Consider the following 144,179-nt stretch of genomic DNA (forward strand, 5'->3'; position numbering starts at 1 on the left):
TTGGTGTCATGCATTTTCAATATTAAAATTATGAAACTCATAATTTTTGAACTTTGATAGTTTACAAGTTAATATTTCAATTAAGAATACTTATACAGGGATCCCTGGGTAGCGCAGCAGTTTAGCGCCTGCCTTTGGCCCAGGGCGCGATCCTGGAGACCTGGGATCGAATCCCATGTCGGGCTCCTGGTGCATGGAGCCTGCTTCTCCCTCTGCCTGTGTCTCTGCCTCTCTCTCTCTCTCTGTGGGACTATCATAAAAAAAAAAAAAAGAATACTTACAGATATGTATTCATTACAATATAGGAGGTAAACACCTCATCTTACTAGTTGTCTAGAGACACCATCAGTTACCCTGCGAGGCTCATTATTTTCTACTTTTTTCAAATTGTAACATTATCACATACTAGATTCTTACATGATATTAGGACTTTATATATTGCTGCTTTTTCATGACTCAGAACTAAAATATGTAGATTATTGTAGCTATTAAAGACATTTGGGGGGATGCTTGGGTGGCTCAGGGGTTGAGCCTTTGGCTCATGGCATGATCCCAGAATCCCTGGATCGAGTCCCAAATCAGGCTCCCTGCATGGAGCCTGCTTCTCCCTTTGCTTATGTCTCTGCGCCCCCCCACCCTGCCCCGTCTCTCATGAATAAATAAATAAATAAATCTTTAAAAAAAAGACATTTTGGTTCAGCTTCAGTCTGCCTTTGCACAAAATGTCTGCCTCACTATTCTACAATAAAATTTACATTTGTTCTAGCAACAGAACAAAAAAATGTCCAAAAGTTTGTGAAGATATTGTTTGGAATGTTACACCATAATATACTTCATCTTCTTATTTAGGAAAATGATTTTTACCTCTTTTTATTCAAATATTTTTTTAAAGATTTTTAGATTTATTTTTTCATGAAAAACACAGAGAAGCAGAGACATAGGCAAAGGGAGAAGCAGGCTTCCTGCAGGGAGTCTGATGCAAGACCCAAACCCAGGACACCAGGATCACAATCTGAGCCAAAGGCAGATGCTCAACCACTGAGCTATCCAGGTGCCCCATTTACCCAAATCTTTTATTATTCACTGAAGTTCAGTAGTTTCCTTCATATGGACTGTACATTTCTTATATATGTCTAGATGTATTTTTCTTTGAACACATAACCCTCCTGGACTATATTATCATGGACATAAAGGAAGAATTTTATATTGTTAAAGTATATTTACTAATAAAGATTTCCACTGTGTCTTATTCGATAAAGAGATAGTCACAAAGCATAGTACTCTTTATAAAAATGTGAGAGTTTAACTTAAAGTTAACTCTAAAGAGGAGGAGGTCTTCTTTTGGATTATATTTCTTTTTAGGATTTTTTCATTTTGTTTAATGTTTGTATAATTTTCCCAAGCAAACATATTTTGCAACTCAAGAGAAATCTGGATAATCATAGATATGACATTTTTAAATTTTTGGCCTCTGTTTTTGGCTTTTCTTAAATGTTTTACCTATGTTCATGAATGCTATAGATGTACCTGTGATATATATATATATGTCTGTGGTAGTTTTATGTCAGTAGTTGAAACACAGGCTATGATTAAAGCCCACTTTTAAACCCTGTCCTTAGAATTGTAAAAACAACACCTCCAGGGAGAAGATTGTTTTGGGCGTCTCTAAAGGAGACACCATAGAGACTTATGGACACTGAACTGTAAATAATGGGACCTCTGATGACACCGGGAAGGTAAGGCACAGCCCTTTGCTCTGCACATGTGCAGTTCTATGTGGTCTCCAGCCTCCTCAGTGGGCTGATGCAGGAGACTCTAACCTTTATCCTTTGGGCACCTGGTGCTGGACTGGGAACTGGAAAGGAAGTTTGTGCTCTTTTGGATTCTGTGGAATTTGGCAGAAAAAGAGTTATAATTGCATTGCAGTGGGTAGTGTTCAAAATCTCCAAATGCTCTTAATTGGGTGTTTTAATGTGTATAGTTTTGAGCCTGCCTGGGACTTACCTTCAGAGGATAGGCTGTGCCAAGTGAGTACTGTTTCAAGGTGAAGGGAAGGGTGTAGGGGAGAGGATGAGGACTGGCATTAAGCAGGTGAGCTGTAATCGCCTCTGTTACTTCCTTTGAGGGAAGCTCTTTATATGCAATAAAATTTATGAGCCTTGATTCAGAAAGTCTATTCTTCAGCTGCATATGCCAGGGAATAGGGCTGGCAATTGTGACTGAGGAGAATTGTTAAAGGCTGTCTGATAGGAGCTGGGGCTGTGGGATCTCAGTCCTCTGTAGTGAGATACCATCAAGGAGTATGGACTTGACAGTCAGTCTGGTCTGCATACACATCCAATCTCTACCACTCAACACAGCTGTGAGTCTAGACAGATGACTAACCACTGAAATCCTCAGTTTCTCCCTCACTAAAAAGTGAATGACAGCAGTAACTACTTTATGGGATTCTTGTCAGATTTTTTAAAATGTAAGTTCTATATATATTTATCAATCATGGGATGTGACTTAGTTTTGTGGTTGATTATTTGATTTATTTGAAAATGGAACACAGGGACGCCTGGGTGGCTCAGTGGTTGAGCGTCTGCCTTTGGCTCAGGGTGTGATCCTGGAGTCCCAGGATTGAGTCCCACATCGGGCTCCCTTGCAAGGAGCTGGCTTCTCCCTCTGCCTATGTCTCTGCCTCTCTCTGTGTCTCTCATGAATAAATAAATAAATCTTAAACAAACAAACAAAATGGAACACAAAACTGTTGGAGAGTGATGTCACCAAGATGGTGAAGTAGGGGATCCTGCCTCCCTCAATTGAGGTCAACAGTTACACACCTTACTTGTGAATAAAAGCAATTCTGGGATAGCTCAAGAATCCACCGAACAAAACTCAGCAGCAGTGGAAAAAAAAAAAAAACACTGAGAATAACTCTTCAAAAAAGGGGAACAGCTTCATTTTGCCCTAGTTCCATCTGCCCTGGCTGGTGCTGTTCAGTGCCAACAGGGAACTCCCAGCCAAAAAGGGTCTTGCTGGGAAAGAAAAAGAGCCAGGTGAGCACCCAGCTTTCTGACCCTTTCAGGGCACCATGCAATGGCCCTAATATGGTTTTGCGCCACCCAGAGACTGGCAAAGCTAAAACATATATAGAAGGTTAGTAACAAGGATGAGCAGGAGCTACCAGTGTCAACACACAGCAGTGGTGCCCACAGTTGCCAGTGTGACCTGGGGTGCAGAGGACCCCGGCAGTTTTGGTCACTGAAAAAACCAATGGCCATTCAGTACTGTATGGATTTGAAAACTTCTCACATACTTGTCTCACTTTGTCCACATAAATCTGAGCATCTGCAAATCTGCCCAGGTGATAGTAGACCCAGGCATAGTTACCCCAGGTGACCAGATTCCTAATTTCTGCTTGATCAGAGTGCTTCTGTTGGATGAGCTCCTCAGCCTGCCTTAGGCACTGCAGGGCTGCCTCGTTGTGACCACTTAAGTGTTTTATGTAGGCCAAAAAGTTGTACATTGTAGCTTTGAACTCATTGTTTAAGAATTCAATCTGGTGACACACTGTATCTTCTAGATCACGTGAGACACCATCTTTTTTAAGTAGGTTCCATGTGAAATGGCATTTCAGCTGTGGAAGGATTTTCTCCAGAGAATTCTTGTTGACCTCACTGTGGAGAAAATAAACATGGTCACTGTGATGTGCTCCTGCCAGGCACCTCACCCCGGGATGCAATTACAGGTTGATTTTGTGGGTCAGCTTGCCCAGGCTGTGGGATGCCCAGATGTCTAGTTAAACAAGAGTTCTGGGTGCCTGTGACCATGTCCCCAAGAGAGATTAGCAGCTGACTCAGGAGAATGAGTGGAAGCAGACTGCCCTCCAGGAGTGGATGGGCACCACCCAGTCTGCTGAGGGCCTGAGTAGAACACAAAGGGAGGAAGTGTGAATTCTGTCTATCTGGCTGTGTGAGCTGGACATTGGTCTTCTCTCCTTAGACTGGAGCTTTTACTGTTGGCATTGCTGGTTCTCAGGCCTTCAGACTTGGACTAGAGCTTATGGCATTATACCTCTAGTTCTACCTTTGGACTCTGACTAGAATTACATTACGGGCTCTCCTGGGTCTAAAGCTTGTGGACAGTGGACCATGGTTATGAACCTCAGCCTCCATAATCTTGTGAGCCAATTCTTCAATGTTTTAATATCTAGTGAATTTTAAAGTCATTTAATATGAATTAAAGTCTAACATTTAAATATAGAGGCTTATAGCTGTATTACTGTTTAGATACCATAATTGTTATTTTATTGTCTGTGGAGTCCCTACTTGGGAACATAACCTTAATTACAACATCATTCCCAATGGAGGAAAATGATTTACTACAAAATAAAATATGTGCTGCAAAATGTGACAAATGTTTCTACTGACAGGTTAGGACATCAGTCCTGAATTTCTGAAATACCTGAGTAAAGATCATTCCCTTCCCTGTTCTTCCTTCTTGAATAAACAAATGAAATTAGTAAAGTCAGCAGAGAGTTAAGTAAAACAAAGATTAAAAAAAATTAATTCATGAAATACATTGCAGTATGGATGTATGTTTGAATATGCATAGAAAAAATATATGGAAGGTTGCATATTAAATTGTTAACAGGTTTCCATGGGGGTGTGGAATTGGGTTAGGGTGAGGGAAGTGCTCTTAAATTTTAAATTCATTTGCTTCTGTTTTTTAAAATTTTACAATGAGATTCATCACTTTTATAATAAAATCATAACAGATATTTTAAAATAGTAACAATACATAAAAAATATACATTGTAATCTTACAGCAGTGGCAGTGTGGAGAATCTAATCACAAGGCACTCTTTTCTACTAATACTGTGGTGGTAAATATAATTGTGGACAATAATCAGAGAAACATTAGAGAAGCAATTTTCTGCAGCATCTCAATTTAAATAGCCCCCTGGGGATAAAAGCCCTTAAGCAGTATAGCCTTCAAGGTGGATATGCAAACCAAAAACAGGGCTGAACTCTTCCTGGAAGATCTACAGGAAAATAAGTCTGAAACTTTTAGGCAAAAGAAAAAGCTACACAGAAGTAACTTTGGAATGCTGAAGAAATTAACCAGAGGCCAGAAACTGGGGGTATGAGAACCACCCAGTCCAAACCCAAAACCAAATCACTGAAACCTTGGTAATCTATGGAGGTAGAACGAGGACATATACTGTACCCATTCATTTATCATTTTTCCCAGCTTTTCAATCTGCTTATTTTTTTAAAAGATTTTACTTACATATGCATGAGAGACATATCTAGAGAGAGGCAGAGACACAGGCAGAGGGAGAAGCGGGCTCCCTGCGGGGAGCCTGATGTGGGACCCAATCCCACACCAATCCCTCAGATCACAACCTGAGCCAAAGCCAGATGCTCAACCACTGAGCCACCCAGGTTCCCCACCACCACCCCGCCCCCCAGAGTATGTATTTAAATAGAAAGTTGAAGCTCACGGAGAATCCAAGACACTGCATTTTCTGGGTCTATCCTTAGGGCCCACTCAGTACTCAGCAGCTTGTCTCTCTTCTCCCTGCACCTTGTAAACAAAGCCCAGGGCTCATAAACTCTGCAGGTCTGAAGCATTGTGACCAAGTCTCCCAGCCAGTGTCTTCAGAGCACTGGTCAGTTTGGTACAGAGGGATGAGCAGTCTCTGATCTTCAAGGCCTCTGAATAATGGTGGATGGCAGTACTTTCTGATTTACAGTAGAATTCCTAGAAGTGGCCATAGTAGTAGTAGAGCTGATGTTTGTGATCATCAGTTATGTTCTCCAGTTGAAGGGCTTTCTGGAAGACTTCTTCAGCTTTGCTATCCTGGACTCCCTCAGCATACATGTTGGCCAGGTCTGTGTAGACAAATGCAAACGTGGAGTCTTGTTGCACAGCTACTCTGAAATGAGAGAGCAACATTGTAAGAAGCCTATCCACTCTCCATTTTTCCTCCCCTGAAGGTCTGTTGCCTGTGGCCTTTGATTTGGATCGTTTGTGCCCTCTGGTAAAGTCCCATCTGGTGATGCAGGAATGAAGACCTTGGTGTCACTTTCAAGACCTTTTTTCAAAAGTTCCAGAGCGTTGTCCCAGGAATTTTTTCTCCTGTAGAATCTGGCCGTGTAACAAAGGACGTAAAGTTGGGAAGATATCTGGGGAAGATATCTGGTCCAGGATTTCTTCAATATACCTTTCCACTTCAGCTTCTGCATGTACATCTGTGGGACCCAGGAAATTTAACAAAAATCCCCTACCCCTGGACAAGCAGAGCAGGACTAACTCCATTTTGTGCTACACCCGCCATCTCCTGTAAAACCCCCCACATGACCTGCCTGTTGTTTAAAGCACTCCCTCACCCTAGTTTAGCTATTAAGCACACCCTTATCAGAAACCAGCACACACAGGAATGCGGGACCTCTGACCTTTAACCGCCAAGGAATGAAAACCCCTCTTTTGCCCGCCAAACCTGCGCACCAATTCTAACCAGAATAATAGGCTAGTTCAAATGGTCACTGTAGGGTGAATCCTAATTCAATTGGCCACCTGCGTGTGGACCGACATGACTGTGCAACTTTCTACGTATGTTACAATCTCATTGGCCACAGACCCCTATAACACTACTATGCTTCTTAGTCTCGGGGTCCAAGTCCCTGCTCTGCTGTATGGAGTATACTTGGACACAAGCTCGAGCTTGTAAATAAACCCTCATGTACTTGCATTGGCGTTGGCTCCTTGGTGGTTTCTCGGATTTGCAATCTTGGGCACAACACATCTTGGAGCTTTGGCACAAGTCAGACCTTAATGTAGGCATTTGCTGGGTTCAGGGTGACAGCCTTCTTCCGTGGGCCCAAAGAAGAGCTTTTTGTAGGCCTGTGGTGGTCAGAATGGTCCAACCAATATATTGTGATGGCATAGCTGATGTTAAATTCTAGATCATCGGGTTCTGCTTCTAGAGCCTTCTCAAAAGCTGCTTTTGCCCTTTGGTAATACTTTCCTCCAAATTTCAAGAGTGCCCACCCTTTCTCACAGTCAATCTCAGGCCTCTCTAATTCATAGAGGACTGGACAGTTTCTTACAGACGGTCCCTATCTTGTCTAAATACTTCTGAACTTCCTTGAGCTGGTCCATGTGACAATACAGCCACACATAGTTTCCCCAAGTGACCAGATGTCGTACTTCCTTTTTGTCTGAGTGTTCTCTCTGCATTATGGCTTCTGCTCAGTCCAAATATTCCAGGGCATCTTCATTTGGCCTTTTAAGTGTTTCATGCAGGCCAATAGGTTATAAAGAGTAAATCAGGATTCTGTGGCGAAAAATTCAAGCTGCTGCCCAATTGTATCTTCCACATCAAACAGAATGTCTTCCTTAAGTAAATTCCACGCAAAGTGACATTCTAACTCCAAATGAGTTAGAATGACATTCTAACTCCAGGATGGCCTTCAGGGGGTTCTTAGGAATTTCACTGTCAAATATAAAATCGTCTTTAAATTTTTGAAGAAATACGTCAATTTTTAAACCTTACACATTGTTCTCTGCTTAGCAACCAAACTGACTTTCTATTGGAATTTACAGTTGAAACACTAGGCCCCTATAACTTTGTAGTAGTTTCCTCTGTGTACAGCTATATCCTAGAGATTTTTTCATTAAGTTCTTGTTACTTATTGCAAAACAAGTCCTGGAAAGATGGCAGGGTATTGATTGCCTTTTGGCAGTCACTAACCCCCCAGTGCCACCAGTTTTTACAGAGGGAAATTTAAATGTTTTGTTCACTAGCTTGGAAAATTAAGAATCATAGATATATAAATAGTCAATAACAAACATAAAAATCCCATTTCTGCATGGTGAGTAGGAAGAGAGAGGGGAAATGAAAAATAAGAAAAAGAAGTACACCAAAGGAGACCCAGAAGCCATACCAATATATCATTTTTTTCAGAGGGAGGAAAAAAGGGAAGGAGGGAGAGAGTGAGGAAACCCCACAGGGAGAAAAGGCTCAGAAACAGACAGGAACCAGGTATATCAAGAGATGGGAAAGCATAAGTTTGAGATAGATAAGAAGAGTAACAGACTTCAAAGGAGATAGGAAAAAGACAAAAGGAGGGTGAGTAAGCTCAGTAGGTTTTGCTGTAAGTGCCACATCCTTCTGACCTCTGGGGTTGTGTGCAACTATTATGAACTTATCAGTGCCCTTAATACATTCACTGTGGAGTGAATATTACACACAAGCTCCCCTTGTGTGAGGCCCAGTGTAATTTCTGCAGAACCCACTGGAAACATGATCTCTGAAACTAGATGAAGGAGAAAGGAAGGGATAGGAGATATTTCTTCATTATGGGCAGCCTTCTATGTGCAAGATCTTCTAAACAATCCTGGGGATGGAACCCTGATCGAGACACGGCCCTGCTCATACAGAGCCTATAAGTAAACAGGCAGTTAGAACTCAGCATTGCAGCCAAGGTCCATAGAATTGACTCCGGAAGTGTATACAGCCCAGGGCTGTGGACATCTACAGCTTCCATTTGGTGAGGATCCATCCCTTCTCTTGGATTTCATTTCTGGAACATCGTTTCCCTCCACTCTCAGTCCACATGATTTGACATGGGCTGTTCACCGTTCACTCCAGTCTGGCAAGGCACAAGGTATTTCAGCCATTCCTGGTCCCAGTGATTGATTCAGAGATAGTCCAATTGAAATATTTTGCTGAAATGGGACTTTTGCTAGAGATATGTCTCTTCCTTCTAAAAATTTTAAACTAGTAGAATATAAGGTTGGATTTGCCAGTGGACAATCTTTCCAAACTTGGGGACAGCCTTCCTGAGAAGGAATCTAACAGAGTGGACAACAGAGCTTTGGCAGGAGAAGGACAGAATAGAATGCTCATGACAAGGCCGTAACGGTCTTGCCTGGATCACCCTGTCTACCCCTGAACCTCTATTTACTTAAAGAAATAACTTTATTTAAGCGAGTTTGAATTAGGTTTCTACTGTCTGCAGTGGACAAAATCCTGATTCATATTACTAGTTTTATTTGTCTGTTGTGTTGTTGGTGGTGAGGCAGTCAGGAAGCAGAAGTGCAGGAAATCCTCAGCTCCCGGGGGTGGTGGGCTGTTCCGGGGGGCGGCCTGCGGCCTGGACGCGGAGCCCCGGCTGGGCTGCCGAGCGGGGGCGGGGTAGGAGCTGCGGCGGGCCCGGGGGCGGGGGCTGGGGGCGGGGGCGGGGCAGGAGCTGCGGCGGGGGCGGGGTAGGAGCTGCGGCGGGCCCGCGGGCGGGGGCGGGGGCTGGGGGCGGGGGCGGGGTAGGAGCTGCGGCGGGGGCGGGGGCGGGGGCTGGGGGCGGGGGCGGGGTAGGAGCTGCGGCGGGCCCGCGGGCGGGGGCGGGGGCTGGGGGCGGGGTAGGAGCTGCGGCGGGCCCGGGGGCGGGGGCGGGGGCTGGGGGCAGGGGCGGGCCCGCGGGCGGGGGCGGGGGCGGGGTAGGAGCTGCGGCGGGCCCGGGGGCGGGGGCTGGGGGCGGGGGCGGGGTAGGAGCTGCGGCGGGGGCGGGGGCGGGGGCTGGGGGCGGGGGCGGGGTAGGAGCTGCGGCGGGGGCGGGGGCTGGGGGCGGGGGCGGGGTAGGAGCTGCGGCGGGCCCGCGGGCCGGGGCGGGGGCTGGGGGCGGGGTAGGAGCTGCGGCGGGCCCGCGGGCGGGGGCGGGGGCTGGGGGCAGGGGCGGGCCCGCGGGCGGGGGCGGGGGCGGGGTAGGAGCTGCGGCGGGCCCGGGGGCGGGGGCTGGGGGCGGGGGCGGGGGCGGGGCAGGAGCTGCGGCGGGCCCGCGGGCGGGGGCGGGAGGGCGGCCGAGCGCGCTCCCCGAGGGCGTGGGGCGCGGGGTGAGCGCCCCGCAGTCTGCTCCGGAGCCGGGGAGGGAAGCTGCGCGGGGACTCTGCTTCCGGACGAGGCGGGTCCCGCTGCAGGAGACAGAAACGTCTGTAAGAGCGTGGGGAAGAGTCTGCGGAACCGAGGGTGGCTCGGGTGGGATTTGCAGCGGGGCCTCCGGACGCGGGCCTGGGCGTTCGCCTGACTCGCCGAGTGCGCGTGCCACTCAATTGACCCTTTTTTTTTTAAATAATAAAATGACAGGAGAGGAGCGCCTGGGTGGCTCAGTCATTTAGCCTCTGCCTTCCGTTCAGGCCATGCTCTTGGGGTCCTGGGACTGAGCCTGGGGCTCCCTGCTCAGTGGGGACTCTGCTTCTCCCTCTCCTTCTGCCCCTTCCCCTGCTCCTGCGCCCACTCTCCCTCTCTCTCCCCAATAAATAAAATCTTAAAAAAAAAAAAAAAAGGAGGGACGCCTGGGTGGCTCAGGGGTTGAGGACTGAGTCTGCATCAGGCTCCCTGTGAGGAGCGTGCTTCTCCTTTCTGTCTCCCTCATGAATAAATAAATATTTTTTTTAAAAAAAAAGGACAATAGATTGTTCTGCGTTATTTTTGTTGTAAGGGTTGCAGCGATGCTCTTTATATCTCTCTGCATCCTAAGCAGAAAGAAGTCCCTGCTTCCCATCTGGATTCAACAAACACAGGTGCGCTACTATACATCCCACCCATGTCATTATTCCCGTTGGGTAAAGTTAGAGAAAGTTTGGAGTCAAAATGAATATACATTTTAAAATTTAATGGCTGTGCGCTGAAAGGCTTTGCCGAAAGATTTATACAACTATCTAGAGCTGTATAACACTGCTCGCCCTCTGTGCCCTTGCCAACTGTGCCTTGTTTAATACACTTCTTAAAAAAGATTTTATTTTATTCATAAGAGACACACAGAGAAAGGCAGAGACACAGGCAGAGGAAGAAGCAGGCTCACCGAGGGGAGCCCAATGTGGGACTCCATCCCAGAATCTGGGATCATGCCCTGAGCCAAAGGCAGGTGCTCAACCACTGAGCCACCCAGGTGTTCCATTTAATATGCTTCTAATGAAGATAGAGGTGGTGTTGAGAGTCTAAGCAGAAAATGCCAAATACCCATACGCTAAAATTTTTGTCCCCTCCAACTTTGATCATTCATTCATTGATTCAACAGAGTATATTGAACTGCTAAGAGCCAAGTGTTGTGCCAGACACCGTCAATATAGCAATGAGAAATGTTTTCATGGAATTAATTTCTAGAGGGAGTAGATAAAAATAATAAAGATCAGATAAAGCATTGTGCGGCAGATGGTGCTGTGGGGAAAAAGCATGGTCATGGTTACAGTGCAGGGTGTTTTCCATTATTAATATGCTGAGGAGGATAGTTTTCACTGAGTAAATGGCATTTGAGTAAAGATCTGAAGCAGGTGAAGGAATGAGCACTGAGGTTATAGGGCCAGGGAAGGAAGTTCAGGTAGGGGAAGGACGAGGTACAAACCCCAGGAGGTAGGAGTATACTTGCCCTACGAGCATGGCATAGTTGGAGTGGCCTTAAGAGCAGGGAAAAAGTCATAAGAAAGGAGATCAGAGAGGTAATATCATAGTCCTGAAGGCTATTGTAATGTTTAACTTAAGCAGGAAGCCATTTTAGAAAAGGTACTGAACAGTTTGTTGTGGGTGAAGGGTAAACCCAGAATTTTCTCCTTACCAAAGATGTAGAAAAATCCAATAGCACCCCAGGGCTTGAAAAAGTTTTCAGTGTGTTGATTATGTTTTCTGCCCATTCCTACTTCTTCCCTTCCTTTCTCTTAACCATATCTAGGCCAAGAGATTGTCTTTGCTTATTAAGGTTTAGATGGATAGCTACTAAGTAATCAGAGGTGAACATAAAAGGGAAAAAAATCCTGGTTATCTACTTATATTGTTTAAGAATTCGAATTCAGAAAGACAAAAACCATCTGTAAAAATTTTAAAAGAAGATACCTTTTCAGGATTTTTTTTTTATGATAGTCACACAGAGAGAGAGAGAGAGAGAGAGGAGAGGCAGAGACACAGGCAGAGGGAGAAGCAGGCTCCATGCACCGGGAGCCCGACGTGGGATTCCATCCCGGGTGTTCAGGATCCCGCCCTGGGCCAAAGGCAGGCGCCAAACCGCTTCGCCACCCAGGAATCCCCCTTTTCAGGATTGAGAAGAAACAAAAGCCTGGCTGTTGAGTGGGTATTGAACATGCCAAAATTACTAGATGGAATTTGAATATTGATCTTTTTTCACAGACTATTAGATTGGGTGAGTTCTTGGAAAGATCAGTAGTGCATTGTCTTTCAAATTCTAATCAATAGGTAAAACATAGCAACTAGGCACAAAGGGAGATAGAAAGTGAAACATGGCAGTTGATCTAAATTCCGCTTCGGAAACTAACTCTTCTAAGCAATGAGTATAGGGCAGAAATTCTCAACTTTGGCACGATTGACATTTGCGCTGAATAATTCTGCATTGTGGGGAGCAACCCAACGTGAGATATCAAAGCAGCGTCCTTCCACACCCACTAGATGTAGTGGCATCCTGCAACTGTGACAAACAAAATCAGACATTGTCAAAAGCAACTTTCTCTCTCTCAGGGGCAAGGTTCTCTTCTTCCCTCACACCCTCCCTCCTTGAGAATCAGTGCTATAAGTAATACCCTCGTGTGTTTGAATTCATGTGTGTTAGTCCTCACAACACAGCCTGTGAGAGACAGGAGCTGGATTTCAGGTAGGAGAGGGAGAGTTGAACAGAGGCGAAGAGCAGCTGAGGATGGTCCTGGAACTCACAAGGACACCTAGGTGAAATGGTGGCTAGCAAGGGGAATGTCAGAGAAGACCTGCTCCCTTCAACGTGGGATTCCAGAGTGGAGGCAGCTGTTATCACATTTGGTCTGGTTAAGGACAAGCCACAGAGCTGTGGATTCAGACTGAGGGTAGGTCACTCAAGCTGGGGCAGGCTAGAGGAAGGGGTCTTCCTTCCCAATGCAGGCACCATGAGAATGGAGACGTCGATGGCCAAGGAGAGTCCCCAAGGAACTGGAGCTTGCAGGGGTATGCAGAGAGCAGTTAGCAAAGATCTGGCTTCAAGTATTAACAGCAGTGAATGGCAGGAGCTGTGGCCCAGCCTGATTTAGGGGACACAAGAGACATTTCCTAGGTACTTGGAGAAAATTTTTAGTGGTGGGAGCTCTAAGTAAGGACACCATCTGAGGTTCTGCCAGTCATTTCCATAGCAAGCTCCTGGAAGTCAGCTGTCAATTTAAAGAGATTTCTTGGTTAATGCCTTGGAGATGGTCATGTGTAAGCTTGGCAATAGTGTTTTCAATACCAAAAAGCATCTGTTTTTTACAGATTTGCTGCTTGTTGTCTTTCTCTACAAACATCCAGGTTGTTGAAAAGGTTAGAGCTACTGAGCCCTGAGGGTGCAGAAGCCTGTTTCAGAGAGGGCAGAGATGGGTTAGAGAGATGGTATTAGGTTGTAAGACACTCCAATCACCATGGTCTCTGCAGATCATCAAACACACCTCACAAAACACAACCCATAATCCAGAGATTCATTTTGCATGCATGAGCTCTGTTTTCTGGTGACAAATGATGGGTAGCCATACCTGAGAAGAGTTGCCTAGTTGAGAGTCAACCAATGATCCAACAACTATTTACCTTCAATATTTCTCACTCTGAGAGAGTTGGCAGTGATCAGATTCATTTTAGCACCACCTGGCCTCCTTCCCCAAACATAAGCATTATGAGATGCCATTTTTGTTCGATCTAATATATCTCTGGTTTTAGTTACAAGTGAGTAGGGAAGATTGCATCTATGTACCTCTGATCCCTTCAATGATAAAAAGTTTGGTCCCTTCAATTCCTATAGACAAGTCTCTGCCAGCCATCAGCCCAGAGTCACTACCAGAGAAATCTACATGACAGACATTATTAACTCGGTCTTATTTTCCATTAATCTCTCCCACATATTTACCTTCCTAGAGTTTGCCACATAGAAACTCAAGGTTCCCTTCCTTTTTTTTCTTTTAGATTTTATTTATTTATTCATGAGAGACACAGAGAGAGAGTCAGAGGCACAGGCAGATTCTTCCTCTGAAGAAGCAGTTTCCCTGCGGGGAGCTTGATGTGGGACTCCATCCCAGGACCCCAGGATCATGCCCTGAGCCAAAGACAGACACTCAACCACTGAGCCACCCAGGGGTCCCCCCTTCCTTTTCTTATACCTTCTCTAAATGTAATGTTAATTTCTATGTAAGTCCAAGTTCTAACCACCCCTTGAGTTACTCATTACAGGGTACTCCCATGTGTATGTGCGATGCATGTGTTAATAAGCCTCTGTTTTTCTCTTGTTAATCTGTCCATGTCAGTCTAATCATGGGGTCCTGGCCAGTGAACCTATGATGGGTAGAGTAAAAAGAGTTTTTCCTCCCCTATATCACCACATTCATTATCTAATGCTGAAAACTATTTATTGGTGAAATGAATTAAGCATTTATTTTATGAAAGTCCAATGCTTCATTTGCTACAAATCTACTCAAAAAACTGTTTTTCTACTATATAACATTCATAGAGAAATGCCTTCTCTCACTCTCACTCTCACACACAGAGATGTATATATTTTGTTTCACTATTTTCTTTTTTTTTAATTTTTTAAATTTTTTTTATTTTTTTAAATAAATTAATTTTTTACTGGTGTTCAATTTACTAACATACAGAATAACACCCAGTGCTCATCCCATCAAGTGTCCCCCTCAGTGCCCATCACCCATTCACCCCCACCCCCCGCCCTCCTCCCCTTCCATCACCCCTAGTTCGTTTCCCAGAGTTAGGAGTCTTCATGTTCTGTCTCCCTTTCTGATATTTCCTACCCATTTCTTCTCCCTTCCCTTCTATTCCCTTTCACTGTTATTTATATTCCCCAAATGAATGAGAACATATAATGTTTGTCCTTCTCCAATTGACTTATTCCACTCAGCATAATACCCTCCAGTTCCATCCACGTTGAAGCAAATGGTGGGTATTTGTCGTTTCTAATGGCTGAGTAATATTCCATTGTACACATAAACCACATCTTCTTTATCCATTCATCTTTCGATGGACACCGAGGCTCCTTCCACAGTGTTTCACTATTTTCTGAATACAAACCATATTTTATCAGGTTTGAGTATAATTGTTAAAAATTTATATTGCTATGGTGGATTACTAAATATGTTTCTTAAAGTAGCAAGCTGAAAAAATGATTAGATGATTAGAGTTGACATGTTTACCTAAAATAAAATAAAATGTGAACCTGGTTTATATTTCCACGCCTAGGAATCCTGTCCCAGTATTCTCAAAGTCAGCAGCCAGCCGCAGCGCCTGCTCATAGTATTCCAGGGCTTTGTTCAATTCTCCTTTGACTTTGTAGATGAACCCAAGAATGCTCAAGCTTTCTACATCCAATGCATTTCTACTAAGTTTCCTTACAGCCAGTTTCTCCAAAGCATTAATACTTTTTTCCCTTGTCAATGACATCTTTTCTATTTTTACTGCTTTTAAATATTGGATAATTGCCTTGACCTCAGATTTCTTTTGATATTCCTGAAATTGACCATAGTGGAAATGTATCTTTTGTAGTTTTTCTTCATCAAGGGATATCAAGGAGAACACTTTTTGATAAGTGTCTTCAGCTTTTCTGTAGTCGCCAGCCTCTATATACATACTTGCCAGGTGTATATAAGCAAGGTCAAATGTGGGCTTTTGTTCCAGAGCAAGTTGAAAATGAAATATGGCTAATCTTACCATCTTGTCAACATTTTCTCTATCCTGACCTCTGCACTGCCAGTTTGCAGCTCTCTTTATTTTGATCATGAATGCCTTGTAGCAAAGCCCTATCTGGTGATGCAGGAAGGCAGAGGAGGGTGTTGCCTGCTGGGCCATTTTTAGGAGCTGAAGAGCTTTATCCAGACAGCCTTTCCTACGGTAAAACTTGCCGGCGTATCGAAAGACATAGGTCTGGGAGGATGTGTTGTTCAGTGCTTCTTCAATGTACTTTTCTCCGTCAGCTTCTTGTCCCAGGTCCTGAAGTTTCAGGGCAAGGAGAGCCTTAATATACACATCTTTTGGATTTAGCCTGATGGCCTCTTTTAGGGGCTGCAGGCAGAATGCCTCACTAGCCTCTGTAGTCATGTTAAAGCTGTCTAGGCGGTACATGGTGATTGCATACCCGGTGCTGAATTCAGGGTTTTCAGGGTCCTCTGCCAGAGCCTTCTCAAAGCAGGCCTTGGCCCGATCATAGTTCTTCCTTCCACATTTCAGCAAGGCCCAGCCCTCCTCGCCGTCCATCTGGGGACACTCCATCCTATAGCAGGAGGAAGCTGCAAACTTCATGCAAGTGTTTTCCACCTTGTCCAGGTAAGCCTGGGCCTCTGCCAGTCTGCCCATGTGGTAATACAGCCAGGCATAGTTGCCCCATGTGACCAGACTTCTCACATCTGATTGGATGTCATGTTCCTGCTGGATTAGGTCCTCGGCTTCCTTCAGGCTTCCCAGGGCTTCCTGGTTTTGGCCCTTCAGATGTTTCACATAGGCCAGTAGGTTGTGGATTCCTGCCTTGTATTTGGTGTCTAGGAACTCAATCTCATCCAAGATCCTGTTTTCTAAATCAGGCATTTCAGTGTCTTCAAATAGCAACTCCCATGTAAAGTGACATCTTAGCTGGTCCAGCTTATCTTTGATCTCATCCACATTCTTACTATAAAAATAAGGACAGATTTTCTTTGTTGAATGAGGAACAACCCACAGAAAGAAGCAGATAAAAGCACCTCCTTTTTTAGAACTGAGCCTTGGATAGGTACACGTGCTTTGATTTTCCTTAAAGTCCTTAAGATCTGCACGGATTTTGAATCACTTTTCTCAGTCCCATACACCAGCTTCCCCACTTTCCCCCAAGTCACCCCTCTGTGCCTCAGTCTCATCTGTAAGATGGGGATAGTGATAGACTCACCACACTGGAGTCTGGAGTTGGGTGAAAATAAATAAGCCTGTTTCTGTAAAGCTCTTAGAACATATTAGATGCTATAAGAGTGTCCTATGTTCCTGTATCTGTAATCAGGTCAGAAATGTGGAACCTTAGGAAATATTATTCATTTCAGGACCTTAGTCTATAGCTTTTGCAGCAAATTAAGACCACCTAAAGGAGATGATATTTGTACAACCAAGTGTTTTCCCCTACTTATGATTTGGAAATAGTTGTAGATTCACTGATATTTGCAGATATTTGCACAGAGGTCCAGTTTAAGTTTCCCTCAGTTTTCCTCAGTGATTATACCTTACAGAATGACAGTACAATAATGTCAATGTCAATGCTGACATTGGGACAAGATGTGTCAATTCTGTGTCATTTCATCATGGGAGTAAATCCATGGAACCACCACCTCAATCAAGATGCAGAACTACTTTATCATCGCAAACATCTCCCTCACACTTTTCCTTCAGAATCACACCTGTGGCCCTCCCTGCTCCTCAGCAAACATCTCTAGCCTCTGTTAACTTGTTTTCATCACTATAATTCTCGTCACTTCAAGAAAGCGGTATACCGGAATGATAAAGTATGTGACATTTTGAGATTGCCTCTTTCTCACTCATCACAATGCTTCCGACATCCATTCAAGCTGTTGAGTGTATCAATGGTTCATTGCTTTTTACTGGGGAATAATATTTCATGGCATGGCTGTGCACAGCCATATATTGAAATTCCATAACTAGCATTACTCTCAATGGTGAGAAACTGAAAACTTCTCCATTAAAATCAGGAATAAGGGGATCCCTGGGTGGCTCACCAGTTTAGCGCCTGCCTCAGGCCCAGGGTGTGATCCTGGAGATCTGGGATCAAGTCCCATGTCAGGCTCCCTGCATGGAGCCTGCTTTTCCCTCTGCCTGTGTCTGTGCCTCTCTCTCTCTGTGTGTCTCTCATGAATAAATAAATAAAATCTTAAATAAAATAAAATAAAATCAGGAATAAGGCAAGGATGCTCATGTTTGCCACTTCTCTTCAACATAGGACTGGAAATCCTAGCTGGAGCAATTGATCAAGAAAAGAAATAAAACACAATCTAAGTTGAAAAGGAGGAAGTAAAATGATTCTGTTTACAAATGTTATGATTTTGTGCATAGAACATCGTAAACATTCCACAGAAAAACTGTTAGAACTGCGAAATGATTTCAGCAGAATTGCAAAATCAACATGTAAAAATCATTTGTGTTTCTGTGCACTAACAATGAAAAATCTAAAAAGCAATTCTTTAAATATAGCATCAAAATGAATAAAATCCTTAAGAATAAAGTCAACTGAGGAGGTGAAAGTTTTGTACATAGGAAACTACAGATCATTGCTGAAAAAAGTTAAGAAAAAAAAATAAAGTAAAGGGCATCCTATGTTCATGGCCTGGAAGCTTTAATATTGTTCAGATGTCAAGGCCATCCAATCAATCTACAGATTACGTGCAGTTGCTATCAACATCTCAATGTTTTCTTGTAGGAATGAAAAATCCATCTAAAATTCTGATAGAATCTCAAGGGGTCTCGAAAAACCAAAATGATCTTGAAAAGGAACTAAGTTGGAGGTCTCATACTTTTGGATTTCAAAACTTACTACTAAGCTACCAATAATGCAAACGGTGTAGTATGGGGATAAAGACAGATATATTGATCAGTGGAACAGAATAGAGAGCCTAGAAATAAACACTCGCATATCTGGTTGCATTAGCTTCTAGGGATACCATAATGATGTATCACAAATTCGGTGGCTTAAGCAGAGGACATTTAATTTCTCACAGTTGGAGGCTGTAAATCCTGAATCGAGGTGCCCACTGATCTGTTTCCTGATAAGGGCCCTTGCTGGCACCCCATGACTTTTACTCTATGTGGAGCACAGATTGAGAATGAGTACACTTCCTCTGCTTTCAAGGATATCAGCCAGCCCTTTCAGAGAAAGCCCCACCCTTATGACCTCAGTTAACCCTTAGGATTTCCTTACAGGCTCTAACTCTAAATACAGTCACAGTAGGAGTAAGAGATTCCACAGATGACTAGGGGCCACAATTAAGTCAATAACAGAGGCCAAATGATTTTTGACACATGTGCCAAGACCATTTAGTGGGGAAAGGTGTTTCAACAAATGGTGTTTGGGGGTGCCTGCATGGCTCAGTCAGTTAAGCATCTGCCTTCAGCTAGGTCATGATCTCAGGCTCCCAGGGATCGAGCCCCAAATCGCACTCTCTGCTCATCTAAGAGTCTGGTTGAGATTCTCTCTCTCTCCATGTCCCTCTACCCCTCCCTCTACTCACAAACTCTTTCTCTCTCTCAAATAAATAATCAATCAATCTTTAATTAAAAAAAACACAACTGACTGAAAAATGGGCAAAAGACAGATATGTCTCCATTAAAGATACACAGATGGCTTCAAGCACATGCAATATACTCAACATCACCAATCGCTAATGAAATGCAAAGTGGAAACCTAATGAGCTACCGGGTATGAATGAGCTAATGGGTATGGAACCCATTAGGATGGCTACTAACAGCAAAACAAAAAACAAGTGTTGACAAGGATGTGGAAAAATTAGAACTATTATGCATTAGTACTGGGAATGTAAAATGGGGTAGTTGCTATGTAGCATGGTGATGACTCTTCAAAAAATTAAATAGAATTGTTATATGATTTAGCAGTGCCACTTTGGGGTATATACCCCAAATAAATGAAAGCAGAGACTCGAACAGATATTTACATACTTCTATTCATAGCAGCATTGTTCACAATAGTCAAAAGGTGGGAGCAACCCAAATGGCAAAGGGATGAATGGATACACAACGTGGAATATGCATACCATGGAATATTATTCAGCCCGAACATGGAAGGACATTCTCACCCCTGCTACAACATGGATGAACCTTGAAGACTATGCTGAATGAAATAAGGCAGCCACAAAACATCAATTCTTGCATGCTTCCTTTTAGATGAGAATCCACAGTAGGCAAGTCCCTAGAGAGAAAGCAGACTAATGGTTGCCAGAGCCTGGGTGAAGGATGAGTGGAGAGTGACTGCTATAAGGGCCGGGCTTTCTTCTCAGAGTGATGGCAATATTCTTGAAGTAGATACTGGCAATGGTTGGATAGCATTGTGAATGTACTAAATTCCATGAAATTCTATACTTCAAAGTAGTTAAAATGGCTAATTTTATCATACATATATGTTATCACAATAACATATCATACTACTAACCTGAACAGAAATTCTACAAATGATATATTTTTTTCCTCTAGTACATGTTGAAATAAACACAAAAGCATTAAAACAAAAACTAATTAGTATGCAGTCTGAAATGATCTCATGAACTCCCCACTGGTATACTTTAAGAAACATTGGCTTTGGGCACCTGGTGGGCTCAGTCAGTTAAGTGTCTGACTGTTGGTTTGGGCTCAGGTCATGGTCTAGGTTCTGGGATGGAGCCCTATGCTGGGCTCCACACTCCACTGGGAGTCTACTTGAGATTATCTCTTGCTCTCTGCCCCTCCCCCCACCTCTCTAATATAAACAAATCTTTAAAAAATAAAGAAACATTGGTTTAAAAGTTAAAGCTGGAGCCTGCTTCTCCATCTGCCTATGTCTCTGCCTCTCTCTCTTTCTCTCTCTGTGACTATCATAAATAAATAAAAATTAAAAAAAAATTAAAAAAAAATAAAAGGGATCCCTGGGTGGCACAGCGGTTTGGCGCCTGCCTTTGGCCCAGGGCGCGATCCTGGAGACCCGGGATCGAATCCCACATCGGGCTCCCGGTGCATGGAGCCTGCTTCTCCATCTGCCTATGTCTCTGCCTCTCTCTCTGTGACTATCATAAATAAATAAAAATTAAAAAAAAATTAAAAAAAATAAAAGTTAAATAAAGCATCACTCAATAGAGACTCTGGCTCATGTGTCAGCTCTTTATTTACTATTTGTGTGATCCCTAATGTTTCTAAATCTAAGATTCATTATTGCAAAATCAGTATGATTTGAGTACCTGCCTCATTGCTGTCTTTTGAGGGTTAACTATAAGAATTTACACAATACTTTTAGAAGCCAGGCTGGCATTCAATAAGCATTGAGGAAGTGATAGCTACTTTTATAAGATGATTAATTATTGTTTTCTTTATCAATGATAAACCATTCCATCTGTCTATGGACCGGGGAGGAGGGTTGATCATAGGTGTGTAATTATGCATTTTCTGGGACTTTTGTCCCTTCAAAATTTTGTCCACTGGAGCACCGGGGGTGAATTTGAAAGTCAATATTAATTAGTTGTTTTTTATTCTGTTGATATCAAGGGTGGTTTCAATCAAGATTCAGTTTAGACAATATAGAAATTCCCACATTAGGGCCCCTAGTTAAGGAAGATGTGGATGTTCCCAAGTGCACGACTCTGGCCAAGCCCGGCGGCCAAGAGGATATCAAGATCTGCAGACCCCTGGCTTCCCTAGGGGAGAAGTAATCTGCTAATATTACATCCAGTCAGATTGGGAAGACCTGACATGGGCGCCCAGTGGTACAGACAGTGAGACCAGAAGCCTACAGAGAAAGGTCTTGTTGTCCTTGTTGGCAGTGAGCTTCTGCCACCACATTTTCCTCAAGAATCTGAGAAAACCCAGTACTGTGGCTCCTCCATCTCTATGGGTCCCACTTTTCCCCCACAGTGAGGAGTCAGCAAAAAGCAAAGTCTCCTTCTAGACCAATGTCCATTCATTCCCCAGGTGAGACAGGAAATTTAGGGAAAAGAATGTCAGAGACTGGGGGTCATTTTCTCCCTTCCTAGAAAACTCTTTTCCTGCATCCCTTTGCTTCTTTGGGCTTTATTCTGAGGTCAGCTTCCTCAGGCTGATGCTAACAAGAATGAAAATGCGTGAATTAATGAACACTCCATCCACAAGCAGGTGCTCAAATTGAAGAGTAAGGAAACTTGACATCACTGAAACTAAGTCTCTTGAGGTAGTATTGCTTAACATTTTTTCCAAAACTTTAGACTGAAAGGTAGAGAGGTAGAGAAATCCTTACCTCATGGTTGCTGTGAATTAGCGGTTCTGCAGTGTTTTGCTGAGCTGATGGGCTCCTCTGAGATCCAGCCAGTCTGGAGGATGTGCAAAGGACTTGGCCCCAACAAAGGGGTTTATAAGATAAACAGTTAATGATGTAACCTATGGGCGTGTTGTTACCAAGTTAAACTGGAAACCAAGATAAAAACGAAAGTGGAAACTGAAACTAGTTAGCAAGGTTCCAGCTTGAGGAAAATGAAACAGGGATTGCTTTCTGTGTTCCTTTTGGGAGACTGATTGTTAAGAGGCTGGTGAAAGCAGTTTCACTGATGGGCTACTTCCTTTCTCAGGCTCTGAATGACCTCGTGGAGAGCTGGTGATGGGGTGTTGCCAGGTGTCCAGAGTCCACTGAGCTTGGAGCCAGTGCTGGTGAACACTGGCTTGTGTGAACTTGCCAAGCTCAAGCCCCAGATTTGTGCTTCTGTTTGCTCATGTGGAAACAGAAGGTGTTCCTTTCATAAATAAAATGATGCGTATATTTCTAAACTGGAGTCTGAACCCAGATTTGCTGCTAATATCTGAGAAGTTGTGTTTCACTAATTCTTCTTTGCCTTTGTCTTGCGTACCCTTCCTGAGAATGAGCTTTGCGCAGTGGCAGTATCGTAGCCAAAGAGGTTAATCTGAGGCACGATTATTGCTAACTGAAACCCTTCCTGAGAATGGCCAATGACAGTAAGAGCCTATAACCTCTTCCTTGTTCACTGGCACAGAGAAAAAGTCTGTGCTAGCATCTTGAGACTTCAAACAGAACACGTTATAGGCTTTAATGACAGTGCTTTTAATGCTCTCTATGCTAGTGGTCTAAAGTGTTCTTGTTTGTCAGATATGACTCTCATAGATGTGCAGGAGAACTGTCCAGTTCCCTAGGTGCCGGTGGCCCTGTTTAATCAGCTTAAAGAATAGTAAGGGCTGGGGTGCTTGGGTGGTGTAGTCGGGTAAACATCTGACTCTTGGTTTTGGCTAAGGTCGTGATCTCAGTGTGGTGAGATTGAGCCCCACATCAGGCTCCAAGCTCTCAGAGAATCTGCTTGAGATTCTCTTTCCTTCCTCTGGCCCTCCTGCTCACGTTCTCTCTCTCTCACAAAATAAATAAATATATAAATAAAGAAATCTTTTTTATTTTATTTATTTTTTATTTTTTTAAATTATTTATTTATTTATTTATGATAGTCACAGAATGAGAGAGAGGCAGAGACACAGGCAGAGGGAGAAGCAGGCTCCATGCACCGGGAGCCCGATGTGGGATTCGATCCCGGGTCTCCAGGATAGCGCCCTGGGCCAAAGGCAGGCGCCAAACCGCTGCGCCACCCAGGGGTCCCCAAGAAATCTTTTTTAAAAAGAACATTAAGTACTTATATAGATTTAGTATTTATAACAATTCTCAAAATTATAATAGCAACTATTTCAAATAAGTTTCAAGATCACATGCCCTAGGTTAATCTTTAATAAATAAAAGTTAATTGAAATGTGTTGGTTTAATTAAAACAGGCATGTTTGCAGAGTTACCAGCATTAGATGTAATCCAGATAAGCAACTTTTTCTACCTGGATTTTATTAATCATATAAGATCATGTTGCCTCTGTTACAGAATTTGTCTTAATTTTTACTTAATTTTTACAGGGAGACTAAATATATATTCTCTCTGTATATAAGTATTTTCTTTTGGTTTTTAATTTTTACTGAGGGAATGTATATCTATAGACTTTCTATATATTTTGGATTTTAATTTTTATAGAGATTGTGTATATATATATAGACTATATATTTTGGGTTTTAATTTTTACAGATTATATATAGAGAGATATATTTTACACTTTATATATATTTAGGCCTGTTAATAAACAGGTTTTATGCCAAAAGAGGACAAAATAGGACAGCTGTTTAATGTTTTGTGAAATGTTCATAAGTCATCTAAATATAATTATGAAGAACAAGTGAATTAAAGAGATGTAAGTAAGATAAAGTTTATAAATTAACTTTCCAGCAATAGTAATGTCTTCAGAAATAGTGTTCCCAAATCTTTTTGGTGACTTAAAACTTTGGAGTTTTGCTGAGTTAAATTAGATGATGGCTAGTCATTAAATATTTAGGTCATTTCTTAATAAGATAATACACTGAGACATTGCTAAGCATTAGTTTATTTGCTCTTGACTTAATTTTAACAGGGAGACTAAATATATATTCTCTCTGCATATAAGTCTATTTTCTTTTGGATTTAATTTTTACTGAGAGATTGTATATCTATAGACTTTCTATATATTTTGAATTTTAATTTTTATAGAGATTGCGTATATATATAGACTATATATTTTGGTTTTTAATTTTTACAGACAGATTATATATAGAGAGATATATTATACACTTTATATATATTTAGGCCTGTTAATAAACAGGTTTTATTGCAAAAGGATTAAAATTACTATAAGGAGGACTAAGCTTCTGGAAATTATGAAATGTGTTTATAAATTTTCCAGGCCACAATTGCTGCTTTCTTAGTTTACACTAGGAAATAGGAATTCTAAGAGTCAAAAATTCTAATTAGTAGATGTAAAAATAAAACTACTGAAAACAACATTTTCTTGGGTTATGGTCTGTTCTTTATTTTTTTAATTTTATTTATTTGAGAGACAGAGAGAGAGCTCGGGTGAGCAGGAGCAAGGGCAGAGGGAGAGGGAGAGAGAGAACCTCTAGCAGACTCCATACTGAGCAGAGACCCTGATGACTTGAGCTGAAATAAAAAGTCGGATGCTTAACTGACTGAGCCATCCAAGTGCCCCATATGTCTGCTCTTAATAAGAAACTGTAAGCAAAGTTTCTTTATTGCTAAGGTAATCTACCTGGGAAGCAAAGATTCTGTTTCATCTTTATCACATCATCAATTACTTTGAAAAACTTAAGTCTTCTCTCCTCAAAAAGAGCTAAGGCTTTTGTAACTATATCATTTTCTGTATTTGTCTTTGAAATCCTTTTGTTGCCTTGATTAAATTGATAACTAAGTATGTTTCATAATTTTCTGTGGTCCTATTTAGCCAAGTGTCCAAACCTTCTGATATGCTTTATAAATCTCCCCAAATAAAATTATAAATAAAGTCTTTTTGACCTGGAAGAAACTTTGGGATGTTTTTTTCAGGATGGTCCCTGGAACATTACAAAGATCTATTAAATTAATTAGTCTTATCTGATACGTTAAATTACATGGGTTAAATAAAGAGTAATCCTGGGGTACCTGGGTGGCTCATTCATGTGACTCTTGATTAAGGTGAGGTCTTGATCTCAGGATCATGAGTTCAAGTCATGCACTAGGCTCCACACTGGGCATAGAGCCTACTTAAAAAAAAAACAAAAGTAATGCTAAACCTTCTTCTTCTTTTTTTTTTTATCTCAGGATTTTTATTTTTATTTATTTATTTATTTATTTATTTATTTTTTAATAAATTAATTTTTATTGGTGTTCAATTTACCAACATACAGAATAACACCCAGTGCTCATCCCGTCAAGTGTCCCCCTCAGTGCCCGTCACCCATTCACCCCCACCCCCCGCCCTCCTCCCATTCCACAACCCCTAGTTCGTTTCCCAGAGTTAGGAGTCTTTATGTTCTGTGTCCATTTCTGATATTTCCCACACATTTCTTCTTTATGTTATATCTATACGTGTATGTTAAATGTAATGCTCCAAAAATTATAGAAATTTCTTACATTCTAAATGAGACTAAATGAGACTTAATCTCTCATTTAACTGTATCAGGACACTCAGTGTACCTTGCCTTGCTTCCTTTGATCCATAGCTGATACAACAGGGATATGCTTCAATTTCACAACAGCCTAATCAGATTTGTAGAGGATAGTCCTACTTTGGTAGAATAGCCTTCCCACAGTGTGCTCCCAGGAGACAAAAACATTAAAATCATAGCCTCCAACCTGGACATGTGGTTATTGGAAAAAATATCTTCACAAAGACTTCACCCTGCCCCCTCGAGTGCCACAAAATCATGGCTTCATGTTTCTCATTTTAAAAAGGCTGCATCATCCAACTGGATGACCAAATCAATTGAAAACCTCAAACTGGGGCACCTGGGGGGCTCAGTGGTTGAGCTTCTTCTGCCTTTCTCAGGGCGTGATCCCAGGGTTCTGGGATTGAGTCCCACATCGGGCTACCTGGATGGAGCCTGCTTCTCCCTCTGTCTATGTCTCTGCCTCTCTCTGTGTCTCTCATGAATAAATAAATAAAATCTTAAAAAAAAAAAGAAAAGAAAACCTCAAATTGACCACATCCCAGAAAAAGAAGCAGATGACATCTAAATATACTTTCCCAAGAGTCAGGACCAAACCAGTATAATAACTCTTTCATAACTGTCAGAATTTAATGGAAATTCCTAAACTCACTGAGATGAGACTATTTTTCTTTGTGTAGGAATTCTTATGATTTTTGCTGTTTTACTCTCAGTAGGACTTCTTCACCGGTGGTAACCAAATCTTAGAGGCTTCTGTATACCTATTGTTCTCTTCCTGTCTTTACATATATCCAACCCTCCTCCCATGACCCTCCATCCTCAAGCTTGCCAACTCAATGTAACTTGTGGGCCACTCCCCAAAACTGACCTCTGGCTTCAGTGCACCCTTCCTTTATTGCCTGTTATATTACTCTATAAATATGCAACATGTCTGGTTTGATGTATGCACTTAAGGGTTGTGTTTCTGTGTGTGAATATGATCACCAGTCTTGGCCTTAGGAATGTCTTGATAGCTGAAAAGGCCTCGGTGGCACATGTTTTTCTTGTTTTGTTTTTTTTTTGTTGTTGTTGTAGTTGTTGTTTATTTGGCATTTACTCTCCTAGCTTTCTCAAAATGGCTACAACCACTACTCCCGAATCTCACTCAAGACTCAAGAAGGAGAAGGGAAGGGCCTTATCAGTAGTAGATGATTACACTGATGAGGATCTTTTTTAATATGAAGACAACAGTTGTGGTCATACCCCAGTCTGTGACCTTCCTGCCAGATATTCTGGAGATCAGCTTAACCAATACCTTGGAATCATAAATTCATGACTTGGAATACACATGGCAGACTTAGAAGCTCTGATGAAAAACCTTCCCAGAACTGTTAACAGAAGAGCTCACTCCACCACCTGAACCATTAAGACCCAACAAAAATCTCTAGATTCCTGAGCCCACATGGTCCTCAGTTATAGAATAGCATTAGACTGTTTAATGTAGTTCAAGAAAGGGTCTGTGCTGTTGCTAACACCTCATGTTGTACATGGATAAACACTTCTTCACAGGTGGAAGTAGAACCCCTACATTAGTCAGATGAGTTAAATCCTTAAAGAGACATTCACGCTTTACTTCCAAATGATTTTAATTTCTCCTATTTTTAGCTGGCTTCCTACTGGACTCAGAACTCTCTTATGCTCAGGATTGCAAATTTTTGTGCTGTTAATCATAGTCTTAATGTATGCCCTATTCAGCATCTTCAAACTATTTGTGTCATGCATTTATTTCTTTTTGCTGTTTCTTCCCAAAATGTGATGGTAATTCAGAGACTGGAAATGATTGACCAAGCCTTGCCTCCTGAGCACCTTAGCTCATATAGTCTGCTAATACATCTGGCTAAGGACAATGCCCAAGATTCACTTCCCTGAGCCTCCCTGTTGCTCCAGTGTGGCCAATATCTTAGCACAACAACTGGCATACACTTCTTTTTCTCCTATGTGGGACATGCCATACCCTAAATGAAACTTCCTGTGATGGAGGATTCAAAACATAAAATTAATCATCAATGTTTTCAGAAAATTTATTGACCATGGGTACTTTCTGAAGAAAGATCTTTTTTTTTTTTTAAAAAAAAAGGATTTTATTTATTCATTTGAGAGAGAGAGACAGAGAGAGAGAGAGGGAGAGAGAGAGAGAGACAGAGAACGTGCACAAGCAGGGGGGAGGGGCACAGGGTGAAGCAGACTCCCCACTGAGCAGGGAGGCCAAGGCAGGACTTGATCCCAGGACCCTGAGATTATGACCTGAGCTGAAGGCAGATGCTTCACTAACTGAGGCACCCAGGTGCCCCTGAAGAAAAATCTTGATCAAAAGGGGGAAATGTGAACAGAGTGACCAAATAGAGTTATAATTGCTAGGGGTCCTCAACTAGAGCTCCATTAGGGAAATAGAGCTTTGTTTGTTATACAGCCTCAGCTTGAAACTTGTTAAGAGAAGGGGCACCTGGGTGGCTCAATCGCTTAAGCATCTGCTCAGGTCATGATCCTGGATTCCCAGAATTGAGCTCCACATTGGGCTTCCTGCTCAGTAGGGAGTCTGCTTCTCCCTCTCCCTCTGCCCCTTCCCCTGCTCCTGCATGTGCGCTCTCTCTCTCTCTCTCTCTCTCTCTCTCTCTCTCATAAATAAATAAATCTTCAAAAAAAAAGAAATTTGTTTAAAGGAGACAATTAGACTTACTTCTTGGAAAGCTGAATCTGAGGCATGTCAGGCCTGTAACATAGGTATTTGGTACCGTTGTCAGCCATGTTTTTACATGTGGCCTGAAAATAATAAAAACAGAAGAAGCATATTGAGAGAGAACAGTAAGTGGTGAGATGAGAGACTAGAAAACTGAGGTGAGAGACAGAAGATTCTTTTTGTCCACAGCTTCACCATCAGGAATCAAGGGGTAAGGACTGCGTGCAGTGCCTTATGGGGTTTCCAGGTGAGTACAGAATTGGATAAAACCAAATTACCAATGTCGGTGGACCTGGCACCATTCTGAAGGGTGTTCCCGGTAGTGTAAAGACTCAGTGACTGGCCAGTGTTTGGACCCATTCAGTCCTGGCCCATCATGGAGGTTGGTGGCTGGATTCTGGATGGCTGTGCAGGAAAGGAAGGATGAAGGGAGGTAGCCCCATTTTCAGGTAGCCTCCTACCTCTAGAAGGAATCTAGTGTAACATATAAAAACCTCCTCTTATGGAAGGGATCAGGACTGTGGTGGTTACTTTGGTTTCAGTCTGGCAAAAATGAACAAGCTACCTGGTTCAGGAATGAAGAAAATGGGCCACACGCCAAGAAAGCCTCTTAATCCCTAATCACTTAGGCAGGAGGTAAGAGCAAGGTGTTGTGGTTTGACATAAGAATGCCCAGCTTGCTGCCCAGCTCAGCCCTTCCCAGTAATATAAACTTCCTCGGAGGAATCTTGAACCAGCCAGAAGGTTCAGAACAGATTAAAACTTCTCAGAGCATATGATAAGTTTATCCCTGTGTTCTGAACAAATGCTCAGTCCATAAGCAAATGCCAAAATACATGAATTTTAAGAGCTCTCTTGTTTGGGGAGACAAGTGTCTTTGGAATTCTGGTGGATAAAAGCGATCAGGTTTACAATTTTCCAAATGCACTGGATAGCAGGCAAAGAAGTAGACAGAATGTTCATCATGACTGTCAATTTGGCAGTGGTCCTGGTTCTCAGGAGCTCTAGCTCAGGGTGAACAGATATTCAGAATCTTGCATGAGTGACACTTTCATGAGTGGCACATTGGAAAGGAAACAGCCAACAAAGGACACACCCATGCACGCCTGTGAGTGTGTGTGTGTGTGTGTGTGTGTTTACAGTTGAGAAAGAAAACAAGAGATAGAGAACAAAACTTTCAGAAAATGATATTTCACCACTAGGTTATAAGTCCATTACTAGGAAGCTTGGGCTTGCTCCCTGAGAGGCTGACCAGCTGGGATGAACCACTTCATTTCCACAAGCCCTTCCTTGTCTCCTCAGCTGCTAAACAAGTGATCTGGAATAGATGATTTGGTCTCAACCTCACTGCACACTAGAAGCATCGAGGGAGGTTTTAAGAATAATGCTGGGACACCTGGGTGGCTCAATGATTGAGCATCTGCCTTTCTCAGGTCATGATCCTGGGGTCCTGGGATTGAGTCTCGAATCAGGTTCCCTGCAAGGAGCCTGCTTCTCCCTCTGCCTATGTCTCAGCCTCTCTTTGTATCTCTCATGAATAAATAATTTTTTTTTTACTAAAAGAATAATGCTAACTCGGCCCTATCCCAAGCCAGTTGAGTATATGTCTGGGATGGGCCCCCAACCCCATCTCTGTTGTAAACAGAAAACCTCAGGTGATTTTGATGGACCTGGGCCTTGGGGATCCCTGCAATCTACTATATAACTGAGATCTCTGAGGGATCTGGACTCAATCCCTGACCTAGTCCCTGTTCTGTGTGGCTTAGGTCCAGTATCTTCATTACTCTGTGCTTATTGCCTGACCTGCACCGCAGACGATTAAGTCCATAGTCTCTTCCTGGTCCATAGCACAGTGGGGAGGAAGAATGGAATCTTGAGTGTCTGGACCACTACATGAAAATCATATTCTTGGTTTTGGGGATTATTTCCAAATACTTGCAATCATTGCAGAGAAGGACTAAAGGACACAGAAGTCCTTTGCTGTGAATGGTCTGATGGATTTCACATCTTCAGCTCTCAGTGAATCCTCTCAGTTCACCTTGACTCTTCATTTGGCCTATTGCAACATATTCAGGTACCAAGTGAATTGTTATCATTGCCTTTCTGATATTTCAGGCTTATTTTAAAAGGATTATAGGCTCACTGGAAGTGGTAGGAAGAGTCTTGTATGCCTTTTGCTTGTGGTGAATTCCTTTATAACCATAGTACAACGTCAAAGCCAGCAACGTGACATTGGCACTGTGTGTATATTTTAAAGATAAAATAGACCACAAGTTTATCTTACAAATTCAGGTTTATAAGATTTTTACTTAACCTGATTGATGTCACATCTGTGTATCTTTTCTCCTGAACTGAGTATCACAGTGATGCCGATATTCCGATGATCTGTTTGACAATGCACTAAATAGTTAGCAAGCTATAGAGCTATAGAGCTTCAGAGTAAGAAAATCAACAACCTTCAAAACGATTCCTGAGTAGAGTTTACGATTTTCTTTTGCTATTCTTTTGATCCTTAAGATATATCCTTCTAAAAATATAGAGTCAAAATAGAGCTACTGAAAATCCCTGGAGGGTGATACCGACCTTCAGGGTGTGGGTTCCAGCTCCATGGTGCTCTCAGGAAGTTCTTTGTGGCAGAGAGCTCCATAAGAAGAGTCTGGGGGAACTCACACCACCCTGATCGCCGCCAAACTGGGGCAGACACCTCAGTGGTTTGTACATCCCCACAGCCACACAGACTTGGCCCAACAGAAGCGAGATCCCAGGACTGCTGTGACTGGCAGAAGTGCTGCAAAGTGAGGGACAGGGCCTTCCCTGGGTGATCAGTGGCTGAGTCCCGTGGCTGTCCTGGGCACTTGGGAGAAAGGCCTGTGTTTGAGGAGTCAGATGAGCTGATGGGACAGAAAGTGGCCCAGACTTTGGCAAAGGAACTACAAGTGATCACCTACACTGGGGAGAAGCTGCATCACAGGGAAGCTGGTATCACTGGGAAGGTCACTTTTGAGCAAACCAAGTTTACTGTAGATAACATGAAGGGCTGAAGCAAGGTTGTCCCAGCCTATGAGGATGTGTGGGCCATGGATACTGGCAGGACCTCAACAGGAAGTACACAAGAAGCTCCAGGGAATGGCTTAAGTCTCATGTCACTGATGCAGTGGCTCAGAGTATCCCATTTATTAATGGAGGTTCTGTGACTGGAGCAACCTGCAAGGACTGGGCACGTCAGCTTGCTGCGGTGGCTTCCTTGTGCGTGGTACTTCCCTCAAGCCCAAAGTGGGAGCAAAATCAATGACTGTACCCTATCTGCTTCCCCTACCCTTCCTGTTCAGCCAGGGACACAGTAGCTCAGAGGCCCGAGCACTGTGCACCCCATCGCCCCCCATGGCTGCATAGGCTTCTGGATGGCGTCAGCAGCCCCCTTCATGGCCTAATCCAAACCATACCCCTCTTTATCCTTACACCTGACCCTGTGATGGTTGGGACATGCATCTCCTTTCTCTACTTACTGTCAAGGTTAGCAGTAACATGTTACCAAGGCAGCTTCTCCTGGGCTGAGAGGTGAAAGGGATGGGGTTTGCTCATGGATCCCCTCAGTCCTTAATGAGTGCAGGAGAGAAAAACCATCCTCTTCTCCCCTCTCACACCACGAGGTCCAGGGCTGAGAGCCAGGGGTGCCCCTTTCTCCCTTGGTGCTGATGCCCGTGCATGTTGTGTGTGTGTGTGTGCAAAGTCCCAGGGGTGGGGAAAATAAACATCTGGCACTTCAAACAGATCACTTGGAATATTTCCTCTCCATATGGTTTTAACCTCTAGCCCATTTATATTTTGTTTCATTTGCCTTATTTGGCTTACTTTTTAGATATGGCTTTTTTTTTTTTTACCTTTTTATCCTAACACTTTTGTTTTGACCATCATCAAACAGAGAAAAGTTGAGAGAATTTTACAACAAACACTAGTTTACTCACCACCCAGATCCTACAGTCACATTTTACTAGATGTGCTTCATATCATATCTATTCATCCATTGGGTTTCTACCCATTAGTTTTCCTTACTTTTTGTGGTTGTGTAAGAAATCAGTCAGTACAATTAGCTGATAAACTGGATGACTTCAGTCCATGCTGTTTACAAGAAGAAAACAATATTCCTGCTCTAGTGGTTTTTTGTAAGCTAAATATAATAAATCCATTCTTAGTTTAGTAGCAAGGAGGTTGAAAAGGGCGCTACTTACATGTTTTGTGTCCCTCCACACCGGTCAGTTCCAGCTCTTTGGGAGAAACCAACCTTACATTTCCATGGCCTGTTGAAGTAAATCCCTACGCAACACTTTTTTTTTTTTTTAAAGCAAGGGTCTTTTTTTTTTAAATTTTTATCTATTTATGATAGTCAGAGAGAGAGAGAGAGAGAGAGAGAGAGAGAGGCAGGCAGAGACACAGGCAAAGGGTGAAGCAGGCTCCACGCACCGGGAGCCCGACGTGGGATTCAATCCCGGGGCTCCAGGATCGCGCCCTGGGCCAAAGGCAGGCACCAAACCGCTGAGCCACCCAGGGATCCCGGGAGAAAATATTTTAGATAGAAAAGGGAGATTAAATCACCCACCACAGAGCAAACACTTAAAAACTGCATTAATATTTTTGTCACTTTTAGCTTGCACCTCCTAAATAGGCTTTTCCCATATTTGTCTTTCCCCAATACATTTTAATTTTTCTTAGATATGAGTACATGTCCAGCAACATGTCTGGAACACAGGGATCCTTTGTGATTGCCAGTGGCTGAACTAACGTACTCAGAAAAGTTCGAGTTTCTATGAGGTTATATAGACTTGGCTCACTGACCAGCAGGTCTTGGCTGTGGGAAGGCCTTGGGAAATGAGCCTTGGGGCAGGACACAGTAGTGACCCCATGAAGTCCCTTCTTTTTCCTTTCTTATCTTTGCTTATTTGCTTTGCTTTCAGATCTGGTGGGTCCCTGCCCCTGGCCCCATGAAAAAAGAAATCCTTTCTTTCTTTCTTTTTTTTTTTTTTTTGTCTTCTGTTTACTATGCTTTTTAAATTCTGAGTGGGTAGCAAATGTCAGGTATTTTCTCAATACAGAATATATGTATGCACAAATATGCAGAAATAACCTGGTATGAGCTCCAGGATCAGTGTGTGTGTAGAGGAATGCCCGATGCATGTCTATAGGAGCAATCTGAACTCTTGGTTCAGGATCACTGTCATGTCAAGAAATTCATGTCCTGAACGTGAGAACCAAGCAGCAGGAGTGTCTTTGGACCAATGTGTATCCATCCTATGGGTGTAGTTCTGAAGCCATAGGGGTATGTGCACATAGCTCTGCTGGCATGTGACTGGAGTGTGGGCCTAGGAGGGGCTGAAATCATCCCTGTTTAAGACTCCTTTATTTAGAAGACCAGTTAGAGTGAGGATGGAAGCTGCTCATTCCAAATGCAAAACTGTAGGGAAAAGGACTCATATTGGTCCAGCAGATAGTAGGTGCCCAAAATAGCAGTAATCAGCCTTGGCCAATGAGTACAGGGATGTGTTCTAGAAGAATGGATGCTCCTTTCATAGACACATGGATAGAAAGGGAAAGAAGGTGGGGGGGGGTCGGCAAGGAAAGTAAGAGGGGGTTCAGCAGGCAGCTGAATATGTGTTTTATCAACTGTTTTGTATTTCAACATGTTATGTGTTTCTGAAAGTGGCAATCAGCAAAGATGTTAATCATATTTAGTTATGAACACATTGAACAGATAAAAGTGACCTATATTTCAAATCACCCTGTTGAAGTCAGCAACCAGGCTAATAGCCTTCTCATAACACTCCAGGGCTTTGCTCCTTCCCTTTTCAACTTGTGGATGAACCCAGGGATGCTGAAACTTTCCACCATATGTACGTTCTGATGAACACATCTTTTAGCCAACTTCTCTAAGGTAGTAAGAATCTTCTCCCTGGTGCGGGAGGTTGTTTTGATTTTGAGACCTTTTAAGTAATGGGTGACTGCTTTATCTGCAGATTCCTTGTCCTGTTCTTGGAAAATGGCCATAATGGTAATGAATCTGTTGCTGTAGATGATCGTCAATGTTCTTCATGTACAGCACTTTCTGAAAAGTGTCCTCAGCCTTTGTGTATTGCCCCATTTCTGCATACATGCCGGCCAGTTCAATATAAGCAAACTTAAATGTGGGCCTTAACATCAAAGCCTTTTCAATTTCATATATAGCCAAGTGAACCAGTCTGTGGACATTTTCTCTATCCTGACCTCTGCGCTGCCAGTTTGCAGCTCTCTTTATTTTGATCATGAATGCCTTGTAGCAAAGCCCTATCTGGTGATGCAGGAAGGCAGAGGAGGGTGTTGCCTGCTGGGCCATTTTTAGGAGCTGAAGAGCTTTATCCAGACAGCCTTTCCTACGGTAAAACTTGCCGGCGTATCGAAAGACATAGGTCTGGGAGGATGTGTTGTTCAGTGCTTCTTCAATGTACTTTTCTCCGTCAGCTTCTTGTCCCAGGTCCTGAAGTTTCAGGGCAAGGAGAGCCTTAATATACACATCTTTTGGATTTAGCCTGATGGCCTCTTTTAGGGGCTGCAGGCAGAATGCCTCACTAGCCTCTGTAGTCATGTTAAAGCTGTCTAGGCGGTACATGGTGATTGCATACCCGGTGCTGAATTCAGGGTTTTCAGGGTCCTCTGCCAGAGCCTTCTCAAAGCAGGCCTTGGCCCGATCATAGTTCTTCCTTCCACATTTCAGCAAGGCCCAGCCCTCCTCGCCGTCCATCTGGGGACACTCCATCCTATAGCAGGAGGAAGCTGCAAACTTCATGCAAGTGTTTTCCACCTTGTCCAGGTAAGCCTGGGCCTCTGCCAGTCTGCCCATGTGGTAATACAGCCAGGCATAGTTGCCCCATGTGACCAGACTTCTCACATCTGATTGGATGTCATGTTCCTGCTGGATTAGGTCCTCGGCTTTCTTCAGGCTTTCCAGGGCTTCCTGGTTTTCAGATATTTCACATAGGCCAGTAGTTTGTTTAGAAAATAGGAAAAAGATCTTGTTTTCTAAATCAGGCATTTCAGTGTCTTCAAATAGCAACTCCCTTTTTTTTTAAATTTTTTTTTATTTATTTATGATAGTCACAGAGAGAGAGAGAGGCAGAGACACAGGCAGAGGGAGAAGCAGGCTCCATGCACCAGGAGCCCGACGCGGGACCCGATCCCGGGTCTCCAGGATCGCGCCCTGGGCCAAAGGCAGGCGCCAAACCGCTGCGCCACCCAGGGATCCCCAAATAGCAACTCCCAATGCAAAGTGACATCTCAGTTGAACCAGGCTCTCTTCAATAACATGCCTGTTTTATTTGTTACTGAAAAAATAGACAATTATTTGTATTTTTCAGAATATTCAGTCTGATGGAAATGAAGCTAGCACTTTGAATTGTCAAATACTATCCCCAGAGTTCTTTCCTTCCTATTGGAAGGAATCTGTTGCTCCTCTGGCTTCTGTCGTCAATGTCATTTAGGACAGATTGACATAAAAACTTTAAGGAAATGCTAATCACTTTATGGTGCCAACAAGTAGGTTATGTGTTGTCTAAAATACAACTTGAAAGAGATTAATTATGCTAATGTAAAAATAATTTTAGCCCTTCCCTCAACACTGCAAAACCCCTGTCTCCTCCTACCTCCCTCTCAACATTGTGGTCCCCCTAATGCTGTCAGAAGAAAAGTGGAGAGAGTTTCACCTTGTGTTTGGCCATTTTTTGGACCCAGCTGGACAGCATTCATATTTTCGTCTGTGTTCAGATCTGTTTTTGGAGTGACCTTGTTTTTGTCTTGATCTGTCATGGTGTCAGGGTGGCTTCATCTGCTGTTGATGTAATGTGCTACAGAAAAACACAGGTTCTTGCTGTGGGTCACTGTCCAGCAACACCAGAGCCTAGCTGATAGTGTCATGCTGGCTCCCAGATGTCTGGGGCTCTTCTTTCTCTTCAGGGAACTTCTACATTTTGCTTCAGCACCTAGAGAAGTGTCCTGACATTTCTAAAGTTGAAGGTTATATAACAGGAAGGATTATCCAAAAAAGAAATATAAAACATGAAATGTATCTATTTTATGCATTCAAATATAAATTTTTTTTAAGGAAAAGTGTGTGCTTGAGAAGGAACGTCATACAAGATCCCTCTCTGGATGAGTTAAAGTCATCTTTGTATCTCTCATCCAAGGAGGGACTTAGGCAATTTGTGGTAGACCACATTTGTCCATTCCTAATTCCTGGAACAATGTACTGGCCCTCTTAACATCTTATAAGCACAGGATATGGTTTGGATCCATGTGTTCTTCCTAACTCATCATGTCTCAAGACTGCCCAAATATAGAGAATCCCAATTCCACTCCTTAGTATGCTTTGATGATAGAAGTAGGCAGTAAAATTCCCTAAGCAAAATGAGAGTATGGAGAAGGAGAGTGGAACTACCCAGGGAGCAGAAGGAAGGAAACTAGGGCTAAGCTGGCCCACTGTGGAAGCATAAGTTCACTTAAAGGGAAGAGTGGCTATCAGCCAAACATTGTTTTATGTGGAGTGAAAAAGCCATTAGAGTTATTAGGAAGCACATCTGAGACTTGTCATTTGACAGAATCAACTGATGGCAGGAACTTTCCCAGACGCATACCATCTCAGATAGTTTAGGGCTGTGTGCTCCGAGTGCAGGAGGTTAAAGCTCCATCATGTAAACAGGTACTGGCATGAAGGTTAGAAAGGCTGTTTGTACTGACAGTTGTATGGCTTTGGAATTTTTGCGCATAAAATTATTTTGCGTAAACATTATTTTTTTATTGGTATGGTTAACATGCAATATTGTATTAGTTTCAGGTATAATACATAGTCATTTGACATTTATATACATTATGAAATAATCACCCGATAAATCTAGTTACCACTTGTAGCATAAAAAGTTGTTAAAATATCATTGACTATATTTCCTATGCAGTACTTCATATTCTTTGACTTATTTATTGTATAACTGGAAGTCAGTGCCCCTTAGTCCCCTTCACCTCTTTGATATCTATTGACAACATGTCAGTCAGACAGAGGAAGTGTTTATGTATCCCATGATTGCTATGAGTCTGGCAGTGGTCCTGGTTCTGTGGGGCTCCAGCTCAGCTCATCAGGTTTGTGGAATCTTGCCAAGTGGCTCCTTGGGATAAACAGGCCCCCAAACTTCACAGGACAGAACGGCATCAAGGAGAAAGGAAACAGCCAATAAAGTATGTGAGTGTGTTTATGTGCGCATGTGTGCAAATCGAAAAGAGCAATGGAAACAAGAGAGGGCAACTCCTTTCTAATGGACCGGGCTCCTGCCTGAAGATATGAAACTCAAGCATGGAACTATGAGTCCAATGTCAGAATTCCAGGACTGGTTCTGGGTTTGACTGACAAGCTGGGTGAGTTGAGTTTCATTTAAACTCTGCAAGTTCCTTCAGCAGCTAAATAAAAGGGTTAGCCTTGGACAGTGTTTTGCAACCCTGAGTGCAAAACAGAAAGTTCCCTGGGAATCTTTGCAAAATAAAAACAAGTACTGACACCTGAGTTAATCTCTAGTCCTGAATTAGAATCTCTGACAGTGAGCCCCAGGCATCAGAATTATCACTGATTGATTGACTAAGGGAGGGAGGAAGGAAGGAGCTCCAATGTAATTGTGTTTTCAATAATTGTGGCTAAAAAGCACTGAGCCTGACTTTGACTTCTCAGTGTGGTCTGTGGACCAGCAGCATCAGCATCAACTAAAGCTTAGGAAGTGCAGAATCCCAGACCCCTCCACAGACCTACTGAATTAGAGTCCTCCTAGTGTTCAGGTGATTTATTGGTACGTTAAAGTTTGAGAAGTACTTTCTTAGATAATCCCTAGGTCCTTTTCAGGCCCAAGTGCTATGGAAGAGTGGGCAGGAACTCATTGCCAGTACCTACTTATCTTTCTTTGAGGTTCTGAGTCAGTAACTTCATTTGTGCATGCTTTGGTGTCTCTGTGTGCACCTTAATAATTCACACAATATGATAAAATATGAAAATGCTGGTCAAAGTGCTTTGGCCTCTATATAACCATGACCTCTAATATTTGCCTTGGAGATTACTCATGTTTGCAAATACATGACATCATATCCATGAGAGAAAATACTCATCCAGCATGAACTACTCTTTTCTGAAAGCTTCAGTGATTGTTGTACCATGTTAGAGGTCATAATGGCTGTCTTTGACCTACCGTAACTTTGATTTCAGGCTGATTCCCTTGTATTGTAGTTATAATTGAATTTTTTTGTGTTTTTATTTTTACTTGTCAAGCATTCATTCACTTGGCATTGTCAATATAAATTTTAAGGAACATTTACAAAATTGAGCTAGGCTTAAAACATTGCATAGCAGGGATCCCTGGGTGGCGCAGCGGTTTGGTGCCTGCCTTTGGCCCAGGGCGTAATCCTGGAGACCCGGGATCAAATCCCACGTCGGGCTCCTGGTGCATGGAGCCTGCTTCTCCCTCTGCCTGTGTCTCTGCCCCTCTCTCTTTATGACTATCATAAATTTAAAAAAAAAATTTAAAAAGGACATTGCATAGCATGCTCTTACAATGTCTACAGCATAAGTTATCAGGATCCTAGGAGGTTCATAGTTTTAGACTTGTCTGAAATATCTTGAGACTTTCGGAGAGTCTGTTTCTACTTAGAGAAATGAGAAGAGGTAAAGCTATTTTCTAGTTGTAGCTGGAATTTAAGATTCTAAACTGGGCTGCAAAGCATTAGTTCCACTACACATGCCATTTCCAGGTTCTGAGAAGCCCATAAATGCTTAGGATCCAGTAGTTCAAACATGTTGTTGGGATGTCCAAGACAGCCTTCATTGCCATGAGCTCCTTATTCACTTCAAAAGTCTGCAAACCATGAGTGACCATTAGTTATGATGTTTGGGACATGGATATGACATGTTTCCTCTTCTCAGGTGACTTGCCATCTAGTTGAGGAGACAGATTCATAAGTATTTAATTTTAACAAGAGCAGGTGACATTGGTTACTTTGTAATCACAGAGGAAACGTTCTTTCTTTCTTCCCAAAAAACCTTCTTGGGTTAACTCTTAATCTTTCAACTGAAATGTTTTGGCAGAATCATTATCCTTCTGGCTCCCCACTCAGAGAATACCTCCAAGAATGTGTGCTGTGACCACACCTGGCTCTGGAAGGGAGATTTTTGAGGCTATTCAAAGGTACAGTGATGTTGGTTGCACACACTAAGTCTTCCAGAAGGCTTTAGCCTGGAACTACCAAACCGGCACTTGTATCTCAAGTCACAGTAAACCTACAGAAGCAGATAAGGATATGGGGCTATGAAAGCTGGCCATGGTGCCAGCTGACACCAGATTGGTACTCTAGAAATAGAACATTTTATATGACAGTTGCCCCAATATGTGAATAACATCCTTACGGTCCAGCCAGGCTTGCGTTTGTTTCAGGTGTTTTGGCATTGGTACCCCTGAAGGGCATCACTTGTTTGATGGTCTGTAGATAATACCTAGCCCCTTACTTTTCTTAGGACAGTCAAAATACCACCTGGGGATTGGGCTCAAAGAAGTGCAGACCTGTGTTATATCATTTCCTCTCAGTGAGTTGGCTAATTGGGTACACCTGTTGGTGCCAAAATTGAAAGCAATCAAGGTGTTCTTCAGCAGGTGAGGGGATAAATGAACTGTGGTACATCCACACAATGGAATACTCTTCAGCAGTTAAAATAAACATGCTATCGAGCTACGAGAAGACATGAAGGAACATTAAATGCACATTGCTATGTGAAAGAAGCATCCTAAAAAGTCTATATCCTGTATGAATCCAACTTCATGACATTCTAAAAGGCCAAACTATAGGATTAGTAAAAAGATCAGTGCTTGTCAGGGCTTTAGGGGAAGTGGTATAGTTGGAGCATAGGGCATTTTTAGGGCAATGAAACTGTTTGTATGATAAATTAATGGTACTTTATACCACCATACCTGGTGTTGTGCCCAATACAAAGAGCCCTCATGTAAACTATGAACTTTAGTTAGGAGTAATATTTCAATATTGGTTCATCAGTTGGAGCTATACACACAAATGCAAGATGTTAATAATAGGGGAATCTGTAGGGGGAGTACTTCCCATGCCTTTTTCTGTATGTCTAAAAGTGCTCTAAAAATGGAATTTATTAAGTGAGAAAAAAAAAGACTTGCAATAAGGGAAAGTGATTATGGTAATAAGGAGACAGTTCTGGTCTTAAGATCTGCAAAAGTCTGAAAGATTAGTCAGAAGAGGGCTTTTTATTTAGAGGTATAAACAAGCTTGGAAATTAGGTGTAAGGGAGGAGAAGAGAGGGTGGTGAGATAGGGAAATCATTCCTTGTCAGCCAAGCTTTGAAAGGGATTGTTTGGCCTTTCCAATACTTGTTTAACCCTAGGGAGGAGTCTTGTAGGGAAGGAGAGAGTTTTGGCCAAGTCAAATTTATAGACATTTTGTTCTGATTGATCATGGAGACAAATAATTCAGCTAACCATTAATGAGACACAGAATGGGAATTTGGAGGGTCTGTGTCTGGCCTGTCAGAAGGAAATGGGGGACCCATGGTGAGTTTTATCTAAGTCATACAGGAAAGGATACTTCTTTATGGTTTAACAAAAAACCACAAGACAAGTTGAACTGGACAAATTTCTTCCTCACAGGTCCTATAGTCCCATGATGGAGGGGTCAAAGCAGACTGAAGGCAGAGAGAGAGAGAGAGAGAGAGAGAGGCATAGCCAGAGGCCTTTATCATGGGCTGTGAGTGAAATGCTTTGGGGTTCTGGGCCTTGGGCTGGATTGGTCTCTTCAAATCAGAAAGAGTGGGGTTTTTGTAAGCTCCCCAGGGGACTTACCTAAGGGGAGGTGGGCAGAAGAAGAAAGCCCTGGGAGGCAGGGGAGAGGGTTGCTCAGGCGGGCTGCTGGGGAAATCCAGGAGCCTATATGTGCTTGTAATTCTGCAGGCTGTTAATCGAGGTTGTGTGCTTGCACATGAAGGCTACTTAGTTCAAGACTCCCCCTCCCCCCACCAACCCACCCCCGCCTCAGGCTGATATAGCCAAACAAAACGGATACTGAGAATGCAGTCCCACAGATTAGCTTGGCTTAACTCTTCCCCACTCTCAGACACCAAACGTTGTGGGGTGGGCAGATTTTTTGACTGTAGCTTCTGTCTGGTAGCACGGGGCTCAGGTAAAGTTCAACATTGTCAATATCGTTCCAGATTGTGGTGCTGCCCCTACAGCATCCCACTTCAATTACCTCTGGCCTCTCCGGGCTCCACATGTCCATGGAGACAGGAGACTCCACACTGGACAATGAAGCCTTAGGAAAATTCATTGAGGGGCGCGTGAGTGGTTCAGTCAGTTAAGTGTCTGATTTCTGCTCAGATCATGATCTCAGGCTCCACACTCAGTGGAGTCTGCTTCTCCTTCTGCTCATCCTCACCCCATCCCAGCTTGTGCTCAAATAATTAAATACAATTTTAAAAAAAAGAGAGAGAAAGGAAAATTCATTGACATCATGATGTCAGCAAATTCATTCTGCCAGGTTTGAATACCAACTGAAGGGGATTAGGTCTGCCAATGACTCACTCACTAACACTGCATGATGGTCTGTAAGCCTCAATCATCTGGCACCTCTGGAAGCCACGTTTTCCCTGTGAACCCTAGCATGTATGTTTGTAACTAAAACTACTTTTTCTCTTATTAACCTGGCTCTGATCAGTTTGACTCATGGGCCCAGCTACTAAGTGCAGAAGGATAGAGAGAGAAAGATTTTTCCTCCCCTGTAATATGTAAGTTCTAAGTTTATCCACCCCTTTGAGTTTACCACGGCTAAAATGTTTGTGTAAACAGTGGGATGTGGTTAATGTTGACACCTACTTTCCTTCTAGCATCTGGAATTTTGATATGTACTAAGCAGAGGGTGCCTGTGTGACGAGTCCCTTGAGCATAAAGCCCTTGAGTGTTGAAGCTCCAACTAGTGTTTGAGGTATGGTTGCATTCCATGCTGGAGGAATTAAGTATAACCTGTGAGATTCTACTGGGGCAGATCTCAGGGCAATTTGTGCCTGGGTTTCTTTGGCCTTCACTCCATGTACTCTTTGTGCTGCTTTTGCTTTTGTTGTAATAAATCTAATGCACAGGTAGGATATGTTTATTCCTGTGAGTCCTTCTTGAATCACCAGACCCAGGGGGTGTCTTAGGGATCCTTGATGCCAACTTCCTAGAATTCTCACTGGAGAACAGGATATAGCAGATTATTAGGGAATGGTAACTCCATCCAGTGGAACAAAGGAAAGAAAAGACAGGCCAAGACTTGCTGAGTGTGGATCTCTCCACCCTTCTCAATTTCCTATGAGAATGACTAAAAAATGTACTGCAGAGGAAAATCTGAAAAGTTCAACGATACTATCCCCCATGCATTTCAGAGATCCTTGCTGTCCAGGCCCGACTTTTACAAAATGGAGCTTACTGTGTCAAATGCTGATGGTTCCAGAGGGGTTGTTGCAGCCCTGTGTGGACATAATTCTAAATATCTTTGCAGGTAGCTTGAGGAGTGTTACCACTATCAAGGTCCTGTGAATTAGCTGTGTCAGGCTGAATTTAAAAACCTGACACTAGATTGCAAAACACAATGGGAAGGAGGAGTAACATGGAAAGCCAAAAGATTCAGATGCAATGAAACGCCTGGACACCTGCACCCCGATGTTTCTAGCAGCCATGTCCACAATAGCCAAACTGTGGAAGGAGCCTTGGTGCCCATCGAAAGACGAACGGATAAAGATGTGGTTTATGTATACAATGGAATATTCCTCAGCCATTAGAAACGACAAATACCCACCATTTGCTTCGATGTGGATGGAACTGGAGGGTATTATGCTGAGTGAAGTAAGTCAATCGGAGAAAGACAAACACTGTATGTTCTCATTCATTTGGGGAATATGAATAATAGTGAAAGGGAATATAAGGGAAGGGAGAAGAAATGTGTGGGAAATATCAGAAAGGGAGACAGAACATAAAGACTCCTAACTCTGGGAAACGAACTAGGGGTGGTGGAGGGGGAGGAGGGCGGGGGGTGGGGGTGAATGGGTGACGGGCACTGAGGGGGACACTTGATGGGATGAGCACTGGGTGTTATTCTGTATGTTGGTAAATTGAACACCAATAAAAATTAATTAAAAAAAAAAAAGAAAGCCAGAATGCTCAGAAATCAAACAGAGTAGTCAATGTGAAGGAGGGCACTTTGTATTAAATGGAGAAAATGACAGTAAAAGATTCTAGTAGAAATCCACAAGTCAGGAGTCTGAGCTGCCCTTACAGTAGAGCCTGAAACCTCTGGCTTATGCCAACAGAATCAGGACATAGCACATCAGAATGTACACAAATCCATGGGAGCAGGGTGGCTTGGTTTCATAGTTATGGAGTTGAGTGCCAGTTATACCTCTTCCTAGCTGTGTGGCCTTGGACAAGTTACCAAACTTTTCTTTTTCTTTTCTTTCTTTTTTTTTTTTTTCTGTTACCAAACTTTTCTGAGCCTCATACCTTCCACACTGGTTTTTGGATGCTAAAAATGGACTCAGCACAGATCCTGGAACATAGTTCAGAGACCAGTATGTAAACCTGCTATTGTTTTATTGTTATGGCTTCATAGCTTGGGACATTTGCTGTTTTATCTTCCCAGTACCCTCTTCCAGGATTCAAATAAGTTGTTTTGGAAGATGTAATCCCTGAGCTGGTGATGATGGCAGTGTCATAGTTCTCAATGGAGACAAAGTGTTCCTATATTCCTCAAAATTTTCTGAGAGCCTAGTTCATTTCAGGCATACAGTTGTGAGTCAAGGAATCAGGGTTCCTGATACCCTGAAGCTGATAAGCTTGAGGGGAGGAGCCCATGATTTCCCTTGTGGAGACTGACACCCACACACACAGTCCTCCAATACTCTTTTTTGTGGACAGCCCTGGAATCTGCTGGGACATGCTGTGTGGCCATCAGTCAAGCCTGCCCACAGCCTAGGTGGTAAAATGGCATAGGTAGAAGTTCTCAGTACCCACCAGTTTACTAGTTGGGTAAATTTGGGTATGGCCCTACGTAGTAAGAAGGAGTAGATGTCTGTGAAAACTAGCAATTTATGTTATTCCCCCTGGGTCTCCAGAGGCAGAGTTGTGTGAGGTCAGGGTTACATACAAGGAAGTGCAGAATGGGTATTCCCTTCAGACAATGGTAGATTGTAGATGCAGAGGCATCTTTTCAATAAAATCATCTAGGCAGCAAAATAAATCATGGCATAGATATGTAGGTCAGGAGCCTCAATACCGTATGGGACTCTGAGCATGGGGGGGGGGCAGCCTGGGTGGTATCCATGATCCTCTTAGGAGTCAGCTGTGTGTCATTTCTGGGGATGGGATGAGGTATCCCTGATGGGGAAACCTCCAATCTCCCTGATTACCACTACTATTCAGAATTTTTGTGTCCTTGAGCATGTGTGCTTGCACATAGATAGGCAGATCCTCAGCTAACCCCAAGCTGTAGCTATGGACAGTCTCCACCTTGCCCCCAACTACCCTTCCATGCTCTTCCATGCTTTCAGTGTTGGTTTTCATTGTAATATTCCTTGTTTGGGACCAGCAACTCCTCAGGAACCAGATATAAGAGATAGTGCTGCTCTAGGCTAAGGCTGGCCAGGAGTTAACAACTGACTGCTGGGCACTTGGCTGCTCTCTCAGCCTTATTGGAGCCAGCAGATAATTCAGGGATGGGGGGCACCCTCATCAAAGTCAGCTGCTTTTTTAGCCAATGTAACTTAGAAAGCACCTTCCCAGAATTCCCCTTCTATGTGAGTAAAGAGTCCAGTTTCTGAACTCTCCACTTACAAAGGAGATGGGAATGCCGGTCCCTCTGTCTTGTCTGGGAATTGGCACATAACAATCTTCCTCTGCACATAGACAATTGATGATACCAATGGAAAAGCATATGAACACAGGCATTGCATTGTTGTGGGTTGAGGAGAGGTCGATAGGGCTCTCAGTACACCTCTTAGCTGCATGATGGACAGCACTAAGGGTTTCTCCAGCTGGGAGGATACTTGAATATTTTCATTTGCTTTGGAAGGTGAAGATCCTTGTCTCTAGAGCTAGCCTTGTACTGGTGCCCCTTACACATTGTTAGGGAGGCCACTGCCCAGGTATTTCTGGTTGCATAGCAACCCTGCTCAGTAGCAGTAGCTGCCGACTGGGCCATGGGCTCAGCCAGGGGCTCTAGTCTAGGCCCCTGGACTAGAAAAAGAGTCACAGCTCCCATGGCTAAAGGCAGGCCAGCTCCTCCTTGGTGCTAACATGGGGCATGTTGAGAATAGTATGGTATGGCTGTAGCAATGACCCACTGTCCCTAGACAGTGTCCCAAGGAGAAATTTTAGGAATTCATATCACTCACAGTCACAATGCAAACCACACAATTGCTTTCTATCCTGAGTCAAGATTTTAAAATTTATTGTAGCATCACTGTCAAGAATACATATTTATCAGAGTATCACAATCAATTTATATAAACACAAGGCTGGGGCCAAGAGTAAGACATAAAGAATATTCTAGGGTTAGTCAAAAGGTGGTCTTTCAGGGGTCCCACCCTGAAAGGCTAGATAGCAATGGGACAGAGGCCAGGAGAGCTGTTGGCAGGCGGCAGCCAGCTGTTTGCCTTGGTAAACAGGGCAGAGATGGGGGATATCTGATGACCTGAGTGCAAACTAAGACTTAATCAGCATCACACAGCCCTGAAGCCGTTTCCACTGGTAATTGTGTATGTAGTAAGGCCTGCAGACTAGAAGGGTGTGCATGGCTGAGACTGACGGGGGAGACAGATATGAGGAAGCAACTCTACAAATGTCCCCTAAAGCCATCTCGGAGTGTCCTGGGTCCCTGGACAGTGCTCCTGTTCCTCTTCTGCATTTCAGCTCAGGGCTCAGGAGCTCTGAGAATGAGATTGCACGGGCCCTCGCCCACTGCCTCACCACCTTCTTCAAGCTCAGAAGACAGCAGGAAAAAGCTGCCTATGCCTGTGGGGCTGTTCCTTAAGAGATAGCCCAGCTCCTTCTCATAACACTCAGCTGCTTGCAGTAGCTCTCCATTCAGCTTGTGTTTTAATCCTTGGAGATACCAAGAATTCGGTGCATTTTGTGGAAGCTGATTTCCAGCCATGTTCTGCGGTGAGTACTTTGTCTTTCCTTCCTCTGTTGATTTTGCTCTTGTGGGGAAATCCTCCAAATCATGTTGGGTAGCCATGTCTTCAGACTTCCCCTTCCCCTGATGCCCCTGAAAATTGGGATAGTGCTGGTGGGGTTGTTGCCTCTCAGTGCTGGGGAGCTCCTTACTGCAAGCTACCTGATAATATCGTTCTGTTTCCAGGAGATCAGTGGTATCAGCATATGCATACAGAGGATCTACTCCTTTCTCAATCGCTTTAATCACAAAGTCAATAGCACACTTCTTTAGATCTTCAATCTTTTCTCTGTTCCTACTAGCTTCACATCTTCCTGTATTCTGAATTTGTTTGACTTTTGCCCTATAGCAGCATGCAATCTGGTGATAGAGGTAACCATTGTTTGGAAGGGATTCCGATGCCCTTAGAAACAATTCAATAGCTTTGTCTAGGTCACCTTTTTTTTGATAAAATGTGGCTGCATTACGAAGGACATCTGTTTGGCAAGGAGCATTCTTCAAGGCCTCCAGAACCAACTGCTCCCCGTCAGCTTCTTCATTCATCCTCTGTAATTTCAGGGCCAAGAGAACTTTGATGTACTGATTGTCATGATTTAGCTCAAGGGCCTGCTTCAGAATGTTGATGGAGACTGGCTTCTGTGGTTTATTATCCAGACAGTACATTGCTATGGCCAGTCCGGAAGCGAATTCTGGGTTGTTGGGCTTCTCTTCCAGAGCCTTCTCAAAACACACTTTGGCCCTTTCATTGTGCGTTGCTCCACATTTTAGCCGTGTCCACCCTTCTTCACAGTCGAGCTCAGAACACTCAATACTATATGGATTTGAAAACTTCTCACATACTTGTCTCACTTTGTCCACATAAATCTGAGCATCTGCAAATCTGCCCAGGTGATAGTAGACCCAGGCATAGTTACCCCAGGTGACCAGATTCCTAATTTCTGCTTGATCAGAGTGCTTCTGTTGGATGAGCTCCTCAGCCTGCCTTAGGCACTGCAGGGCTGCCTCGTTGTGACCACTTAAGTGTTTTATGTAGGCCAAAAAGTTGTACATTGTAGCTTTGAACTCATTGTTTAAGAATTCAATCTGGTGACACACTGTATCTTCTAGATCACGTGAGACACCATCTTTTTTAAGTAGGTTCCATGTGAAATGGCATTTCAGCTGTGGAAGGATTTTCTCCAGAGAATTCTTGTTGACCTCACTGTGGAGAAAATAAACATGGTCACTGTGATGTGCTCCTGCCAGGCACCTCACCCCGGGATGCAATTACAGGTTGATTTTGTGGGTCAGCTTGCCCAGGCTGTGGGATGCCCAGATGTCTAGTTAAACAAGAGTTCTGGGTGCCTGTGACCATGTCCCCAAGAGAGATTAGCAGCTGACTCAGGAGAATGAGTGGAAGCAGACTGCCCTCCAGGAGTGGATGGGCACCACCCAGTCTGCTGAGGGCCTGAGTAGAACACAAAGGGAGGAAGTGTGAATTCTGTCTATCTGGCTGTGTGAGCTGGACATTGGTCTTCTCTCCTTAGACTGGAGCTTTTACTGTTGGCATTGCTGGTTCTCAGGCCTTCAGACTTGGACTAGAGCTTATGGCATTATACCTCTAGTTCTACCTTTGGACTCTGACTAGAATTACATTACGGGCTCTCCTGGGTCTAAAGCTTGTGGACAGTGGACCATGGTTATGATCCTCAGCCTCCATAATCATGTGTCAACTCCCGATAACAAATCTCTCTTTTTCATTTTTTGTGTGTACACACACACACACACACACACACACACACATTTTAAACCAGCAGTAGGGAGAATCTTTAATCTTTATTTTACTGGAAAGTAGAGAAAAATGTAGGCAAAATTAAGTAGGTGTAGAAATTGTTGTAGAAAGAATAAAAAGAGGGTTAAAATTCTCTGTGAGGAACACCAAAAAATATGTCCAATTATATAAAGACTCTTATATAAAGAAATGGGAATAAAGCTAAAGATCCAGTTTGGTTTTGCTATTGACAAATATACAAAGTCACAGAAAAAGCAGTTGAGGTAGAACATTGTAAGGTCACTATGGGTACCTGCCTACTTTTGATCTGAGCAAAGTTGATGGCTCTAGTGCAAGGTGGAACTGATGACAGGACAGCCAAGAGTTCTCCATCCCAGAGTCCATCCTGTCTTAACCTTCAGGTAGAAGCTGAAGAAAAGGCCTTAGTGAAGCCTGAACTCTGGAGTAGGCTGACTGATTTCCTCTATTATGGTGTCAGAAGAGTCTACTTCTTGGCCAGTAAACACATGGAAGAGTCTGGAACAACTGCCTTTAACAAATGCCTGTTCTCTCTCCCCAGTCTTGGTGGATGGGGCCTGCCATCACATAGCAGCTTAAATGTACATAGATATATCTCCTACTAGTTCTGTTTTTCAGGAGAGTGCTGACTAATACACCCCCAAAGTTTTTTTTATTTTTTATTTTATTTTATTTTTTTTATTTATGATAGTCACAGAGAGAGAGAGAGAGAGAGAGAGAGGCAGAGACACAGGCAGAGGGAGAAGCAGGCTCCATGCACCGGGAGCCTGATGTGGGATTCGATCCCGGGTCTCCAGGATCGCACCCTGGGCCAAAGGAAGGCGCCAAACCGCTGCACCACCCAGGGATCCCCCAAAGTTTTTCTAGACAGTAGAGGAGGTACTCTTCCTCTTGCTTCCTGGCTTCACCTCCAATTGCTGTGGTCTCTACAAGAATCCATGGAGCACGTCCCTTCCACTGTGCGGGCAGACATGCAGGGCAAGGTGGGGTGGATGGAGGAGAGCACAGCAGGGAGAGGAACTGGGATCTCTTGTCCCACTCCATTAGAAATCACTGCTCAGCCTTCACATTCTGGGCTAGGTTGATGCAGCTATCCAGCGACCCTCTATAGGGCCACTCCTTTGTGTCACTTGGTTAGTTTTGAAGGATGCTAAGAAAAATAAAAGTTAGTTATCCTGATCCTTTGGCCTAGGAGCTCCCAGACTGGTTAGAAGGAGCCATGGAGGGGCCCCTGGGTGGTTTACTTGGTTAAGCATCTGCCTTCAGATTAGGTCATAATCTTGGGGTCCTGGAATGCAACCCCATGTCAGGCTCCCTGCTCAGTGGGGAGTCTTCTTCTCCCTCTTCCGCTGCCTGCAGCTCCCCCTGCTTGTACTCACTCTCTCTCCTTCTCTGTCAAATAAATAAATAAATAAATAAATAAATAAATAAATAAATAACATATTTTTTTAGTTTTTATTTATTTTTATTTTTAATAAGAGCCATGTAGAGAAACAAAATGACAGGGGTGTTTGCCGCCATACTGTGAGACTGAGCCTTCCCCTTCAGCATCTCCACCATCTCCCTACAGTCACACACACAGACCCCTGGAGGTTCAGTTTCAGCCTGATTTACGCAGTCTCCTTGACACAGGCCAGATCCCCAGACAGAATGAATTTGTTTTGAGAAACAAACAAAATTGACAAATTTGAGCTTTGCAGTTGGAGGACACCAAGAGAGACCATTTGCTTTATTTAGTTAAATAAGTTATGGAGTTCTCAAAGTGTGTTCTCATGTCAATATTTGCCTGGGGCTTGGGGGGTGTTTAATTGAGTTGTGTTCCTTCTTTCTTACCAGTAGGTTCCATGAGATTGGAAAGAAGCTCCAAAAATCATGAAACCCAGTTACTGTTCCTAGTTTCAGATTTCACATACTAGCACAACTTCAGAAAAAAGGTTATGAGCCAAATAGATCTGCCAGCTTATTTGGCAAAACAATGACATTGGGAGAAAATGTATCCCAAAAGACACCAACCACCTATGCTCACCAACACTATTAAAAAAAAAGAGAGAGAGAGAGAGAAGGAAAGAATCATTTTTATCATCACTGAAGAAGTAAAAAAATATAATCAGAATGAAGGGAAGTCCTTTAACTGGTCAAAATACATTTTGCTCACTGAGGAGCCAGTGAGTTTATTTGCAGTTTCCTATGGATCAGCACCAGCCCACACACCACTGATGCAAACGCTCTGCTCTAGCTTCTGTGTTTCTCTGGCAAAGCTCATGTAAGCCAAAGACACAGAGGCGAGAGAATTGACTCAAGGCAAGGGAAGAGGGGGATGTTGCTATCTATCTGGATATGTTTTTATGTGTGGGCCTCTAGTCTTGGTAGTCTTTTCCATTCTCTTGGTCCCTAGCTAGAGAACCACAATGCCATTGTCTTTTGTCTCCATTCTAGGGCTTTCCAATTTGGCTTCACCTGGTGATTCTAGCTGCCCTGTTTGAAGGACTAGAGATCATAACTCAGGGTAGCAATTATTAGAAAAGTTATATTAAGAGCAAATTACAAAGATGATTACTGAACAAATATGTTTATAACTGTTATGCAATTAAGGACTGATAAAGTAATTTCCATGTTTCAAGACTAGTTAACTTTGCTGATTGCCCAATTAGGGCACGTAGAGAGAAGAGGGAAGGCACGAGTTTCAGATCAGTAGAATGTATCTGTAGGGTTAGGTGCCTGGAAATGATAGGTGAACATTCTAAGGATTGATAGAGAGTATTCATCCAGCTTCTCAGTAAGCCTACAGAAGGGCGGGTGACTTTGGATGTTTTTGCTGCAACAAAACCAGAAACCACCTTGCCAGTTTGATAACACTTTCTTATTTTTCCCCATGGTGGTGATGCATGTTGACATATCAGTAAACCAGAGGGATCTTACCAGACTACATTTCTAAGCACTTATTGATAAAGATTCTCCCTCCAAGATGAAACATATTCTAACTCTGTCATATATAAGCTCTAGGAGATTGCAATGGCTCATGATGTGTAAGGCAAGCAGAAAAACTCACTCAATGTTACTGAACCCATAAGAGAGCCCTGTGGATTGAACTCTTACAGATATTCCATCCATACCACCACTTTACAAATGCTAGAGCTGGCCATGCTAAGAAATTTATGGTAACAAAGGGCAGTTTATTCAGGGAGATAGTCAACTATTTAAGTGGCTTCATAATTATAAAATCTTTTGAAAACTGATATTAAATTGGTATCATAAGCCTTCCTCTGTAGGTTTTGAATTTGATTAGATATTCAATACCTGATACCTCTCCCCCCCGAAGTAAAATTTGGTGCAAAGTATATTGGACGGGGAGTCCTGATGTCTTGATAAGAAGAAACATGAGGGCAGCCTGGGTGGCTCAGCAGTTCAGTGCCTGCCTTCAGCCCAGGGTGTGATCCTGGAGACCCGATCCCCACGTCAGGCTCCCTGCATGGAGCCTGCTTCTCCCTCTGCCTGTGTCTGTGCCTCTCTCTCTCTCTCTCTCTCTGTATCTTTCATGAATAAATAAATAAAATCTTGAAGAAGAAAGAAGAAGAAGAAGAAGAAGAAGAAGAAGAAGAAGAAGAAAAGAAAGAAAGAAAGAAAGAAAGAAAGAAAGAAAGAAAGAAAGAAAGAAAGAAAGAAAGAAGAAACATGAAACTTAGAGCTGGCATTCAGGAGATTTGCCCTAAAATGCCATTGCCTTGGTAGGTAAATTGCTTATAAATGCAATATGATTAAAAGATAAAGTTCTTAAAAAATAACTATAATTACCATAATTTGTTAATATATAGACAATGTAAAAAGTTACAGATTGTGACATCAGAAATACAAATGTCATGGCGGGATGATTAAAAAGGTATGCATTCAAATTTTAGTTATAGCGACGCCTGGGTGGCTCAGTGGTTGAGCATCTCCTTGGGCTCAGGTTGTGATCCTGGGGTCCTGGGATCAAATTCCACATTGGGCTCCCTGCAGGGAGCCTGCTTCTCCCTAAGTCATAGAGCCTATGTCTCTGCCTCTCTGTGTCTCTCATGAGTAAATAAATAAAATAAAAAAACCCTTAAGTTATATACTTAAAATAGTTTGTTATAAATATAAGATGCTTTATTTAAGCGTCATGGTAACCACAAAGGAAAAATATGTATTATATACACAAGAAGGTAAAGAGAAAAGAATACAAGCATGCTACTAATACAGAAAAGCATTACATCACAGAGGGAGTAAGGGAATTGGAAGGAAGCAAAGGGATTGTCAAATGGGGAGAAAACAATGAACAAAAGGACAATAATAAGTCTATAAGTATCCAAAATTGCTTCATATATAAATGAGCTAAATTCTCCAATCAAAAAACATAGAATGGTTGAATGCATATAAAAGAACACATGCTGCCTTCTGCTTTTGGGACACACACACACACATGGAAAAGGAGGGGACGCAAAGGTTTTCCATGCAAACCAAAGAAAGCAGAGGTAGCTACACTTATATTGGACAAAATGGACTTCAAGTCAAAGAGAGAAGGAAAGTCATTGTATAATGACAAAGCAGTCAGTCCCAGAATAGGATGTTTACACACACCTAAGTATATAAAGCAAATATTAATAGACCTGCAGGGGAATAGATAGCAATGCAGTAACAGCAGGGGACTGTCACATCCCTTTCCAACAGTGGATAGATTCTCCAGACAGAAAATGAATAAAGAAACATGGGACTTAAACAACACTATAGACCAAATGAACTTAGATATTCACAGAACACTCCATCCAACAGCAGCAAAATACACAGTCCTCTGAAGTGCACATGGAACATTCTCTAGGACAGATCCTATGTTAGGACACAAAGCAAATCTTAAAATTTAAGAAGCCTGAAGTCAAATCAGGCATCTTTTCTTTTGTTTTTTTTTTTTTTAAATATTTATTTATTTATTTATTTTAGAGAAAGAGAGAGCGTGTGTGAGGAGGAGCAGAGGGAGAGGGAGAGAGAGAATCTCAAGCAGACTTCCTGCTGAGTGCAGAACCTGACATGGGGCTCAGTCTCACAACCCTGAGATCATGACCTGAGCCAAAACCAAGTCAGATACTCAACCCGCTGAGCCACCTAGGTGCCCCCACTTGTCTTTTTTAAAACCAACACCCATTTGCCAAGGCTTCCTCACTTACTAATTTAGCTCATATGTGTTTTTCAAAGTTGTTCTAAACACTCTTTGTATGTATATGTATGAAATTTACGAAATTACTGAGCAATAATTAAATTCAGATATTTAAAGGGAAGAAAAGCAAGCAGGTAGGATGACTGTTGCAGAAACTTGATAAAGAGAATGTCTAAGTTCAGGTGAAACATGGAGAGTTTAATGCCCTTCCTATCTGGAGATTCTGTGTCTAGAAAAACCCTGGGAGGTGGGAGTCCCTCTGGCCCAGGAAGAGACTTCTCATGGCCTCCAGCTGCAGCCATGAGGTTTTGCTGGCCAAAGCAGATAAAACCAGCAGTGCCAGTCCTTAGGAAATACCTAGATTTAAACCACGGATACTCTGTGCTTCTCCCACTCACCTCCCTGGGTGGTGACAGCCTGTTGGCATTACCCACAGACCCCAGCGTAGATGCCACTTCTTCCAGGGCCTAGTCAAAGCCGTTACTTGAGTAGAATCTTGAAATCTTTGGAAAGAGGTTCTTATCTCATATGATAAGAATAGGAGTTTCCAGGGAATTACTGAGGCAGCTTATACTAAGGTATGCTCTAGTTATGCTCCTGTTGACCTTGTGCAGGGACAGGCAGACCTCATGCCCAATGAGTTGGTCAGAACAGGCACAACCCAGGGAGCCCATCACTTCAGAAAGTGAGCCAAAGAACTCTCCAGAGCAGTGCTTTGACGTGCACAGGGGCCAAGTCACCCAAAGACCTTGTACAAATGCAGACCTGGATCTGTAGGGGGTTGTTAAAAAGGCAGCAGGATGCAGGTCTGCATTTGTACCACGTCTTCGGATGATTTGGCTCACAACACACTGTGAGTGAGCAGTAAGGCTCCAGGAAGACTTCCCTTTTTGGCAGAGATTGCCTGTGGCCAGTTTTTCATCTTAAAACAGCCCCTAAATGGGCAAGTCTTACTTTGTATCAAAGTTCTTCTGATATAGTTTCATAATGCAGATTCGATTCCAAATGATGTAGTTTTGGGATATAGGTGAGGTTTGATGGGGTGAGGTTCAGAGCCAAGGGCCAAGAAAGAATTCTTGAGTCTTCGGTGCAAAAAAAAAAAAAAAAAAGTCTTTGGTTTTATTCAAGCCCCGGGGCGGGGGCGGGGGGGGGGGAGTGGCGGACAGGACTCATGGGCAGGAAAAGCTGCCCTGGGGTTGTGGGTGCCTGATTATAGACTTTGGGGTTGGGGGAAGGTAAAGATAAAGGAAGTTTCAAAAAGATTTTCATATCTTACAGGATATCAGAGCCTTGCCATAGTCAAGTTAGGGTTGTTTTCCCTTCTAACAAGTCATTAACATTAAGATAGCGGAGACCTTCCTGGAGGAACAGGACACTCTAACAGCTTCAAGTATCCATCAATGGGCTGCAGGTTATAAGGACATTTAATTTTGTCTACATTTCCTTTTGAAAGCTAGGTTATTGATAAAAATGCTTTGTTCTCATGAATTACTAAGACATTGGTAAACTGAGGGAGATTCATGTCTTGTAGGATTGTGATCTCTATAAGTCAACTATTTGTTTTTTCCTTTCCTTAGCTTTAGGGCAGCCAGGAGTGCCTGAGGAATGTCACCCAAATCCCACCTGGGGGGTGGGTGCTGGGTGTCTGCTCTGCTTTCTCCTCAGCTTGACTTCTGCTTCCTCATCATTTCCCATGCCACCCCATCTCCACTCACTTTGGATGTCCTTCACTCATATTTACATACAAACAATGGAGGGAATATTTAATGTGTAGGTAAGGTACCTGTGGTCCTCTTTAAATATGTATTTTTTTTCTAGGCCTTGTTTCTGATCTACCCAATCTGGATTTCAGAATGCAGGGCCTGCTAATTTGCATTCTATCAGAGGACTCAGATCTGTTGGGATACAGGCCATCTGCTACCATTTGGGATACCTGTGGATGATGTCAGATCAGTAAGAGGATGCCTAAGGTAGACACTACCAGTCCAGAAAAATTGTTTTCTACTGCTATAGGTTCTTTGGCTAGTCTTAATAGTTAAATTGACATGACAGATGAGCAGGAAAGAAAAAAATCCATTTCGTATGTGTAGGAGCCCCATTAAAGTATAAGACCCAGAGGCAGGCAGGTAGGTGAGGCTCAGGTTTCATCTTCAGCTGACTGAATGGGGGTCTGGAAATTCAAAGCAATGAGGAGGGATTCCCAGGAAAACCAGTGCAGATGGTTGATAATCTACCTTTGTCCTGCTCTGCAAGCAAGTCTCTCAGATAAAAAGTTATTTCTGATAACAGCTGCCTTTTGGGGGAGGCCCCACATCTAAATTCTTTCAGGCAGTTAAGGGAGTGGTAAAAGTTTTCCAGGAGTCTGCTGGGTCTCGATTGCTCAAAATAACTGACAAGCCAAAGTGGCACGTTTTTGGGTGGTATTTCTTCCTTCCCTTTAACATATTTCTCAGTTCTGAAAGAGCAAGTTCCTGGGCAAAAGCAACCTCATTACGAACTGGAGTTTTGCAGTGCTGACTTAGTGTTTAGCACATTTGCAGAGAACTAAGCATGCTTTTGAAAGAACCACAGCTACCACAAGAAAACCCACTGATTTAGCCTTTTCACAGGAGAAACAAAAGAGGGACCTAGACCTCCAGTAACTATTCGGGGGGGGGGGGGGGGGCAGCCCTTTTGATGGGATTGTGCCAAAGGGATCTGAGCATGCTTTCCCTTGGGGCTCTCTCAGCTCCTGTCCTTCCCATCTGCCAGTTCCAGCTCCCCTGGGAACACTTCCTTCAGTGTCTGTCAATCAGACATGGCCACAGAACTAAAAATGCATGCGCTGTTAAGATACCTTTACTATCAAATTAGATAAATATGTATTTAATCTATAAGCAAGCCCTGAATCAGCATAGTTCAGGAAGCTGCATGCAAGAACAAGATTTGTGAGAAATTCTCAACTTTCTATCAGAAAGGTAGGGCATATTTACCTCATGTTGGCTATTTCTCTCAATTCTGAAAAGCTGGGGTCCAGGCTGATTTTCTTTCTCCTTGTGGATGGGAAGCAAAGGACAAAAGGCTTTTACCCAGAAAGCTAGCCCTGAGGTCTGTGCTTTTATCAAACAGGAAATGACAACGAAACTGATGCCATGCTATCTAGATTCCCTTCGAGGAGAAACTGAAACTGAATGTGTCAGAGCTGAGGTCACCCTCCCCTGGGAACAGGGCTCCTCACAAACTGGAGGTTTGAGAAAAGGCATTATATATCCAGGCCCTATTCCCAGAGCTTCTGTTGAAGTCTGGGGGTGGGCTTGGGCTCAGGAATCTGCATTTGTACAAGCCCCTGGGAACTCTGTACCTGCAGAAGCCCCTGTACCACATTTTGAGAAGCATCCTTTCAAGAGGATTTTGAAAAGCGGTTTCCCATGTACCTGTCAGAGATAATGTAGTGTATTAACCGGTGAGTCAGGCAATCTAGAATAGAGAATGACCACAAGACATCTGGATTTCTATCTGTCACCAGCTCTGGAATATTTCTTACATGGTGTCCTAAGCCTCATTTACTTATATTCAAAATGGCCTTGAATGAATTTACTTTTTCCTTCTATCCAAATTATAGGAAGCTATGCCCTGGGGAGATCCACTTTTTCGTTCATCTAGGGTATGGCACTGTGCACTTTACAGAGTTGAGTCTCTGCCAAAGACAGTGGTCCTTGTTCTCCAAATTGGGATCCTGAGGGCCCAGACCTTTTAGTCCTTTCTAATCCTCTAAAGTGAGCATCATGAAAAGCATCAAGACAGTCCATCATTAAGATGCTCCACCCTCTTGGGCTTTACACACAGAGCTATGAGATGCCTAGCACTAATGATCCTGCTCCTACATCTACTCTCTTGGGCAAGTAACTCGCCCCCTGGACCCCAGTTTGCTCATCTAGAAAATGAGACTAATAAAAAAAATCACAGTTCTTCCTTCCTAGGGCTATTGGGAAGGCAATATGAACATGTAAAGGACTTAACAGAGTGGCACTACCAACTGCTGACCATGCAGACATTGTTACCACCACCACAATCACTGGCATATTCATGCTGTAGTTTTAAGTGAATTTTTTTGTGGGGCAGAGGAAGGAACCCATCAGCCAGCCAGCAGGTGCTGGGGTCTCCTCAAGTGCTTTTCCACTTTGGCAATTTTCAGCCCAGCTGGGGAGAAACAGCCCCACTTGCTCCTGTCCTTACAGTCTCTGCAAACAGGGCAGCTTGATGTGGACATCAGTTTACCAGGGTCCAAGAGCCCTCTGCACTCCCAGACTTCCTCAGGTCAGTGGCTCTGAACACACTCAAACACAGGTCACCATAAAGCTTCTTGGGCAAACTGGCTAACAAGGCGCTGGGCAGGGCCAAGTTTTCTGGTCAACTCTACTCATGGAGATAAATGTTTAGAAAAATGTAACCTGAGGCACTTGATAGTGACTTCCTCTTAGCCAGCACATCCCCAAATATAAGCCACAGAGCACTTGGGAGCCTGGGGTGGGGAGTGGGGGGGGTCTTTCTTAATCCTCACTCCCTGAGTGGTCAGTGGGATCCCCAAGGGTGTTTGATGGGAACGGCTTGTTCTTCTCTTAGCTCCATCTAATGGCAGGACTTAAGGATATCTACATGCATTTGAAAAAGCCAAATTTGTGGGGCACCTGGGTGGCTCAGTGGTTGAGTGTCTGCCTTTGGCTTAGGTCATGATCCCAGGTCGAGTCTCCCCTTTGCCTATGTCTCTGCCTTTCTCTCTGTGTCTCTCATGAATAAATAAATAAAATCTTAAAAAAAAAAAGAAATAAAAAACCAAGTTTGCTAAGATTATACTTTACATACAATAAAATGCACACATTTTCCAGTGTAGAGCTTGGTGAGTTTTGACAGATGTATATACCCAAGCAACCACCACCACTATCTTCTTATAGACTTTACATCATCCCCAAAGATTCCCCAGTGTACCTTCCTAGCCAGCCCCAACCCCCTCTCCCATCCAGGCAACCACTGACCTGCTTTCCATCACTAGAGATTACACCAGTATAATTTTTATTGGTGTTCAATTTGCCAACATACAGAATAACACCCAGTGCTCATCCCGTCAAGTGCCCCCCTCAGTGCCCATCACCCAGTCACCCCCACCCCCCACCCACCTCCCCTTCCACCACCCCTAGTTTGTTTCCCAGAGTTAGGAGTCTCACAGAGATTACATCAGTATTAAAAAAGATTAGGTCACTATGTTTTGAAGAGAGATTGGTTACTGCTCCTCAACTCTCAGCAGAGAAATAAATACAAACCCTAAGCTTCTTGTTTTGTTTTCCTATAAGATTTCTGGGAAAATGCCCATCTGTAAGAGTTGTTTCCTCTAGTTCCCACCTTGGACTGACCCAATGTTTCAGAGCAAAATTCCTCTCAGCAGAAGTTGAGTTTAGTACTAATTCCATCTTTAATAATCTGCTGAAAAGAAATACATCTTTTCAAAACAGCAAGAAGAAAGCCCCTTAGTCCTTTCAAAGGAAACAACCACCAAAAAGCCCATAAAGAGTAAATCCCCACAAGGTATAACTTTGAATCTGCAGACTGTGCTCCAGTGGGTCTGACATTCCTGCAAGCCTTTCTGTCATCCAGACTCCCAGCTAGAAGCTCCACAAGCCTGAGTGGAGTGTGTCCACCAGAAAAAAAACAAACCCACAGACATAGGAAGTGCCCCCACTTAGAAAGGCAGGCTGCATCCAAGAGCAGCCACCTACACAGGACCCTGCCTGCACCCAGAGCTGCCTTTACAACCTGCATGCGAGATCAAGGGCGCTGACACATTCCTGTGTCACTGACCTCATGTCTGCAACTGCTCCTCTTCCAAACTGAAAAGCGGGGTCCAAGCAGATTCCTTCTTCTGAAATTTCCCAAGTCTGCCTCAAATCAGTGCTGGAGCAGCTATATAAGGGGCTTGCAGGAGGCCATCAGCTCATGTTTTCTCTCCCTTTCTGAGCCATTGCCTCAGTGAAAGGGAAGGGAAGTGGAAAGTGAAACTGATTCAGCTTGAGAGGAGGAAAAGAAGACTTAAGGGGGCAATCTGTGATGACTCAGTCCTCAGTCCGAGCAAGTCCAGCATGTCGTTTAAAAACGTGACCCTGAAACTTACAGTTGGAGAGAACGTGAAAGCACTCCCTGAATCTGACCATAAATCTAGGGCAAGTCCCAAGAAAGGGCTTTCTTTTCTTGCAAGTGAACATTTTGTTTATTCTTTTTGAAAACAGCAACAAAAAAACCTGTTAAAATAATAAAATCATTATTATTAATTATTAATCACAGGTACAAGACACAGGAAAAATATTATTTAAATAAATTATTTTTCTATTGAAAATGAAAAGAATAATGAAAAACCTAGAATGAGAAAACACAAAATGTAAATGTTCTGGTGTTTTGTGGGGTGTCATCTTGACTATCCCTAGTATTGAATCATTGTGAATCAAGGTGTTACTTTGAAGGCATTCTGTAAACATGACATATTCAATTGACTTTTTTTCTCAAAATTAAAAACCTTTTTTTTTTCTTTTAGAGGGAGAGAGGGGCAGAGGGGCAGAGAGAGAGAGAGAGAGAGAGAGAGAATCTGATGCATGTTCGACACCCAGTATGGATCTCATCACAGGGCTTGATCTTACAACCCTGAGATCACAGCTTGAGCCAGTCAAGAGTCAGCCACTCAGCTGACTGAGCCACCCAGCACCCCAAGAATTTTTTTTAAGTGTAGTTGATGCACAATATTACATTAGTTTCAGGTGTACAACTTGGTGATTCAAAAAAAATGTATACATTAGGCTGCACTCAGGAGGAGTGTAGCTGCCATCTGTCCTGTTGCATCATTATTACAGTATCACTGACTGTATTTCTTATACTCTGCTATTTATCCCTGTGACTTGCTCATTCCCTAACTGGAGGCTGTGTCTCCCTCTTCCCTTCACCGGTTTGGCCCAACTTCCCACAGCCTCCCGTCTGGCAACCATCAGTTCTCTGTATGTATAGTTCTGATTCTGCTTTTCATTTGTTGATTCATTTTTTAAAGTTTCCACTTATGAGTGAAATTGTGTGGCACTGGTCTGAATCTGATTCTTTCACTTAACATAATACCTTCTAGGTCCATCCATTTCTTCTCAAGTGACCTTTATTCCTTTCTTCTTCTCTTCCTCTCTTTCTTTGTGGGTGATGAATTTCTATAGTGTTATGTTTGGCTTTCTTTCTTTTTATTTTTTATGTGTCTATCATAGGTTTTGGATTTATGGTTACCATATATAACATCCTAAGTAAATAGCAATCTATATTAATTTGATTGTCATTTAAGTTCAAATACATTCTGAAGAACAAAAAGAAAAATATTTTTCTTTTTTTCTTTATCCTTTTCACTTTCTCTTCCCTTTTCCACATTTTATGTATGTGTTGTCATATTTTAGGTCTTTTAATTATAGTTTCCCTATGTCTAATTATGGCCATTTCTTTTCCACTTAAAGAAGTCCCTTTAACATTTCCTGTTAGGCTGGTTTAGTGATGATAAACATCTTAGTTTTTGTTTGTCTGGGAAAATATTTATCTCACTTTCAAACCTGAATGATAAACTTGCCTGGTAGAATACACTTTCAGCACTTTGAATATATCATGCCACTCCTTTCTGGCCTGCAAAATTTTGGCTGAAAAATCAGCAGATAGCCTTATAGTTTATCATTTGTAGGTAACTTTTTGTTTCTCTCCAGCTGCTTTTATAGGATTCTCTTTTTATCTTTTTAAAAAAAAATTTTTTTTTAAATTTTCATTTATTTATGATAGGCACACAGTGAGAGAGAGAGAGGCAGAGACACAGGCAGAGGGAGAAGCAGGCTCCATGCACCGGGAGCCCGACGTGGGATTCGATCCCGGGTCTCCAGGATCGCGCCCTGGGCCAAAGGCAGGCGCCAAACCGCTGCGCCACCCAGGGATCCCAATTCTCTTTTTATCTTTAACCTTTGGCATTTTAATTATTATGTATGACAGTGTGGACCTTGAGTTCATTTTATTAGTGACTTCTGTGCTTCTTGAACCTGGATATCTGTTTCCTTCCCTAGGTTAAGGAAGTTTTCTGTTATTATTTCTTCAACTAGGTTTTCACACCTTTTCCCCTTTTTTCTTCTGAGACCCCCTATAATGTGAATATTTGTTTCCTTGATGTTGTCAAAGAGATTTCTTCATTTATTTTTAAAAATTTTAAAATTCTCATTTTAAAAAATTCATTTCTCATTTTGCTGTTCAGCTTGTGTGGTCTCCATTACCCTGTCTTCCAGATGGCTGATATATTCTTCTGCATCCTCTCATCTACTGGTGATTCTCTTTGGTGTGTTTTTTATTTCAATTCTTGTAATCTTTAGCTCTGACTAGTTCTTTTTAACATTTTTTTTAATATTTTTATTGAAGGTCTCCTTGAGTTCTTCCACTCTCTTCTCCAGCCCAGTGAGCATCTTCACAATAATAACTTTAAATTCATCAGATGAGGTACTGGCTGGCTTCATCAGTAGTAGAGTATGTGACCCTCAATCTCAGGTTCATGAGTTCAAGTCCCATGTTAGAGCTACTTAAAATTTTTTTTAAATTCCTTTTTTTTAAAGATTTTTTTTATTTATTCATGAGAGACACACAGAGAGAGAGAGAGAGAGAGAGAGAGAGATGCAGAGACACAGGCAGAGAGAGAAGCAGGCTCCATGCAGGGAGCCCAATGTGGGACTCGATCCAGGTCTCCAGGATCAGGCCCTGGGCAGAAGGCAGGTGACAAACCGCTGAGCCACCCAGGGATCCCCATTTTTTAAAAATTCTTTATCAGACATGTTCCTTATCTCTGTTTTGTCTAGTTCTTTTTCTGAGATTTTTTTCTTGTTCTTTTTTTGTAGCATATTCCTCTGTCTCCTCATTTTGCTTGACCTTCTTTGTTTATTTCTGTGGATTAGGTGGAATGGATATTTCTCTTAAACTTGAAGGACTGGTCTTGAGAATGGTGTCCCCTGTGTAGATTGTGTGCTGGATGATTTTTTGTTGGCTGGCTGGAGCTGTGGCTGTATATGCTAGGCATTCTTTTAAATAGTGTTTTTTTAGAAATGTCAGTCAGAGAAAGACAATTTAAGATGAACATAGAGGAAGGGAAAGAAAAATAAAATCAGATAAAAACAAAGGAAGGCAAACCATAAGAGATTCTTAACTACAGATAACAAACTGAATGTTGCCAGAAGGGAAGAAGATGGGGGATGTGCTAGAAGGGTGATGGGCATTAAGGAGGGCATTTTTTAGGATGAGCACTGAGTGTTATATGTAAGTGATGAATCACTAAATTCTACTCCTGAAACCAATAATACACTATATGTTAACTAACTTGAATTTAAATAAAATCTTGGAAGAAAAAACAATAAACAATGGTTTTCTACAGAAAGAAGAACATAATGGTAACGATAATAATAATTATAGAAAAAGAAAAGAAAAAAGCAGAAAATAAAAAATGAATGAAGAGAATAAAACAAAACGAAAAAGAACAAAAGTTAAAACAAGACAAATTTTTAAAAATTAAAAAAATAAGCGGTGCCTAGGTGGCTCAGTCAGTTAAATGTCTGCCTTTGGCTCAGGTCATGATTCCAGGGTCCTGGGGTTGAGCCCAGAGTCAGGCTCCCTGCTCAGTGGGGAGCCTGTTTCTCCATCTCCTTCTCCTGCTCCCCCTGCTTGTGCTTTCTCTCTCTCTCATTTTTTTTCTCTCTTTCTGTCAAATAAATAAAATCTTTAAAAATCAAAAAAATAATCTTTAAAAAATAAAAATTAAGAAAAAAATTTAAGACAAAACAAAACAAAAAAGAAAAAAATACCCCACGGCTTAGTTTCTGTCTTCCAGCACAACAGAGGTTGGCATTGGCTTGTGGACACCACACCTGCTGAGGCCATAAGCTCTCTGGGATGACTGGACCCACCATATACAGCATCTGGACCCTGTTCCACTCTTGGCTCTTAAAGTGGAGAGGGAGAGTGGATCCCCACAGCTCCTTGGCATTTTTCAACTCTGGCTTTTTTCTGTGTCCCGGTGAGAACAGGGCTGCTGTGGCCTTGTGGATGCTGGGCTTGTCATAATTCCTGTGGCAGCTGGACCTGCCTGTTATGGGGTCTGCCTCAGGCTTTGAGGTGGAGTGGGAACATAAACCACATTGATGTCCAGTCCCTGGGCCCCAGAAAGTCTTCCTACAAATATTCTGTAAAAAGTAGTTTCTTTCAGTAAATTTACTTGTGGGAGACAATTTGCATCTGGAGACCTGGATTAATTTCACATGTTCCGTTTACTAGTTGTGGGATTATCCATGAGTCAAATCACTGAGTCCGAATTTCCTTTTTTTGCCCTACACTAAATAGAGCAACACACCAGCCCTGGAGTGTGTTGCGATCTGTGAGGTCTAAGGCAATACTTTTGTTTTCCCAGCTATAAAATGGGAATAGTAACCCATGTATTATTGTTTAATGGCTGTCTGATAAATTCATGTATTTGTGCTTCAAGCTCTGAAGGAGTAATATTATCCTGAGAGATTTAGAAAATTTTTTATAAAATTTCTAGCCATGATGTGTGTAACCATAAAAACTGAGGGAGTATAGTTCTCATGGTTGGTTTAATGAAAGAATGGTCAGTTAGGAGAAAGGCTCCCTCCATTCTTGAAACTACAGAAAGCAGACTCTTGTGTAACAAAACTGGCATATGGTTTTTCCAACAACAGGAGTATCATGAGATATTTTGAGTCCAGAGATTCTTGTTGTATCTAGTGAGAGTCACCTGCAACTTGGACAAGTCTGTCATTCTGATTGGTTATCTTACTTAACAATTGGTTATCCTGGTAGGAATAAAGTGACAAACCTTTATAAATGGTACACATACTTGTGATACTATAAAAGATATAAATATTACTCTTAGATCCAGGGAAGAGAGGCCACTGGCTTTGGCCCTGTTTTTAGAGGGTTTCACCTCTCTCACACACACACAAAACCATAAATTTTCAAAACAACACATGGCATCTCTGCTGCTCAGAATCTGGTACTTAACCCTGTCAGAGCAGGACTTGCACACCCTGAATATCCAGCCCAGGGGAAATGTATCTCTGTGTGTTACATTCTTTGCTCAAAGAGAAGGAAGTTGTATTGTGCAAGCTGTGTTGTAAGGGTGCTGATTTGAGAGACACACCTGGGTTTGGAGTGCAGGAGGAGCTGCGAAACAAAAGTGGTTAGATTAGGAAAAAGGTTAATTTATCTATGTGGTCAAAGCCTTCCTCTCAGCCCGAATGCAGTGGATGTTTATCTAATGCAGAATTATCTTCCACTACAGTAGTACCAGCTGCCTGTCTTCTTGCTTCTCTTCTTATTCTAATTCCTGGCTCAAGAAGTACTCATGAATCAGTACAGTATTTCCAACAGTTGCATAGGGTGGTTAACTAAGAGTCTGTATATTAAGAAATTCACAGTCCTCTTAAATCTGTAAGTGTGAGATTTAGATTTCTACACTGAGTCAAATTTCCTTCTGCATCTGAACTCTTATTCTTTATTTTTAAATATTTTATTCTAACTCTCTGAAGAAAGTCCATGGTATTTTGATAGGGATTGCATTAAACGTGTAAATTGCCCTGGGTAACATTGACATTTTCACAATATTAATTCTGCCAATCCATGAGCATGGAATATTTTTCCATCTCTTTGTGTCTTCCTCAATTTCTTTCAGAAGTGTTCTGTAGTTTTTAGGGTATAGATCCTTTACCTCTTTGGTTAGGTTTATTCCTAGGTATCTTATGCTTTTGGGTGCAATTGTAAATGGGATTGACTCCTTAATTTCTCTTTCTTCAGTCTCATTGTTAGAGTACAGGAATGCCATTGATTTCTGGGCATTGATTTTGAATCCTGCCACGCTACCAAATTGCTGTATGAGTTCTAGCAATCTTGGGGTGGAGGCTTTTGGGTTTTCTATGTAGAGTATCATGTCATCGGCGAAGAGGGAGAGTTTGACTTCTTCTTTGCCAATTTGAATGCATTTAATGTCTTTTTGTTGTCTGATTGCTGAGGCTAGGACTTCCAGTACTATGTTGAATAGCAGTGGTGAGAGTGGACATCCCTGTCTTGTTCCTGATCTTAGGGGAAAGGCTCCCAGTGCTTCCCCATTGAGAATGACATTTGCTGTGGGCTTTTCGTAGATGGCTTTTAAGATGTCGAGGAAAGTTCCCTCTATCCCTACACTCTGAAGAGTTTTGATCAGGAATGGATGCTGTATTTTGTCAAATGCTTTCTCTGCATCTAATGAGAGGATCATATGGTTCTTGGTTTTTCTCTTGCTGATATGATGAATCACAAAGATTGTTTTACAAGTGTTGAACCAGCCTTGTGTCCCGGGGATACATCCTACTTGGTCATGGTGAATAATTTTCTTAATGTGTGGAATCAAAAAAGACCCCGAATAGCCAGGGGAATTTTAAAAAAGAAAACCATATCTGGGGGGCATCACAATGCCAGATTTCAGGTTGTACTACAAAGCTGTGGTCATCAAGACAGTGTGGTACTGGCACAAACACAGACACATAGATCAATGGAACAGAATAGAGAACCCAGAAGTGGACCCTGAACTTTATGGTCAACTAATATTCGACAAAGGAGGAAAGACGATCCACTGGAATAAAGACAGTCTCTTCAATAAATGGTGCTGAGAAAATTGGACAGCCACGTGCAGAAGAATGAAACTAGACCACTCTCTTTCACCATACACAAAGATAAACTCAAAATGGATGAAAAATCTAAATGTGAGACAAGATTCCATCAAAATCCTAGAGGAGAACACAGACAACACCCTTTTTGAACTTGGCCACAGTAACTTCTTGCAAGATACATCCACGAAAGCAAAAGAAACAAAAGCAAAAATGAACTATTGGGACTTCATCAAGATAAGAAGCTTTTGCACAGCAAAGGATACAGTCAACAAAACTAAAAGACAACCTACAGAATGGGAGAAAATTTTTGCAAATAACATATCAGATAAAGGGCTAGTTTCCAAAATCTATAAAGAACTTATTAAACTCAACAGCAAAGAAACAAACAATCCAATCATGAAATGGGCAAAAGACATGAAGAGAAATCTCACAGAGGAAGACATAGACATGGCCAACACGCACATGAGAAAATGCTCTGCATCATTTGCCATCAGGGAAATACAAATCAAAACCACCATGAGATACCACCTCACACCAGTGAGAATGGGGAAAATTAACAAGGCAGGAAACCACAAATGTTGGAGAGGATGCGGAGAAAAGGGAACCCTCTTGCACTGTTGGTGGGAATGTGAACTGGTGCAGCCACTCTGGAAAACTGTGTGGAGGTTCCTCAAAGAGTTAAAAATAGACCTGCCCTATGACCCAGCAATTGCACTGCTGGGGATTTACCCCAAAGATCAGATGCAATGAAACGCCGGGACACCTGCACCCCGATGTTTCTAGCAGCAATGTCCACAGTAGCCAAACTGTGGAAGGAGCCTCGGTGTCCATCGAAAGATGAATGGATAAAGAAGATGTGGTCTATGTATACAATGGAATATTCCTCAGCCATTAGAAACGACAAATACCCATCATTTCCTTCAACGTGGATGGAACTGGAGGGTATTATGCTGAGTGAAGTAAGTCAATCGGAGAAGGACAAACAGTGTACGTTTTCATTCATTTGGGGAATATGAATAATAGTGAAAGGGAATATAAGGGAAGGGAGAAGAAATGTGTGGGAAATATCAGAAAGGGAGACAGAACATGAAGACTCCTAACTCTGGGAAATGAACTAGGGGTGGTGGAAGGGGAGGAGGGCGGGGGGTGGGGGTGAATGGGTGACGGGCACTGAGGGGACACTTGACGGGATGAGCACTGGGTGTTATTCTGTATGTTGGTAAATTGAACACCAATAAAAATTAATTTATTAAAAAAAAGAAAATTTCCTTATGGGTCAGGGTATAACTGCTTCTTACTGGTAATCTGTACTTTTCTGGGAGGCTTCAAGAGAGAAGCAAACTAAAAATCCTTCATGTGACACAGTGCAGTGACTGACAAACTTGTTGGCAGTTCCTCAAATGGCTAACTGTAGAGTTACCCATGATCATACAGCCTAGCAATTCCACTCCTAGGTACATCAACCCAAGGGAAAGGAAAACTCATTCCCACAAACTTGCATTTAAATTTTCATAACAGCATTATTCATAATAGTCAAAAAGTAGATTTGTTAATTGATGCATTGTCCTAATAAATAAGGTATATCTGCACTGTGGAATATTACTCAGCAGTATAAATAAGTATAATACTCACTACATTTATTCCAAATAAATAAAGCGGTGATATGCACTACAACATAGATGAACCTTGAAAACATTATGCTAAATGAAAGAAGCCAATCACCAAATGTCTATTAACATGAAATGCTCAGAGAAGGCAAGGCTATAGAGATAGACAGTAGATAGTGGTTGCCTAGGGCTGGGGTGAATGGCAGGATCATAGGTGATAGCAAAGGAGCATGGACTTTTCTTTTGAGGGTAATGAAAATCTTCTAAAATTAACTGTGATTATGATTGCACAGCTCTGGTGAATTGCTGAAAGCTATGGAATCAGACCTGCTAAGTGGGTAAACTGAACAGTATATGGATTATATTTCAAGGTAACTATTTAAAAATTCACTAATGAATTGAATCTTGTACCAAAAATATAAAAGAAAGCAAGTTCTTCTATTGCCTTCTCTTTTTAACCTCTAGGTTTGTTTTCACTGTATAGTATCTTTCAGGTTACTAGCATTTTAAATACTGTTATTGCTTTTGTACTCAACAGATATGTTGGAGAACTCTTGTGTCCTATTGTCTGATTATGGGCATGAAAATCTGGTCCTATATCATTTTACCTTTAAACATTTGTACCAAACAACCATTCATGGGCAAACTGACTCCAAAGAAGAGTTTAGGGACGCCTGGGTGGCTCACTGGTTGAGCCTTTGGCTCAGGTCGTGATCCCAGAGTCCCAGGATGGAGTCCCACATTGGGCTCCCTGCATGGAGCCTGCTTCTCCCTCTGCCTATGTATCTGCCTCTCTCTGTGTGTGTCTCTCATGAATAAATAAATAAAATCTTTTATTTATTTATTTATTTTTAGTTTCTTTTTTTTTAAATTAATTTTTATTGGTGTTCAATTTACCAACATACAGAATAACACCCAGTGCTCATCCAGTCAAGTGTCCCCTCAGTGCCCGTCACCCATTCACCCCCACCCCCCGCCCTCCTCCCCTTCCACCACCCCTAGTTCGTTTCCCAGAGTTAGGAGTCTCTATGTTCTGTCTCCCTTTCTGATATTTCCCACACATTTCTTCTCCCTTCCCTTCTATTCCCTTTCACTGTTATTTATATTCCCCAAATGAATGAGAACATGTAATGTTTGTCCTCCGATTGACTTACGTCACTCAGCATAATACCCTCCAGTTCCATCCACGTTGAAGCAAATGGTGGGTATTTGTCGTTTCTAATGGCCGAGGAATATTCCATTGTATACATAAACCACATCTTCTTTATCCATCATCTTTCGATGGACACCGAGGCTCCTTCCACAGTTTGGCTACTGTGGACAATGCTGCTATAAACATCAGGGTGCAGGTGTCCCGGCGTTTCATTGCATCTGAATCTTTGGGGTAAATCCCCAACAGTGCAATTGCTGGGTCATTGGGCAGGTCTATTTTTAACTCTTTGAGGAACCTCCACACAGTTTTCCAGAGTGGCTGCACCAGTTCACATTCCCACCAACAGTGCAAGAGGGTTCCCTTTTCTCCGCATCCTCTCCAACATTTGTGGTTTCCTGCCTTGTTAATTTTCCCCATTCTCACTGGTGTGAGGTGGTATCTCATGGTGGTTTTGATTTGTATTTCCCTGATGGCAAATGATGCAGAGCATTTTCTCATGTGCGTGTTGGCCATGTCTATGTCTTCCTCTGTGAGATTTCTCTTCATGTCTTTTGCCCATTTCATGATTGGATTGTTTGTTTCTTTGCTGTTGAGTTTAATAAGTTCTTTATAGATTTTGGAAACTAGCCCTTTATCTGATATGTTATTTGCAAAAATTTTCTCCCATTCTGTAGGTTGTCTTTTAGTTTTGTTGACTGTATCCTTTGCTGTGCAAAAGCTTCTTATCTTGATGAAGTCCCAATAGTTCATTTTTGCTTTTGTTTCTTTTGCTTTCGTGGATGTATCTTGCAAGAAGTTACTGTGGCCAAGTTCAAAAAGGGTGTTGTCTGTGTTCTCCTCTAGGATTTTGATGGAATCTTGTCTCACATTTAGATTTTTCATCCATTTTGAGTTTATCTTTGTGTATGGTGAAAGAGAGTGGTCTAGTTTCATTCTTCTGCACGTGGCTGTCCAATTTTCTCAGCACCATTTATTGAAGAGACTGTCTTTCTTCCAGTGGATCGTCTTTCCTCCTTTGTCGAATATTAGTTGACCATAAAGTTCAGGGTCCACTTCTGGGTTCTCTATTCTGTTCCATTGATCTATGTGTCTGTGTTTGTGCCAGTACCACACTGTCTTGATGACCACAGCTTTGTAGTACAACCTGAAATCTGGCATTGTGATGCCCCCAGATATGGTTTTCTTTTTTAAAATTCCCCTGGCTATTCGGGGTCTTTTCTGATTCCACACAAATCTTAAAATAATTTGTTCTAAGTCTCTGAAGAAAGTCCATGGTATTTTGATAGGGATTGCACTAAACGTGTAAATTGCCCTGGGCAACATTGACATTTACACAATATCAATTCTGCCAATCCATGAGCATGGAATATTTTTCCATCTCTTTGTGTCTTCCTCAATTTCTTTCAGAAGTGTTCTGTAGTTTTTAGGGTATAGATCCTTTACCTCTTTGGTTAGGTTTATTCCTAGGTATCTTATGCTTTTGGGTGCAATTGTAAATGGGATTGACTCCTTAATTTCTCTTTCTTCAGTCTCATTGTTAGTGTACAGGATTGCCATTGATTTCTGGGCATTGATTTTGTATCCTGCCACGCTACCAAATTGCTGTATGAGTTCTAGCAATCTTGGGGTGGAGGCTTTTGGGTTTTCTATGTAGAGTATCATGTCATCGGCGAAGAGGGAGAGTTTGACTTCTTCTTTGCCAATTTGAATGCATTTAATGTCTTTTTGTTGTCTGATTGCTGAGGCTAGGGCTTCCAGTACTGTGTGGAATAGCAGTGGTGAGAGTGGACATCCCTGTCTTGTTCCTGATCTTAGGGGAAAGGCTCCCAGTTCTTCCCCTTGAGAATGATATTTGCTGTGGGCTTTTTGTAGATGGCTTTTAAGATGTCGAGGAGAGTTCCCTCTATCCCTACACTCTGAAGAGTTTTGATCAGGAATGGATGCTGTATTTTGTCAAATGCTTTCTCTGCATCTAATGAGAGGATCATATGGTTCCTGGTTTTTCTCTTGCTGATATGATGAATCCCATTGATTGTTTTACGAGTGTTGAACCAGCCTTGTGTCCTGGGGATAAATCCTACTTGGTCATGGTGAATAATTTTCATAATGTGTTGTTGTATCCTATTGGCTAGTATCTTGTTGAGAATTTTTGCATCCATGTTCATCAGGGATATTGGTCTGTAATTCTCCGTTTTCGTGGGGTCTTTGGCTGGTTTTGGAATTAAGGTGATGCTGGCCTCATAGAATGAATTTGGAAGTACTCCATCTCTTTCTATCTTTCCAAACAGCTTTAGTAGAATAGGTATGATTTCTTCTTTAAACGTTTGATAGAATTCCCCTGGGAAGCCATCTGGCCCTAGACTCTTGTGTCTTGGGAGGTTTTTGATGACTGCTTCAATTTCCTCCCTGGTTATTGGCCTGTTCAGGTTTTCTATTATTTCCTGTTCCAGTTTTGGTAGTTTGTGGCTTTCCAGGAATGCGTCCATTTCTTCTAGATTGCCTAATTTATTGGTGTATAGCTGTTCGTAATATGTTTTTAAAATCGTTTGTATTTCCTTGGTGTTGGTAGTGATCTCTCCTTTCTCATTCATGATTTTAATTTGAGTCTTCTCTCTCTTTTTTTTTAATAAGGTTGGCTAATGGTTTATCTATCTTATTAATTCTTTCAAAGAACCAACTCCTGGTTCTATTGATCTGTTCCTCAGTTCTTCTGGTCTCGATTTCATTAAGTTCTGCTCGAATTTTACTTAACTCTCTTCTTCTGCTGCGTGTCGGGTCCATTTGCTGTTTTTTCTCTAGCTCCTTTAGGTGTAAGGTTAGCTTTTGTATTTGAGTTCTTTCCAGTTTTTGAATGGATGCTTGTATTGCGATGTATTTCCCTCTCAGGACTGCTTTTGCAGCATCCCAAAGATTTTGAACAGTTGTATCTTCATTCTCATTAGTTTCCATGAATCTTTTTAATTCTCCCTTAATTTCCTGGTTGACCCTTTCATCTTTTAGCAGGATGGTCCTTAACCTCCACGTGTTTGAGGTCCTTCCAAACTTCTTGTTGTGATTTAGTTCTAATTTCAAGGCGTTATGGTCTGAGTATATGCAGGGGACGATCCCAATCTTTTGGTATCGGTTCAGACCCGATTTGTGACCCAGTATGTGGTGTATTCTGGAGAAAGTTCCATGTGCACTTGAGAAGAATGTGTATTCAGTTGAGTTTGGATGTAAAGTTCTGTAGATATCTGTGAAATCCATCTGGTCCAGTGCATCATTTAAAGCTCTCGTTTCTTTGGAGATGTTGTGCTTAGAAGACCTATCGAGGGTAGAAAGAGCTAGATTGAAGTCACCAAGTATAAGTGTATTATTATCTAAGTATTTCTTCACTTTGGTTAATAATTCGTTTAAGTATTTGGCAGCTCCCACATTTGGGGCATATATATTGAGGATTGCTAAGTCCTCTTGCTGGATAGATCCTTTAAGTATGATATAGTGTCCCTCTTCATCTCTCACTACAGTCTTCGGGGTAAATTTTAGTTTATCTGATATAAGGATGGCTACCCCTGCTTTCTTTTGAGAACCATTTGAATGGTAAATGGTTCTCCAACCTTTTATTTTCAGGTTGTAGGTGTTCTTCTGTCTAAAATGAGTCTCTTGTAGACAGCAAATAGATGGATCCTGCTTTTTTTATCCAGTCTGAAACCCTGCGCCTTTTGATGGGGTCATTAAGCCCGTTCACGTTCAGAGTTACTATTGACAGATATGAGTTTAGTGTCATCATGATATCTATTTAGTCCTTGTTTTTGTGGATTGTTCCACTGAACTTCTTCTTAAAGAGGAATTTTGAGAGTCCCCCTTAGAATTTCTTGCAGAGCTGGTTTGGAGGTCACATATTCTTTCAGTTCCTGCCTGTCTTGGAAGCTCTTTATCTCTCCTTCCATTTTGAATGAGAGCCTTGCTGGATAAAGTATTCTTGGTTGCATGTTCTTCTCGTTTAGGACCCTGAATATATCCTGCCAGCCCTTTCTGGCCTGCCAGGTCTCTGTGGAGAGGTCTGCTGTTACCCTAATATTCCTCCCCATAAAAGTCAGGGACTTCTTGTCTCTTGCTGCTTTAAGTATCTTCTCTTTATCTTTGGAATTTGCAAGATTCACTATTAAATGTCGAGGTGTTGAACGTTTTTTATTGATTTTAGGGGGGGAAATCTCTCTATTTCCTGGATCTGAATGCCTGTTTCCCTTCCCAGATTGGGAAAGTTTTCAGCTAGGATTTGTTTAAATACATATTCTGGCCCTCTGGCCCTTTCGGCGCCCTCGGGAACCCCAATTAAACGTAGGTTTTTCTTCCTTAGGTTGTCATTTATTTCCCTTAATCTGTCTTCATGGTCTTTTAATTGTCTGTCTCTTTTTTCCTCAGTTTCCCTCTTTGCCATTAACTTGTCTTCTATGTCACTCACTCGTTCTTCCACCTCGTTAACCCTCGTCGTTAGGACTTCTAGTTTGGATTGCATCTCATTCAATTGATTTTTAATTTCTGCCTGATTGGATCTAAATTCTGCAGTCATGAAGTCTCGTGACTCTTTAATGCTTTTTTCTAGAGCCACCAGTAGCCGTATAATTGGGAAAAGGAGAAAAAGAGAGAGAAGGAAAGAAAAGAGAAAAAGAAAAAAGAAAAAGAAGAAAAAAAAGGAAAAAAGAGAAGAAAAAGAGAAAGAAAAAGAAAGAAAGGTGAAAAAAAGGGGTGGGGGAAGGAATCAGAAATCAAAAAGAAGAAAAATAAAAAACAAAAACAAAAAACACGGGGGAGTATCTTCTGATTCTGTAGACTTTAAGTCCCTTGACTTCCCCTGGAACTGGTCCGTCCAGCTGGTCTTCTGGGGGAGGGGCCTGGTGTGCTGATTTTCAGGTGTTAGCACTTGCGGGAGCTGCTCTGCCCCCTGCCTGGTGCAGTGCTCAGTGGGGGTTGTTTACCCCGTGAGGCCCCAGGAGGAACAACCCCTGTGGCGGGGCCAGCTCTGCAGCCCTGGAGTCAGCCTCCGCAGTAACTACGGGGCTCTCCGTCCGCAGGGCCTGGAGGCTCCGGGGCGGGGCCGCTGATCTGCTCAGCTCCGGGCAGGAGCGTCCTCGCTGTCCTGGGCCCTCCCGGCCTCTGCCTGTCCCGGGGGAGGCCGGATTTTGGGCTGTGTCCCAGCGCCCTGTGCTCCCGGGGCCTGCGCTGTTGGATTCGCGCTCCCGCCCCGCAGCCCCCTCCGCAGAGCCGCCCGAGCCCCTCCGAGCTGCTCCGGGTCCCGCCGTGCGCGCTGCAGCCCTTAGGGATCTCGGCGCACTCTCCCGGGGCGCAGGTGTCTGTTAGTGTCCCCGGGAGCCCGAGGGCATCCCCGCCCTCCTGGGTCCTGCCCCAGCTCCCTGCGGGCCCCTTTCACCCCCGGGAAGGTTGGTGCAGCTCCTGCTTCTCCGGGACGGGGCTCTCCTGTCCTGGGGACACTCGCCCCGGCCTCAGCCCGGCGCCTCGCGGGGCCCCTCCCCCTCGGAGGCCTTTTGTTTCTTTATTTCTTTTCCCCCCGTCTTCCTACCTTGATAGAAGCGCGAACTCTTCTCACTGTAGCGTTCCAGCTGGTCTCTCTTTAAATCTCAGGCCGAATTCATAGATTTTCAGGATGATTTGAAGGTTATCTAGGTAATTTGGTGGGGACAGGTGACTTGGGGACCCTACTCTTCCGCCATCTTGCCCCTCCTCCAGGAAATTTTCTTATTGATGAGTCAAACTAAATTATTGCCTTCCCCAAACTAGGTGATGGGGGAAGTGGTGGTGGATGGGGGTGGGGAGACAGGAGCACATGGTCTCTGGGTGGAATCCACACTTCCCAGGTTGGCATCCAAGGCCATATGGCAGGGACTTTGCAGTTTTATCTGTGTTTATTTATTTATTTTAAAGATTTTATTTATTTATTCTTGAGAGACACAGAGACAGAGGCAGAGACATAGGCAGAGGGAAAAGCAGGCTCCCCATGGGGATCCCGAATCAGAACTCGATTCCAGGACCCCAGGATCACAACCTGAGCCGAAGGCAACACTCAGTCACTGAGCCATCCAGGTACCCCTTTATCTCTGTCAGGATTCAGACACTTCCACACTTCCAGTTGCATTGGGTGCAGATTGTGAAAATCGTTGACAGGAGGTAGGAAGAAAGATGAACAAGGACCATGACTCAAGGTCTGCTGCCCCCGGGGACTCTCTCTGAGCTTGGTGGTAAAGGCCTAAGAGCAGAAGCTAGTGAACCTTTCACTGAGGACTCTGAGGCTGGCAGATAAATACTCAGTACCCGTTGGCCCCCATACAGATGAGAGAAGTTCTTACTCCTTCATGGGCACTAACATATTTGAGAACATCGTGGCCAGGGTATCAGGACTCTCGAGGTGGCAATCAGATGTACAGAATGATGCAATTTTGTGGGCAGAGGACATGGGTGAGTGTGGGTGCTGGGGTGTGCAAATAACAGGTGTGATCAGGTCATTCTGAAAAACTCCTTCATCAACACCCAGAACATGCCTTTCAGGGGCTTTTTATTTTCCTCGGTGCCTACCTGAGGGGAGTCAACTGTCCTGCACTAGAAATGTGCTAAAAGCCAGGGAATTAGGCATACTGCAGTTAACATGGCTCCATTTGTTGTGAGATTTCAGAAGACATGAGGTGTAAACATAATTTTATGTATTGTTTTCTAATCATTTCCATTGGTTTTGGTCTTCAAATAAAAATTGAGGGTAATATGTCACCTATCTCCTTCCTATTTGTTTTACCTTTTTCCTTTCAGGAACCTGTTTCAGCGAAGGTCTTGCTGGCGTTACATGCATCATGGACAAGACTGTACACACCTGGTGTACCTTCCTTTCTCAGCAGTCTACAGGTGCCAGTGGTCCTCTCTCAAGGTCAGTACACAGGGATGCCTGGGTGGCTCAGTGGTTGAACATCTGCCTTCAGCTCAGGGTGTGATCCTGGGGTCCTGAGATCAAGTCCTGCATTAGGCTCCCCCCTCTGCCTTTGTCTTTGCCTCTTCCTTTGTCTCTCATGAATAAATAAAATTTTAAAATCTTAAAAAAAAAAAGAGGCATGGGCAGCCCGGGTGGCTTCATGCCCAGAGCGTGATCCTGGAGACCCGGGATCAAGTTCCATATCAGTGGGAGTGCAAGTACCCTGCATGGAGTCTGCTTCTCCCTCTGCCTATGTCTCTGTCTGTCTGTCTGTCTCTCTCTCTCTCATAAATAAAATAATAAAAAAAAAGCACACCTGCTCATCTTACCTTCCACTCACAACACCCTGGGTTTTCCTCCCCAGGCACCAGATCCAATAATAAGAAAGCTAAACCTTTTCCTAAGGTATGTGTGTCCCATTCAGTCCAATAGAATGAGTTTACCTTTGCAGCTAGTGTAAACTGCATTTTCCACAAAGGCCTCTTAGAAAATAAGAGAGAGCTCAGGGCCTTTTGTTTCTTTCTGTTTAATTAGTAGGGAAAACTCTCCAAAATGCATTTAGGTTGCCTCCAGAATCGGGCATGTAACAGAATGAGTGATACTTCATTTCTCATAATGGAGGCCAGAAGAGGAGATAGAATGCAGATGGAAGCACATGCTGTTAATAAGCTATAACAGAAGAGAACCGGTCCACCCACTGTCAGAGTGTGGGGCAGGGGACTTGTGTGCATGAGTGTGGATGGTGGTGGGTGTCAGGGTGTAAGCTGAAATTCTGGATTCTTAAGGCAAAAAAGGGGGGAAAAAGTCTGTTCTATTCAGTGCTTATAATGTTAGACCAGCCCAGGTTATGTGGAGCCAGTTCACAAGCAGTATAATATTTCACTAATCAGTATATGGATTTAGAAGATATATGGTACAGTAAAATTAAAAAAAAAAGCCCCAAAACCCAGAACACTCCTTTATGTTCCATCACCTCTAAGTTATTTATTAATTAAATCTATAGATTTTTTCAGGAATCCATACTATGCGTACTGGTGATCTCGGCGCACACAACATGATTTTTAATACAGAAAACAACATGAAAACCATTACAGTAGTTGAATTTTTAATTTAAAAAAATCCCAAAGTTTATATGTTTTAACTGCTTAATAAAAATGTTAATATATACTTAATTTCATTGAAATACATTTTACATATAATACTGCGCAAATTTAAGGGTCATCTGATACATTTATATATTGTAATATGAGTGTAGTGATAGTTATCACCTCTATTGTGTTATATATTTATCATTTCTTTGCTGTGGTGTGAATAATCAAGATCTTGCCCTAACTTAGCAAGTATGATGATTATAATACAACGTTGTTGTCTACTATACATTAGATCTTCAGGACTTATTTATTATTTGTAAGTTTTTACCCTTAAAAGACATGTCTCCTATTTCCCAACCCTCAGCTCCTGGTAATCACTATTTAAATTTAAAATAATGTGAATAGGCAAATATTTTGCAACCCAGAGGGTGACTGAGGGTTTGTGCTGGGTCAGCTCTGTTTTGATTCACACTAAAACTGATATCATTGGCCATTCAGTATTCACCTAGAAAACCCCAATCACCCCAAACAAACCATGAATTTTGTGGTTTCCTTGAAGATTTTCAGGGCAAAAAGTTTTGTTATCACCTAATATATAACACGTCTAATTGGGGGAGAAAACTCTCCATTAGTGATGTCACTTTACAAGGTCTTTCACTAGGTCCTTGGCATCCAAATGAGTCTTCTGTTCTGCTGCTTTCCTATCACCTTGGACTTGGGCTCAGCCAAGCATGTTTGAGCAAAGCAAGTCTTCAGCTTACAAGGAAATTTTCCTAACAGTGGCCAAGAAAGTGAAATTTTTCTCCATATGATTTACAGTCTTTAAGAACAAACCAGCATTCTTCTCTGTTTCTCTCTTTTGTCTACTCAGTCCCCATCCCTACTGGCATGACATTTATTTTTCCAGACATTTTATTTTATTTTTTTAAAATTTTTTTAAATTTTTATTTATTTATGATAGGCACACAGTGAGAGAGAGAGAGAGAGAGGCAGAGACACAGGCAGAGGGTGAAGGAGGCTCCATGCACCGGGAGCCCGACGTGGGATTTGATCCCGGGTCTCCAGGATCGCGCCCTGGGCCAAAGGCAGGCGCTAAACCGCTGCGCCACCCAGGGATCCCTTTTCCAGACATTTTAAATAAATGTATTATTTTACTTTCTGGCATGTTGTACAGAATCTCCCTTTTTATTCATTTGCTGTAACATAGGGAGAGCAGGATGGAGGCAAAATCTACCCATGTGCCTCCTGAAACTCTTGAACCCTGATTGCCTAACCCCATTGCTTGTCTTGGATATGTTCCTTCTAAGTTCAGCCTGTTCTCTGCTCTCTTTTTTTCAAACTACGTTCCCATCTCACATAATGGGACAATTGAACTCAAGCTTTCTAGGACAGTCTAGATTGAGGACTGTCTGGGGAGGACGCAGAAGTGAAGGACAGGGGATTCCTAGCTTTATGGAGGCTTTGGTCCTCCAGCCTTTGAAGGGACACAGCACGTTACTGTCTATGCAGGGCCAAACTGTACAAGATCTAAAATGACTCCAAGGGTGGAAAAATATTACAAAAATGGACCACAGTGTTACAGATGTGAGGGATCTGGCTGCTTTATATAAACATAGAGACAAACCCAGGGCATCACCCCATGGAGGATGACTAAGGGAATGTCATAATGCAAATTGCTCCCAAGACGTCAATGGGAAGTAGCCCCCTTACCAAGCCCCGGGCCCTGCCCCATCCAATCTACTCCCTGTCAGAACTCCCTGAGCAATTCATATGTTAACACTTGGCCCAGCAGTTTCCTCCACAAACCTGGTCTAGACCCATAGCCAGCAGCTCAGCCCATGCCTACCCCACAGTACCACTTGTCAAATATCGTGAATACCCAGTTGGCGGAGGGGTTTCTGTTCCCTCCCCTCCATCATCCCATGGGCACCATTATCATGATTCCTCATTCCTCAGCGAAAGATGCTGGGGGGATGAAGCTTCTAGAGTCCAGATGCCTCTCAGAGTTCTCTGCTGGCTGCATTTCTCCATTCAGCTCCTGAAGAAACGCCAACAGGTGCAAGGCCACGGAATCAGTTCTGTTTTTAGAAAGTCTGATACAGGCAATTTTTTGCAGCTTATTTTTCATCTTTTCTTTCTCCTTTGATTTCTGGTCTATTTTCATGCCCTGTATGAAATGATGGATGGCCTTGTCTTCGTTTTTCATTTCATACAGCTGGAAGTTGCCATAACGCAGATGGAGCACTTGTTTGGCTCCAGGAGAAAGCTCTTTGCTGAATTCTTTTTGGAAGTAGTGCTCTGCTTTGTCGTACTGACCTGCTTGGGCATAGAGGCAGGCCAGATAGGAGCAGACACAGGATAGGTTTGCACTGGCCTCATCCACTCTCTTTAAATGATACACAGCTTGTCCCATGGCTTCTTCTAACTTCTCTCTCTTCCCATACATTTCATTCTTTCCTATGTCCTGCAATAGGTCGAGGACTTTTGTCCTATAGAGGCATCCAATATGCCAGTGCAGGTAGGCATTGTTTGGCATGCCTTCTAGAGCCTTTTTTAGCAGTTCGACAGCTTTGTCCAGTGCTCCTTTTCTTTGATACAGTTTTGCTGCTCCACAAAGCACATCTGTTGCACATGAGTTTTCCTCCAGCACTTCCTCAATAAGACTCTCCCCTTCCCCTTCTTCCTTCATCTTTTGAAGTTTCAGAGCCAAAAGGACTTTCACATATTGGTTGTCAGGATTCAGCCGAATGGCCCACCTCAGAGGGTTGATGGGATTCTGAGGCAGTGGCCAGGTCTCCAACCGGTAGCTCGCAATGGCTAGTCCAGAGATGAATTCTGGGTTCTTGGGATTCCTTTCCAGAGCCTTCTCAAAGCACACCTTGGCCCTCTCGTTGTGCTGCCTGCCACACTGTAACCGGGCCCACCCCTCCTGGAAGTCTAGTTCAGGGCTCTCTAAGCTGTAGGGGCTGTGAGACTTCTCACATACTCGTCTTACCTTGTCCACGTAAATCTGAGCATCTGCAAATCTGCCCAGGTGATAGTAGACCCAGGCATAGTTACCCCAGGTGACCAGACTCCGGATCTCTGCTTGATCAGAGTGCTCCCGCTGGATCAGCTCCTCTGCCTGCTGGAGGCATTCCAGGGCTGCCTTGTTGTGGCCTCTGCGGTGTTTTATGTAGGCCAGTATGTTGAAGACTGTGGCTTTGAACTCATTGTTCTGGAATTCAGTTACATCGCACACCTTGTCTTCAAAATCATCCAGGGACTTTTCTCCATCCACCAAGGTCCAGGTGAAATGGCATTTCAGTTGCCATAGGCAGCTCTCTAAGGCCTTCCTGGTGCTCTCGCTGGAAGGCAAAACAGAAAGGTGAGGCTCTGAGACACAGCATGGATTCTCCTGACAAGAAACGGGAAGCATGGCAGTACAGATCTCCTCCTCCTCTTCCTCAGGGCTTTTACCCCAATCAAAAAAGAACAATATTTCCTTTTTGTTTCTGTATTTTGGTGTATGCGTTAAATGCACAGGGACACAGGGGTTAGGTGATGTGGGTAGTGGAAGGATTAGGGAAAGGGCCATGTTTTTTTTTTTTTTTTTAATTTACTTATGATAGTCACAGAGAGAGAGAGAGAGAGAGAGGCAGAGACACAGGCAGAGGGAGAAGCAGGTTCCATACACCGGGAGCCCGATGTGGGACTCAATCCCGGGTCTCCAGGATCGCTCCCCGGGCCAAAGACAGGCGTCAAACCGCTGCGCCACCCAGGGATCCCAGGGCCATGGTTTTTATGAGAAAGAAACAGACAGGGCAGGAGCAGGGGGAAGGGCAGAGGGTGCAGCAGACTGCCCACTGAGCAGGGAGCTCAATATGGAACTTGATCCCAGGACCCTGAGATCATGACCTGAGCTAAAGGCAGCTAAAGGCAGCTAAAGGAAAGCTAAAGCTAATCCACTAAGCCATGCAAGTGCCCTGACTTGATGCAGTTTTTAAGAAGAAAGGCTATTTGATTGCTTTATGTTCTTCATCTTACCTAGCATTTACTTTTGTATTTGAAAATTTTAGCTTTGGAATCATATATTCTGTTAATGTCTCCCCAGCTTGATTTTAATCTCATTACCCCTATGCATTGTCTTTTGTATTTTTAGCTTCTTGGTCCTTAATTTGTCCTTTTTGTCCTTATTGCTATTTCTTATTATTTGAGTTTTATATCCTTAACTGATTTTCTTTGGTCATCCAAACTTTTTTTTTTTTATCAAATTGGTTTTGTCTTTTGTTTTTAAAGGCAATTTTGTTTTTGTTTTTGTTGTGTTAAGATTTTATTTGTTTAATCATGAGAGACACAGAGAGAGGCAGAGGGAGAAGCAGGCTCCCTATAGGGAGAGCCTGATGCAGGACTCCATCCCAGAACCCCAGGATCATGACCTGAGCCAAAGGCAGACACTCAACCTCTGAGCCACCCAGGTGCCCCTTATCTTGTCTTTTTATTAATTCAGCAATCTCTATTCTCATTTTGTCTGAGCTTTCCCATTTTAACTATTTAAATCATATTTCAACAATTCTAAATTCTTATTTCCTCTGCTTTTGCATCATCATACTACTTTAGTATTATGTATGTTAGCAATGTTTTAAACTTTTTTTAAAAGATGTATTTATTTATTTATTTATTTATTATTTATTTATTTATGATAGACATAGAGAGAGAGAGAGAGAGAGAGAGAGAGAGAGAGAGGCAGAAACACAGGCAGAGGGAGAAGCAGGCTCCATCCATGCCAGGAGCCTGACGCAGGACTAGATCCCGGGACCCCAGGATCATGCCCTGGGCCAAAGGCAGGCACTAAACCACTGAGCCACCCAGGGATCCCATGTTTTAAACTTTTATCTTGAAATAAAATGTAATCATTTTCTACCCTCCACCTCACTGCTATTTCTTAGACTGACATCTTAACATTTCTCATTTCTATTGGTCTATTAAAATCTTTGCATTTGTGGCTTTAATTATCTTTTGAAATTTTATTTTTTCTCTCCTGTGGTTTGTGTTCACAGTATTGGAAGTGTGGTTACAGGAGGAGGTTCACAAGATGCCTAGCATCTTTTCTTATAGGTAATGCTCTTTTTCCTTTAAGGGACTCTTGCAACTCTTCTAAGAAGAATCTCCATTCCCTTCAGTATTGGTTCTTTAAATAAAATTAAAATAAAGTAAAAGTAAAGTAAAATAAGGAAAACTCACCACACAGAAACCCTATCCTGAATAACTTCAGAGATGAGTAGGTTAAAAATCATTAACTTCCCAAAATCATTTCTCTGCATTGCCTCTGTATTAGAATCCCTGAAACATTGCTTTTTCTCATTTAAAAACATATTTTTTCATAGCATGTGTTAATTAGCCCTTTTATGAGGAGCCAATATTCTAAATATTATAGATTCTGACATAGACAAACAGTAGATGCATGGAAAGTTACGCAGTGTGCCAAAAACCATCTTTGAAATACTTGTCAAGTATTTCAAATGGAAGATTATATTCCCCCATTCTTCCTGCCCCCTATCTCTCACTTTTTACACCCTCTCCCTCTCTCCTTCCCATCCAAGTTGATGATTACACTGGGGCTGGGCACCCAAACTCAAGTGGAAGCTGGAAATGGAAACAAGAGGCAGGTGGGAGCCAGTGGTCTGGAGTTAGGGAGAGTACTGTGCTTGCTGGAGGGCTCAAGGGGCTGTGATCTGCAGCATGCCCTGGAGAGATGGTGACCTAGAGGCACATGGAATAGATACAAAGTCTAGGTCCCTCAAGCTTTCCATGGTCGTGTTCTGGCCCTCCTGGGCTCCAGTTCTGCATGTGGGTCCTGAGCCATTCCAGGAACTTTAAGTCAGTTCCTGTTCATTTATGCTACTTGAGTCAGATGGAGACTTAACTACTCCAAGTAGAATAAACAGAAAAGAGGAAGGAGAATGGGTAGGAGTGTCTGCATGGGGAAGGACCCTCTGTCCTCTTGAAGTCCTGGACAGGCCTTAGTGGAGAGCCAGGTTGTCTGAGCCTCTTAATATAATATGCGGTGGGATGGGTGGTGTGTGTGTGTGTGTGTGTGTGTGTGTGTGTGTGTGTGTGTGTGAGCCTAGGAGAATACCTGGTGTGATATCTGGCATGCTAATGACAGTAGACTTCCCTTGAAAATTTCATGTCCAATCTGATATATTTTTCTTCCCAATAAGATTACATAAACTTAGCACATAAGCTCTTTAGCAACTCTCTCCTTTAATTAAAAAAAAAATTTAAGATTTATTTATTTGAAAGAGAGTGCACACACTCAAGCACATGACCATGTGAGTGCAGCAGGGAGAGGGGAGGGGCAATGGAAGAGAGAGAATCTCAAGCAGACTCCCTGCAGAGTGTGGAGCCCTATGTGGGGCTTAATATCAAGACCCTGAGATCATGACCTCCACAGAAATCAAGAGAGGGATGCTTAACTGACTAAGTCCCCCTGGGTGCCTGGCAACTTTCATTTTTTATAAGAGAAACAGAAAGAGTGAATACAATTGAAATTATCTCCAAAATATAAAGCCTATAGTCAATTGTGCATTTGCAGGATAGAGGCATTTACTATACACACATGTAAAATCTTTGAGTATCCATTCCAAAGCATCCAATTTCACTGTGCGATTATGGGCTTTCATTTCCACCAATAAATCAGAAGTTGGTTCCAGACACTTGCTTCCTGGACTGAGACTTCTGAGACTTATGCTCCTGATGACTGTAGAAGTTCCAACTGTTTATACACATCAGTTTCTTCCTCTGCTTCTTGTCTGCATAAAAGCCACAGTGACACCATTCACCAGGTTCAGAGCTAATGCTGCACCAGTGTCTGAAGGCAGTACTAGCACCGAAGAGCCTGTTAGAAATGCCCATCCTTGGACCTCTGTGGAGGCCAAGAAAATTAGGGCCATTCAAGTTTAACATTGGCACAAGTACAGCCATTGTAGCTTTGGCAGCCATCTCAGGCCACTGTGACCAGGCCACTGTGACCAGGTACTGAACTCTACCTTACCCCGGCTACAAAAAACCCACAAAGCACGCCCTTATCGGAATAAGGAAGCAAGAGCTTGTGAGACCTCTTTACTGAAGATTCTCACACCCCCACCCTTACTGAAAAACCCCACCCTACTCCTAGACCAGCCCATAAAAACCCAGCTGGAACCCACCTCGGGGTCCAAGTCCCTGCTCCGCTGTGTCGGGTATACTTGGACCCAAGCTCGACCTTGCTAATAAGACCCAGCTGTAATTCACCTCGGGGTCCAAGTCCCTGCTCTGCTGTGTCAGGTATACTTGGACCCAACCTCGAGCTTGCTAACAGCTCCTTGCTGGTTTTCTCCGATTCGCAATCTTGGGCACAACACCTCAACCTAGGATTACCAAATCAGAATCTGAAGTGGGGAGTGGAGTCCAGGAATTGTTTTTAGCAAGCCCTCCAGATAGATCTTATGCATGCTCAGATTTGAGAACCACTGTCTTAGAGCGCAGGGCCAATGCCTGGCAACAGCACCTAATTACTAAGGGATCTAAGAAAATTAGAAAAGAGACTGATGGGTCTGTGTTATTATGGGACAGAGTCTAAGAGAAGACTATGCTAAAGTTCTAAGAAGTTAGAAAAGGTTTCTAAATATTCTGAATTACCCTAGAAACAGACATCTGGAAATACATCAGATCTTTTTCTTTCCTGTCAGACATGCAGAGTTGCAGAAAAAGTATCCCTTCCAGAAGAGAGATCAGGAAACTTATAGAAGTAGGGCAATGTGTCCTCTAGGAAGTCAAAGCTGGGGCTGGTGTCCCTGCACTCTGGAGCTCCCAGGGCTGAGGCGGAGGCTGAGGCATCTAGTCTGGCTATCCCACCCTCACATTGGGAGAAAACAGAAAGCTCCCTTCCCACCCTACTTCCTCCCAGGGCAATCTTGGTGCAAAAGAGCATTTTAGAGGTGGGGGCTCTTTTCTCCAAGCATCTGACCTCCAATCCATACTTCAGAGAGAAGGACTTGGGCCAATCAGTAGCATTTGGGGGTAAAATATATTCTGCTGAATTAATGACTATATCTTATCAGCCCTAATACAAATCTAAGATGAATGAAAGGAAATCTACCTTCGCATGAGTTGGGGTTGCTGCCTGGAGTACATCTTAACAATATCTGCTAAAAACAGATCCTTCGGGATCCCTGGGTGGCGCAGCGGTTTAGCGCCTGCCTTTGGCCCAGGGCGCGATCCTGGAGACCCAGGATCGAATCCCACGTCGGGCTCCCGGTGCATGGAGCCTGCTTCTCCCTCTGCCTGTGTCTCTGCCTCTCTCTCTCTCTCTGTGACTATCATAAATAAATAAAAAAAAAAATTAAAAAAAAAAAAAAAAAAAAAAAATAAAAAAAAAAAAAAACAGATCCTTCATTAAATAAGAATCTTACTGGGACGCCTAGGTGGCTCAGTGGTTGAGTGTCTGCCTTTGGCTAAAACCCCCTCCCCCCCATCCGATGCCTAGCAGGGAGCCTGCTTCTCCCTCTGCCTGTGTCTCTGCATCTCTCTTTCTGTGTCTCTCATGAAGAAATAATAAAATCTTAAAATAAAATAAGAATCTTATTAAAAGCCTCTCACTTAATCCTTTCAAACAGGAAACAAAACAGAGTCTTCCCTGCCCCACCCCATCTTTAAATGAAGCACCTGCCTAATTGAAGCACCTCTCTCTCTCTCTCTCCCTTTCTCTCTCTCTGTGGTTCCTTCCTCCCTCCTTCCTCTGGACCTCATCTGTCAGCATCCCCATGAGGCACCCTGAGGAAGTTTGACAGAGTTGGGGCAGAAAAATCTCAGAAATAAACCAGCCAGCATTGGCAAGAGGAACACTAGGCCTTGCAGCTAGAGCACCGCAAGGCTGCAAACAAATGCAGAAGCAAAACAAGTCAGGAACTTGGGTTTTAGGAGGGTGGCCATGTGGGATTTGCATTCACAGCAAGAGCCTGGATATTTTCAGCACAATCAGGGCAGGAGCATTTTTACCTCATGATTGTGGAGTGCTTCTTAGCGGTGCTGGAAGGCTGTGGCTCTGGCTACCGTGCTCTTCAGAAGTCTCCCTCCTCTGCCTCTGAGAAAGACGCTAAGGAGACCTGTATATATGCAAGCACTTCCTGGCGCCTCTTCCTTGTTTTCCTGCAGTTCACTTTAGGAAACAGAAACTGAAACTGGACTGTAAAACTGGTCGGGCTCTACTAGGAAATGAATCTTGAGTAAGAGCCCCGCCTCCAGCACCCTGTGTCCCCCCCCCCCCCCTGGAGTGAGCCAGAACTTCTTCAGGCTGTAATGATATCCTAGATCAGCTGACATCAAGGGAGCCCAGCTTGGAGAAGGATGCGGGTACCAAACACTAAGCAGCTTGCTTCATTACCACAATGTTTACCCATCCTCCCTGTGCTCGCCCTTATTACCCTGTGGTCTGTGGGCCCCTGAAAGGAAGGGGGCTGTTTCATTCAGGACTGAGTGTCTAGTCCCTGCATTAGTACGGGGCACATGACAGGCATTCAGAAGGTAGAGGCTGAATGAATGAAAACACGATCAGAACCATGGGCTCTGATGCCCTGTCTGGATTTGAACCCAGTCTCTGTGTATGTGCTGTGACACTGGAAATTACTGAATGTTTCTCGTGCTTTCGTCTGTCCTCCTGTGAAATGCTGATCCCACTACTACTACCCAACTCATAATAGTGCTGTGTGAGGATCAAATCGGTTAAAGCATGAAATGTCCTTAGAATAGTGCCTGGCACATAAGAAGTGCATGCTACCTTTTATTATAATTAATAGCTAAAGTCATTAACCAACATTAACCAAAGAAGCCAGAAGGGAAATTTTTAAAAAGATTTATTTATTTATTTATTTATTTATTTATTTATTTATTTAACAGAGAGAGAGAGAGTGGGAGCACAAGCAGGGTGAGCAGCAGGCAGAGGGAGAAGCAAGTTCCCCCCTGAGCAGGGAGCCCTGTGGGGGGCTGGATCCCAGGACCCCAAGATCATGCCGAGGCAGACGTTTCACCGACTGAGCCTCCCAGGTGTCTCAGAGGAGACACTTTTGATGTTGCCTTTTCTGGAATGTTAGCTCCTCTCAGGGTCCACCATCCATCCCTCATGAGCACTAACCCTAAGCCAAATGCCTTCTAATACCTGTACACGTCCTGGGCTTTCCTGAACACCGCGACACTTAAAATCCTGTGGGTATCCAGCACTCCTATGTCACCATTTACCAGCGCAGTGGTTTGCTATGATGGAGGAAATGTATTTTCTTTGCTTTTGCCTTATTCATACGCTTGATTGCAAAGGGATTACTGTGTGTGTAGACCCAAGAGGAAAAAAGGTAACAACACTTGGAGACTTTGACGGCAGGAAATTATGCTGAGCATGAGTGACACCTATTCTCCAGTACAATTGAATACAGCTGAAGCAGGTAAATCAGTCTTGGAGAAAGCCTTATTTATGGCAGGTTGTGTCTGCGTGCTGCAAGGTGGAAGCAGAAGCTCCTCCTCTTGACAGTCCTCTACCCTTTTATTGGGACACACAGTCAAGCCTATTCCAATTGGAAACCCTTACTTTTAGGTGTCATTCATGAGTTATAAATTCTAGTATGTATTTACAGAAATGTCTGTTAGGGGCACCTGGGTAGCATGGTCAGATAAGTGTCTGCTTTTGGCTAAGGTCATAATCTCAGGGTCCTGGGATGGAGTCCTGCATCAGGCTCCCTGTTCAGTGGGGAAGTCTGCTTGTCCCTCTGCCTCTGCCCCTCCTCCTGCTCGTGCTCTCTCTCAAATAAATAAATAAAATCTTAAAGAAAAAGAAATGTATGTTAGATGTACAAGAAATGCTGCAGAAGGAAACTAGGAAAACTGGGATTTTTTGTTTGTTTGTTTGTTTTGAATTTGCACTCAAGCGAACTATTGGATCGCAATGTTTAAATCTTATTATAGAGGTACCCAGAGGGGAGAAGCACAGGGAAAGCATGTTTTGCTCTTCAGATATCTGTATGGCAAGCACCTGTGTACGTTCACACAAGAAGTACGCACCAGCTGCTCTGGTAGCTGAGTGAGTGTTAGTATATGTAGTGTAAATGCAAAAATAGAAACTGGAAAAGAAAACCAAGTCTCTTCTGGTAATATTTCTATATGAGAAAAATGAAGCTTCCCCAGTGAGAGTTCTGATTATTCCAGCTCTTACAACTATTTATGTATCTGTGTCCCAGAATATAGGCCTAGGGCTATCCCTGTCTCAGTGTGGACTAGGGGAGAGTCCTTGTCTACTGTTTTCAGAATGAGGAAAGCCATTTCCATATTGTGTGGCCACATCAGCTACAAAGTGGTGTAATGCACCAGTTCCCACATTGCCATCAACCAAAGGTGATTTCAGTTTCACCTGGGGACCTGCCACAAATGCAAATTCTCAGGCTCCATCTTCAGTAAAATGAGTCAGAAATTCTAGGAGTGGGGCCAAGCAATCTCTGTGTTAGTAAACTTTCCAAATAATTCTCATACTTGCCATAAAGTCTGAAAACCACATCATATTTTGACTGTAAGTAAAAATTCTTTTAAGTCCATAAAACAAAATTCTATAGATTTTTCTTGAGATTTATGGAGAAAATGGACCTCTTTTTTGTTCAATGTCCCTGCAGAGAATGTTTGATGAAAGCTTTGTCCACCTAGATGAGTAAGTGGCTAGTTCAATACACACCTGCTAGAGGACCCTTCACACCCTAAATATCCACAATCTCTTAGTGATGCTCCATTCCCCTCAATGGACAGGGTGTGACTTCCTGTGGTCTGGTGGGAACAAACCTCAAAGACTAGATGTGATAACTCTTGTATGCCCTGTGCTCTGGTGGGGCACAAGAACCATAATAGACATCCCAACTGAAGAAACATGGAGGAAGCTCAGAGATCTCAAGTCAGTGGCAATGATGAAAGTCCACTGGATAGGCATTTGGAAGATTCTTTCTTAAAGCCAGATTCTGCTCTCTGATGGGAATCTTGCCCTCATTTTCCAGACCTCTGGTTCCATCCTCTGGGAGGCTTTTGGGACGTTAACTCTCTTGTTCCCCCATCCTCCCCCATGGGCTGTGTTCTGTGTTCACCTTCTGGGCCCTGGAGACTCCTGTGCTCACACAGAACTTTTGTTGATCGTGTCGCTTGGCAGAGAGCATTTATTCAAAGCCCCAGTGCCTTCAACGAATGCCTCAAATATTTGTTAGTGTCTGATTCTGAGAATAAAAAGAGTTTTAAAATTCAATCGGGGTGCTTGGGTGGCTCAGTGATGGAGCATCTGCCTTCAGCTCAGGGTGTGACCCTGGGGTCCTGGGCTGGAGTCCTACATTGGGCTCCCCACAGGGAGCCTGCTTCTCTCTCTGCCTGTGTCTCTGCCTCTCTCTGTCTGTCTCTCATGAATAAATAAATAAAATCTTAAAAAAAAGGTTGATTATCACAGAAGCATTGATAAGTAAAAGGGGGATGAAAAAGACCACACAAGGGTATGAGGGACAGCAGAGGAGATGTGTAGAAATGGTCTCTGCACATCTATCAATTTCTGGTTCTTTGTGAAACTTAGCAGTGGGAGCCTTTTGGCCTCTCTCACCAGCTGCCCTGCTGGGTCTCTGGAAGCAAAGCAGTGGCTACTTCAGTTTCCAACCAGACTTTGCACCTTCCTTTGGGTTCCTCTCACATTTACTAAAGGGCTACAGGCAGACACCGCTCCCTGCCCCATAACACACAAGGCCAAGTAACAAGGTGAACTCATCCTTCCATGTCAGGTCAGGGAAGGCTCACTGTGAACTTTCTGGAGCTTATGATATGATGGCAAGGTTAAACCTTCACACATCTGATGACAGAGAGGGGAAAATGCTGCAACACTGGCAAGTGCCTGGGATGGATGAAGCTCTTCCCTGTTTATTGGGAAATGAGGAAACTGGAGGGTGTGTGCTGCCGATGAAAGCACAACATTGCAGTGTGATCTTGAAGAGCTGTGCCCTTCATCTTGGTTCATTTGCATTCATCACATTACTTGATGCCTTTTGGGAGTTCAAGAAAAGTTTGTTGCACAGAAAGTAAATTCCTGAGCATGGATGGCAAAAGAGACAGCAGAGTGGGACAGGTGGAGAAAAGCCATCAGAGCAAAGGTCCAAGTCATGGCTACATTTTGAAGGATTAGTTACGGTGGATCTCATTATGGATGGATGAAGAGAGTGAGAGGACATGCTGTGTATATCAGGGTGGGGTGAGTGGGTGAGTGGGTGGGTGGTGGCAGTAAAGTTAAAGGCATGAATGAAGACCTGGGAACCAGAGACTCGTCCGTTATGTGCAGAGATCCTCAAATGTTGCTAAGTGTGGCTTGTACTCAGCAGGAACTAGTTGCAGAATGGATACCATTGGAATGGTCACAGCACTCCAGTGCGATTACCTTTGGTTTTGAATTTGTTTTTAATATATGCTTTGGGTATCAAATTCAAAATTTAAAAATTGGGCACTCCGGGTGGCTCAGCAGTTTAGCGCCGACTTCAGCCCAGGGCGTGATCTTGGAGACTATGGATCTGGTCCCATGTCAGGCTCCCTGCATGGAGCCTGCTTCTCCCTCTGCCTGTGTCTCTGCCTCTCTCTCTGTGTGTGTCTCTCTGTGTGTCTCTCATGAATAAATAAATAAAATCTTTTTAAAAATAAATAATAAATTTTTAAAAATTAAAAAAATTTAAAAATCTATACAATTGAAATATAGAAGTCTTTCTCCAATACAGACTCTCAGATAACCTGCTTCTTCCCTGGAAGCTACCCTAGAGGAAATATATTCTTTCCCAAATAGTCTATGCATAATGTGATATGCTTTTTTTCCCTCCTCCTACCCTTCCTTCCTTCCTTTGAACAATGTTATCAGCATGCTGTATACACTCTTCTGCACTTTTATTTTTTTAATTTTTTAGTGTATTGAAGAGATAGTGCTCCATGTTTTTACATTTAGAACTGCCTTATTATTTTTTATGATAGTCACATGCAGTTCTATGTTTGAAATAGGAAAATTGAATTAATGAGTCTCTAGTGATGGACATTTGAGTTGTTTGTTATTATAAATGAAGCTTCATGAGTATATACATGTCTTTGCATGTATACGCAAATACAGGACAAATTAATGAGTGGAATTGCTGGGGCGGAGATTCATGAAATGCTTAATTGCTATCATCAAATACCTTCCATCTGCATGATTTATAACCTAAACAGTGATGCATGATAGAGCCTGTTTACCCACATCCTTGTTAGCGTTCTTTCCAGAAGATGTTTCTTTAGTTGACCTGAAATGGTCTCTCTTAAGAGTATTGGTTTGCTTTGCTCTTAACAAGAATGACATTGACAATCATTTCACGTGTTTAAGCCATTTTAATTTCCTGACCTTTGCCCATTTGTCCAAAGAGTTGATTTTTCCTTATTGATGAACAGGACTGTTTCAGCATTAAAGAAGTTAATCCTCTCCCCAGTAATGTGCTGAAACAGTATTTTTAAGTCTGTCATTGATCTTTCGACTTTCTGAAGGTTTCTCATCTATGAAATGTGTTTTTAATGTGGTTGGATTGCTGAATACTTTTGCCTTTTGTATTTTGTTTCATATGTTAAACTTCCAGACCCTGTGATTTAAAAAATGTTCTCAAGAATTCCTGTAGAAATGTTGTGATTTCTATTTTTTAAACATTCACATATTTGAATTGTATGGAATTCATTTCAGAGCACAAGGAGCGAGGAAGAAGACCAGGCCTCAGTGATGTTGTCTTCACTTGTTCCCTTGGCAATGTCGAGTGCCTACTCTGTGCCAGGCCACGTGCAAGGCACTGGGTGAGATCTGGGTATTGCAAACAGAGACTGAACCAGAGTCCCATAGCCCCAGAGCAGGTGCTCACCTTCAAGGGGGCTTGGTCTCAAAATAGCTATAGGACAGAGGAGAAGTGATTCTGCATTTCCAGGTCTAGATGAGAGAATTTGGTGAGCCTGGAAAAAGAGACAGCAATTATTGGCTATTATTGGATGGCTCAGTCAGCCATCTGGTCCAGTTCCTGCAAGTTGCAGCTGCTCTGTGTCCCTGTTTCTATTCCCTTGGTGACCATCTCACCAGGCCTCCTTACCCCTCTCTCATTCTCACTCTGGCTCTTCTCTATCTGAAGCCCCAAGGCCTCTTTATGGGCTTTCTCTAGGGCCTTCTGCTCCTTGGGTGGTGGGCCCCCCATTCCATCTGTCATTTTCTCAGCCACTGGGCAGAGGGGACAACTCTGCCAGCACCTGAGGGCAGACTGTCCAACCAGTGCCCCTTTCTATTCAGCTCATGAATGAATCTGCAGAGTTCCCAACCCACAGCATCAGAGGCATTCACAGAGAGTCATTTGTGGGCAGTTTTTCTAAGGTTAATGATCAGCTTTTCCTTCTCAGTCATCGTCCCGTTGATGTTTAGGTCCTGTAGGTAGTGGCAGATGGTGGTGTCATCACGCAGCCACTGGTACTGCTGGAAGTTCCCGTAGCACAGGTGGAGAACTCGTTTCTCTAAGGGAGTCAGATCCTTACTGAATTATTTCTGGAAGTAATACTGTGCCTTATCATACTGACCCGTTATGACATAGAGGCAGACAAGGTCTGAGCAGGCATGGGGAAGGTTGATATTCAGCTTGACAACTTTCTTAAAGTGATCCACTGCCTGACTTGTCATCTCTTGCAGCTCTTCCTCATTCTCCTTGATGGTGTACCTCCATGACCTCTGTATTTGCCTGATTTTTGCTCTGTAGCAGCATCCTATCTAATAGGCATCATTTGGCACCGATTCTAAAGCCTTCTTAAGTAATTCTATAGCCGTGTCTAGAGTACTTTTATTTTGGTAATATTTGGCTGCTCTGCAGAGTACATCTGTTGGGCACAGTGTTTTCTTCAAGGCTGCTTCCACTAGCTTATCTCCTTCAGCTTGTTTCTGGATCTTCTGGAGCATCAGAGCCAGGAGAACCTTAATATACTGGTTGTCGGGATTCAGTTGGATGGCCTGCCTCTGAAGGCAAATGGTGTTCTCCGTTGGTACTTTGTCACCCAGACAATAGAATGTGATGGCCAGTCCCAGGGAGAATTCTGGATTGGTGGGTTTCTTTTGCAAAGCCTTCTCCAAACACTCCTTAGCTCATTCATAATACTTTTCTTCCCACTTTAAAAGTGCCCATCCTTTTTCACAGTCAATCGCAGAGCATTCGCTTTTAGAGGAGCTTGCAAACTTCTTGCAAAGATGTCCTACCTTGTCAATGTAACCCTGTGCTTTCTGGAAGCCTGTGCATGTGATAATAGACCCAGGAATAGTTTCCCCAGGTGACCAGACTTCGGATTATGCCTTGGCAGGCATGTCCATGTAAAATAAACTCTTTTGCTTGCTGTAAGTATTCCAGAGCCGCCTTATTCTGGCCTCTGAGGTGTTTAATGAAGGAAAACAGATTGTACATGATTGCTTTGAACTCTTTGTTTAGAAACTGTACCTGATCATGCACTGTTTTCCAAATCATGTAAGGAACTTTCTTCATCATATAAATTCCAGGTAAAATGGCATTTCAATTGTTGTAAGGTATTTTCCAGGAAATGTTCGGTGATTTCACTGTAGGGGGAGAAAAGCAGACATTTGGGGTGTGAATGAGCAGTTGTACAAAGCAACAGGGTTAGGGCATGACCACTTCTGGAAAGGATGCTCAAACAGTGCTGCCACTCTGATCTTGTTCTTCCAGCCTCCACAAATGAATGAAATGGGGAAATGAATTTCTTTTGTTTATAAGCTACCCAAACTGTGGTATATTATCATAGCCCCCCCCCCCACCAATGGATGGAGATGATGGAATGGCCCAGAAAGAAGGAAAAGTGGAGGAAATTTATTACCAAGGGACACCCCACTTCCACTTTCTTAGTGAAAAATGTGAAGGGAGGTCTTGGAGAACCAACTGAAAAGGAAGGAAATTTCTCTGTAGAAATTGTTGGAGAATGGTGTGGTAGTTGAGTAATAACATTTAGTGAGGTTGTTTTTTGTTTCTTCTCTCAAGCATGGAAAACAAGGTTTAAGCTTGGATTTCTGATCCATCAAAATATTCAGGGAAACTAAGAGGAAATGCTGGGCTTATGACACCAAGAGATAAGAAGGGAATAGTTTGGGGCACTGTGTGAATAGGTGTCCCGTGGGGGTCCTCTCATAGGGATGGAGTATTAATTTATTCACGTTGGCCTAGGACACCCTTTTGGTCACCATCTCTTCCTTTGCTGAGCTGGTTCTTTGGGCAGATTCATGAACTAGAACAACCCGAATACTTTGCACTCTCTACCTGGGTGGGTGCCACCTGATGCTGTGGTCCACCACCTTTTGCTCAGTGGTCACAAAGATAGTCATTGGGTTCCTTACAGAGACAGACAAACACCTGAGATGAGAGACAAACATGACAAAAAGAGCCCACATGCAAATGTTATTCACAAAAATCAAAGGACAAACTAGAAAACAGAAATTAAAAGATTATAAGCATGACAAAAGGTAGTCTTTTAATACCTAGAAGGCTCTTCTAGTATTAGTGTTTCAAAAAATACTAATATAAGAAGGTAGTATAAAATTTACCAACATACATACCAAAAAATGGCCACTAATCAAAGAAATGCAAATTAAATCAACAATATTTTGATGCCATTTAAAGCTTCAGTTACAGAAAGATTTTAAACAATCACAGCAGAGCACTTTTACTTATACATGAGGGTTTGGAACATATTTGACATAGAAATTGCAGGAAATTGTGGCAAAACATACGAGAAGCTCTTGGAATAAAAATTTGAATGTTAAGAATGTATAGAAAACCAGACATTGGGATCCCTGGGTGGCGCAGCAGTTTGGCGCCTGCCTTTGGCCCAGGGCGCGATCCTGGAGACCCGGGATCGAATCCCACGTCAGGCTTCCGGTGCATGGAGCCTGCTTCTCCCTCTGCCTGTGTCTCTGCCTCTCTCTCTCTCTCTCTCTCTCTGTGACTATCATAAGTAAAAAAAAAAAAAAAAGAAAGAAAAAAGAAAAAAGAAAAGAAAAGAAAACCAGACATTCAGTCAAGGGTTGTGGTGGTTTATTGATGTGTCAACTTGGTTGGCTAGGATATTGTACCTAGTTACTCAATCAAACATTGACCTAAATGTTGATGTAAAGGTATTTTGTAAATGTGATTAAAGTCCACAATTACTTAATTTTATTTTATTTGTTTATTTTTTAAACAATTTTTTAATTTTTATTTATTTACGATAGACACACAGAGAGAGAGAGACAGGCAGAGACACAGGCAGAGGGAGAAGCAGGCTCCATGCACCGGGAGCCCGATGTGGGATTCAATCCCGGGTCTCCAGGATCGCGCCCTGGGCCAAAGGCAGGCGCCAAACCGCTGCGCCACCCAGGGATCCCAATTACTTAATTTTAAATAAGAAAGATTATTTTATGTAATCTGGGTGGCCCTGGCTTAATCAGTCGAAAAGCTGAAAGACAGAGCTGAGGCTCCCTGATGAAGAAATCCTGCCAGTGGACAGCTGCTGGTGCTCATGTCCTGGAGTTTTGGCCTGCCTTTCCTGAGAGTTTGCCTGTGGAGCAGGATTTGTCTAGCCAGCCCTTATCATCCACAGGCTGGTTCCTTGCATTATATCTCATACTGTGTATCTCCTGCTGCCTTTCTTTGGTTGTACTCTGACACACAGGTTTGTGAACAAGGGTATTCATGGAAGGATTAGTTACAACTGCTTAAAATTTTAAGGGTGCCTGGGTGGCTCAGTTAGTTAAGTATTTGCCTTTGGCTCAGCTCATGATCTGGGGGTCCTGGAATGGGGTTCTGCCTTGGGCTCCCTGCTTAGTGGAGAGTCTGCTTCTCCCTCTTCCTCTGCCACTCCCTCTGGTTTGTGCAGTGTCTTACTGTCTCTCTCAAATAAATGCATAAAACTTTTTAAAAGTTTGAACTAGGTGATGGTTGAAAAGAAACATTTAAAGGTATATCATGAAACGATCCATTGAACACATGGGACTGTCTTAGCTTCCTTCTCAAATCCTACTAAAATGACAGTTTATGAAGTCTTCTAACCATAAAGGAAAGAGAAGACAAAGAAAGCAGAATCTTGGAAACCCTGACACAGCTAGACAAGAGGGGATTGGTTTTATCAAATGTGGGAAAGCCAATTCTGACAGCCTTGGGGGAAACCTAAGAAGCAACCCATTGAAAATGAAGGATTTCCCAAAGGCTCAGGAGTTAGCAACAGGAGGTGCTGCAGAAGTGTATGTGTGTAGGGGTGAACTGGAGCTAAGAACAGTGGGATCCACTGGGGTCTTAAGGCTCTCCAAGCAATAGAAGACAACAGAGGCCAAATGGAAAGTTCCAGACAAGTCTTTTATTGGAGCTTATGCCCAAACACAAGCGACCCAGCACAAAGGGTCCTCCATGCTGGCTCCCAAAACAAAGGCCACAGAAAGATTTTAAAGACCGAGGCAGGAAAGGAGTCATGTCTAAGTGCATACGTGGGGTAGGGAGATGGGAAGGTGGGTGTGCAGGTGCAGAGGACAGAACCTGCTCTGCCTGTCTCATTTGCATGTGAAATCTCCACCCAGGACCTGGAGTATTATAACGAGGGAGAAAGTCAGTGAGAGGTTGTGCTGAGACCCACCCGGGAGCACCTGGTTTGGGTCTGTCTTTGTCAGTCTTCAGGGTGGAGTCTCCCTGTGGTAAGCCTCTTGCCCCCATGTGCCTGCCAGGTATGCTGCTGCTCCGGGACAGGCTTTCATCTCAGGACCAAGGGCACTGAGTCCAGTCCCACCTCTGTCTCAATAGGAAGACTGATTAAAAGCTAGCTCAAGAAGAAGCTATACCTATAGACTTTGCCTCTGGTCCTTGCAACACCCACCCTCCAATGTGGCAGAAGATGGTAGGTGTATTCCCTAGAATGGATAAAAAAAAAGAGTTAAGCTTGCAAATTCCAAAGATAAAGAGAAGATCCTTAAAGCAGCAAGAGACAAGAAATCCCTGACTTTTATGGGGAGGAGTATTAGGGTAACAGCAGACCTCTCCACAGAGACCTGGCAGGCCAGAAAGGGCTGGCAGGATATATCAGGGGCCTAAATGAGAAGAACATGCAACCAAGAATACTTTATCCAGCAAGGCTCTCATTCAAAATGGAAGGAGAGATAAAGAGCTTCCAAGACAGGCAGGAACTGAAAGAATATGTGACCTCCAAACCAGCTCTGCAAGAAATTCTAAGGGGGACTCTCAAAATTCCCCTTTAAGAAGAAGTTCAGTGGAACAATCCACAAAACAAGGACTAAATAGATATGATGATGACACTAACTCATATCTCTCAGTAGTAACTCTGAACGAAAACGGGCTTAATGATCCCATCAAAAGGCGCAGGGGTTCAGACTGGATAAAAAAGCAGGACCCATCTATTTGCTGTCTACAAGAGACTCATTTTAGACAGAAGTACACCTACAGCCTGAAAATAAAAGGTTGGAGAGCCATTTACCATTCAAATGGTCCTCAAAAGAAAGCAGCGGGGGATCCCTGGGTGGCACAAGGGTTGGCGCCTGCCTTTGGCCCAGGACGCGATCCTGGAGACCCGGGATCGAATCCCACATCGGGCTCCCGGTGCATGCAGCCTGCTTCTCCTTCTGCCTGTGTCTCTGCCTCTCTCTCTCTCTCTCTGTGACTATCATAAATAAATAAATAAAAATTAAAAAAAAAGAAAGCAGGGGTAGCCATCCATATATCAGATAAACTAAAATTTACCCCGAAGACTGTAGTGAGAGATGAAGAGGGACACTATATCATACTTAAAGGATCTATCCAACAAAAGGACATAACAATCCTCAATATATATGCTCCGAATGTGGGAGCTGCAAAATATATCAATCAATTAATAACCAAAGTGAAGAAATACTTAGATAATAATACACTTATACTTGGTGACGTCAATCTAGCTCTTTCTACCCTCGATAGGTCTTCTAAGCACAACATCTCCAAAGAAACGAGAGCTTTAAATGATGCACTGGACCAGATGGATTTCACAGATATCTACAGAACTTTACATCCAAACTCAACTGAATACACATTCTTCTCAAGTGCACATGGAACTTTCTCCAGAATAGACCACATACTGGGTCACAAATCGGGTCTGAACCAATACCAAAAGATTGGGACCATAACGCCTTGAAATTAGAACTAAATCACAACAAGAAGTTTGGAAGGACCTCAAACATGTGGAGGTTAAGGACCATCCTGCTAAAAGATGAGAGGGTCCACCAGGAAATTAAGGAAGAATTAAAAAGATTCATGGAAACTAATGAGAATGAAGATACAACCGTTCAAAATCTTTGGGATGCAGCAAAAGCAGTCCTAAGAGGGAAATACATCGCAATACAAGCATCCATCCAAAAACTAGAAAGAACTCAAATACAAAAGCTAACCTTATACATAAAGGAGCTAGAGAAAAAGCAGCAAATAGATCCTACACCCAGCAGAAGAAGAGAGTTAATAAAGATTCAAGCAGAACTCAACGAAATCGAGACCAGAAGAACTGTGGAACAGATCAATAGAACCAGGAGTTGGTTCTTTGAAAGAATTAATAAGATAGATAAACCATTAGCCAGCCTTATTAAAAAGAAGAGAGAGAAGACGTAAATTAATAAAATCATGAATGAGAAAGGAGAGATCACTACCAACACCAAGGAAATACAAATGACTTTAAAAACATATTATGAACAGCTATACACCAATAAATTAGGCAATCTAGAAGAAATGGACGCATTCCTGGAAAGTCACAAACTACCAAAACTGGAACAGGAAGAAATAGAAAACCTGAATAGGCCAATAACCAGGGAGGAAATTGGAGCAGTCATCAAAAACCTCCCAAGACACAAAAGTCCAGGGTCAGATGGCTTCCCAGGGGAACTCTATCAAACGTTTAAAGGGGAAACCATCCCTATTCTACTAAAGCTGTTTGGAAATATAGAAAGAGATGGAGTTCTTCCAAATTCGTTCTATGAGGCCAGCATCACCTTAATTCCAAAACCAGACAAAGACCCCACCAAAAAGGAGAATTATAGACCAATATCCCTGATGAACATGGATGCAAAAATTCTCAACAAGATACTAGCCAATAGGGTCCAACAGTACATTACGAAAATTATTCACCATGACCAAGTAGGATTTATCCCCGGGACACAAGGCTGGTACAACACCGGTAAAACAATCAATGTGATTTTTTCATATCAGCAAGAGAAAAACCAAGAACCATATGATCCTCTCATTAGATGCAGAGAGAGCATTTGATGAAATACAGCATCCATTCCTGATCAAAACTCTTCAGAGTGTAGGGATAGAGGGAACATTCCTCAACATCTTAAAAGCCATCCATGAAAAGCCCACAGCAAATATCATTCTCAATGGGGAAGCACTGGGAGCCTTTCCCCTAAGATCAGGAACAAGACAATGATGTCCACTCTCACCACTGCTATTCAACATAGTACTGGAAGTCCTAGCCTCAGCAATCAGACAACAAAAAGACATTAAAGGCATTCAAATTGGCAAAGAAGTCAAACTCTCCTTCTTCACCGATGACATGATACTTTACATAGAAAACCCAAAAGCCTCCACCCCAAGATTGCTAGAACTCATACAGCAATTTGGTAGCATGGCAGGATACAAAATCAATGCCTAGAAATCAGTGGCATTTCTATACACTAACAATGAGACTGAAGAAAGAGAAATTAAGGACTCAATCCCATTTACAATTGCACCCAAAAGCATAAGATACCTAGGAATAAACCTAACCAAAGAGGTAAAGGATCTATACCCTAAAAACTATAGAACACTTCTGAAAGAAATTGAGGAAGACACAAAGAGATGGAAAAATATTCCATGCTCATGGATTGGCAGAATTAATATTGTGTAAATGTCAATGTTACCTAGGGCAATTTACACGTTTAGTGCAATCCCTATCAAAATACCATGGACTTTCTTCAGAGACTTAGAACAAATTATTTTAAGATTTGTGTGGCATCAGAAATGACCCTGAATAGCCAGGGGAATTTTAAAAAAGAAAACCATAGCTGGGGGCATCACAATGCCAGATTTCAGGTTGTACTACAAAGCTGTGGTCATCAAGACAGTGTGGTACTGGCACAAACACAGACACATAGATCAATGGAACAGAAGAGCGAACCCAGAAGTGGACCCTGAACTTTATGGTCAACTAATATTCGATAAAGGAGGAAAGACTATCCACTGGAAGAAAGACAGTCTCTTCAATAAATGGTGCTGGGAAAATTGGACATCCACATGCAGAAGAATGAAACTAGACCACTCTCTTGCACCATACACAAAGATAAACTCAAAATGGATGAAAGATCTAAATGTGAGACAAGATTCCATCAAAATCCTAGAGGAGAACACAGGCACCACCCTTTCTGAACTTGGCCACAGTAACTTCTTGCAAGATACATCCACGAAAACAAAAGAAACAAAAGCAAAAATGAACTATTGGGACTTCATCAAGATAAGAAGCTTTTGCACAGCAAAGGATACAGTCAACAAAACTACAGAATGGGAGAAGATATTTGCAAATGACCTATCAGAGAAAGGGCTAGTTTCCAAGATCTATAAAGAACTTATTAAACTCAACAGCAAAGAAACAAACAATCCAATCATGAAATGGGCAAAAGACATGAAGAGAAATCTCACAGAGGAAGACATAGACATGGCCAACATGCACATGAGAAAATGCTCTGCATCATTTGCCATCAGGGAAATACAAATCAAAACCACCATGAGATACCACCTCACACCAGTGAGAATGGGGAAAATTAACAAGGCAGGAAACCACAAATGTTGGAGAGGATGCGGAGAAAAGGGAACCCTCTTGCACTGTTGGTGGGAATGTGAACTGGTGCAGCCACTCTGGAAAACTGTGTGGAGGTTCCTCAAAGAGTTAAAAATAGACCTGCCCAATGACCCAGCAATTGCACTGTTGGGGATTTACCCCAAAGATTCAGATGCAATGAAACGCCGGGACACCTGCACCCTGATGTTTATAGCAGCAATGTCCACAATAGCCAAACTGTGGAAGGAGCCTCGGTGTCCATCGAAAGATGATGGATAAAGAAGATGTGGTTTATGTATACAATGCAATATTCCTCAGCCATTAGAAACGACAAATACCCACCATTTGCTTCAACATGGATGGAACTGGAGGGTATTATGCTGAGTGAAGTAAGTCAATCAGAGGACAAACATTATATGTTCTCATTCATTTGGGGAATATAAATAACAGTGAAAGGGAATAGAAAGGAAGGGAGAAGAAATGTGTGGGAAATATCAGAAAGGGAGACAGAACATAGAGACTCCTAACTCTGGGAAACAAACTAAGGGTGGTGGAAGGGGAGGAGGACAGGGGGTGGGAGTGAATGCGTGACGGCCACTGCGGGTTATTCTGTATGTTGGTAAATTTAACACCAATAAAAAATAAATTTAAAAAAGAAAAGAAAAAGCTAAAAATAAAAGAAAGAAAGGATAAAACAAGGTTGTGGTCTGCAGTTACAGGCACAGCTGGAAGTCTTGGGCACAATGCTGTGAACAAGAGAGTTAAATATATGTTTGCATGTTGAATTTTGAGACCACATCTTCCTGAGTCAGCTTAGAAAATGCTTCAGCGGGCATTATTTCTTTAGGGAAAGGGGTTAGTAGCCTGTTCTGGAGGAAGCTGAGAAGTCCAGGATAGGGATCCCTGGGTGGCGCAGTGGTTTGGCGCCTGTCTTTGGCCCGGGGTGCGATCCTGGAGACCCGGGATCGAATCCCACGTCTGGCTCCCGGTGCATGGAGTCTGTTTCTCCCTCTGCCTGTGTCTCTGCCTCTCTCTCTCTCTCTCTGTGACTGTCATAAATAAATAAAAAATTAAAAAAAAATATCTAAAAACTTTAAAAAAAAAAAAGAAGATGTCCAGGACAACCACATCAGTGGTTCCTTATAAAATGGGTCAGTAAGGTCACCATAAGAGGAAACCCCGTGCAGGTGCTCCATCAGCCTTTTAATGTCTGGCTCTCAATCATGATCAGCCAACAGAGGATCCCCAAATATTTTAGGAAAGCCTCTAGCTTGGAGGCCAGTGGTCCAAATAAGCATGTGGTAAAAGTGTCCTAGAGGGAGCAGAAGACTTACAACAACAAGACCAAAAAAAATAAATGTCATCAATAAATCAATACATAGAAGAAGACACTGCATCCATGGAATAAAAGTAAATGCTTTAAAAACAACAACAACAACACCCAAGAATTTAAAGAACACCGAAGAAGTCTTGGAAGTTCAAACAATTAAAATAGGTGAAAAACTCAGAAGATTAAGATCGAAAGGAAAAAATTACTTTAAAAAATCTTTTAAATAGAACAACCAGATAAAGAGAAGACAAATAAAGTATATCACACAGGAAAATTAGAGGAACGGTCTTGGAGGACTGACATCTGAATAATATGAGTTCTAGAAAGGAGAAGGGAAATGAAAGGAAGAAAGAATATTCTGGAAGAATGCAATACAATTTCCCTGAATGGGAAGCTATAAGTTTCCACATGGTAAAGATAAACTGTAGCCCCTTTTGCTGGACATCTTAGCGAGGCTGCAGGGGGAGTGGCGGCTCCCTGAGCTTTGCCATGTCTCCCAAGGACAACAAGAAGAAAGATGCTGGGAGTTTGGCCAAGAAAGACAAGACCTAGGGCACAGATCTGGGGGCAAGGCCAGAAACAAGTGGTCCAAAGGCAAAGCTTGGAACAAGCTCAATAACCTAGTGTCGTTTGACAAAGTGACATATGACAAAGCCTGTAAGGAAATTCCGAACTCTGAGCTTAGATCCCCAGCGGTTGTCTCTGGGGGGGCTCAGGGTTCCCCAGCCAGGGCAGCCAACCCTTCAGCACCTTCTTAGTAAAAGACATATTAAACTGGTCTCAAAGTCAGAGCTCAAGTCATTTACACCAGAAACACTGAGGGTAGAGGTGTCCCAGGTGCTGATGAAGATGCATGAACACATCCTACCAGCTGCACATATTGAGAATGAAACTATTAAAAACAAAACAAAACAACCCTTTACCAAGTACACAATGCTAAGCTTTTAGAACACTGGTGACAGAATTCTACAGTTCTGGGGAAGGGTGGGAGAAGGGATTTATGTCACACACCAGAATCCAAATGCTGTTGCACATCTCAGCAATGACACTGGAAAGCTAGAAGACAGTGGAGAAATGTGCCTCCCACCACCTGTGGAAAAACAATTTTAAATTTAGACCTCTTGATGTAGCCACATACTCATTTAAATCGTTTAAATGTGAGTAAAAACTTTACGTTACAGACACTTGCTCAGGAAGCCAAGAGGACATGATGCCCCCTGGAAATTAGGAATAAACCCCGGTAGTAAATAAAGAAATGGGATTTAGCAACCCCAGGATCCAGTGCAGAAGAAGGTCTTACATAAGATATGGGGGAAGGGAAAGACTCCACACTTCCCCTCAGACTAAGGACCTAGAGAGCAGGAGTACATCAAATGTCCTGTGAGTGACTGCCATAGAAATGTGACAATGGCAGCCTGACCAAGGTTTCAAAATATGGAAAGGAGGTTTGTTCAACTAGAATAGAGCTTGTTGCTGAGATGGTGAAAAGTACTTAGAAACCTAAGAAAAAGAAACAAAGAACAAAACAACTTTTGTTTGTTTCCCTTAACTTCAGAAAAAATGAAACAAAATACAGAAAAGAATAGTTGTGGTAGAGCAAACCATGGCTCAACTGTGAATAGGGTTTGTATGGTTGTAATAATCCAAATAATGAATATTGATCTAACCAAAGTCACAAAGTGATATTGGGATTGGGAGGATGTAGGAGGGGAGATATGTAGGGGTATGTGTGTGTGTGTTTGTGTGTGTGTGTGTGTGTGTGTGTGTGCTGGGGAGGGGGTCATATGGTAGAAACGAAATAGATAATGGCTAAAGTTTAAAAATTAAGAACTTCTGATATAAGCATATTATTTAAGCATATGGCAACAAATAGCACAATAGTTGCTAAAAGAATTACTGATTGCTTTTGAGGAGTGGGAAATATGGTGGGGGGTGGAGGCTGCTGTTTCTCCCACCTTATAGATCACCTTGACTATTTAAATGGTGTGAATGCATAAAGGTGATTATCAAATAAGGCATCCAGAAGGAAGGAGGGAAGGAAGGAAGATTGGAAGGGGGGAAGGAGGGAGAGGAGAAAGAACTAAGGGAAAGAAGGAAAAAGAAATCACGATACATCCATATTTTGCAGCATTATGTAAGCCATAGATACTCATGATATTGATAAATTTTAACAACACAATATAATGTTAAGCGAAAAGATGAAACTGTATGGAATATATACCCTTAACTTTGAAGAAAAGACTTCCTCCAAAATCTATTCAATAAAGTATATATGTATCAAATGTTGAAAGAGTTTATTCCTGGTTGGTTATATATAATAGACGTTTGAATTTTTCCCCTTAGAATAGCTGACATTTCCCCAAAGTTCTTTAGCATGCTCATAGTATCTTTATTCTGAAAAAAAAAAAGTCTTTCATGATTCTAGTCGTTTTTTGTTTGTTTGTTTGTTCTTTAAAGATCACGGAGGATTAAAAACAAAACAGAAAAGGAAATCCTGGGTTCCAGGGATTGATGGAATCCAATTTCTCTGGAGCCTCTGGGGAACCTCAGAGATGTGGATTCTGGCTTAGTGCCCCACTGCAGTTCTTTGGAAAAGAATTAGTTAAATCCAACTCATCCTTTATTGGGGCATCCAATGCTGGGTTTATGGAGAATATGCTTCCCTTAAAAATTATAATAAAATTTTTTTAAATAAAAAAAAATTATAATTAACCCCAAGCTCCTGACTTTTCCTTTCAAATGAAAAACAGAAGAACAGAAGCTTGTAAGAACATTTATCCCGGGTTGGCATCCTTTTTATTTTATTTTATTTTTTAATAAATTAATTTTTATTGGTGTTCAATTTACCAACATACAGAATAACACCCAGTGCTCATACCGTCAAGTGTCCCCCTCAGTGCCCATCACCCATTCACCCCCACCCCCCGCCCTCCTCCCCTTCCACCACCCCTTGTCCATTTCCCAGAGTTAGGAGTCTTTATGTTCTGTCTCCCTTTCTGATATTTCCCACACATTTCTTCTCCCTTCCCTTATATTCCCTTTCACTATTATTCATATTCCCCAAATGAATGAGAACATACACTGTTTGTCCTTCTCCGATTGACTTACTTAACAGAGGAAAATTTACCTGCAACAGAATGAAATGTTTGTCCCTCCCCCTTCCCCCAATGCTGCCTGTCTCTTTGCCTTTTCTTCCCTGCTCCAGCCTCTGGCCACTTCCTGGCTAGGATTTCTAAAGGCTTCCACTGGGGAGAACCTGTGTGCCGCTGGAAAGTGCTGCAAAATTTAACATGCCTGAAACAATTATTATCTAGATTTAAGGTATATTAAATATTTAGGCAAGGGCTGGAATCTAGCACTTATGAAAAATTTGTCTTGAGATTTTCAAAGACACTGGACACAATTTCAAGAGATCAATGCAATAAAAAGCCTTTTACCTCATGCTGGTAGGCTGAGTGCTGCCCAACTGTCCTGCAGTGTTTTGGCAAAGGCTGATATGCTGCTCAAAGATCTGCCCCAGCCTGAAGCTGCCTCGGCCCCTTGGCCAATCTAGTAGTCTGTAAGCCTACTTACATAGCCTACTTAGGTAGGCTAGTTACTAGTTACGTGACTGATTCTTCTCATATCCATAGGTCATGCATTCTGGATAGAAAGATCAGAGCACTTCTGTACCTCACCAGACTCTCCTGCACCACCCGCTGGGCATCGAAGAACCAGATCTCTCGCACAACTCTGAGCACTGCAATAACATCTGTAGCTGGCACTATCGAGTCCGCACGGAATCAAGAAGTGTTACAGACCACTGCATGCCTTTAACTAACTGCCCTTTAAAGGTTTACTCCTTTAAAAACCTCTGGGCCAGGCTGAAACCTTGGAGTTGGCCTTTGGACAAGAGTCCACCATCTTCTCCCCAGGTGGCTGGCCAACAGAGTAAAGCTCCTATTCCTTTCCATCCAAAGCTCCTATCTTAAGTATCGGCTTTTGGAGCAATGGGCAACTAAACTTGCTGACTGCAGATTCCTGAGGATGAGAAGCTCAGTGCTGCTGCTGAAGAGGATCTTTGTCTGTACTTGCAAATATGAATGAAATGCATCCATTTCCAAGTACAACTGACTTTCAGCTATGCTGGTTTCCTGTGGGGTGGGGTGGGTTGCAGTAGAGGTGGTGGAGAGGAGTCTTTAACAAGGAGAGCTTTGCTCTTTCTGATTAGGAACTCAACTGGAACAAAATATTTTGGAGGCTCACATAGATGTGAGGAAGTTCAAGGTGGCAGAAAATTTACTGGAAGGAAGACCCAAAATGTAGCAGTTGGAGAACTAGAAATCTAGATGACCACTGCACTTGTGTGGTTTCAGGGGAGATGCCACAGGAACACCACTAGCTAATACTGATGGAGAAGTTTTGCTCAGGGATTTATAGGACTCATCTGACTTACTGCACTTGACCCCCATGTGAAAATGGCCAATCAAATAAATAAGAGAAGACTCAGCATGCTTAAGGAACATACCCAGGGCGGTAAGCCCAGCTCTGACTCTAGAACCTCATTTGTTAAAAAAAAAAAAAAAGAACCTCATTTGTTTAATTGTGGGGCTTATGAGCAAGGAGTCTCTTGATATAAAGGTCTAAACTATATAGTTCACTTGTACACTGTTTGTGGGAACATAAGTTGGTGTAGCCATTATAGAAAGCAATAAGAAGCTTCCTCGAAAAATTAAAAATTAGGAGTGCCTGGGTGGCTTAGATGCTTAAGGGTCCATCTCTTTACTTCAGCTCAGGTCTTGATCTCAGGGTCATGAGTTCCAGCCCCATGTTGGGCTCCATGCTGGGTGTGGAGCCTATGTAAAAAAAATAAAAAATAAAAAATTGAAATACCATGTGACTCAGGTATCTTACTTCTGGATATATATCCAGAGGAATTGAAATCAGAGTCTTAAAGAGATATCTGCATCCCTTGTTCATTGAAGTATTATTCACAATAGCTAAGATATAGAAACAACCTAAGTTTTCATTGTGGATGAGTGGATAAAGGAAATGTGATACACACACACACACACACACACACACAGTAGAATATTACTCAGCCATAAGAAGGATGGAAATTTCACCATTTGTGACAACATGGGTGGACTTTTGGGGCATTCATGCTAAGTGAAATAAATCGGAGAGGAAGGTCAATACCTAAATCAGACCAAGAAAGACCAGTATGTGTGATTTCATTTATATGTGCAATCTAAAAAAACCGAACTCATAAAAATGCAGTAGAATGGTGGTTGTCAGAGGTTGGAGGGGTGGCAGAATGGGGGAGATATTGTTTAAGGATACAAACTTGCAACTAAGTCAGTAAATACATTCTGGAGTCCTAATGCCCAGCGTTGTGATGTTAGTCAACAATACTTTATTATAAACTCCAAAATGGCTAAGGGTTGAGGGGTTAAGTTAGTTCAGAAGGTGCTCCCAGAGAGAGATAGTAAGAGACAAAGCCTGCCACACTGAGGAGAGTTACATTATGGTCTGTGTTTCCTTCTGAGCTCCCATACAGTAGAACCAGTCTTGCCAAGCAAAGCAAGACTTAGCAATATAGCATTTAGATTCAAGGCTTTGTGTGTGTGTGTGTGTGTGTGTGTGTGTGTGTGTGTGGAATTACCTACCTACCATTATCATTCTAACTGAACTATTGATAATATACAAGAATGTATGTGTGTAGAAAGGCAAGTAGATGTATAAATATATGTATAATAAAAATACATAAACGTATTTCTGTTTTGTATTTATCTAATCTACTTGTCTAATTTATCTAATTATTTAATCTAATTATCTATTTGATTATCATCTGTCTCCCTCTCTCTGTGTCAGTCTGTCTGAGAATCTCTTGCTCAGACTCAAGAAATCTTTTTTAGCAGGGTACTGGCCATCTTCAGCTGTAATAATCGTAAGTTGGGAGCTAGCAAAGTACAGTCTGTGGGGCAAATCCGTTCCTCTGCCTATTTTTGTACAGCCCTCAAGTTAAAAATGCCTAAAAAATATTTTTACAATTTTAGAGTTGTAAACACACACACACACACACACACACACACACAGGAAAACATGTTACAGATACCCTATATGGCCTACAAAAGCTAGAATATCTACTACCTGGCCTTCTGCAGAAGAAAGTTGCTGACCCTACCATAAGTGAGTCTAAAATGGAATTTGAATTTCTCCTACAAACTCCTCTTCTTCTAGTGCCTATATTCATGAAAGTCTCCCCGCTGTGTATGTGTGTGTATGTATCATATGTATATCAGAATATTATTCTGTCATAAAAAAGGGGAATGCCATTTGCAACTACATGGATATACCTTGAGGGCATTATGCTAAGTGAACTAAGTCAGAGAAAGACAAATACTATATAACCTCCCTTATATGTGAAGTCTAAAGAGAACCCCAAACTCAGAATAAGAGATCACATTTGTGGCTGCCAGAGGCAGAAGTGTCAGAGAGTTGGGTGACAGTGGTCATAAGTATTAGCTTCCAGTTATAAGATAAATAAGTGCTGGGGATGTACAACATGACCACAGTTACTGATGCAGTGTGGTACATTTGAGAGTAGATTGTAAAAGTTCTCATCACATGGGCAAAAAAAAATTTTTGTAGTTGTATGAGGTGATGGATGTTAACCAAAATTGTGATAACATTTCTATATATTGTGAAATGGTTAAGTCATCATGCTATATACCTTGAACTTAAACGCTGTTATTTGTCAATTATATCTCAAAACTGGAAGAGAAAATGACAATAAAGGTACCTTATTGAAAAAAAATTGATAGCACACCTTAGAGCCTGTACAATTTACTCATTTCCATATGGTTTTGCGTTTTGAATTTGTTTGGCTTTTTCCCTAGAGTAGTTGCAGATCTGGAGAACCAGGTAGGCTATTTTTGGTAAGAATTCATAAACCTGGGCAGCCCGGGTGGCTCAACGGTTTAGCGCCGCCTTCAGCCCAGGGCGCGATCCTGGAGACCCAGGATCGAGTCCCACGTCGGGCTCCCTGCATGGAGCCTGCTTCTCCCTCTGCCTGTGTCTCTGCCCCCCCTCCCCCGCCCTCTGTGTCTGTCATGAATAAATAAATAAAATCCTTAAAAAAAAAAGAATTCATAAACCTGAGGGGGTGCGGCAAGATGGCGGAGGAATAGGGTCCTCAACTCACCTGGCCCCACCAACTTACCTAGATTACTTTCAAACCATCCTGAAAACCTATTAATTTGACCTGAGATTTAAAGAGAGAACAGCTGGAACGCTAGAGAGAAGGGTTTTCGCCTCTAACAAGGTAGGAAGGCGGGAAAAAAGATGAAAAAGAATCAAGGGGGGGGGGGTGCTGCGAGGAGCCGGGCTAAGGCAGGGCAGCGAAAGCCTCCAGGACAGGAAAGTCCGGTCCCAGGAAAGCAGGAACTTTAAAAAATCCGCACCAGATTCTTGCCTGACGGAAAGGCGTTTAGCAGGGAAATTGGGCAGAATCTCAGAAGAGGCAGTGGAGCCTCCAGTCTCCCGGAGTCACTAATAGAAGAGCCTGGGGGAGAGCGCACTGCACACGGCTAGCGGGCTCGGGAAAGGCCGGAGCGCACAGCCAGCGGGGCCGGAGCGCACAGCCAGCGGGGCCGGAGCGCACCGCCAGCCGGGGCCGGAGCGCAGCCCGGCCGGAGCGCACAGCCAGCGGGGCCGGAGCGCACAGCCAGCGGGGCCGGAGCGCACCGCCAGCCGGGGCCGGAGCGCAGCACGGCCGGAGCGCACAGCCAGCGGGGCCGGAGCGCACAGCCAGCCGGGGCCGGAGCGCACAGCCAGCGGGGCCGGAGCGCACAGCCAGCGGGGCCGGAGCGCTCCGCCAGCCGGGGCCGGAGCGCAGCCCGGCCGGAGCGCACAGCCAGCGGGGCCGGAGCGCACAGCCAGCGGGGCCGGAGCGCACAGCCAGCGGGGGCCGGAGCGCACAGCCAGCGGGGCCGGAGCGCACCGCCAGCCGGGGCCGGAGCGCAGCCCCGCCGGAGCGCACAGCCAGCGGGGCCGGAGCGCACCGCCAGCCGGGGCCGGAGCGCAGCCCGGCCGGAGCGCACAGCCAGCGGGGCCGGAGCGCACAGCCAGCCGGGGCCGGAGCGCAGCCCGGCCGGAGCGCACAGCCAGCGGGGCCGGAGCGCACCGCCAGCCGGGGCCGGAGCGCAGCCCGGCCGGAGCGCACAACCAGCGGGGCCGGAGCGCACAGCCAACGGGGCCGGAGCGCACAGCCAGCGGGGCCTCGCGCAAGCCGCCTGGTCGGGCGGTGGTTCGGGGGAGGGGCTGCGCCCTGCTGCCTCGCGAGCCGCGGCCCCAGGAGCGCGATCCCAGCAGCACAGGCCCGGGATCCCATGGTGCCCGGCGGCGGACACAGCCCACGATCCTGCGCTCCCCTGGGACAGGCGGAGGTAGGGAGGGCACAGGACAGCGAGGACTCTCCTGCTGAGCACCCCCAAGCTGTGCAGGCAATTTCCCCTGCTGCCCCAGGAGCACCTACACCAGTGCAGACCACGAGACTGTGGTAGTTGCTGTGGGGAGCTGACTCCAGGCCTGGAGACCTGGCCGCCGCCAGTGTGGTTGTTCCTCCTTGTTTCACCATTTGCCTGAGAGAGGCAGGGCCACCAGGGAACAGAGGACTCACAGGGTAAACAGCTCCCATTGAGCCCGGCATATGGCGGGGGTGGGGGGCATCTCCCCCAAGTACACACACCTAAGAATCAGCACAGCAGGCCCCCCTCCCCGCCAGAAGACCTGCTGGAAGGACAGGAGAAGAGCAAGTTCTTGACCAAGCAGTGCTGGAAAGCTCCAGAGGAGGTCAAGAGATTTACAGTATATAGAACTACACGGTACCCCTCCTATTTTTTTCTTCCTTTTTCCAGTACAACTCTTTTTTTTAACTTTATTTATTTATTCATGAGAGACACAGAGAGAAAGAGAGAGGCAGAGAAACAGGCAGAGGGAGAAGCAGGCTCCATGCCGGGAGGCCGACGTGGGACTCAATCCCAGGTCTTCAGGATCAGGTGGGTGCTAAACCGCTGAGCCACCTGGGCTGCCCAAGTACAACTCGTTTTTATATCAGACTGTAAATTTGCAATTCTTTTTTCACTTTTCCCACCTTAACTACAATATTTTACCACCTCTTCATTTTTAAGATTCTTCCTTTTTTACTTTCATATTTCTACAATTACAGGTCCTAGATATATTTTCCACTTTTAGATTCCCTTCAACATACTCAACTGAATTTTGGGAGATATATATATGGGTTTTTTTCTGTTTTGTGTTTTTTGTTTTCTCTGCCTCATTCTGTTCTGCAATGGGGGAAGTTAATACCTTCTAAAACATGACCAGCATGCACCCAGAAACAAGTGGTATACCGTGCTGGTTCATTCTGTGAGATTCCTCATTCCCATTTGCCCCACTCTTTTATCTCATTTATGTTTTGGTGGTCAATGTTGGGGCCTTCTACAAGTATTTCTGGTTTATATAAATTTGGGACTGAGCATCTTCTAACATACAGAACTCAATATACTCAGAAAAAAGATATACCCTCTAGATCCCCTCATTCTCCCTCCACTACAACTTCATCACCATCACCATCTCCCAGTCCCTCTGCCTTTTTTTCCTATTCATTTTTTTTCTCTTCTTCTTTGGGATTCTTGGTCTTTATTTTTTACTACTTTGTTTTAAAATTTGTTTTTAACTATAGTGGTGCTTTTGTTTTTATTTCATTCTGATCTTGTTTTCAATTTCTGGTCTCTGATCTTGGCAGAATCATCTGGGCTGAAATTTCCTTAGGTTGTGGTTGATATTCTTTTTTTTTATAAATTATTATTATTAATCTATAAATTTATTTTTATTGCTGTTGAATTTGCCAATATATAGAATAACACCCAGTTATAACACCCAGTGCTCATCCCGTCAAGTGCCCACCTCAGTGACCGTCACCCAGTCACCCCCACCCCCTGCCCACCTCCCCTTCCACCACTCCTAGTTTGTTTCCCAGAGTTAGGAGTCTTTCATGTTCTGTCTCCCTTTCTGATATTTCCCACTCATTTGTTCTCCTTTCCTCTTTATTCCATTTCACTATTTTTTATATTCCCCAAATGAATGAGAACATATAATGTTTGTCCTTCTCCGATTGACTTACCTCACTCAACATAATACCTTCCAGTTCCATCCACGTCAAAGCAAATGGTGGGTATTTGTCGTTTCTAATGGCTGAGTAATATTCCATTGTATACATATATGTGGTTGATATTCTTGACACAGCCTGCTCATACAGCCACTCTGCTCTCAGCAAAATGACTAGAAAGAAAAACTCACCACAAAAGAAAGATCAGAAACAGTACTCTCTGCCACAGAGTTACAAAATTTGGATTACAGTTCGATGTCAATTCAGAACCATATTCAGAAGCACAATTATAAAGCTACTGGTGGCTCTGGAAAAAAGCATAAAGGAATCAAGAGACTTCATGACTGCAGAATTTAGATCGAACCAGACCAAAATTAAAAATCAATTAAATGAGATGCAATCCAAATTGGAGGTCCTAATGACAAGGGTTAATGAGGTAGAAGAAAGAGTGAGTGACATAGAAGAAAAGTTGATGACAAGGAAGGAAGCTGAGGAAAAAAGAGAAAAACAATTAAAAGATCATGAGGAAAGGTTAAGGGAAATAAATGACAGCCTCAGAAGGAAAAATCTACATTTAATTGAGGTCACAGAAGGTGCCTAAGGGGACAGAGGGCCAGAAAGCATATTTGAACAAATCATAGCTGAGAACTTCCCTAATTTGGGGAGGGAAACACTCATTGAGATCCAAGAGATAGAGAGGTCTGCCTCCAAAATCAATAAAAACTGTTCAACACCTGACATTTAATAGTGAAACTTGAAAATTCCAAAGATAAAGAGAAGATCCTTAAAGCAGCAAGAGACAATAGATCCCTAATTTATATGAGGAGAAATGTCAGATTAACAGCAGACCTCTCCACAGAGGCCTGGCAGGCCAGAAAGGGCTGGCAGGATATATTCAGGGTCCTAAATGAGAAGAACATGCAGCCAAGAACACTTTATCCTGCAAGGCTTTCATTCAGAATAGAAGGAGAGATAAAGAGCTTCCAAGATAAGCAGAAAATGAGAGACTATATGACCACCAAACTAGCTCTACAAATATATTAAGGGGGACTCTATAGAAGAAAGAGGAAGCCCAAAGATATAATCCACAAAAAGAGGGACTGAATAGGTATTACAATGACACTAAATTCATATCTTTCAATAGAAACTCTGAACGTGAATGGACTAAATGATCCTATCAAAAAATGCAGGGATGAGGGGGCTGGGCAAGATGGTGGAAGAATAGAGTCCCCAAGTTCCCTGTACCCACCAACTTACCTAGATAACTTTCAAATCATCCTGAACCTACGAATTCAGCTTGAGATTTAAAGAGAGAACATCTGGAATGCTACAGAGAGAATAGTTCAAGCTTCTAACAAGGTAGGAAGACAGAATAAATAAATAAATAAATAAATAAATAAATAAATAAATAAATAAATAAACAAACAAACAAATAAAATCCAGTGGGGGAGCCCCCCCCCCCTCCCGCCTGCAAGGAGCCAGGCTAAGGCCCGGTGGTGGGAGCCTCCAGAACAGGAAGGCCCAGGCCCAGAGAAGCAGAAACTTTAAAAATCTTCCCGGAGGGAAAGGCGCTTGCAGGGAACTCGGGCAGGATCCCAGGAGGGGAGTGGAGCCTCCAGGTTCGTGGGGTCACTAACACAGGAAGTGTGCCCCAGGGGAGAGCACGCCACATACCCTGGGCTGGGCTCCGTAAAGGGCTGGAGCGAGTGCCCAGCAGGGCCTCGGGAGAAGCTCAGGCGGCAGCTCCAGGTGGAGGGGGCTGTGCGGCCCCAGGACTGCGATTCCAGCAGCACAGGCCCTGGATCTCAGGGCAACGGGGACACAGCCCAGGATCTTGCGCTCCCCTCGGGACAGGTGGAGGCCGGGAGGGCACAGTACAGCGAGGACACTCCTGCCCCTGAGTGCCCTTGAGCTGTGCAGATCAGCACCCCCCGTCCCCGGAGCATCCAGGCCAGTGCAGACTGGGAGACTGCGGTAGTTACTATGGGAGCTGACTCCAGGGCTGACGACCTGGCTGCCGCCAGTGTTGTTGTTCCTCCTGGTGTCACCCTGTGCCTGGGAGACTCAGGGCGCCAGGGAACAGGAACCTCACAGGATAAACAGCTCACTGAACCGTGCACCTGGAAGGGGGCAGGGCAGATCCCCGAGGTGCACACACCTGAGAATCAGCACAGTAGGCCCCTCCCCCAGAAGACCAGCTGGGAGGAGGAGGAAGAACAAGTTCTCCACCAAGCAGTGCTGGAAAGCTCCAGGGGAAGTTGAGGGATTTACAGTATAAGGAACCAGAGAATACCCCTCCTTGTTTGTTTTTGATTTTGTTTTTTTGTTCTTTGTTTGATTGGTTTTTCCCCTTTTTTCTCTTTTTTTTTTTCCATTTTCCAGTACAACTTGTTTTTACCCACTCTGCACTGAGGAAAATGACTAGAAAGAAGAACTCACCACAAAAGAAAAAATCAGAAATAGTACTCTCTCCCACAGAGTCACAGAGTTGGATTACAATTCGATGCCAGAAAGCCAACTCAGAAGCACAATTATAAAGCTACTGGTGGCTCTGGAAAAAAGCATAAAAGATTCAAGAGACTTCATGACTGCAGAATTTAGACCTAATCAGGACAAAATTAAAAATCAATTAAATGAGAAGCAATCCAAATTGGAGGTCCTAACAAGGGTTAATGAAGTAGAAGAAAGAGTGAGTGACATAGAAGAAAAGTTGATGGCAAGGAAGGAAGCTGAGGAAAAAAGAGAAAAACAATTAAAAGACCATGAGGAAAGGTTAAGGGAAATAAATGACAGCCTCAGAAGGAAAAATCTACGTTTAATTGTGGTTCTGAGGGCAGCAAAAGGGACAGAGAACCAAAAAGTGTATTTGAACAAATCAGAGCTGAGAACTTCCCTAATTTGGGGAGGGAAACATGCATTCAGATCCAGGAGACAGAGAGATCCCCCCTAAAATCAATAAAAACCATTCAACACCCCAACATTTAATAGTGAAACTTGCAAGTTCCAAAGATAAAGAGAAGATCCTTAAAGCAAAAGAGACAAGAAATCCCAAACTTATATGGGGAGAAGTATTAGATTAACAGATCTCTCCAAAGAGAACTGGCAGGGCAGAAAGGGCTGGCAGGATATATTCAGGATCCTAAATGAGAAGAACATGAAGCCAAGAATACTCTATCCCACAAAGCTCTCATTCAAATAGAAGGAGACATAAAGAGCTTCCAAGATAGGCAGAAACTGAAAGAATATGTGACCTCCAAACCAGCTCTACAAGAAATATTAAATGGGACCCTGTAAAAGAAAGAGGAAGCCCAAGGAAACAATCCACAAAAACAGGAACTGAATAGGTATTATGATGACACTAAATTCATATCTTTCAATAGTAACTCTGAACGTGAATGGGCTTAATGACCCCATCAAAAGGCGCAGGGCTTCAGACTGGATAAAAAAGCAAGACCCATCTATTTGCCATCTACAAGAGACACGTTTTAGACCTAAGGACACCTATAGCCTGAAAATAAAAGGTTGGAGAACCATGTACCATTCAAATGGTCCTCAAAAGAAAGCAGGGGTAGCCATCCAAATATCAGATAAATTAAAGTTTATCCCAAAGACTGTAGTAAGAGATGAAAAGGGACACTATATAATAGTTAAAGGAACTATCCAACAAGAGGACCTAACAATCATGAATATTTATGCCCCGACTGTGGAAACAACCAAAGTAAAGATATACTTAGATAATAATACACTTCTACTAGGAGACTTCAACACGGTGCTTTCTATAAATGACAGATTTTCTAAGCACAACATCTCCAAAGAAACAAGAGCTTTAAATGATACACTGGACCACATGGATTTCACAGATATTTACAGAACTTTATAACCAAATGCAATGGAATACACATTCTTCTCAAGTGGACAGAGAACTTTCTCCAGAATAGACCACATACTGGGTCACAAATCAGATCTTAATTGATACCAAAAGATTGTGATTGTCCCTTGCTTATTTTCAGACCATAATGCTTCGGAACTTGAAATAAAGCACAAGAAGAAATTTGGAAGAAATTCAAACACATGGAGTTTAAAGAATGTCCTGCTAAAACATGAAAGGCTCAACCAGGAAATTAGAGAAAAATAAAAAAGATTCATGGAAACTAATGAGAATGAAGGTACAACCATTCAAAATCTTTGGGATACAGCAAAAGCAGTCCTGAGAGGGAAATACATTGCAATACAGGCATCCCTTAAATAACTGGGAAAAACTCAAATACACAAGCAAACCTTGCACCTAAAGGAACTACTGGGGAATATAAAAATTAGTGAAAGGGAATAAAGGGAAAGGAGAGAAAAAGAGTGAAAATATCAGTGAGGGTGACAAAACATGAGAGACACCTAATTCTGGGAAATGAACAAGGGGTAGTGGAAGGGGAGGTGGGCGTGGAGTTGGGTGAGTGGGTGATGGGCACTGAGGGGGGCACTTGGCGGGATGAGCACTGGGTGTAATGCTATAGGTTGGCAAATTGAACTCCAATAAAAAATTTAAAAAAAAGGAAATGGAGAAAGAACAGCAAATAAAACCTACACCCAGCAGAAGAAGAGAATTAATAAAGACTCAAGCAGAACTCAATGAAATAGAGACCAGAAAAACTGTGGAACAGATCAACAAAACTAGGAGTTGGTTCTTTGAAAGAATTAATAAGATAGATAAAACATTAGCCAGCCTTATTAAAAAAAGAGAAAAGACTCTAAATAATAAAATCATATATGAAAAAGGAGAGATCACCACCAATACCAAGGAAATACAAATTATTTTAAAACATATTATGAGCAGCTATATGCCAATAAGTTAGGCAATCTAGAAGAAACAGACGGATTTCTGGAAAACCACAAAGTACCAAAACTGGAACTGGAAGATAGAAAACCTGAAAAGGCCGATAACCAGAGAGGAACTTGAAGCAGTCATCAAAAACTTCCCAAAAAACAAAAGTCCAGGGTCAGATGGCTTCCCAGGGGAATTCTATCAAACGTTTAAAGAAGAAACAATACCTATTCTACTAAAGCTGTTCGGAAAGACAGAAAGAGATGGAATAATTCCAAACTCATTCTATGAGGCCAGTATCACCTTAATCTTAAAGCCAGACAAAGACCCCACCAAAAAGAATTATAGGCCAATATCCCTGATGAACACAGATGCAGAAATACTCAACAAGATACTAGCCAATGGGATCCAACAGTACATTAAGAAGATTATTCACCATGACCATGTGGGATTTATCCCTGGGATGCAATGTTGGTTCAATATTGCAACAAGAGAAAAAGCAAGAACCATATGATCCTCTCAATAGATGCAGAAAAAAGCATTTGACACAATACAGCATCCATTCCTTATCAAAACTCTTCAGACTGTAGAGATAGAGGGAACATTCCTCATCATCTTAAAAGCCATCCACAAAAAGCCCACAGCAAATATCATTCTCAATGGGGAAGCACTGGGAACCTTTCCCCTAAGATCAAGAACAAGACAGGGATGTCCACTCTCACCACGGCTATTCAGCATAGCACTGGAAGTCCTAGCCTCAGCAATCAGGCAACAAAAAGAAATAAAAGGCATTCAAATTGGCTAGAAGAAGTCAAACTCTCCCTCTTCGCCGATGACATGATACTCTACATAGAAAACCCAAAAGACTCCACTCCAAGATTGCTAGAACTCATACAGCAATTTGGCAGCGTGGCAGGATACAAAATCAATGCCCAGAAATCAGTGGCTTTACTATACACTAACAATGAGACTGAAGAAAGAGAAATTAAAGAGTCAATCCCATTTACAATTGCTCCAAAGCATAAGATACCTAGGAATAAACCTAACCAAAAAGATAAAGGATCTATACCCTAAAAACTACAGAACACTTCTGAAAGAAATTGAGGAAGACACAAAGAGATGGAAAAATATTCTATGCTCATGGATTGGAAGAATTAACATTGTGAAAATGTCAATGCTACCCAGGGCAATTTACACGTTCAGTGCAGTCCCTATCAAAATACCATGGTCTTTCTTCAGAGAGTTGGAACAAATCATCTTAAGATTTGTGTGGAATCATCAAAGACCCCGAATAGCCAGGGGAATTTTAAAAAAGAAAAACAGAGCTGGGGGCATCACAATGACAGGTTTCAGGTTGTACTAAAAAGCTGTGATCATCAAGCCAGTGTGGTACTGGCACAAAAACAGACACAGATCAATGGAACAGAATCCAGAAATGGGCCCTCAACTATATGGTCAACTAATATTCGAAAAAGCAGGAAAAAGTATCCACTGGAAAAAAAGACGGTCTCTTCAATAAGTGGTGCTGGGAAAATAGGACATCCACATGCAGAAGAATGAAACTAGACCACTCTCTTACACCATACACAAAGATAAACTCAAAATGAATGAAAGATCTAAATGTGAGACAAGATTCCATCAAAATCCTAGAGGAGAACACAGGCAACACCCTTGTTGAACTTGGCCACAGTAACTTCTTGCAAGATACATCCATGAACGCAAGGGAAACAAAAGCAAAAATGAACTATCGGAACCTGACCAAGATAAAAAGCTTTTGCACAGCAAAGGATACAGTCAACAAAACTAAAAGACAACCTACAGAATGGGAGAAGATATTTGCAAATGACCTATCAGATAAAGGGCCAGCATCCAAGATCTATAAAGAACTTATTAAACTCAACACCAAAGAAACAAATAATCCAATCATGAAATGGGCAAAAAAAAAAAAAAACAAAGAATAATCTTAACGTACTGTTGGATCCTGTTGGCTAGTATCTTGTTGAGAATTTTTGCATCTGTGTTCATCAGGGATATTGGTCTATAATTCTCCTTTTTTTGTCTTTGTCTGGCTTTGGGATTAAGGTGATGCTGGCCTCATAAAATGAGTTTGGAAGTATTCCATCCCTTTGTATCCTTCAGAACAGCTTTAGTAGAATAGGTATTGTTTCTTTCTTAAACATTTGATAGTGGGCAGCCCAGGTGGCTCAGTGGTTTAGCACTGCCTTCAGTCCAGGGTGTGATCCTGGAGACCCAGGATTGAGTCCCAGGCCGGGCTCTCTGCATGAAGCCTGTGTCTCTGCCATTCTCTCCCTCTGTGTGTGTGTGTGTGTGTGTTTCATGAATAAATAAATAAAATCTTTAAAAAATAAAATAGGGATCCCTGGGTGGCGCAGCGGTTTGGCGCCTGCCTTTGGCTCAGGGCGCGATCCTGGAGACCCGGGATCGAATCCCATATCAGGTTCCCGGTGCATGGAGCCTGCTTCTCCCTCTGCCTATGTCTCTGCCTCTCTCTCTCTCTCTCTCTCTCTCTCTCTCTCTCTCTGTGACTATCATAAATAAATAAATTTAAAAAAATAAAAATAATAAATAAAAAATAAAATAAAATAAAATAATAAAATAAAATAAATTAAATTAAAAAGCATTTGATAGAAATCCCCTGGGAAGCCATCTGACCCTGGACTTTTGTGTCTTGGGAGGTTTTTGATGACTGCTTCAATTTCCTCCCTGGTTATTGGCCTGTTCAGGTTTTGTATTTCTTCCTGTTCCAGTTTTGGTAGTTTGTGGTTTTCCAGAAATGCTTCCATTTCTTCTAGATTGCCTAATTTCTTGGTATATAACTGCACATAATATGTTTTTAAAATCGTTTGTATTTCCTTAGTATTGGTGGTCATCTCTCCTCTTTCATTCGCGATTTTATTAATTTGAGTCTTTTCTCTTTTGTTTTTAATAAGGCTGGCTAATGGTTTATCTATCTTATTAATTCTTTCATAGAACCAACTCCTGGTTTTGTTGATCTGTTCCATAGTTTTTTCTGGTCTGCATTTCATTGAGTTCTGCTCCAATCTTTATTATGTCTCTTTTGCTTACTGTAGGTTTTATTTGCTGTTCTCTCTCCAGTTCCTTTAAGTGCCAGGTTAGCTTTTGTATTTGATTTTTTTTCCCCAGGTTTTTGAGGGATGCTTGTATTGTGATGTTTTTCCCTCATAGGACTGCTTTTGCTGTATCCCAAAGATTTTGAACAGTTGTATCTTCATTTTCATTCTTTTCCATCAATCTTTTTAATTCTTCTCTAATTTCCTGGTTGACCCTTTCATCTTTTAGCAGGATGCTCTTTAACCTCCACGTGTTGGAGTTTCTTCTAAATTTCTTCTTGTGATTGAGTTCAAGTTTCAAAGCATTATGGTCTGAAAATAGGCAGGAGAGAATTCCAATATTTTGGTCTCGGTTGAGACCTGATTTGTGACCCAGTATGTGGTTTATTCTGGAGAAAGTTCCATGTGCACTTGAGGAGAATGTGTATTCAGTTGCGTTCGGATGCAAAGTTCTGTAACTATCTGTGAAATCCATCTGGTTCACTGTATCATTTAAAGCCCTTGTTTCTTTGGAGATGTTGTGCTTAGAAAATCTGTCATTTTCAGAAAGTGCCATGTGTAAATCTCCTACTATTAGTCTATTAGCTAAGTATGTCTTTACTTTGGTTATTAATTGATTGATATCCTTGGCAGCTCCCACATTTGGGGCATAAATATTCATTATTGTTAGGTCCTCTTGTTGGATAGACCCTTTACGTATAATATAGTGTCCCTCTTCATCTCTTACTACAGTTTTGGGGATAAACTTTAATTTATCTGATATGAGGATGGCTACCCCAGCTCTCTTTTGAGGTCCATCTGAATGGTAAATAGTCCTCCACCCTTTCATTTTCAGGCTGTAGGTGTCCTTAGGTCTAAAATGAGTCTCTTGTAGACAGAAAATAGATGGGTCTTGTCTTTTTATCCAGTCTGAAACCCTGCGCCTTTTGATGGGACCATTTAGCCAATTGAGGATCAGAGTAACTATTGAAAGATATGAATTTATTGTCATCGTAATAGCTATTCATTCCCTGTTTTGTGGATTTCTTTGGGCTTCCTCTTTCTTTTACAGAGTCCCATTTAATATTTCTTGCAGAGCTGGTTTGGTGGTCATATATTCTTTCAGTTTCTGCCTATCTTGGAAGCTCTTTATTTCTCCTTCTATTCGGAATGAGAGCCTTGCTGGATAAAGTATTCTTGGCTGCATGTTATTTTCATTAATACCCTGAATATATCCTGCCAGCCCTTTCTGGCCTGCCAGGTCTCTGTGGAGATGTCTGCTGTTAATCTAATACTTCTCCCCATATAAGTTTGGGATTTCTTGTCTCTTGCTGCTTTAAGGATCTTCTCTTTATCTTTGGAATTTGCAAGTTTCACTATTAAATGTCGAGTTGTTGAACAGTTTTATTGATTTTAGGGGGGGACCTCTCTATCTCCTGGATCTCAATGAGTGTTTCCCTCCACAAAGTAGGGAATTTCTCAGCTATGATTTGTTCATATATGTTTTCTGGCCCTCTCTCCTTTTTGGTGCCCTCCGTGACCTCAATTAAATGTAGGTTTTTCCTTCTGAGGCTGTCATTTATTTCCCTTAACCTTTCCTCATGGTCTTTTAATTGTTTTTCTCTTTTTTCCTCAGCTTCCTGCCTTGCCATCAACTTGTCTTCCTTGTCACTCACTCTTTCTTCTACCTCATTAACCCTTGTCATTAGGACCTCCAATTTGGATTGCATCTCATTTAATTGATTTTTAATTGAAGCGTGATTAGATTTAAATTCTGCAGTTATGAAGTCTCTTGATTCCTTTATGCTTTTCTCCAGAACCACCACTAGCTTTATAATTGTGCTTCTGAATTGACTTTCTGACATCGAATTGTAATCCAAATTCTGTAACTCTGTGGGAGAGAGGACTGTTTCTGTTTCTTTCTTTTGTGTTGAGTTCTTTCTAGTCATTTCGCTCAGTGCAGAGTGGCTGTATGAGGGGGCTGCATCAAGAATATCAACCGACTTAAGTAAATTTCACCCTAGATTATTCCTCTGGTTCTATATCCTGTTAATCCCTCAACTTCCTGTGGAGCTTTCCAGTGCTGCTTGGTCAAGAACTTGCTCTTCCTCTGTTCTTCCAGTTGGTCTTCTGGGGGTGGGCCTGCTGTGCTGATTCTCAGGTTTGTGCAGGATAGGGGGCTGTGTCCCAGGCGCCCTGGGATCTGGGACCTGTGCTGCTGGAATCCCGCTCCCGGGACCGTGGGTTCCGAAGGCGGCAGGCGGGGCCTCCTCCATCTGGAGCTGCCTCCTGAGCCTCTCCTGAGGCCCCGCCGGGCACACGCTCCAGCCCTTTACTGAGATCAACCCACAATCTGTGGCATGCTTTCCCCCAGGGCGAACTTCCTCTGTTAGTGACCCTGGGAGACTGGAGGCTCCACTGCCCCTCCTGTGATCCTGCCCGATTTCCTGGTTGAGCACCTTTCCTTCCGGGAAGAATCTGGTGTGGATTTTTAAAGTTCCTGCTTCTCTGTGACTGTCAGTCCTGGAGGCTTTCGCTGCCCTGCCTCAACCTGACTCCTCACGGACTCCCCCACTTGATTCTTTTTTTTTTTTTTTTTTTGGTCTGCCTTCCTACCTGATTAGAAGCGAAAACCCTTCTCTCTGAAGCATTCCAGCTGTTCTCTCTTTAAATCTCAGGTCGAATTCATAGGTTTTCAGAATGATTTGAAAGTTATCTAGGTAAGTTGGCAGTGCCAGGTGAGCTGGGGACCTTACTCCTCAGCCATCTTGCCAAGATGCTGGTTTCAAACTGCATTCTAGTAACACTTCTTTCTCAGTGTTTTTTTTTTCCCCTCAGTGTTAACTATACAGCATTCACCTTGTGCTTTCACACATACTTTTGAGATAGTTTCTAATATCAACAGACAAGAGTATAAGTAGAACCTGCTTCCTGTGATAATTTCTTTCTCAGAGTTAAAAGTATGTCAGTTGACATACATATGCACACATATATATGATATGGGCTATAATGTGACCAAGGAAGATGCCAGCTGGAAGCTGCATTTTAGTAACACTTGTTTCTCAGAGTTACATATATATCCTGTGCCTTATGCTTTCACAATTCCTTTTGAGATAGCTCCTCAAGATTAACACTGCTGTAGTACTGACCCTGTGACAGTACTAAATGCTTCATGCATGTTCCTTAGGTGCTCCTCCTGACAACACCATGAGCTACCTGTGAGTATTACTTCCCTTTGCACAAGTATAGAAAGGTGGAGCATTTTCCAATGGGTGCATGAGGAGCTGGGATTTGAACTTGGGCCTTCTGGTTTTGCTTTGTTCTGTGGCGTATGTTCCCAGGACAGCCCCCACCCAGTCTGAGTGGAAAAGTAGTCCTCCCAAGGGGGGGGGGGAATAAATCATGCTTCTTAAGCCTAGAAATTTGATATACACCTGGCCAATTTCTTGACAGGGAAGGTAGATAAGGCTGTTGATGTATTTTTTTAAAGTTCTAAAAATAAAGAGAATCCATAAGATTATGAGAAATTTTCTTTTTTTTAAGATTTTATTTATTTGAGAGAGAGAGACTGAATGAGAGAGAGAGCATGAGTGGGGCCAGGGGCAGTGGGAGAGGGAGAAGTAGGCTCCCCACCTAATAGGGAGGGATCCTGGGATCATGACCTGGGCAGATGCTTCACCCACTGATCCACCCAGAAGCCAAGTTGTTATGAGACTGTGCTAGTCATTCCATTCTCCACATTATCCCACTTCCAGCTCTCCTGAAGATCTTTGGCATCTTGTGTATCCATTTCCATCATTTGGCTCTCATTTTAAAAACTAGATTCACCTTTGGAGGAAGGATGAGCTAGTCTCTGAGAGCAAATTCATCTGCTTTAAACTGGCAGAATCCTTGGTACTGTGGGATAGGTGTGGACACTGGGCTCCTCAAAGTTTGGTTCTGGAGCCTATGGATGTCGGGAGGCCTAGGGCATTTGAAGGTGCCCATCAGATCATGGCAGTGTGTAGGCTGTGCAAAGAGGTTTTAGGAGGGTGCTGGCCTCATTTCTGGGGCAAGAGAAACAAATTTAGACATCTCTTTTCCAGATTCATCCCATTACTATTCGAAATGTAAAGTAGATTAGTAAAAACAGAAAGTAGAATCCTGTTTGCCAAGGGCTGGAAGGAGGTGGTAATGGGAAGTTTCTGACTTATGGTAGAGAGTTTTAATTTTACCACATGAAGTGTGTTCTGAAGATGGGTTACAGGGAGGTTGTACAAAGCTATTAATGGGTTTAATACACTTAAAATGTGCTCCATGAACTTAATATAATTAATGAAATATAAACATATAAATGGTAGATTTTTGAACCTGTATTGTACATCAATAAAATATATTTTATTTAAAAGCTGTAAATACAGAGAAATGAGCACAGGACAATGTAGTCTTCCCTTAATATTCTCCCATTTTGCTGCTGCTATTTTATCTTAGCCATTTTCCTTGAGACAACTTTGCTCAAACAAAATGTTCTCATCATATGCCCAAGTACTTAAAGGCATAAAATCAGAATTTTTCAAAATATGAAAGAACTTTTGAAAAGGTAATTTTCAGGGTTAATTTATTCCTCCATAAAATTTTAAAAATCTCACACAAATTAAAAATTCTATTGCATCCACCAAATTTTAATTTGATGATTTTATTTTATTTTTTAAATTTTTTAAATTTTTATTTATTTATGATAGTCACACACACACACACACACACAGAGAGAGAGAGAGAGAGAGAGAGGCAGAGACATAGGCAGAGGGAGAAACAGGCTCCATGCACTGGGAGCCCGACGTGGGATTCGATCCCGAGTCTCCAGGATCGCGCCCTGGGCCAAAGGCAGGCGCTAAACCGCTGCGCCACCCAGGGATCCCCAATTTGATGATTTTAAAAACCAGAACTGATTTTTTTTTAGGCAAATGATTGGATATTTTTATCCATATCATAATCTACTGACTACAGACAGGGTCTGCTGTTTTAAGATTTTTTTGGGTGTCATTATTTTTACCAAGTCAACCTTTCTGATCTTCATTATGAATATTACAATAATGTTTGCCCCAGTTTTATTGATATAATTGACATAGAGCCCTGTGTATGTTGAAGGTAAACAGCATAACAATTTTACATTCCTATATTTGACATGATTACCAGAATAAGTTTGGTTAAACACCATCCTCTCTTATAGATACAAAAATAAGGTAAGGCCCCAGATCCCAGGGCACCAAGCAGAGGAAGCCCAGGATCCTGCACTCCCCCTGGGACAGGCGGAAGTGGGGAGGGCACAGGACAGTGAGAATTTCCTCCCTCCTGGTACCCCCAAGCTGTGCATATCAGGGTATCCGCATGGGCCTGGGAGCATCTAGGCCAGTGTGGACTGGGAGACTGCATTATTTATTAGCAGGGAGCTGATTCCAGAGATGGAATTCTGGCCACTGCCATTGTTGTTTTTCCTCCTTGTTTCACTTTGTGCCTGGAAAGGAGGGCCACCAGGGAACAAAGGCCTCAAAGCGTAAATAGCTCACTGAGCCTGGCATCTGGCAGAGGGTGGAACAACTCCCCCAGGCACACACAACTGAGAATTGGGGAACCAGGCCCCTCCCCCAGAAGACCAGCTGGAAGAACAGGACAAGAGCAAGTGCTTGGCCAAACAGTGCTGGAAAGCTCCAGGGGCAGTCAAGGGGTTTATAGTATATAGAACTAGAGGGGGGATCCCTGGGTGGCTCACCATTTTAGTGCCTGCCTTTGGCCCAAGGTGTGATCCTGGAGTCCCGGGATCAAGTCCCACGTCAGGTTCCATGCATGGAGCCTGCTTCTCCCTCCTCCTGTGTCTCTGCCTCTCTCTCTCTATCATAAATAAATAAATCTTAAAAAAAGAACTAGAGGATACCCCTTCTTTCTCCCCCTTTTTCCCAGTATAACTCGTTTTTATATCAGACCAAAAATTTCCAATATTTTTTCTCTTTTCCCACCTTAACTACAATATTTTCCCACCTCTTCATTTTTAAGTTTCTTCCTTTTTGACTTTCATATTTCTACAATTGCAATATCTTATATATATTTTCCACTTCTAGATTACCTTCAACATACTCAATTTCATTTTGGGAGATATACCAGATATGGTTTTTTTTTTCGTTTTCTCTGCCTCATTTTTTTCTAGAATGGTGGAAGTTAATACCTTCTAAAAGATGACTAACATACACCCAGAATCAAGTGAAATAAAGTTCTGTTCATTCTGTGAGATTATATTCTCTCTTCATTCCCGTTCTGTCCTTCTTTTATCTCATTTATGTTTTGTTGGTCAATGTAGGGCTCTCTACAAGCATTTCTGATTTATATAAATTTCGGACTGAGCATCTTGTAACATACAGAACTTAATACACTCAGAACCAAGAGGGTCATTCTCTAGTAGACCTCAGGTAGATTACATTCTCCCACGACTACAACTCTTCACCACCAAAATCTCTGAGTCCAACTCCCATTTTTGGCTTCTCTTTTTTCTTTACTTTTGCTTTTTTTCTCTTCTTTATTTTTTGTATATTATTTATTGGGGTTCCATCTGCCAACATATACTATAACAGCCAGTGCTCATCCCACAAGTGCTGCCTTCGGTGCCCATCACTCAGTCACCCCATCACCCCACCCACCTCCCCTTCCACTGCCCTTTGTTTGTTTCCCAGAGTTAGGAGTCTCTCATATCCTGTCATCCTCTCTGATATTTCCCACTCACTTTCTCTCCTTTCCCTTTTAATCCCTTTCACTATTTTTTATCTCTTCTTTTTTTCCTTTTTCTTTCATTCTTCTTCTTTGGGATTCTTGGCCTTTAGTTTTTTACTACTTTATTTTTATTTTTATTTATTTTTTATTTATTTTTTATTTATTTACGATAGTCATACAGAGAGAGAGAGAGAGAGAGAGAGAGAGGCAGAGACACAGGCAGAGGGAGAAGCAGGCTCCATGCACCGGGAGCCTGACATGGGATTTGATCCTGGGTCTCCAGGATCGCACCCTGGGCCAAAGGCAGGCACCAAACTGCTGCGCCACCCAGGGATCCCTATTTTTATTTTTTAAATAAATTTATTTTTTATTGGTGTTCAGCTTGCCAACATACAAAATAACACTTCATCCCGTCAAGTGCCCCCTCAGGGCCCGTCGCCCATTCACCCCCACCCCCCACCCTCCTCCCCTTCCACCACCCCTAGTTCGTTTCCCAGAGTTAGGAGTCTTTATGTTCTGTCTCCCTTTCTGATATTTCCCACACATTTCTTCTCCCTTCCCTTATATTCCATTTCACTATTATTTATATTCCCCAAAAGAATGAGAACATATAATGTTTGTCCTTCTCTGATTGACTTACTTCACTCAGCATAATACCCTCCAGTTCCATCCACGTTGAAGGAAATGGTGGGTATTTGTCGTTTCTAATGGCTGAGGAATATTCCATTGTATACATAAACCACATCTTCTTTATCCATTCATCTTTCGATGGACACCGAGGCTCCTTCCACAGTTTGGCTACTGTGGACATTGCTGCTATAAACATCGGGGTGCAGGTGTCCCGGCGTTTCATTGCATCTGAATCTTTGGGGTAAATCCCCAACAGTGCAATTGCTGGGTCGTAGGGCAGGTCTATTTTTAACTCTTTGAGGAACCTCCACACAGTTTTCCAGAGTGGCTGCACCAGTTCACATTCCCACCAACAGTGTAAGAGGGTTCCCCTTCCTCCACATCCTTCCAACATTTGTGGTTTCCTGCCTTGTTAATTTTCCCCATTCTCACTGGTGTGAGGTGGTATCTCATTGTGGTTTTGATTTGTATTTCCCTGATGGCAAGTGATGCAGAGCATTTTCTCATGTGCATGTTGGCCATGTCTATGTCTTCCTCTGTGAGATTTCTCTTCATGTCTTTTGCCCATTTCATGATTGGATTGTTTCTTTGGTGTTGAGTTTAATAAGTTCTTTATAGATCTTGGAAACTAGCCCTTTCTCTGATAGGTCATTTGCAAATATCTTCTCCCATTCTGTAGTTTTGTTGACTGTATCCTTTGCTGTGCAAAAGCTTCTTATCTTGATGAAGTCCCAATAGCTCATTTTTGCTTTTGTTTCTTTTGCCTTCGTGGATGTATCTTGCAAGAAGTTACTGTGGCCAAGTTCAAAAAGGGTGTTGTCTGTGTTCTCCTCTAGGATTTTGATGGAATCTTGTCTCACATTTAGATCTTTCATCCATTTTGAGTTTATCTTTGTGTATGGTATAAGAGAATGGTCCAGTTTCATTCTTCTGCATGTGGATGTCCAATTTTCCCAGCACCATTTATTGAAGAGACTGTCTTTCTTCCAGTGGATCGTCTTTCCTCCTTTATCGAATATTAGTTGACCAAAAAGTTCAGGGTCCACTTCTGGTTTCTCTCTTCTGTTCCATTGATCTATGTGTCTGTGTTTGTGCCAGTACCACACTGTCTTGATGACCACAGCTTTGTAGTACAACCTGAAATCTGGCATTGTGATGCCCCCAGATATAGTTTTCTTTTTTAAAATTCCCCTGGCTATTTGGGGTCTTTTCCGATGCCACACAAATCTTAAAATAATTTGTTCTAAGTCTCTGAAGAAAGTCCATGGTATTTTGATAGGGATTGCATTAAACATGTATATTGCCCTGGGTAACATTGACATTTTCACAATATTAATTCTGCCAATCCATGAGCATGGAATATTTTTTCCATCTCTTTGTGTCTTTCTCAATTTCTTTCAGAAGTGTTCTACAGTTTTTAGGGTATAGATCCTTTACCTCTTTGGTTAGGTTTATTCCTAGGTATCTTATGCTTTTGGGTGCAATTGTAAATGGGATTGAATCCTTAATTTCTCTTTCTTTCCCCATAAAATTTAGAGTTATCCAGTCTCTTGCTGCTTTCGGGATCTTCTCTTTGTCTTTGGAATTTGCAAGTGTCCCTATTAAACGTCGAGAATTTGAGTGGTTTTTATTGATTTTTGGGGTGTCTCTCTATTTCTGGATCTGAATGCCTGTTTCCCTCCCCAATATAGGGATGTTTTCAGCTATGATTTGTTCAAATACATATTCTGGACCTCTGTCCCTTTGAGCACCCTCTGGAACCCCCTTTAATTGTAGATTTTTCCTTCTGAGGTTTTCCTTTATTTCCCTTAACCTTTCCTCATGGTCTTTAGTTTTCTCTCTTTTCCTCTGCTTCCTTTCTTGCCATCAACCTGTCTTCTATGTCACTCACTTGTTCTTCTGCCTCATTAACCTCATCGTTAGAACCTCCAGTTTGGATTGCATCTCATTCAATTGGTTTTAATTTCGGCATGATTAGATCTATATTCTGCAGTCATGAAGTCTCTTGAGTCCTTTATGCTTTTTTCTAGAGCCACCTGTAGCTTTATAATAGTTCTTATTTGTCTTTCTGACATTGAATGTAATCCAAATTTTGTAACTCTGTGGGAGCGAGGACTGTTTCTGTGTCTGTCTTTTGAGGTAAGGTTTTCCTTCTAGGCATTTTGCTCTGTGCAGAATGGCCAAAACCTATTAGTATTGGGAAAAGGAGAAAAAGAGAGAAGAGAAAGAAGAAAACAAAAAGAAAAATATAAAAACAAAAGAGAAAAAAAAGAGAAGAAAAAATAAAAGAGAAGAAAAGAAAAAAAAGAGAAAAAACTGGGAGCTGGGAGCAAACAAAATCAAAAAACAAGAAAACAAAAATACCAAGGGGGATTATCCTCTGATTCTGTATACTGTAAATTCCTCGACTTCCCCTGGAACTTTCAAGGGCTGGTTGGTCAATAATTTGTTTCTGCCCTGTCTGTCTAGCTGGTCTTCTGGGGGAGGGGCCTGCTGTGCTGATTATCAGGTGTTAGCATTAGGGGAGCTGCTCTGTCCCCTGCCTGGGTCAGGGCTTGGTGAAAGATGTTTAAGCTGTTTATATGGTGAGGCCACTGTGAGGCTCATTGGGGATTGTTTATCCTGTGAGGCCCCAGGAAAAACAATAACAAGGGCGGCGGCCAGCTCTGGAGCCCTGGAATCAGTTCCTGCAGTAACTATGGAGCTCTCAGTCTGCAGGGGACTGGATGTTTCGGGGGCGGGGCTGCTGATCTGCTCAGCTTTGTGGAGGAGTGTCCTTGCTGTCCTGTGCCCTCCTGGCTTCTGCCTGTCCCTGGGGGAGTGCCGTATCCTGGGCTGGGTTCCTGGCGCCCTGTGCTCCTGGGCCTGTGCTGTCAGATTCTTGCTCCCGGCTGCGCAGCCCCTTCTGTGGCGAGACTCTGCTGGAGCCGCTCCCGAGCTGCTCCAGGGGCCACGCAGGCCTCTCCCCGCGAAGCCTTTGTGAGAGCTGCTTCTGGGTGTGGCCGCTCTCCCTGGGGCCCAAGTGCTCTGTTAGTGTCCCTGGGAGTCTGAGGGCATCCTTGCCCTCCTGGGATCCTGCTCTAAGTCTCTGAAAGCGCCTTCCTGGCCAGGAAGAATGGTGAAACTCCTGCTTCTCCAGGCCAGGCTCCCCTGTCCTGGGGACACTTGCTGAGGCCTTAGCCCAGTTCCTCGCGGGTCCCCTCCCCCTTGGATGCTTTTTGTTTATTTTTTTTTCCTGTCTTCCTACCTCGATAGAAGCGTGAACTCTTCTCACTGTAGCATTCCAGCTGTTCTCAATTTAAATCTCAGGCCGTATTTGTAGATTTTCAGGAATATTTGAAGGTTATCTTGGTAATTTGGTGGGGACAGGTGACTTGGGTACCCTATTCTTCCACCATCTTGCCCCCTCCCTTCCACCTAAGACATCTTTTACTATTACCTTCATGTTTTCATTTTCATTTCCTTCCATGTATTTTTTAATTTACACTTTCATTTCCTGATTAACCAATTCATTATGAGCAGGAGGATATTCTTTAACCCCCATGAATTAGTGGTATTTACAATTTTTTCTTGTGGTTGACCTTAAGTTTCATGTCATTCTGGTTGAAAATATGCATGGTATAGTATTCATCAATTGTACTTGTTAGGGTCTGATTTGTGACCTGGTATGTGATCTCTTCTGGAGAATATTTCATATGCACTCAAAAAGACTGTGTCTTCTGCTGTTTTAGGGTAAATGTTCTGAATATATTTGTTAAGTACAAAAAAAAAAAAGGAATAGAGTGAAACGACAAAGACGTACTACTTGCTTCGATGTAGATGTAACCGGAAGGTCTAATACTGTGGGAGAATAGTCAATTGGGGAAGGGCAATCATTATATGGTCCCATTCATTTGGTGTAATAAAAAATAGTGGAAGGGAATAAATGGAAATGGAGAGAAAATGAGTGAAAATAACAGCTGACAATGACAGAATATGAGAGACTCCTAACTCTGGGAAACGAACAAGGGGTACTGGAAAGGGAGTTGCCTGGGTGGTTGGGGTGACTGGATGACATACGCTGAGGGGGGCACTCGACGGGATGAGCCATGGGTGATATGCTCTATGTTGGCAAATTGAACTCTTCTCATTTAGGACCCTGAATATATCGTGCCAGCCATTTCTGGCCATCCAGGTCGCTCTGGAGAGGTCTGTTGTTAATCTATCACCTCTCCCCATAAAGTTTAGGGATCTCTTGTATCTTGCTGCTTTGAGGATCTTCTCTTTTTCTTTGGAATTTGGTAGTTTCACCATGAAACATCAGGGTGTTGAATGGTTTACATTGATTATAGGGGGTGGGGATCACTCTATCTCCCGGATCGGCATGGCTGATTCCTTCCCCAAGTTAGGGAAGTTCTCGGCTATGATTTCTTCAAATACACTTTCTGGTCCTCTGTTCCTTTCGGGACCCTCTGGACCCCAGTTTAAACGTAGATTTTTCCTTCTGAGGTTATCATTTATTTCCCTTAACCTTACTTCGTGGTCTGTTGTTTTTCTCTCTTTTCCTCTCCTTCCTTCCTTGCCACCAACCTGTCTTCTACATCACTCACTCATTCTACCTCATTAATCTCATCGTTAGGACCTCCAGTTTGGATTCTCATCACATTCAATTGATTTTTAATTTCGGCCTGATTAGATCTATATTCTGCAGTCATGAAATCTCTTGAATCATTCATGCTTTTTCCAGAGCCACCAGTAGCTTTATAATTGTGCTTCTGCATTGGCATTCTGACATCAAATTCTAACCCAATTTCTGTAATTCTGTAGGAGAGAGGACTGTTTCTGATTGTTTCTTTGGGGTGAGTTCTTCCTTCAAGTCACTATGCTCAGTGCAGAGTGGCTAAAACAAGTTGTACTGGAAAAGGAAGGAAAAAAAGAAAAAAAATTTCCAATTTAATAAAAAATAACAAGGAGGGGTATCCTCTGGTTCTATATACTGTAAGTCCCTTCACTTCCCCTGGAGCTCTCCAGGGATGCTTGGTCAAGAACTTGCTCTTCTAGTTTTCTTCCAGGTGATCTTCTGGGGGGGGGCCTTCTTTTCATATTGTCAGGTGTGTGCCCCGGGGGAGCTACCCCGCTCCCTGTCAGAGGCATGGCTCAGTGGGAGTTGTTTATCCTGTGAGACCATGCTCCCTGGCAGCCCAGCTCAGTCCCATGTACAATGTGCCTTAGAGGGGAACAACAACACTGGCAGCCGACAGCTCTTAACCCCTGGATTCAGCTCACCCTGTAACTCCTGCAGATCCCAGTCCACCAGAGACTAAATCCTCCTGATGTGGGGGGCACTGACCTGCACACTTCGGGGGTGCCCGGCGACAGGAGCATCCTCGCTGTCCTGTGTCCTCCCTGGGCACGCGCATGTCCCAAGTGAATTGCCGGATCCTGGGCTGTGCCACCGGCACCATGGGATCTGGGGCCTGCGCCACTGGAATCGGTCTCCCAGGGCCAAGCGTCCCCCTCGTCGCCATGCAGCTGCCGGAGCTGCTACCTGAGCTACACCCGGAGCCCACTGGGCATGCGATCCAGCCCTTTTCAGAGCTCGGACAATGGTGTGTGGCACGCTGTCCCCACTTACTCCGTTAGTGACCCCGGAAACCTGGGGGCTCCACTGCCCCTCGTGTGATCCTGCCCGAGTTCCCTGTGAGTGCCTTTCCATCTGGGAAGGTTGGTAAAGTTCCTGATTCTGCTCTGTACTTTCCTGTCCTGGAGTCTCCCCTGCCTGACCTTAGCCCAGGTGCCCTGGTGGGCTCTCCCCCACTAGACTGTATTTATTTATTTATTTTTCCATCGTCCTACCTTGATAGAAACACAGTCTTCTCACTGTAGCCTTTCAGCTATTCTCCCGATAAATCTCAGGGTGAATTGGTAGGTATTCAGGATGGTTTGAAATTTATCTAGGCAGGTTGGTGGGGACAGGTGATTTCGGGTTCCTACGCTTCCACCATCTTGCTGACAGCCTAGTGTCTCATTATTTTGGTTTCCCATTTTCCCATTCTATTTATACAAATATTTTATTTTATCTATTTTTTTTTACTTTTAAAAAATTGTTTTTTTCATTTTTTATAAATACATTTATTTTTTATTGGTGTTCAATTGGCCAACATACAGAATAACACCCAGTGCTCATCCCATCAAGTGCCCACCTCAGTGCCCGCCACCGAGTCACCTCCACCCCCTGCCCACCCCTAGTTTGTTTCCCAGCATTAGGAGTCTTCCATAATCTGTTTCCATTTCTTATGTTTCCCACTTATTTTCCCACTTTTGCCTTCATTCCCTTTCACTATTATTTATATTCCCCAAATGAATGAGATCATATAATGTTTGTCCTCCTCTGATTGACTTATTTCACTCAGCATAATACCGTTCATTTCAGCCACGTCGAAGCAAATGGTGGGTATTTGTTGTTTCTTATGGCTGAGTAATATTCCATTGTATACATAAACCACATCTTTTTTATCCATTCATCTTTTGATGGACACTGAGGGTCCTTCCACAGTTTCGCTTTTGTGGACATTGCTGCTATCAACATCGGGGAGCAGGTGTCCTGACGTTTCACTGCATCTGGAACTTTGGGGTAAATCCCCAGCAGTGTAATTGCTGGGTCACAGGGCAGATCAATTTTTAACTCCTTGAGGAACCTCCACACAGTTTTCCAGAGTGGCTGCACCAGTTCACATTCCCACCAACAGTGCAGGAGGGTTCCCCTTCATCCACATCCTCTCCAACATTTGTGGTTTCCTGCTTTGTTAATTTTCCCCATTCTCATTGGTGTGAGACGCTTTTTCATTGTGGTTTTGATTTGTATTTCCCTGATGGCAATTGATGCAGAGCATTTTCTCATGTGCTTGTTGGCCATGTCTATGTCTTCTTCTGTGAGATTTCTGTTCATGTCTTATGCCCATTTCATAATTGGATTGTTTATTTCTTTGCTCTTGAGTTTAATAAGTTCTTTATAGATCTTGAAAACTAGCCCGTTATCTGCTGACAAATACCCACCTTTTGCTTCGACGTGGATGGAACTGGAGGGTACTATGCGGAGTGAAATACGTCAGTGGGAGAAGGACAAACATTATATGGTCTAATTTATTTGGGGAATATAAAAACAGTGTAAGGGAATAAAGAGGAAGGGAAAAAAATGAGTGGGAAATATCAGAAAGGGATACTGAACATGAGAGACTCCTGACACTGGGAATCGAACTAGAGCTGGTAGAAAAGGAGGTGGGGGGGGACAGTGGGACTGGCACATAGGGGTGCACAGGATGGGATGAGCACTCGATGTTATTTTATATGTTGGCACATTGAACACCAATAAAAAATACATTTAAAAATAATTTTTAAAAAGAAGATGCACTTGCAGTGCCACCTGGCTGCCGATTTCTTGCAGGCTATGACAAGGGTCTCCAGAGGACTATATATGTTTCAAATCTGTTTTTAATATATGATGCTGTTTCTCCCAAGGCGTACATTCACAAGTGCAGAAGTCAAGACCTGGAACTGGAAATGGTACTACTCACTATAACACTTCATGATCTACTTGCAAAATGTTTACTTTCTGCTCCCACGACTTTATATTCTGCTGGCCAGTTACAAAGAGAGACACATAAACAATCTCACTGATCTAGAAATTGAAACTGCTGCCTGGCCACTTTGAGCTCTTCATGCCTCTGAATCAATAGGCAAGGAAGGAAGTTACTATGCTGGCTGGGGGATTAATCCCAAATTCCTGGGAGAAATTGGATGAAATCCACAATGGAGGCTAAGATGAGCATGTGTGAAAATCAGAGGATCACTTAAGACATCTTTTAATATTAACTTCATGTTTTCATTTTCATTTCCTTCCATGTATTTTTAAGTTTATTCTTTCATTTACTATTTAACACATGCATTATTAGCAGGAGGATATACTTTAAACCCCATGCATTTGTGGTATTTCCAAGTTTTTTCTTGTGGTTGACCTTAAGATTCATATCATTGTGGTTGGAAAATATGCATGGTATAATCTTCATCTTTCTGTACTTGTTAAGGGCTGATTTGTGATGGGGTATGTGGTCTATTCTGGAGAAAGTTCAATATGCACTGAAAAATACTGTGTATCCTGCTGTTTTAGGAAGAAATGTTCTGAATATTTTTGTTAAGTTCAAAAAGAAAAAAAAAAGGAAAAGAAACTGCAAATACCCTCCATTTGCTTCAATGTGGATGGAACTGGAGGGTATTATGCTGAAGGAAATAAGTCAATCGGAGAAGGGCAATCATTATATGGTCTCATTCATTTGGAGAATATAAAAAATAGTGAAAAGAAATAAAGGAAAAGGGAGAGAAAATGAATGGAAATATCAGTTGAGGATGACAGAATATGAGAGACACCTAAGTCTGGGAAAGGATCAAGGTGTAGGGGAATGGGAGGTACTTTGGGGGTTGCAGTGACTGGATGACGGGCGCTGAGGGGGGCACTTGATGGGATGAGCTCTGGGTGATATGCTATATGTTTGCTATGTGTAGGGATTTACACATCAAAACCACAATGACATACCTCTTCATCCCAGTGAGAATGGAGAAACATTAACAAGACAGGAAACAAATGTTGCAGAGGATGTGGAGAAAGGGGAACCCTCTTGAACTGTTGGACGGAATGTGAACTGGTGCAGCCACTCTGGAAAACTGTGTGGAGGTTTGTCAAAGAATGTTAAAAATGGAACTGCCCCGTGACCCAGCAATTGAACTACTGGGGATTTTTAAATTAATTTTCTATTGGTGTTCAATTTTTCAACATATACAATAACACCCAGTGCTCATCCCATCAAGTGCCCCCCTCAGTGCCCGTCACCCTGTCACCACCACCCCTTCCCACTTCACCATCGCCCACCCCCAGTTAATTTCCCAGAGTTAGGAGTCTCTAATGTTCTGTTTCCCTTTCTGATATTTCCCACTCATTTCATCTCCTTTCCCCTTTATTCCCTTTCACTCTTTTCTCTATTCCCCAAATAAAGGAGACCATATAATGTCTGTCCTTCTCTGATTGCCTTATTCACTTGGAATAACACCCTCCAGTTCCAACCACATCGAAGGAAATGGTGGGCATTTGTCATTTCTCATGGCTGAGTAGTATTCCATTGGATACATAAACCACATCTTCTTTATCCATTCATCTCTCGATGGACACCGAGGCTCCTTCCACAGCTTAGCTATTGTGGACATTGCTGCTATAAACATTGGGGTGCAGGTGCCTGGCATTTCATTGCATCTGTATCTTTGGAGTATATCACCAGCAGTGCAATTGCTGGGTCATTGGGCAGATCTGTTTTTAATTCTTTGAGGAACCTCCACACAGTTTTCCAGAGTGGCTGCACCAGTTCACATTCCCACCAACAGTGCAGGAAGGTTCCCCCTTCTCCACAAAATCTCCAACATTTGTGGTTTCCTGCCTTGTTAATTTTCCCCATTCTCACTTATGGAAGGTGGTATCTCATTGTAATTTTGATTTGTATTTCCCTCATGGACAGTGATGCGGAGCATTTTCTCATGTGCTTGTTAGCCATGTCTATGTCTTCCTCTGTGAGAATTCTTTTCATGTCTGTTGCCCATTTTTTGTTTGGCTTTTTTGTTTCTTTGCATTTGAGTTTAATAAGTTCTTTATAGATCTTGAATACTGGCCCTTTATCTGATACGTCATTTGCAAATGTCTTCTCCCATTCTGTTGAGTGTATCTTTTGTTGTGCAAAAGCTTCTTATCTTGTCGACTTCCCAATAGATCATTTCTGCTCTTGTTTCTCTTGCCTTCATGTATGTATCTTGCAAGAAGTTACTGTGGCCAAGTTCAGTAAGGGTGTTGCCTGTGTTCTCCTCTAGGATAATGGTGGAATCTTGTCTCACATTTAGATCTTAAATCCATTTTGAGTTGATCTTTGTGTATGGTGCAAGAGAGTGGTCTAGTTTCATTCTTCTGCATGTGGATGTCCAATTTCCCTGCACCATTTATTGAAGAGACAGTCTTTTCCAGTGGAGAGTTTTTCCTCCTTTATTGTATATTAGTTGAACGTAAAGTTGAGGGTCCACTTCTGGATTCTCTATTCTGTTCCATTGATCTATGTGTCTGTATTTCAGCCAGTACCACACTGTCTTGATGATCACAGCTTTGTAGTACAGCCTGAAATCTGGCATTGTGATGCCCCCAGCTATGGTTTTTTTTTTCAATATTCCCCTGGCTATTCGGGGTCTTTTCTGATTCCACACAAATCTTAAAATAATTATTTGCAACTCTCTGAAGCAAGTCCATGGTATTTTGATAGGGATTCAGCATTTGGGTGACTCACACGCCCGGGGGCACGAGGGTTAAGAGGGTTCCCATTCTGAGGGACCCTGGTAGGTGCTCTGTTGTGGGGATGGAATTTCTCCATGTCCTGCTGTGTTTGAGGGTTTGTGGTGTATGGGCGCCTGGTCAGCCAGGGATCTTGAGCATCCATTTGTCCACTACTGAGCTGGGGCAGGCAGCTCATCGTCTGCGGGCCCGTGTTCCAATGACCCCCACTGTGTCCAGTGATATGGTGACTCCTTCTCCCAGGACTTATTTGTTTCATACAAAACCTTCTCTGCTGGGTGCCTGGAGGCACTGCAGACACTGTACACATGGGGGTGGAGTGGAGGTTTAGGGCATTCATGTGCCCTGTACTGAGCTGGGTTGGATAGCTCCAGAGAAGCAGTGAGTGCCCTGGGTTTGCTCAGGACGGGGACTCACAGCTTTCCTGTGTTGAGCCCCGGGTTGACCCCAGAGGTGTCGAAGAGGCATTTCCCTCTGCCTGAGTATCCATGGTACTGATTCCCGGTGTCCCGCTCCCACAGTCCACATGAGAATATGTCCGTGAGCAGCCAGGCCAACCTCTCCGTGGGAAATGGGAGCAGGAGTTGCCTGCTGTGGGTTCATGGACTCTCAGGACCACAGAGGGGGATGAATGGATGTGCAAACATGCAGGTGGAGCCCAAAGTCTTGGCAAGAGGACAGGGGCAGGAGGGTTTTCTGGGGGCTTGCCATGGGCATGAGCAGAAAACAGGGCCAACAACCTGAGGGAGAGCAGGGAGATCTGTGGCTGAAGTGCCATCTCTGTCATAACGGGGACCTGCGCAGTTGTCATGCTTTTATATCAGCCCAAGTGCATCAGAATGCCCGTTTGTGATGTCACCGCCATTCCCCGGCCAATTACTCATGCTGTCAGGGTGACCTGGTTCAGGTGGCCAATCACAATGCAGCACAGGTGGCCAATGTCAGATGGCTTTTTCATTGACCCTCCTGATACCGTTGCCTAGAAACAATTTTAAACGGAAAACAGAGTAGGACGGGGGAAGATGGCGGAAGAGTAGGGTCCCCAAGTCACCTGTCTCCACCAAATTACCTAAATAACTTTCAAATCATCCTGAAAACCTAGGAATTTGGCCTGAGATTTAAGGAGAGAACAGCTGGAATGCTACAGCGAGAAGAGTTCAAGGTTCTATCACAGTAGGAAGACCGGGTGGGGAAGAAAGAAAGAAACAAAAGGCATCCAAGTGGGAGCAGCCCCGCGAGGACCCAGGCTGAGGCCACGGCGGGTGTCCCCAGGACAGGAAAGCCCTGTTGTAGAGAAGAAGGGGTTTCACCAATCTTCACGGGAGATGGAGCAGGATCCCAGGAGGGTCGGGGATGCCCTCAGCCTACCTGGGACACTAACAGAGTACCAGCGCCACAGGGAGAGTGCGCCACACACTGCGGCCGAGTTCCCTAAAGTGCTACAGCATGCATCTGGTGGGGCCCCGGAGCAGTGTGGAGGTGGCTCAGGCAGCGGCTCAGCTGGGAGCTAGGTGCGTGGCCCCGGGCGCACCTTGGAAGCGGCTCAGGCACAGTCTCCACAAAGGGGCTGCGAGGTCCTGGGAACTGCTCAGAATGCGCTCAGGCAGAGGCTCCACATGAAGGGGGCTGGGCGGCCTGGAGCAGGATCCCAACAGCACAGGCCTGGGAGCACTGTGCGCCGGGGTCACAGCCCAAGATCCGGCCCCGCCCCCGGGACAGGCAGAAGCCAGGAAGGCACAGGACAGAAAGGACACTCTTGCCGCCGGGTGGCCCCGAGCTGTGTAGTTCAGAGGGCCCTGCCCTCAGAGCATCCAGGCTTCTGCAGACTTCGAACTCCATACCTACTGCGGGAGCTTACTCTAGGGCTCCAGAGCTAGCCGCCTCTACTCTTGTTCCTCCTGGGGCCTCAAAGGATAAAAACCCCTACTGATCCTCACAGTTACCTCGAGGGATAAAGAGGTTAAACATCTTTCACTGAGCCCTGCACCTGGTAGGGGGCTGAGCAGCTCCCCCAAGTGCTAAAACTGGAAAATCAGCACAGCAGGCCTCTCCCACAGAAGACCCGGATAGCCAGGGGAATTTTAAAAAAGAAAACCATAGCTGGGGGCATCACAATGCCAGATTTCAGGTTGTACTACAAAGCTCTGGTCATCAGGACAGTGTGGTACTGGCACAAAATCAGACACATAGATCAATGAAACAGAACAGAGAATCCAGAAGTGGACCCTGAACTTTATGGTCAACTAATATTCAATAAAGGAGGAAAGACTATCCACTGGAAGAAAGACAGTCTCTTCAATAAATGGTGCTGGGAAAATTGGACATCCACATGCAGAAGAATGAAACTAGATGACTCTCTTGCACCATACCAAAAGATAAACTCAAAATGGATGAATGATCTAAATGTGAGACAAGATTCCATCAAAATCCTAGAGGAGTACACAGGCAACACCCTTTTTGAACTCGGCCACAGTAACTTCTTACAAGATACATCCACGAAGGCAAAGAAACAAAAGCAAAAATGAACTATTGGGACTTCATCAAGATAAGTAGCTTTTGCACAGCAAAGGATACAGTCAACAAAACTCAAAGACAACCTACAGAATGGGAGAAGATATTTGCAAATGACGTTATCAGAGAAAGGTCCAGTTTCCAAGACCTATAACGACCTTATTAAACTCAACAGCAAAGAAACAAACAATCCAATCATGGAATGGGCAAAAGACATGAAGAGAAATCTCACAGAGGAAGACATAGACATGGCCAACAAGCACATGAGAAAATGCTCTGCATCACTTGCCATCAGGGAAATACAAATCAAAACCACAATGAGATACCATCTCACACCAGTGAGAATGGGGAAAATTAACAAGGCAGAAAACCACAAATGTTGGAGAGGATGCGGAGAAAAGGGAACACTTTACACTGTTGGTGGGAATGTGAACTGGTGCAGCCACTCTGGAAAACTGTGTGGAGGTTCCTCAAAGAGTTAAAAATAGACCTGCCCTACGACCCAGCAATTGCACTGCTGGGGATTTACCCAAAGACAGATGCAGTGAAATGCATAAAACCCCGGTGTTTATAGCAGCAATGTCCACAATTGCCAAACTGTGGAAGGACCCCCGGTGTCCATCAAAAGATGAATGGATAAAGATGTGGTTTATGTATACAATGGAATATTACTCAGCCATTAGAAACAACAAATACCCACCATTTGCTTCAACGTGGTTGGAACTGGAGGGTATTATGCTGAATGAAATGAGTCAATCGATTTCTTGTCTCTTGCTGCTTTAAGGATCTTCTCTTTATCTTTTGAATTTGCAAGCTTAACTATTAAATGTCAAGGTGTTGAACGGTTTTATTGATTTTAGGGGGGAATTTCTCTATTTCCTGCATCCGAATGCCTATTTCTCTTTCCAGATTAGGGAAGTTTTCTTTTTTTAAATTTTTATTTATTATTTATGATAGTCACACAGAGAGAGAGAGAGGCAGAGACACAGGCAGACGGAGAAGCAGGCTCCATGCACCAGGAGCCTGACGTGGGATTCGATCCCAGGTCTCCAGGATCATGCCCTGGGCCAAAGGCAGGCACCAAACTGCTGCGCCACCCAGGGATCCCAGGAAAGTTTTCACCTATGATTTGTTCTAATACATATTCTGGCCCACTGTCCCTTTCGGTGCTCTCAGGAACCCCAATTAAAGGTAGGTTTTTCTTCCTGAGGCTGTCATTTATTTCCCTTAATCTATCCTCATGGTCTTTTAATTGTTTCTCTTTTTTCCTCTGTTTCCCTCTTTGTCATCAACTTGTCTTCTATGTCACTCACTCGTTCTTCTCCCTTGTTAACCCTCATCATTAGGATTTCTAATTTGGATGGCTTCTCATTTAATTGATTTTTAATTTCTGCCTGATTAGATCTAAATTCTGCAGTCATAAAGTCTGTTGAGTCCTTTATGCTTTTTTCTAGAGCCACTATTAGATTTATAATAGTGTTTCTGAATTGGCTTTCTGACATTGAATTGTAATCCAGATTTTGTAACTCTGTGGGAGAGAGGACTATTTCTGATTCTTTCTTTTGAGGTGTGGTTTTCCTTCTAGTCATTTTGCTCAGTGCAGAGTGGCCAAAAACAAGTTGTATTGGGAAAAGGAGAAAAAGAGAGGAGAGAAAGAAAGAAAGAAAAGAGAAAAAAGAAATAAGAAAAAAGAAAGAAAAAAAGAAAAAAGAAAGAAAAAAAAGGGTGGAGGAAGCAAAAAAAAAAAACAAAACATGGGGGAGTATCTTCTGATTTTGTATACTTTAAGTCCCTTGAGTTACCCTAGCACTTGTCCCTCTAGCTGGTCTTCTGGGGGAGGGGTCCTTTGTGCTGATTTTCAGGTGTTATCACTTGGGGGAGCTGCTCTGTCCCCTGCCTGGTGCAGGGCTCAGTGGGGGTTTACCCTGTGAGGCCCCGGGAGGGGCCTGACAACTCTGCACTGACAACCACAGTGGAAGCAGCCAGCTCTGCTGCTTGGATTCAGCTCTGCAGTAACTCCGGAGCTCTCCGTCTCCAGGGGCCTGGATGCTCCGGGGCAGGGCCGCTGATCTGCTCAGCTTGGGGCAGGAGCGTCCGTGCTGTCCTGGGCCCTCCTGGCCTCTGCCTGTCCCGGGGGGGGGGGGATCCTGGGCTGTGTCCCGGCGCCCTGTGCTCCTGGGGCCTGCGCTATTGGATTCACGCTCCTGGCGAGCAGCCCCCTCCGCGGAGCCGCCTCCTGAGCCCCTCCGAGCTGCCCCGGGGCCACACAGACCCCTCCGCAGAGCCGCCGCCGAGCCCCGCCAAAGCTGCTCCGGGCCCCGCCGTGCGCGCTGCAGCCCTTAGGGAGCTCGGCGCACTCTCCCGGGGCTCAGGTGCCTGTTAGCGTCCCAGGGAGCCCGAGGGCATCCCCGCCCTCCTGGGTCCTGCTCTAACTCCCTGGGGGCCCCTTTCCGCCCGGGAAGGTTGGTGCAGCTCCTGCTTCTCCGGGACGGGGCTCTCCTGTCCTGGGGACCCTCGCCCTGGCCTCAGCCCGGCTCCTCGCGGGGCCCATCCCCCTTGGAGGCCTTTTGTGTCTTTATTTCTTTTTCCCCATCTTCCTGCCTTGATAGAAGCGCGAACTCTTCTCACTGTAGCGTTCCAGGTGGTCTCTCTTTAAATCTCAGGCCAAATTCGTAGATTTTCAGGATGATTTGAAGGTTATTTAGTTAATTTGGTGGGGACAGGTGACTCGGGGACCCTACTCTTCCGCCATCTTGCCCCTCCCCCTCTGGCCTGAGATTTATTTATTTTTTTTCTATTTTATTTTATTTTATTTTTTTAATAAATTAATTTTTAATGGTGTTGGATTTACCAACATACAGAATAACACCCGGTGCTCATCCCGTCAAGTGTCTCCCTCAGTGCTCGTCGCCCATTCACCCCCACCCCCCGCCCTCCTCCCCTTCCACCACCCCTAGTTCATTTCCCAGAGTTAGGAGTCTTTATGTTCTGTTCTCCCTTTCTGATATTTCCCACACATTTCTTCTCCCTTCCCTTATATTCCCTTTCACTATTATTCATATTCCCCAAATGAATGAGAACATACCCTGTTTGTCCTTCTCCAATTGACTTACTTCACTCAGCATAATACCCTCCAGTTCCCTCCACGTTGAAGGAAATGGTGGGTATTTGTCGTTTCTAATGGCTGAGGAATATTCCATTGTATACATAAACCACATCTTCTTTATCCATTCATCTTTCTTTCTTTTTTTTTTTAAAGTATTTTATTGGAATCCTTTTAATAAAAACAAGTATTCATATTAAATAAGTCTAATTGGTCTAAAAGTATTTAAGCATCTCAAAATTTCTGGACAGTTTCTTTCCTCCAGTAAGTTGACAGCTGCTTGCATAGATTAATGCAGGGAAATTAGATGGAAGTTCCTAGGATCTGCCCAACACCAACCAGA

At 43.0% G+C, this 144,179-nt stretch overlaps 4 protein-coding genes and 4 pseudogenes across 6 annotated transcripts; 2 read left to right on the top strand and 6 right to left on the bottom strand.

Moving 5' to 3' along the window:
• Positions 1 to 5,468: 5,468 nt before the first annotated feature.
• On the bottom strand, positions 5,469 to 13,673 carry LOC129499132 (interferon-induced protein with tetratricopeptide repeats 5-like; annotated as a pseudogene).
• A 1,062-nt stretch (positions 13,674 to 14,735) lies between these two features.
• Positions 14,736 to 22,159, bottom strand: LOC129499195 (interferon-induced protein with tetratricopeptide repeats 1-like). 2 transcript variants are annotated; one of them, XM_055308889.1, is made up of 3 exons: positions 21,987 to 22,159; positions 19,786 to 19,940; positions 14,736 to 16,652 (listed from the first exon to the last, which is right to left on the bottom strand). In XM_055308889.1, exons 2-3 carry the CDS (start codon positions 19,809 to 19,811, stop codon positions 15,215 to 15,217), a joined length of 1,464 nt encoding a protein of 487 aa, XP_055164864.1. In that variant the 5' UTR covers positions 19,812 to 19,940; positions 21,987 to 22,159; the 3' UTR covers positions 14,736 to 15,214. The 2 variants fall into 2 exon arrangements, with proteins under 2 accessions (XP_055164864.1, XP_055164865.1); XM_055308890.1 differs by lacking the exon at positions 19,786 to 19,940.
• A 445-nt stretch (positions 22,160 to 22,604) lies between these two features.
• On the top strand, positions 22,605 to 22,681 carry LOC129499273 (U4 spliceosomal RNA; annotated as a pseudogene).
• An 11,555-nt stretch (positions 22,682 to 34,236) lies between these two features.
• On the bottom strand, positions 34,237 to 39,983 carry LOC129499134 (interferon-induced protein with tetratricopeptide repeats 1B-like). The gene is given in 5 exon segments (XM_055308761.1): positions 34,237 to 34,304; positions 34,307 to 34,502; positions 34,504 to 35,558; positions 35,760 to 35,806; positions 39,925 to 39,983. Coding segments are annotated over 5 exon segments (1,425 nt in total).
• Positions 39,984 to 46,003: 6,020 nt separating this feature from the next.
• On the bottom strand, positions 46,004 to 59,682 carry IFIT3 (interferon induced protein with tetratricopeptide repeats 3). 2 transcript variants are annotated; one of them, XM_055308883.1, is made up of 2 exons: positions 59,528 to 59,682; positions 46,004 to 47,940 (listed from the first exon to the last, which is right to left on the bottom strand). In XM_055308883.1, the coding sequence occupies exons 1-2, from the start codon at positions 59,530 to 59,532 to the stop codon at positions 46,476 to 46,478; spliced, it is 1,470 nt and encodes a 489-aa protein (XP_055164858.1). In that variant the 5' UTR covers positions 59,533 to 59,682; the 3' UTR covers positions 46,004 to 46,475. The 2 variants fall into 2 exon arrangements, with proteins under 2 accessions (XP_055164858.1, XP_055164859.1); XM_055308884.1 differs by lacking the exon at positions 59,528 to 59,682 and adding an exon at positions 56,668 to 56,712.
• Positions 59,683 to 77,093: 17,411 nt separating this feature from the next.
• Positions 77,094 to 86,389, bottom strand: IFIT2 (interferon induced protein with tetratricopeptide repeats 2). Its single transcript, XM_055308701.1, has 2 exons — positions 86,245 to 86,389; positions 77,094 to 80,570 (listed from the first exon to the last, which is right to left on the bottom strand). The coding sequence occupies exons 1-2, from the start codon at positions 86,247 to 86,249 to the stop codon at positions 79,169 to 79,171; spliced, it is 1,407 nt and encodes a 468-aa protein (XP_055164676.1). The 5' UTR covers positions 86,250 to 86,389; the 3' UTR covers positions 77,094 to 79,168.
• Positions 86,390 to 92,626: 6,237 nt separating this feature from the next.
• Positions 92,627 to 94,645, bottom strand: LOC129499135 (interferon-induced protein with tetratricopeptide repeats 2-like; annotated as a pseudogene).
• An 8,304-nt stretch (positions 94,646 to 102,949) lies between these two features.
• LOC129499084 (40S ribosomal protein S25-like) lies at positions 102,950 to 103,317 on the top strand (annotated as a pseudogene).
• The last annotated feature ends 40,862 nt before the right edge of the window (positions 103,318 to 144,179 follow it).

The sequence above is a fragment of the Nyctereutes procyonoides genome, unplaced genomic scaffold, assembly GCF_905146905.1.
Source record: "Nyctereutes procyonoides isolate TBG_1078 unplaced genomic scaffold, NYPRO_anot_genome, whole genome shotgun sequence".
Classification (NCBI taxonomy): Eukaryota; Metazoa; Chordata; class Mammalia; order Carnivora; family Canidae; genus Nyctereutes; species Nyctereutes procyonoides.

Excerpts from the sequence above, each read along its gene's own strand:
- LOC129499195 (XM_055308889.1), bottom strand. The coding sequence starts at position 19,811 with ATGTTCGGGCTGAATAATATTCCATG. Across the intron at positions 16,653-19,785 it reads GGGCTGAATAATATTCCATG|TAAGAATGTGGATGAGATCA; the intron begins GTATGCATATTC and ends TTATTTTTATAG.